Consider the following 140,750-nt stretch of genomic DNA (forward strand, 5'->3'; position numbering starts at 1 on the left):
GAAAAGTATATTAACACATTACTTGCAGAACAAATAATGTATTTTAATGTGTTCTTGGCTGGGAGATGACTCAGTCTCACACACATACACACACACACACACACACACACACACACACATGCATGCACGCACACACACTCTTTCTCACTCACATACATACGTGCAACTTCCCACTGCCTTGTTTTTCTATTTGCCATTGTACTTTGATAAAGAGCCTGGCTATGAGGAAATGAGATTAGAATGTGTTTAGATATTCAAAGGTCCCTCTGGAGAGGGTGGGCTGTTTGCTTTCTTCAGGTAGGAAGATAGGGTGTAGGTTGTTTGGGACAGTGAAGTCGGATTGGATCCTGTCTGTCAGCCATGCCTTCCTACCCACTCTGGGCAGGTGGAAGCTGGGAGTTTCGAAGTGGAGTCTTTGCCCTGACTCCTAGATGGAGGACAACAGATGGGGCCACACAGCCCTGCTGCCCAGACCGAGCGCGACAGGTGGAGGCCGAGGGGTCAGAGTGTGAATGCTGGCGATTCATGAGTGCTGCAGGTGGGCGGCGTGCCCAGCACAGAGCCAGTGACAGCTGGGCAGCATGTGGGCGACAGAGGGAACAGGGAAGGGGGTGGGGGTGGAGGCCCAGAGAGCAGAGGACAAGGGAGGGCAAGGGGACAGCTCCCCCCACCCCACAGCTGTGGCAAGAGTGAGGTCAGAGGTCTCAGGCTGCTAGGAAAGGTCTAGGAAGCTGCAGGATGAAGGGACGCACTGAGTGGGCAGGGCGCCCATCTTCTATTCCTTTCTCCTCCTTCAGCCCCAGCTGTCCTGTGTGTAGCCCTAAACCTGAGGCATTTGGGCCACCCCAGCAGCTGTGCCAGGCCTTTGGCTGGGCCACAGATTGGGCAGCCGAGGGAAACAGATGTCACCCTTCCCCCTGTAGACTAGGTGGGAGAGCAAGGAGGTGGCTAGGTTGGGAGTATCTCAAGCGCGTGGCAGGGCCGTGCCATACTTCTCTGCGGAGAACTCCTATCTGCCTACTACTGTACTCAACTCGCTTTCTTGTTAGTTAAGTGTTAGGGCGGGAAGGGCCAAAGAACTGTGCAAACACCAGAACTCACTGATACGTGCCAGGTGCTCAAGGACTAGCAACTTTACAGTGCTACTTCAAATTCTTCCAGCTGCGCATTCCAAAAACCAAACCAAACCAAACCAAAACAAAACAAAAAACAAAAACCTTACCGTTTGCGTTTTATAGACGAGAAAACTGAGGCTTTTTGGTCATGTTCTTGGAAGGGACATTTGGGCCAAATTTACTAAGCCCTAGAGACCAAGCTTACAGCCTTAGAGAAGGACTGGGTGACCTAGGTTCTGTGCCCAGATGAGTGTTCCCAGAATTACTGGAAGTGGAAGGTCAGCGCTGAAAACAGATTCCTGAGGCAGGCTGGCAGGAAGCAGAGGATGCTGGGAACCCTATGTTTGGAGATCTCCCCAGGACCAGGAGGGCTCCCAGCACATGCTCTTTGGGCACTTTTCAGGAGATTTTTGCCTGAAAACACAAGCAGCAGCAGATGGGTGGGAACAAAAGATTTTGGACTGGGCGTCAGGAGACCAGAGTCCGCCATCGGGGTGGCATGTTTGCCGAGCATCCCTAGGGCGGGTCCCCTGGGCCTTCTAGTTGAGCCCCAGCAGCCTCCTCCCATCTCGATGTTCATTTTAGCTGTTACCTGAGGGTGTCTGCCCTGCAGTTCAACGCCCCGCCCAGGCTCTAGTGCCTCCAGCAGGGGGACCCCGAGTTCCAGACAAGAGCGCTGAACGATGCGCTCCATAGCCTCCGCTCTTCCTCAGCCTCTGTCTGCTGTGAAAAGGAGGGAGAATCAGGCCACCCGCGATGCCACGGGAGGCCCCACTGTCATGCAGCGCCTCATTCTGGACTGTCTGCCCCATATGCCACATACTGTGGTGCTTCAGGCACCGGTCCTGTGAGATGAGGTCCTCCAGCTTTGGGGAGAGCAGAATAGCTCAATGGTAGGGGCTTGCCTGGCATGGTTGATGCCCTGGATACTGGGGAGGGGGGAATGAAGATGCTAGCCTAGCCATTGAAAGTCCCCTTTGTGTCCCCAACAGGAACAACTAGGTCAATTAATTGGCTTTTAGGAATAGGAGTTAATTTCTGGTTTATAAGTCCACCGGGGTGGGGGGCAGATGGCTGACCACTGGCCACCGGCCACAGGCCACAGGCCACAGGCCACCTCTCTTTCCAGGCCTTAGGCAAGTGACCCTGTTCCACGTGTGAATTTCTTCCGGGTTCAGGGCTGAGGTGAGGTGGATTTGAAGGAAGTGTCTGTAGAACAGCATTTAGAGTTGTGCTTAAGACCAGGGAATGGAGGCTAGGGTAGGCAGAGGGAATGAGCCTGTGCGACCGGTTTGGACTCCACAGAGTGAGGAACGAGTGAACGCTCACAGTTCTGCACGCCTGACATCCATGTCTGCTGGAGAGGAACGCAGCCTATGAAAATGTGTGGGTGGTAGGCTTTCTGACAGGCTCACTGCCCTGGGGCCCCAGCTGAGCAAACGGCGCTCCACCCCAGTTGGCGCTCTGCTTGGCAGGATGAAAGCTTTTCTGGCTTCTGTGTCACAGCCCTCATGCCTCTGACTAGTACACAGGGCACCACACTAGAGCGTCATTAACTATCGCTTTTCAGTCCCCTCTGTTTTGTTCTCTGAGCTGTAGTGTGTGTGTGTGTGTGTGTGTGTGTGTGTGTGTGTCCATATACACATTTATATCTGACCTTTTGTAGCTGTATTGTTCACAATAGCCCCAAATGTCCATCAACTGAAAATTGGGTAATCAAAATGTGGACTCTCCATGAAATGAAATCTTATTCAGCCATCAAAACTAAGTATTGAGCTAGTGAGATGTCTCAGTGGGTAAAAGAATTTGATGTGCAAGCCCAGTGACCTGAGTTACATCTGCAGAACTTACAGTGGAAGGAAAGAACCAACCCCAAGGGTTATCCCTCTGACTTCCAAAAGAGAAGGAGGAGGAGGAGGAGGAGGAAGAGGAGGAGCAGGGAAGCTGAGAATTGATACATGCTACAACTCAGGTGGGTTTTGGCGACATTAAAGTATTTGAAGGAAGATAGTTACAAAGGACCGTTAATAAATATCTGGAACAAGCAAATCCATAGAAGGAACAATTTGTCACTGAATGCGGTGTCCAGCCCTTTAATCCCGGCACTTCATGAGACTTGAAGCAAGGGGACCACAAGTTTGAGGCTAGCCTAGGTTACACAGTGAGAGTCTGTCTCAATCCCTCTCCCCCCAATAGATTTGTGTTGTCTGGGGCTGGGGAAGGAGAGTAGTTGCTAATGGGCACAAGGATTTTTTTGGGGGGGGGTGTGGTGGGGAGGGAGATGATGAAAGTGTCCTAATGTGAAGTGATGGTGATGGTTGCCCAATTCTGTAAATATAGCCTCAGAACCATTGCCTGGACACTTTAAATGAGTGAACTTTATGATACATAAATCATTTCTCAATAAAGCTGCTAACATTTTTTAAACTGGGTGTCCTGAATGTATTCTGGTAACTCGAGTTGGTGAACATTTGGCTCGTCTCTGCTCTTAAGCTATTTTGAGTAACACTGCTGTGAAAAAAATCTATCCTGTCTTCCCCTTCTTCGTCTTGAGGGCCGGTTCTCCACGACAAAGCACACGGAATGTTCTGGGCTGCTTCCCCTCAATCACAGGGCAGCGATGGATGGGTGGAAACCAACGAGGGAGGCACAGAGAATTTGGACGCCTCTAACAGAGTCGTCACATGACTGCTCCCTGCCTTGATTTCCCCTTCTGCCCAGTGAAGGGGAGGGGAAGCGGATGCCACTTTTCCTTGCCTTCTTACAGGTGCTGTTGAGCTGTCCAGGAAGGTGTGCTGCTCGGGGATAAAGTGGACATCCAGGGTGGCATGGGTTCTGGTGAGTCTGTCAAATGGTGGAGCCAGTCTGTTGTCTTTGGATGGCGAAGGGCGGCAAGCGGACCATCCAGAAGGACCTCTTTGGCTACAGATAGGATCAGGGAAGCCAAGAAACCCATGACTGGTGCCTGGTGAACAGGGTTGTGGTGGAGCTGGGCTACGGCCACCAGAAGAGGAGGAGCTGGTGCCGGGAAGTCTTTAGTGATGTGGAATGTTGGGAAACTATTGGCTGTGTATCAATAGAGATGGGCTTCAGGCAAAGGCCTGGGGGGTGTCCCCAAAAACATTCAATGAAGGACCAGGGGCCTAGGGGATGCGGGAAAGCCTGGGCTTTCCAGGTCTGTGAGCAGGTAGAACACCAGGCAGAGGGCAGAGTCCGTTCACGCTGATATCTGCTGAGGTCCCCATGGGCTTGCAGAGGGGTGGTGTGGAGAGCCTGGCCTGCGCTCAGCATCGCTCCCTCTGATTCATCTCTTCTTGCCACTGCCTTCTGCGCTGAAGCTATGAGCATGCTCAGATCTTCCCCCAGCTAAAGCCAACCTCTTTTTGACCTCCTTCTCCTGCATCTAACCATCCATCTTTTGTTCTTTTCCCTGCCAAGCTCCTTCAAAGACTAGTCTGCACCCACGACTGCCACTGAGAACTACCTGCTGCAGCTGTAACTCCAGAGAGGCCCTCGTACACCCACCCCTCCCCACCGTCGTCTCCGAAGATGACTGCTTCCCTTTCAGGCCACTCAGCACCCCTCTTCCTCGAATGTCTCTTCTTCCCTGCTGGCAGCATTCCCTCCTGATCCCGAGTTTTTGTGTGTGTGTGTGTGTGTGTGTGTGTGTGTGTGTGTGTGTGTGTGACAGTGACACAGCCCAGCTTCCTTGCACACCTTCCTTGAGTAATCTTACTTCCTCCAGTATAAATCTTGTGAGGTCTCTATTCTTACCTGGGCAAAGATGATCAGATTGATCCTCCATGTTTTTGGTCTTCCCAGAGGCCCACAGTAACCCGGTCAGGGCCACATCTCACTTGACCCACCCGTTGTCCGCACCCCCAGCACCTCTCTCATCTGCCACCAGTGTCTCCCCTGGACCCGTCTTTCCCTTTGTTTTCCCTTGGCTGCTGCGCTCTGCCAGCTGCTGAGCCCGGGTGGTCCTCCCATGGGACACTTGCTTCTCTCTGTTCCCTCGGTTTCCTCTCCTGCTCCGCTTCTCTCTGACCAAGGTCCTTACTGCTGCTGACAGATAGCCAGCCTCCAGCTCCTTTCCTCCTGGCCCTTCGGGGTTGGTTTCCTACGTGACATTGTCTTGGGTTGGGTTGAAGCTCAGCATCACAGTGCTGCGCTAACACCCACAGGCCCTCGGTCCAGTCCCCAGAACCACAAGAAATAAAGCAGCGTCTTCCAGTTCCTTCAGCTGCCCCCCCTCTTCAAAAGCCTGGAGAGCTTTCAAATAGCAACAAAGTAGGCTACAATCGATTGTTTCACATGCCGAGATGAACTCTCATATAACAGGAGACACCAGGCTGCCGGTTCTCTTCCTGGATAAGAGAGCTGGGCTCGGGAAATGTGGACAACTGTTGGGCTCACCATGCTAAAGGTAGAGCTGAGACTTCTGGTACTATCGGGGATCCCACCCTGGAGGCTTGCTCACTATCACATGCTTCTGAGACTCAGGGTCGGGGCGCCCCATCAAGCCCCTCATCTTCCCCAAGATACAGCAAACACTTTGCATCCTCCCTTGCACAGGCTGTTTGTTCCATCTACCCACAAAGGTCCTTCCCATGCCACCCATCCCTCTCCACAAACAGAACATCCTGTCCCTTTTCAAGACCAGGCACATCTTCCTTTCTCTGGAAACCTTCCAGCCAAGTGCCTGCTCGGAGAGCTCTCTGGCTAGTTGGGGCAGGCAGCACCTAGAACACACAACCCTGAGCTCTGCCAGGCTCTGAGCAGGTGGTGAGGCCTGCACCATCTTCATAGTGGGCTTCAGGCAACGCAGCTGAGTAAATGAAGGGATAGGTGGCCTGCTGAGAGATTCTCCTTCAGCACCTCTGTGGTCCAGGTTCAAGTCTCAGCCTTGCTCAGCCTTCGGTTGTCTGTGACTAGGGGCTAAGGGCTCTAGCACTGCTACCTCCCAGGTACGTAGTGAGCTTTCCAGGGATGCTGTCTGCAAGGAAACGGTTCAGAAGCACCAAACTGCTCTACATTTGTGCAGGGCCTTTATTGTGCGATCAACGTGGGTCCCCCACTTCCACAGGGTGTCTTTGCATCCTTTCTGTCTTCCCTGTGAGATGGGGGGGGGGGAAGCCAAGGATTCCTTCTGCCCCTGGGACCTTGGCAGGTGATAAGGCTCAGAGCTCCCTTTGCCTCCTGGCTCCTCCCCAGGCCTCATCAGTGCCCTGACCTACAGGGAAGTTTGGGTTAAGTCTTCCCTTTCTGGATTTCTCTTCTCTGGCTTGTCCGTGGAAGCATTAGGTTTAAAGCTCAGATGTTCAATTTGTTTTCCCACACACATGGCTAATAAAATCTATGTTCAAATAAAGTCATAAACAAACAAACAAACAAATAAAACTACCCCAACCAAACAAAAACAACAGCCCCTTTGTAGAATGGAAAATTCTGCCAAAGGCAGAAATGGCTCCCCAAGACTCCAAGAAACGCTGATCCTCCTCCCTCACCCTGGGCCTCTTCTGCCAAGTCCTTAGGTGTCCTTAGTATGTCTAGATCCCCCACATGAGAGGGTGTGGCCTTCCTTTCCTTCACTGCCTTTGCTGTTCCACCTTTGCTAAAGCTCAGCTGCAGGTGGGAAAGACTGAGGTCAGAGGTCAGAGGTCAGAGGCAAGCCCTCATCCTCCCAGAGATGACTATATATAGGGAGTCATTTGGGCATATGTCTGTGACTGTGAACTTTTTCTGGAGGTCCCCGCCTTCTTATCCCAGCTTACCCTTTGACGTGAGGTAGGGGCTTCTTAACTCTCCCCCAGGAGAAGGAGATGAGTGAATGATGATAATGTGGTTTTTAAAAAAATGACACCTTGGCCCCTTTCTCCAGGATTTAGAAACAGTGGGTGCTATCTGGAATGACCAGAACTAAGTGGCCCACTTATTCTGCTCTGGTATTCCCATCACACACAGACACGGGCTCCCATAGACTTGGTGTGTCCCCCACAGAATTTCAGATCTGGAAGAAGAAGGCAGCTGGAAAAGGGAGAGACGGAGGAAGAGACCTACATTTCTTGTCTTCGAAGGCAGAGCAATGTAGGGCAGGAAAAGGAAGGAGCTTCTAGAACCTCTCCAGCACCATGTCCATCACCACCGGGATGGACTGAGCAGGAGGGGGTACAGCATGTTCCCCTACCATCGTGCAGCCTCTTTGTCCTGACGTCCACTTCTTATCCAGGTCTCCTTGTGCACGCAGTGCCCAGAATAATGCTGAAAACCATGACATAGGAACCTGCCTGCTGGAAGAAAACAGAGGAATATAGTTCTTTTTTTTTTTTTTTTTTTCTCTTTTTTTTTATGGTGCAAGGAATGGAACAGGCTTCCTGCATCCTAAGCCAGCCCCCAGAGTTCCTCCTGTCTCTTCCTCCCAAGTGCTGGGATCAAAGGCATGCACCACCACTGCCTGGCTTGGTTTTAGCTTTTTTGAGACCACATAACCCAGGCTGGCCAGGAACTCACTGTATAACCCAGGCTGGTCTTGAACTCCTGATCCTCCTGCCTAAGCCTTCATAAAGCTGAGAAAACAGGCATGCACCATCATGTCTAGCCCCACAGTGGATTCTGAAGGTCTTTTCCATTCCCCAGCCTCTTCCAAGAGGCAACCCAAACCTCAGCACCAGCCTTGCTCTCCTTGTTGGTGTCCAAAAGGACGGGCACGCTTCTGGGGTGGGGGGTTTGGGAGCAAAGTGGAGGGCTATAGAAAGGAGAAGGTTCAGGACTACTGAGCAGGGCTGCCCAGTGCATTGTCACCTCTGCCCTCTCTCCCATAGTCACTCACCAGGCTTCCTGTGGAGAGCTGAAGGTATGGAGTGCCAGCAGAGAAACCAGGAACCAGGGACTTGGAAGGAAAAAGAGCTGAGAGGAATTTGGGTGAAGACTGGGCCCTGGAATCTTTTCACTTATTGTGACATCATCTTGCCCCGGAGTCACATGCTTAGAATAAAGCTTTTCGCTTGGGTACCTTTAAGGGCACTCAAGCCTAGTACCTGTGGGATTTGGTCCCAACATAGCTCCACTATCAGCACTGGGCAGATTTCAGTATTTTGAACTTTGGACTCTCCTTCCCTCCCCTTCTTCCTATTGGCCTGGCACTGCCTACCTGCTTTTTTTTTTTTTTTAAAGAAAACATTATATTGCATTTTTATTTATTTAGTGCATGTGCCTATGTGTGTGTGAGTGCCACAGTGCACGTGTGGAGGTCAAAAGACAACCTTTGAGAGACACTTCTCTTCTTCCATATTGTGGATTCTGGGGATTGAACTCAGGTTGTTGGGCTTGGCAGCAAGGGCATGCACCCCATGAGCCATCTTGTTGGCCTGCTGCTTGCCTTTTTAATAAATGTTCTGTACTAGACTTTCCTCAGGCCAGGCCAGTGCATGCAGTTCTCACAGCCTTCTAGGAGGTGCTGTTCCCGGCTGAGCTGTCATTCAGATGAGGAAACCAGGGCTTTGCTGGAGGCAGGGGAAAATTGTGGAGGGTCATGTGGCTGTGGGAGGAAAGGGCCACCCAGCCATGGATCTGAGCCATGTGTGAAAAACAGCGTTGCACTTTTGGCACAGCGCTCATCCCAGCCACTTGGATCCTCCTGTGTCCTCCTTTTCCCAAAGCCACTGGGTGCCCCAAGCTGGGTTTGCCATATAACTGACAAGAAGCAAATGAAAACAAGAGTGGTCACAGATATAACTCAGCTGTAGAATACTTGGCTAGCATGCGTGAAGTCCTGAGTTCCATTTCTCAGTGCCCAATAAACAAACAAACAAAACAAAACAAAACCAAGCAATCAAATAACAGAAAACTGTTTTTGCCTAGCACAGGGGTGGACTGTATCTACCATACCAGCATTGGGAAGGCAGAGCTAAAATGGCTGAGCCTGAGGCCAGCCTGGGCTACATAACAAGCCTTTATCTTCAAAAATTAATTAAGAGAAAAGCTTTATGGCCTCAGCCAAGGAAAGAAAGGGCCAAGAGGCAGAGGTACCACACAGACCTTAGCCTTTTGTGGGCATGGTGTGCCCACATGGTCAGACAGGCAGCTTGCTCTAAGGAATAAGGAGGAATGCCAGATAGACAGAAAGGGCACCCGTTGGCTAGCCTTTGTGGAAGGACTGCTGTTTTGTCATCAGACTCGGGGATTCCTTGTTCTCTGAGGGTGGAAACGGAAGATGCTGTCTTCCTCCTCTGAAGAAAACCCGAATAGCCCTCATCCTTCCTCCCAGCCACCCAGATTTCAGAAACTGCTTCTTACTGTGATCCCGCAGCAAATAGCACAAATGGCTATTCCTCTGTGGGCAGAGGCCTTCTCCTCACCCTGAGATCCAACAAGGGGGCAGTAGGGTGCTGGGGTTCCTCCAGCCTGACTCACTCAGCTACTGTGCAGCACAGGCCCTTCCCCAAAATACAGACAGGATTTCTCAAGGTGGCATCTCTATAAGGCACTGAGAGGAAAGGATTGGGGCTGTACATGACCCAGTACCAACTGGGAGCAAGTGATGAGGTCAGGGCTCGGAGCAGCGTGGGGAGGGCACTGTATTGGACGCTTGGTCTTCCAAAGGAGTCAATGCTATATAGTCCTTGGCAAGTTCCTTTCATCCCTCAGCCTGCTTCTTTTTCTGGAACACAAGAGATTGAACTAGATACTGTTTGGTCTTAGGTGCTGGATTAGAAAGGAGGAGGAGGAGGAGGAGGAAGAGGAGGAGGAGGAGGAAGAGGAGGAGGAGGAGGAAAGAAAGGAGCATAGTAGTGTGACACTGACAGTGGTGGTCTTGAGAAGCTGGGCCATTTCTCCGTGCCTCATCATCCCCATCTGCAAAATGGAAATTGCCAAGAGCCTGAAAAGCATTCTGAAACATGGATGAGAAAGGGATATGACTCAGGATACTGCTTGCAAAGTAACGTGTGTGCTAGAAGCCTGTGCGTTGCTGACAGTGTGGGGACTGGTTTCCTGAAGAGAGTAGGTTTTGGGATTAGGGGAGGGGCCCCGAGAAGCTAACACGTTTGTGGTTGTGGGAGAGCAGAGAGTGGCCTTCTTGAGTCCCGCAGGTGATCAGAGCTCGGGCTGCCAGCCTGCCGCATTGAGAAGGGAGGGAGGGAGGGAGGGAGGGGACACGGGAGGCGGCACCTCGGGTACTGTCCCGAGGCTGGATTCATACATCACACCATTCGAGAAGCTCACGTTTTCCCAGCTTTTCTCACACAGAGTCACTTCCTTTGTTTAGAGGAGGGGGTGGGGGAGGAGACGGAGGGCGACAAGGGAGGGGCCCGCGGGTGCCGCCGCCGCCCCCGCCCCCTCCCCCTCCCGGTGTGCGGAGCCCGATTGTCACTCAGCTCCCGCGCCGGGGGCGACGAAGGCGCCGGCGCCAGAGTGGAGTCTCCGCAGGTTACCATCCCCTGGACCTAGCCCTGGGGTCTCCTGGCATCTTCTGAGGGAGCGACTGCCCAAGGCTTTGAGGTTTGGGGCTACTTGGCTAGACAGTTCAAGTGGCCAGGAGCTCTGCCAGCTTTGGTGTGACCTTGGGTAAGTCTGTGCCTCAGTTCGTGCACCATGAGTGTGCAGGAGAGGGGTGGGTGGAACGACTAGAATGCCCCCCTTGGGGCAGTCGATGGGCAAGGATTCTGGGCAGAGCTGGAGTGGGACCAAGAGACTGTTAAGAGTCGAGCACCAGCGGAGTCCTAGGTGGGTGGGCGCAGGGTAGGCTTGCGCGCACGCGAGGAGTGGTAGCCCGTGGACCCGCCTGGTTCTGGGTTTAGTCCCTCAGATTCACGCCTGCCATCCAGTCCCAGGTATGAAACAGGGGCAGTGCCTCTTTAAAAGCGTCCGGGGCTGAGCCTCTGTCGCACCATGTGATTGCTTGAAAGGCCGGGCTGGGAGCGCAGCGGCGGGAGCCGGGAGAAGATGAGCCGATGCGCGCGCGGTGCCCAGAGCCCAGCCCAGCCCGGCGCGGCTCCGGAAAGCCACCCGGGGAACTTAGGGCAACGCCTTTGGGACCCCCTACTGGTTGGCAGGCAGGATGGTGAGCTCCCGGTTTCCGGGTCGGCGGACACCTGTGGGCATTGTGGATGCATAGGGGATCCTTGTGGAGTGAGTGTACTGGGAGCCACCTCACACCTGATACAAAAGCCAGTGGTGGAGTGAGTGCTGCTATTTTAAGTTGCTGAATGGAACCTCTGAGGACAAGGGGGAGGGGACAGAGGTTAAGCAGATAGTGAGCCAGCCTGGCCAGCCTGGGAAGGCACTGCGTCTGCTAACTGGGGCACATCTTCGCAGGGCTGCCTATGTTCCCCTCCTTCCCAGGCTGGCATCCCCGTCGCAGGCTTCCTGACCACACAGGTGCTGGCCTCGTGCCCCAGGGCGCCTGTCTGCTGATGTGCCCAGCTCCTGCCCACCATGCCGCCCTACATCTCGGCCTTCCAGGCTGCCTACATTGGCATTGAGGTGCTCATTGCCTTGGTCTCTGTGCCCGGAAACGTGCTGGTGATTTGGGCTGTGAAGGTGAACCAGGCGCTTCGCGATGCCACCTTCTGTTTCATCGTGTCACTGGCGGTAGCTGATGTGGCGGTTGGCGCCCTGGTCATCCCACTGGCTATCCTTATCAACATTGGGCCACAGACCTACTTCCACACCTGCCTCATGGTGGCCTGTCCTGTCCTCATCCTCACCCAGAGCTCCATCCTGGCTCTGCTTGCTATTGCTGTGGATCGATACCTCCGAGTCAAGATCCCTCTCCGGTAAGTTCATGGCAGCCCAAGACACTCTGTGAAACCCTCTGTTGGGTTGCTTAGGGATAAGGTAGAGTAGATAAAAGTGCAAGCAGCCAGGCATTCCCTCTGGCCGTTGGATCCCAGCCCACCTTGCCTTCCTGGGCTGTGTGGGGACGCTAAGCCCAGCTGCAGGTGGAGAGGTGGGGGAGGGGGGCTGGGTACCTGGAGAATTACCATCCTGACAGTGCCCCTAACAGTACTGGAACCTCTGCCATGGGAGAGCCCTGAGGCAGCAGGTGAGGTAGGGCCTGGAGTGGCACGTAAGCATTTGGAGGGGCCAGTAAAGACAAGGGACAGCCAGTATAGGGTTGGGAATGCTCTCGGTTCCCTCAAGTCCCGGGGAGGAGGGGAGAAGAGCTCCGGGGGAGAGTTGAGGACATGTTGAGGGTGGCACACAAGTGCCAAGTGTGCTGCTGCCTCTTGGGCCAGACCAGGCTGGCTTCCGGAAAACACTCTTCAGCTCACTTGTTCTGCAAAGGCTTCTGTACCAGCCAGCTCCACCCTCTAGGCTGTCCTGCTGAGCCCAGAGGGTAGTTGCCTCTGCCCAGCTCCCACTGACGGGATCTCTTTTGCAGGCAGGGAGAATGCTGGTGGCTGCCCTTCCTGTTCTGGCTGCTGCCTTCAGGGGTGCTTTTGTCGTTTCTAGGCACCTCAGCTTGGGAAGCTTAATGGTGGCCGTCCTCATCGTGGGGGGTCCATTTACCTTGTGGCTCTCTGCTCTGGCCTACCAAGCCATAATCTTGGCACCAGTCAGTGCCTGGGTCACCAAGTGCCAGCAAGTGCCTGGGCATACTGCCAGGAACCAGCTCTGCTAGGACACTCTTTTGAGTGTGTTTCCCCCGTCTTTGAATTCTTGTCATCAGTAGGGTTTCTAATGGTGAGCGTTAGCCATCTCTAGCACCTGCCGTTCTGTGCAGCTTCCTAGCTTCCCTATCTGGGACATGGGGCCTCTGGTCTCACTTGGCAGCTTGCCTGGGCAGGCCCCGGCACCCAGAGTACTCCCTTTGGTCACATTCATGCACGTTTAACTTTTCCCAGCCTCTTTTCATGTCACACGTTCCTTGTGTCCAGTGAGGGAGGTGGAGCAAGAACTGGAAGAGAAGAAGCAGGTTTGGAGCGCTTTCCAGAGCCAGGTGTGGCGAGCCTGACTCAGCCATGCCCTCCCTCTGATCCCCGTGACTAGAACCCCCCAGTTGTCAGCCTCTCGCTCCCACTCCCAATGAACCCTCCCTCGCAGCCACTAGGGAAGGCTGGGTGCAGGCTGCTGCTGCTCAGAGGAGAAGGAAACACACCCGGAGGCCACATAAGCTCAGCTCCCAGGGCCTTCCATGCTGCCATTAAATCCTGGTTGCTGCTGGCCTGCATCAGTCAAGCTAGTCTGAGTCCATTAGATGGGCTGGGCCTCAGTGCTCGACCATTACAACAGTGCGGCCACATTAGGAATGCACGCCGATGGGCAGACGGAGGAAGGCTGCTCAAGAAAGTCTGCCTGCTGAGTGGGTGCCAAGGCAAGTTAAAGGCCCTGTCCTGATGCTGCAGAGGTCACAGGTTTCAGAGTGTGCCCTCCTTACCCTGTGGGCCTGGGGAATGGAGGTGGCCGTTACAGGCTTATTCCTCCCAGAGGCAGCTGCTGTTGCTTTGAAAGTGGTGGTGGTGGTGAATAGTCCTCAGAGGTGGGAAACAAGCCGAATGTAATGCAGGCCTGGGCTTGAAGGCTTTTTACAAATGCCTAGCTGTGTCACCTTGAGAGTGTCACCTATGTAACCATTTGAAACTTTAATTTCTTCATCTATAAAAGGGGACAGAAATAATAGTATCACTGCCCGGGGGATTCCTGGAAGAATATATAGCAGTTAGTATGCTGACATATTGCATGCAGGCCGTAAATGAGAAGGTTAGCGTCATGATTAATAGATTGGCTTAAATTGGGGCTGAACAGACAAGCTGCTTCCCCAGCCCAAACATGTATGCTCTTAAATGGACACACACACACACACACACACACACACACACACCACAGTCCAAGAAGGTGTCAAAGAACTGTTAAGTTATATCTGTACATGTTTTCCTTCCCCGGCAAACTGCCAGTTCCTCAAAGGCAATCACCTGGGCAGTGACCACAGCTTGTCTGTCTCTGAGAATTACCCAGAATGCCCAGCAGCAATGTATAGTTCTTGGCACTCTGTAAATGTTGATAGAAATGACTGGATTTCCATGTGGGGGGGGGATGGGGGACATAGGGGAGTCTCAAGCAGGCTGTTTGGAGGGTCTAACTTTTATCCTTCTTGCTGTGGACTAGATCTTTCTCCCATTCGGCTTCAGAGCTTTGCCCACAGCTGTCCCCACCGCTGGCTCAGAAGTGTTCTTCCCGGCCCCCTAACCTCGCCCATGAAGAAGGGTCTCAGGTTAAAGCCTAGCTCCTAAACTAGGTTTCTTGGCCAAGCTGTTGATCACTCTAGATCCAGCTCTGTCACTGCCCAGGTTCCTGCAGAAGGGTACAAATGCTCTAGATCCTTCTGGGCAGCTGGAGTCAGTGAGATGCCAGGCTTTTGAGCCCTCAGGCACCGGGCTTCCTGCCACGATATGCTAGGCAAAGGTTGATGTGGCTCTTGGCCCTGAGAATAACACCACTAAGTGTTGGTGAGCTGTGTCTGGCCATCTGAACATAGGAGTCAGGCAGACCTTCATAGTCAAGGATTAGGCTGGCCAGTCAACCACAGGCTTTATTTCCTTCCTTCCACTTGGCAGAAAGCTGAGAGAGAAAAGGGGTTCGCTTTCACATAGTGTGACCCATCTACATTATTTTTGAAGCTGAGGTAGTTGATGGTCAATAATTTGTAGTCTTAGCCGGGCGGTGGTGGCACATGCCTTTAATCCCAGCACTCGGGAGGCAGAGGCAGGTGGATCGCTGTGAGTTCAAGGCCAGCCTGGTCTATAAAGTGAGTGAGTCCAGGACAGCCAAAGCCACACAGAGAAACCCTGTCTCAAAAAATAAAAAAAATAAAAATAAAAACAAAAATAAATAAAAATAAATATAAATAAATAAATTGTAGTCTTTTATGTGTAGCACAGCACCCGCCCATGCTTGTAATTGAGAAACTACTCTCCTGACTCCTAGTTTCAGGGACTCTTCGTTATTTATCTCCCCACCTCCTCACCCAGGGCTCTCTGGGCACTCTGTAATAATTTGGTGTCTGTGAGAAGGTTGTCCTTGGCCAGGCGGGTTGCAGTGAAGTGAACATTGGCAGGGGCTTGGGGCATAGACCTGTGTTCGAACCTTAAAGCCTTGGAAGCTACCCAACCCCCCCCCCCACCATCCCAAATGTTTCTCTCTGCCATAAACACGGCTGCATTCAAGGTCAGCGAGGTTCCTTTTGGCTCTAACCCTCTGTGGTTCTTCCTCCTCCTGGTTCCTGAGGGGAACCCCAAGAGGTTTTGTGTTGGTTTTTTTTTCCACTCCTGGTGATTGATCATGTGGTAGCCATGTTTTGTTCTGTGTGTGTTTTATCCCATTGACCCATTTGTAGCCTTTCAGTGGTGGAGGTTACTGTGGCGTTGTCCTATCGTGTCTTCAGATTAAACTGAGGTCAGAGGCCTGAAAGGTTCAATGATTCTCCCAGATGAGCCGCCTTTCAGCAATGGGATCCAGGCCCCACTAACGGATGCTTTAACCTGTAAGGCCAGGGCTCATGCTTTGGACCTAAGCATTTGTCTTGTAGGATGTAGGCCCTGGCTTCCTCAAAGCTGTCACCGGGTGCTTTGTCCCGTGTCTGTGCACTGGCTTGGCTCAGACTCAGCACCTCCCCCTCCTTTTCACTGAAGTGGGCAGTGAGTCCCTGGAAGACCAGCCCCTGCCCACAGCTGGAGGCGTGTCTGGGAGGCAAGGTATGCTGGGTAGAGCTTGGAGAGGAAAGGAAATCTGGTAGATTAAGATGTGTTTGCTTTTGGCCATTGATTTAGCAGCCCCTCCTCCCCCCAAATCAGGTCTGGGCCTTGTTTATCCATTTACTTGACAACTAAAATGATTCACATATTATCAACACCCCAGCAGCCATCTGTGACCTCTGTGTCCCAGGACAGTTGCTTTGGGTCTCCATCTGCTTCCAAAAGCAGGGTGTCTCCAGCTGCTCTGTCTAAGGATGCGTTAGTCATAGGCTAGAGCTCATGAGGCAAAAAATAAAATAAAATAAAATAAAATAAAATAAAAAGCAGCCAGAGGAAGCCATGGAGAGGAAACCAAGGGCCAGGGAAGCCGGGCCTTGCTCGGGGGTCACTGGGCAGGAAACTCTGTGCTCTTCCCAGATCAGACCCTTTTTCAGTGTGGAAAAGAAGATGTAGCTCCAGTGTGTTGGGTCGGTGGATGAGTGGCAGGCTGCGGGACGTGAGGGAAGTGGCTTTGTGTTTGTGCTGGGGCAGCTTGGAGGTGATTATGCCAGGTGCAGCTGCACCAAGACACAAGGATTTCCTTGCAGGGCTGTCTGAGTTCATTGCAGGGGTGAAAGCACCCTTTTTCCCCCTGCACTGGGATGCCTTCCCAAAAGCCTTCGTGTGCCTGTGGGGCTACTTGTACTGAGGCGCCTTGTGGAGAAGCCTATCCATCTAGGGGCTGCACCCAGACATTCAACATTTATTTGAGAGCATCAAAGCACCGTGCTGATTGCGAGGAACGTATAAGAATAAATGAGGCAAAGAAAGACAGACGAATCCCCCAGTGCTTCTTCCACCTACAGAGGACAACTGTTAACATTTTGGTGTTCCAGAAATTGTTTTTTCCACACACATGTGTATATATTTAGCTGCATTATTTTTGCATATGGCATATAGACACCTATATATGGTTTTAAATCCTATCTTTTTCCACTTAACATCACATTGCAAACATTTCCACATAGCAACTAAAATTCTTTTGTGAGAGCTTTTTATGACAGTATAAGATTGCATTATTATTCATCTTTTAAGTTTCGGCTAAAATAGCCTTTCCTCAGGCACTCCACTCCCCCTCCCCCACCACCAGCCTGCTTCTGCCAGCCAGGTTCACTTTGTTAGGTGCTCTGCTCCAGGATGCTCTGCTTACACTAAACTCAGGTATCGTCCATGTCTGGCATGGAGTAGGCGTGCTGTGACATCTTTGGGATAAATTAAAGTCTGTGTAGCACATCTTATTTATCTATCCTTAAATAGGTGGCTACTTTGAGTACTATTACTACTACTATTATTATGATGATTGTTGTTGTTACAAAAACCACTTCAGGGGTTGGAGAGATGGTTCAGCTGATAAGCTGACAAGCCTGATAACCTAAATTCAACTCTGAGGTGTACATAGTAGAAGGAAAGAATGGGATCCTGAAAGTTGATTTGTTCTCTGACCTCCACACAGGTACCACACACACACACACACACACACACACGGTAGAGGAGATAATGAATGAACAAATGAATGACTAATAACTATAAGGAAATAAAAAAATATTAAACAAACAGACAAAGCCACTTCATCGACTCACATTGTTTCAAGGGACTCACCAAAGTCTAGAACCCTGGACTGGTCCTCTGAGTAATAGCTTGCCTCTGTCTGGAAGTATTTTCCTATGAGGCTAAATATTTCCCAACCTCTTTCATCCTTCCTCCACTTTTACATTTCACCCACTCTGCAACATCCCAGGAGACATCTTATAATCTTCATTTGCTCTTCTGAGCTAGTGGGGCAGGACTGCACGGCCTTGTGAGCTAGCCTTTAGCGTCCATTCTTGATTTCCTAAGGCCTGGCCATTTTGTTTCTTTGCCTTTTATCGAGGAGAGCGGTCTCCAGAATGAAGGGCTTGGTGTGTATGTAGTATTTCTTGGTTGGCCCTGTTAGGCAGGAGGGCATAGACACAAGGAACAGAGCTGAGAGGAAAGGGATGCACACAGCTCCTGGACTGGGAATCACTCCTTTAACTTGGGCTTCCTAACTAGAGCCCAGGAGATGTTGCTGCTTGCTTTAGAACAAAGGCGGTGGGAATGGGGGAGGAAGAGGTGGCAGGGGTGAGTGTCCCCCGTCCCCCACTGGAATCACTGGCCTGACTGTAGACAAGTAGATGGGACAGCTAGATAAGACACTCCTTGACCCCCAACGAATAGATTGGGGTAACCTTTTTCATGGTGGGTCTTCACCAAGCAGGATCACAGAGATGGGGTTGGGGGACAGTGCCAGGCACTTGACTGGGCTCCAGACACAGAGGGATGTGCAGCCTGGTCCATACTGCTTGGGAACACTCAGTCACTGCTGAAATTGTGGCTTCCTGCAGACCAAGCTTGCCGTGGAGACATTCCCAGCCTATGTTGGGAGTAGGGATGGCAGGAGACTGATGCCCAGCGGGTGTCAGTGCTTGAGTGCCATGGCAACTGGTCCCTATTGCACAGTCACTCTCTTCGGTCCAGGTCAGGTGGAGAGATACTTCTTGGGACTATCTTCCTGTCGTTTGCTCTCAGAACCTCCCTGACTTTTGAGAAAGAAGGGTGACTGGTCATTCCCACTTGTCCCTATCCAGGACCCTCACATAGATAGGTCTAATCTAGTGCTAATGCTGTGCCCCTTTAATATAGTTCCTCATGTTATAATGACCCTCAACCATAAAACTATTTTCAATGCAACTTCATAACGGTAATCTTGCTAATGTTATGGCTCTTAATGTAAATATCTGATATTTCTGATGGTCTTAGGTGACCCCTGTGAAAGGGTCGTTCAACACCCAACAGGTTGAGAACCACAGATCTAGTCAAATCTAGGTAAAATGTACTGAAGGAACCAACAGGGTAAGTAAGCTTGGGGTGGGTAGGCTGAGCCTGAGGAGAAAGGGTTACAAGGTAGACCAGATGGCTTCTTTGAGCAAAGCTCTAGAGGGGAGGGGATATGCCACACAGATATCAGGAAGACACACCATGCAAGGGAAACAACCAGAACAAAGGCCTGGGGGTAAGAATGTACTTGAAGCATTTAGGCACCGCAGGCAAGCCTGTGTATTGAGATGTGGGGATAAAAGGGGAGTGGGGAAGGTAAGGAGTGCAGGCTGACCAGTGCCTAGCCGCCTCTAGAAGACTTTTATTCTGAGGGAGCTTGGAGCCATTTTCCACCTGGGAGCAGAGAAGAAGGAGACAACATCTGGTCCCTCAGACTCCTGGGCTGAACTCATGCGTCTGGGCCAGGGTGCAAACTAGAGACTGGTCAGGAGCTCTCACATTGGCTCAGGGGTGCGGAACAAAAGAAGCTTGGTTCTGAACAGTGAGGGCAGGTGGTTGAGTCTATCTGTGCACGCTTAGATGTACCGAAGTAGGAGTTTCATCCAGTAAGTGCGTATGTGGCAAGTAGCAGCTCAGCTTTTGTCATATGTACATTCTTAGTCATCGCTCAGGTAGACATTTAGAGTGTTCCAGGCACCCTTACAAGGGTCCCTGAACTTCTCCCAGTCAGTACCCTCCCCAAAATAACCACTCCTCTGACTTTTGTCCCCTAGGTGTATCTTGCTTGCTCTTAAGCATCTATAAACACAAACAAGCAGTGCGTACCTTTTTGTGTCTGGCTTCTGAATCCCAGAAAGATGGCTGACCTTCATCTCTGCTTCAGTGTGAACTCGTCAGTTCCTCCCTTGCTCCTGTTAGAATTCCACATTATCAATGTATTATGATCTGTTGAGGTTCTGGATAGAGTAAGAAAGAGCCAGTTGATCTGTATATGGATTTCATGACTCCCTACCTTCCCCACTCTCCCTTTTATCGCCACAATACATAGGCTTCCCTGTGGTGCCTGAATTCTTCAAGTACATTCCTACCCCCAGGACTTTGTTCTGGTTGTCTCCCTTGCATGGCATGTCTTCCTGATATCTGTGTGGAATGTCCCCTCACCTCTAGAGCTTTGTCCAAAGAAGCCATCTGGTCTACCTTGTAACCCTTTCTCACCAGGTCCACCCTAGCCACCCCAACCTTACTCATCCTTGGTTGTTTCTTCAGCACATTTTACCTTTTAACACCCTACATAATTTAAATCTTGTGTTTGTGTATTTAGCTAGAGATTTAACGTGAAGGGGAGGAGTCAACACAGGCACTCCTCATCCTAAGCAACTGGGACGGTGGAGTTGGCATCATCTGAGATAGACAAAGCTTCAGGTGAGTCAGGTTTTAGAAGCAATGGGAGTTGAGTCTTAAGCAAATGGATGTGGTGTGTCTGAGCGCTGAGCAGTTGGGGGAAGTAGACACATCAGTAAGGAGATCAAGGAGAGGCTATATGGAAGAAGAGACCACAGAGCCAAAAGTGTGTGTAGGGGGGCGGGGGTGTCCTGGAAGCCAGGCGTAGAAAGCATACCAAAGAGAAGCGGGAGATCAGTTGCTCCCAAATGCTGCTGAGTGATGTGAGAGGGAGGCCCGAGAATCACTACTGGACATGGCTAGCTCAGCATGGGCAACAGGGACAAGAGCGATGCCAGCAGAGGGGGTGGATAGAGAGACTGACTGCAGAAGTCTCCCAGAGAAAAGGAGTGGAGCGGAGGCTGCTGGTACAGACCTTGCTATCTGAGGGATTTTGTTGCGAAGAAAAGTAAAGTCATGGGGACAGCAAGTCAGATGTGACAACGGGGTGCTTTGCTTTGTGTTGCTTCTGGAGATGGAGGAGGTCAGTGGTGGCTGTGCTGGCTGAAGTGGTCCAGCAGTGAGTGATCTACTGAGGGAGGAGCCATGTCCTTGTGTCGCAAGGGCTGGAGCTAGGGCAGTATTGAAGAGCCTGCCTTGAGCAGGAGGCTGAAGGCCCTTGAGTGGTTCATTGCAGACTTTTTTCTCATGAAGTGGCAAGCCAGGAAATCAGTCAAGAGCAGGGATGCAGGAGGAAGTGTTAGAGAGAGCAGCAAATGTGAAACACTTAATTTTCTAGGAAATGGGAGGTGACTAGAATCCAAAAGTCTATCATCTCTTGGGGGGCAGCATGAAAGACTCCCCAGGATGATTTTTGACATTCTCTCAGCTTTGCTGTCCTGAGTTTAACGTCAGCCATGTTCGTCTACACAAGCACAGGCGAGGAGGAGGCAGAGAGGTCATCCGTCAGCAGCTCAGAAGTACCAGATTCATGATAAGATGTGTATCTTATCAGGGTTAGAGGTTGGTTCACGGTCAAGAGCTTGGATTTTATTTTAAGTGCCTAATGAAGCCTCTGGGTGATTTGAGCTGGGAATGACATAATTCAAACTACATTTTCAAAGGGGAGGAGGCCATGAAGTTGGATAGAACTGGAAGGCCATGGGCACGGTAGGGTCTGACACTAGTTGTTAGGCACCTAACAACCACCGGAAGACATTTAAAGGAAGCCACCCTTTAGTTTGTGGGTACTGGTGCCAACCCCCTAGAGGGTGGCAGTGCTGTTGATAGAAATGAGGAGGAAAACGAGGGGGGGGGCATTGATTCTCAAGGGCTTGCTTCATTCACTCCCTCGCCCCGAGTTGCCTTAGGGATAGGATCCTTCCACTCCCAACCAGCTTCCGGGGCACCTCCAGCCCCTTCACCTGCCTTCTTCCCACCCCACTTTTAGGAAGCCATTGGCTTCCTTAGGCTAAGACCTGAGGGATGACAATAGTCACACATGGCTTTGGCCTTCCCAAAGAGCCCAGGAGACTGCAGAGTAGGGGGACCTGCCTGTTGGCAGGCTTCACTCAGAATGGTCTCAGTGGCTTCCTAGGTACTATTTCCTGTCCCAAATGTGTCCCTACCCTAGAGGATCCTGTCCTGGACAGGGTGTCTGCAGAGACTCACTTCTCTCTCCTGAGTTGCTGGCCTGTACCCTGTGTTTAGGGATGTGTTGTCACCCCAACCACTACAGTCCTTTCACAGCTGCTGTGGGGCACTGAGTGGCCAAGTGGCAGCTAATGTAGCAGAAGATGGCCAGTTAGTAAGCAGAAAACCCTTCACCAGGGGCAAAGAAGGTAGCACGTCGGAGTCCTGACTGCCAAGGGCTCACTGTGTCCCACTCACCCTGGCCTGCTGCATGGGCCATCTGCACTGAAGAGATCTACCCACCCCCTCCCCCCTGGAGCTAAGCAGGCTTTGCAGGGTGACTGGCAGCATTGTTTTGGGTCCGGCCTGCTCTCAAACACAGCTGGTTTCCCTTCCTCAGCTTTCTGCTTTGGGGGAGCAAGGGAGAGGCCACAGCAAGGTAGGAGCTGCTTCTCAGCTTCTTCCTTTCTATCCTCACAGAGCCAAGGGCTCTGAGACACACACCCCTCCCCCTTCCCCCTCTCCACCCCCTACCCCTGCAGGCCTGGGACCATGGACACAGAAGAAGGAAAGGCCATGACAGCTCTCTACCCCTGCTTCCCCTCCCTCCACCCACCCACCCTTTTAAGAGCCTACATCTCAGGTATCCAGGCTGATCTGAAACTAAGAACAACCTTCAGTGCCCGACCCGCCTGTCTCCACTTCCCAACAGCTGAGATTACAGACATGTTTTCAATGACCCTCTCAGCGGCATCTTCCTCCCCTGTTTTACGGAGATGCACTAGCGGCACCAAGGGTAGAGAGCGGTCTCCTTGGGCAGATAGACCTATGTGAAAAGCCAACTTCAGACGCTCAGAGATGGCTGAGGTGGTTAAAGCTTCTACCTTCCATTTCCTCTTCTGTAAAGCAGGTTCCCAGGGCTTCCTTTCTAGGGCTTCTGTTAAGAGGCTGGTGCCTGGTACGCACCCAGCAACAGGGCTCTTACTATCGCTGACATGCCAGAGGTCGGTTTTCCCCCCCACCCCATCCCTTTCTTTCTTTCTTTCTTTCTTTCTTTCTTTCTTTCTTTCTTTCTTTCTTTCTTCTTTCCTTCTTCCCTTCCTTTTCCTTCAATACTTTGAGACAGGGTCTCCTTAATCTTCCTGCCTCAGCCTCCCGTGTGCTGGGATTATATGTGTGCACCGCCATGCCAGGCCAGAGCTTGCTTGCTTTTCACTGAGCACTTGATGTTACTACTGTGACCCTCCCTGGGCTTGGGTGAGTGTCAGAAAGAGCTGCCTGCACGGCAGGGTGTGGGTCATCCCACTGTCCTGCTCACTGGAACATACCTGGCTGGCACTTACTAGGTGATTTTAATTCTTGTCTGCAGAGTGTAGGAGGGAGAGAAAGCTCATCCTCAGGAGACCAGGAAGGAAAAGCTTATTGGGGAGTGAGCAGCCAAGGCAGGAGGAAGCTGGACAGACAGACAGACAGACAATCCATGCTTATCTGCTTACCTAAGAATGCAGAGGCAGGGTGCAGAGAATCGAGGTCTCCAGGTGCCCTCCTCTGCAAACAGGAGTATGAGGACCCTGGCCCCTGGGGTCTCAGCTCAATCCCACCTGTGTATGAAGCCAAGTGTGGTGACACCTTCTGCTTCTAGAATGTGAACAGTCCTTCGGGCAGGCACCACCCTCCCCAGAGCTTTGTCCTCCTGTGGGGAGCTAGCCTTCCAGGGAGTGAAGCAAGGGTTCCCCTGTGGCTTGGCAGCTCTGTGAATTGTGTCTGGGCCGGAAACCATTCACTGTGTTTGGGGACTCACCATGTTCAATAGACACCTGCCAGCAGCGTTCTGTCTCCAGCAGAGGATACACAAACAGCCACCCCCATGTGATGGGCTGTGATAGAGAGCTTCCTGGTGACATCACACAGATGGCTTACAGGGCATCTGTGTGAGCCTCAAGGACTGATGACTGTCTGGGATTGAGGAATGTGGAGACATGGGACCCCTGCATTACCTTCAGCAGTTGTGCAAATCAGAGAACAACACCCTAAGCATCCAGATCTTTCTGAAGTCCACTTGCTCACTTCTGAGCCCACCCCGGGCTTCAGTTCCTTTTTCTCCGGGGTTTAGATGAGAGAGCATCCAGCCAAGGCGCTCTGTTTGAGCCTACCAACTCTTTACCCTTCTCCCTATTGTGGGGACGTCGTTTCCTTATCAAGTCATCAAGTGTTTTCTGACATCATCAGTCCTCAAGGGCACAGACCAGTAGTCTAGCGAGGATACTGACAAGTGCCAGCTGGCATGCTGCCAGGATGCCAGAGTAGCCTGGGCCCCATCAATACAGGCCAGGCCACTCCCAGGCTGTCTCACCTGTGCTCCCTGCTGACTTTCCTTGCCCCGCAGGCAGTCATTTTTAAAATTTTACCATTTAAAGGTTTTTATATATATGTGTGTGTGTGTGTGTGTGTGTGTGTGTGTTTGCTGCTTGTATGTATGTGTACCATGTGTGTGCCTGGTGCCCACCGAGGCCAGAAGAGGGCATTGGATCCCCTGGAACTAGAGAGTTACAGAAGGCTGTGAGCCACTGTGTGGATACCAAGGATGGAAACTGGGTCCTCTGCCAGAGGGGTTTAACTGCTGAACCCTCTCTCCACCCCCTCATTTTGTATTGTTTACTGTTTTTACATTGATATAGCTTTTTAGAAATTATTTCTTAAACTGGGCTATATAAAGCCATCTTCCTGCAAGCGTATAATGTACTTTGAGCATCTTCTCCCATCCCTCACTGCGTTCCCATCCCTGGCTCCTCGTCTCTCCCATTACTTCCCATTGTTCTCCTACACATTTTGTTGCTACTTTTATGCAGTCTGTACATATATGATTTTGTGTCCATAAAAATCTAAGAACCACTAATGAGAAAAAACATGTGGCTTGTTTTTCTGAGAGTGACTTAATTCATTTAATGTAATTATCTCCATATGTGCCCATTTTTCTGAAAATGGTGTAATTTCATTTTTCTTTATGGAAAAAAAAATCAACCCATGTCTGTTCACATGTATGTCACATCTTCTTTATCCATCCCTCTGTTAACTCCCGCATTGATTCCATAACTTAGCAATTGTGAACAGTAGGAAAGAAACTGTTGGAGGTTACTGGCCATTAAAGCCACACTGAGATCCCATGTCATCCCAGTCTGTATGGCGCTGAGGAGAAGAAAACAAATAGCAACAAATGGGGGCCCTTATACTCTGTTCCTGGGAATACAAACTAGCCCAGCCACTATGGAAATCAGTGTGGAGGTGCCTTTAAAAACTAAAAATAGAACTACAATACGACCTAGCTATACTACTCCTGGGTCATTTACCCAGAAGACTCCAGTCGAGTGTAGTGGGGATATTTGCATATCCATGTTTATTGCAGAACAACTCACAACAGTGAGCTACTTCTTATCCAAGCTGTGGAGCTGCAGGAGTTAAAAAAAGGGGGGGGGGGATTTGACCTCCAGATCATCTATAACTTATGCATATGCAAGTGTGAACATCTCACACCTACCCCTTCATTAAACCTTATTTATTTATTATATTTGGGGGCATGTCATGGCATGGCCGTGGAAACCAGAGGAGAATTTGTGAGATTGGGTTCTCTCCTTCCACCGTGCAGGTTCCAAGGTTGAAGTCAGGTCAGCAGTCATGGCGGCCAGCATCTGTACCCACCATTTTATCCCTCTGGTTCCTTCCCACCCATCCGTGAACTCTGGGCATTGCTCAGATGGCCCCTTTTCCAGAGAGCTTCCCAAGCTCCCCTTGCTCCCTCTTACCACGCCCTCTGGGATGCACTGGCCTTAGAGCCACTGGTGGTGTGTGACGGCTGGCTAGCACTTCCATCTATATGCACAGTACACAGCTGAGAGCCCTCCCGTCCTTTGTACGCAGTGACTCACGAAAACACGGTAACAGAGTGATTCTTGAGACCTGGGATTGCCGGGTCTTGTGTCAAACACCTTTCAAGGGTTGTTTTATTTAAGAGCTTTGGTAGAACATTTTATCCGGATTGTATTACACATCCTCATCCTCACACATGGAAACGGAGGCTCAGCACTCCAACAAAGCTAAGGCACAACACAGCAACTACTGAATGACTGACCGGACAAGGGAAAGGCCTTGACTGACTTGAGCCTTGACTTCAGCACTTACTGGTGGGTGACCTTTTGGGGGAGTCAATGCCCAAGTTTACAGAATGGGCATCATTCCAAGACCTATGGCAAAGAGCTTAGGAACCAGAAGGGAGAATAGCTCTGGCTGATCCCTGGCCTGCGTGGCTTGATGGTCCAGTGCTGAGGGACTAGAGGAAGCAGACGCCTGGCTGCTGAGCTGTGAATGGAGCAGAGACCGGCAGGACCAAAGAAGCTGGGCTTGAGGGGAGGGATGGCTGGGAAGTGCTTGGCAGAGGAGCTGCTGCTGGGAGAAAGCCCCTTCCCTTAGGGAGCTGTGCCTTGCTGTCTGCTTCCTGTTGGAGCTGTGGACCGCTCCAGGCCCTGGCTCCCTCTCAACCAGCAGGCAGGCTGGGAACGCCCACTAATTCCACTAAGACCAAACCACAGGTGATAACCGCTTACTTGGGTGGAAGACCCACGGAGGCCGCACGGTCAAGCTGGCACTGAGCTCCCCCCCCCTCCCCTGAAGGACCTCATAGCTCTAGGGCTTTGTACAGGGTGTAAGTGAGAGCACACACTCAGGGAGCAGGCTTTGTTACGGCGTGATGGGGGCGTCTGTCCTCGATCCACAGCCCTAATGAAAAGAAAAGATGCGAAGTTCAAGGGAAACTCCAGTGACAATCAGGGACAGGGATGCCCTGTGAACTGGGGAGAGACTAGGAGAAGGTGATTTCCCAGATACGCCGGGCGCAGCGATTGCTGTGGGTCTGGATGCCAGGAGACATGAATTCTAGGCCTAGTGCCATCTGCCCGCATGGACCTTTGGACCTATATCCTCTGTGGCAAGGCAAGTGGGATTCCTTAAGCCTGACTCTTCAGGGCTGCTGCTGCAAGGACCAGTGCCTGGGTGAACAAGGTCTGGGAAAGGAAGTAGTGCTCAGTGTACATCTGAGTGTCTCCTAGCCTGCCACTTCTCGGCCATTTCTCACAGCCTCAGTTTCCATCTCTATCAACTTATATATACTTTATGGAATTGTGGGGAGGAATGCACATGAAAACAACTGTGTGATTTGACACCATGCTACTTCCTGTTGCTTGGTGGCAGAGAGTAGGCTGTGTGGATGGGGAGTGAAAGTAAGTGTGTGTGTGTGTGTGTGTGTGTGTGTGTGTGTGTGTGTGTGTGTGTGTGTGCTGTGGTTGGAGTGGACAATGTGGCTGGAGGAGTTCCTTCACAAGCATGCCAACACCTGAAATTGACAAGCTGATCTTGGGGAAGTGGTTGTGGCAGGGCCAGGAGGCACAGCAAGCCCTGTGCACAGATGAGGATGTGTTATGCCACTGTCCTGAGAACAGTGCTAGGGGCACTTGCCTCTGAAACATCAGCAGACACCTACCTCCCTTTAAGCAACTGTTTCCTTCAAGCAGATTGCTGCCTCAAGCCACTGAGGACTACTCCCCCCCCCACCTCCCCAGCCTCCCTCCCCGGGGCTGCCTGGCATGGGAGGAAGACTTAGAGTCTCGTGGGGGAGGGGCACCAATCATCTCCTTAATGCTGGGTTCAGCTCTGTGATTGTTTGCTGGCATGTTTGAGTCTCCTCAGCCCTCCAAACTAATACTCTCATCCCTTTACAAAGAGACCAACGGAGAACCAGGGATATAAGGCAACTTGAAAATTGCTATCCACCTTGCAAGTAGCAAAACTGAGATTTGGTCATATTTGTGAGAGGCCACTATCCTCAGGGGTTTGCGGACTCTGGGGGAGCCATAGCCCATCTTTGAGGGCTTCTAGACAGAGAAGGAGTTTGAATACAGGATCTGGCAGGTAGCAAGAGAAAGCGGCCTCTCTGGAAAGGCTGATATTTCTGAGATGGAGGCCACTGATGCACGGGTGCACATGAGCGTGGCCTGACCACCAGCCTGGTTTTCTTAGGTTCTAGGAGCGTTCTCTCCAGCCCCAGAGCCTGAATGGGCTCATTTGCATAGCTACTTCAGTCACAAGTGCAGGGATGCTAAATTAGGAGGTGTTGCTAGCACCACACAGCTGAAGCAGGTCCCACCAGGTTCCCTGGGGGTGGGGAAGGGTGAAAGTGAGCTGGCGAGGCAGCCCAGCAGGATCTGGCTGCGATCTGGGCCGGGATGCTGTGAGGACCTTGGGACATCTTGAGGAGAATCAGGGCTCAGCTTCGGCTCAGGTAAGAGGCAGCTACATCTTAACTTTCGGCCTTTCACATCTCCCTGAACCTCAATTATCCTGCCTGTAAAATTGCAGCACTCCTATGTAGGAGCGCTGAAGCAGGCAGGTGACAAACTCAAAGCCTGCCTGGGCTATAGAGTAAGTTCAAGGCCAGCTTGGGCTACTTAGTGAGATCTGTCCCTGAAGTATATTAAAAAAAAAAAAAGTTGAGGGCATAGCTCAGTGATAGCATCCTTGCCTAGCACGTGAAGGCCCAAATTCAGTCTCTAGTGGGGGGAAAAAAAGGTATTAACAGAACTGTTCTGCCTGTCTTCCAAATGATGTCAGTATCCATGCACTGTGGTATTGAGGTAGCTCTTGTGTGGTATTGAGGTAGCTCTTGTGTGGTATTGAGGTAGCTCTTGCCTCCTGTCTTCCGATATCCTGGTTCCGGGTCCTTTCCTCCCTATATTCAGCCATGATTTTCCATTGGGAGAAACAGCCTCCACAGTGTTTTGTTTTTGTTGTTGTTGTTTGTTTTTTTTGTTTTGTTTTGTTTTTTGTTTTAACAGAGCCTCACACAGGCTGGGTTGGCCTCAAACATGTTGTGTGGCAGGGGATGGCCACACATCCCTTCTGATCCTCCCCAGGGTTGGGGGTGTAGGCATGTATCAGCACACCTGGCTCCCCACATCCCTGCAGGCCTGTGCTCAATACCTATTTCCTGCATGATCGGAAACAGTACCTTTCTTTTCCTGAGCTTCCTCCCGCACCTCCTTCCCAGACTGGGGTGGGGAGAGCTACTTCTGCGTCACATATTGGGCCGAGAGCCATTGGGCCTTGCTGAGCTAAGCCAGGTCAGGGACCAGCGGTCTTGGCATTTCCTGGGAGCTTGTTGGAAGCGCAGGACCCGGCCACACCCCAGGCTTGCTGAATCATAATCTGATTTTAAAAGGGCCCCAGGTGATTCATATCCACCGTCCAGCTTGGAAAGCTCAGCCGATCTGGACCCTGGGGAACAAGGGAGCAAAGTCCTGAACCTCACATTTCTCACAGCCTCCTGGGAGTGTCACATGTGAGACACAAAACAGAACCCACTCGAGCAATTCTGAAAGCAGAGATCCACTCGCCACAGAAGGGATTCGTATACTGGAGCATTGCTGTGTACCCCGTAATCATGGACGATTATAATTTGTTGATAAAAAGAAATAAAATTTAGAATCATCCCAAAACAAAGTTAAACAACAACAATGAAATGTAAGCTTCAGAGGTGCCTGGTGAGCTGCAGTTCCAGGTCCAGGCGGTAGGCACATGACCTTGGGCAGGGCACCTGGGCTCTTCTACAGAGATGGGTCTCTGCCTCCTGGAGACAGCTTTGGAAAGAGCAGAGAGGCCTTTGTGTACTTCAGCGCCAAAGGCAGCTACATCCAGCTACATCTGCAGGTAGAAGCTCCACTTTGCGGATAGGGGGCTAAGGTTCTGAGAAGTGATGTCATCCACAGAGATGCTGACCTAAGCACGCATGACTATACCCCAGGCCCTCTGTTCCTTTTTAAAGCCCATGTTAGAGTCCTGTTGCTTTGGCCTGTTAGAGACGGTGGGTACCAGCTACACGAGTCTGGCAGGCAAGGTTGGGAGCGAATGGGAGGTAGCCAATCTTCTGTGGGACCTGGGAGCTGGTGCCTCTGGAATGGACACTGGCTGGGAAGCGAAGACTCCCCCTCCCCCACGTGCCTGTTCCCACTCTCAAATACCACCCCCTCCTGAGGCTGCAGGACTGTCCTTCCCGAGCCTTGCCTGGTGTGTTCCCCAAAGTCTTCTTACTGCTGGCTTTCAGCGTTTTCTTTTTTTCCAGCTCTGAGCAAGGCACTTCGGAAGTGAATGGTGGATGGAAAAGAAAGGCTTTGATCTAATAAGCCCCTCCCCCACCCCCACCCCTCATAACCAAGATTCCCTCACCCGGGGTCATGCAGATGCCTGCCTGTGATTCATGAGGCTGCGCAGAAGTGGAAGGAACAAGTGAAAGTGGATTTATTGATCAACCCCCAGAGAAGCTGCCTGGCCAGGCTCCTGCTCTGGTTCCCTGCCAGCTGCTACTTGCAGCTTTATCCCCCCCTGGATGCAAATGAGTGGGCAGCCTGAAGGGCAGGACAGAAGGCTGCCCACCATTTCCACTCAGGCCTGGCAGTGAAGAGATGGGCTTGTGGAGGGAGGAGCTGTGGCTACCCGGTCCATGGAGCCAGCTAAGTTAGTGGAGTGAGCGAGGTAGGACCTTCAAATGGAAATCTGGAGGGATCTACCGGGGGACCCTCTGTACGAGAGGTAGGCACTGGGCTCCTCTGCCTGCCAAGAAGGGTGTTGGTCTTGAGAGAGGGGGAGAAGTCTCAGGCTGGCTTCTTACTGCCCCCCCCCCCACTCCAGTCACACCTAAAGTGCTTATTGGTTGTGTTGGCCTAAAAGATGCCGTATTTGTGGCTGTTTTTGAAGAAGTCGTTGTTTGTGTTTCCTTTTCTCCTCTTTCTGCCCCTTTACCTTAAAAAAAAAAGAATATCTTTTATTTATTGACAATTTTACACATGTATAAATGTATCTTGATCATATCCACCCCAACTTGCTCCTCCCACCCCCCCACACTCCCGACACTGCCCAACATGTCCTTCTCACCTTCACGTCTTCTTCTGCTCTTGACTTCGTAATCTACTGAGTCCAGTTAGCGCTGCCTGCTGGGATGCTGAGCTACCTTAATGGCTTGGCCTTGTGCGGGCAACCACAGCTGCGAGGAGCCCAGAAGACAGCTCCTCTCTCCCCTCTGGCTCTTACACTCTTTCTGCCCCCTCTTCCCCAATGTTCCCTGAACCCTGGGGTTTTCAGTGTCCCATTTGGTGCTGAGATGTCAACAACAGTCACTCATACTCAGCTCTCCAACCAGTTAGGAGTCTCTGCATCCATTGGTGCCTAGTGTAGAGAGCAGATTGACAAGGCTGACAGTCACACTACCCTATGGATAGAGATATAAATATTTCGGAGGTAGTTTGCCGTGTCTCCGTTTAGCAGAACAGCAATAGTACGGTCTTCCAGAGGACCCATGGACCTCCTGAGCTGTGGACTTTGGAGCAGGTTAACAGTACCCACTTCTTTTGTTTTAACCATTCCATTTCCCTTTCTGGCTATGATTAAGTACCTACTGTGTGCAGGTTCCGAGGCTGCTCTAGGGAGTGGGCACTGAACTGGTTTTCTCGTTGTCGTTGGGTAGCTGGTATTTCTGATTGTTCCATGTCCACCCTCTGGGGCACCTGTGTACCTGGACTTCCTTCACCGGAGCAGAGGCAGGGACCAAAGCTCAGGGCAGCAGCTCTCACTGGTGGCTGCCGGCTAGGAAAGGTGGGTTTCTGCAAGCCTGGCCAGTGAGGCAGTGTGCCTTACAGAGAAAGCATCAGGAAAGCACACGGTACAGAGACAGTAGGGAATCTGTAGGTCCCGGGACTCCAGCTGCTGGGAATCTGGGTTCTAACCTCTAGGACTAGAGTGCAAGGGAGAGGAAATCTGGAAGCTGGGGACATTGTGACTCTTTCTCCCTGAGAGCCATGGCACCTGACATAGCAGGTGGGACTGAGTGTGAATTTGGAGATCTGAGGGTGCAGACGGATTCTTTCTTTGGGGGTGTTTTCCAGGGTGGAGAACTTACCCTATCCTATTCCTCCAGATGTCATATCTTTTCCCAGAGCCCAACAGCTAGATGGTGGGAGCTCTAGGGAGTAGCTGCCTCCTCAGAGCAGAGCGTCCCTGTGAGGGCCTCAACTCTCATGACTCCAGGCTCATCGGTGCTGCCTCCCTGGTTTTAACCTTCTTGACTTTTGGGCCAATTTAGAGTCTTCAAAGTTATCTCCAGCAGGGGCAAGTTATGGTCCTATGGTGGAAACAGGTCATGGGTGCAGGCAGGCTGAATGTTAATCTGATGGGAAGTGGGAAGAGGGACTTGGTTGGCACTCCTACATTGGCCTCCTCACCTTCAGCCTGTACACTGGGTACTGCCTAAGAGAACTTCCTAGGGGACACAGCTTCGGGGTCCTGGGGTGGTGGTGGTGGTGGTGGTGGTGGTGGTGGTGGTGGTGGTGGTGGGTCTAATGGTGAGCTAAGCAAATTCCCAAGCCCCTCCCACTCTTATCACCACTCAGATAGAGCAGGAACAAGCCGGTTCCCCAACACTGGGAGAATGGTTCGGAGAACTGGCTGTGAAACAGAAACGGAAGGCCCGAGCTCGGCCTTCCAAGGCCGAACAGTGTCTTTTTGTTCACTGATGTCCCTGCACCCTGCTCTGTATCTCTCCAGAAGCTGTGTTTCCCACAGATCCGGGAGTGGGGGAGCGGGGCTTCTTCAACATGCTGGGCGCAATAACAAACAGTCACCCGGAGCTGCTGCCTGATAAACTCAACTGGCCCCATCGCCTGATCTTCTGAAGCCCAGAGAATTGTTTCTCCTCAAGGCCGTGAGCTTTTAATGGGGAGAAAACACAGCTTGGGTTTCACGCATGCGCTCATCCGCTTCTCCCCTCAGCTGGCACCCATTCTCCCTCCTTCCTTCTTGCCCTCCATCTTCCTCTCTGCAGGATAGTTTGGAGCAGGGAAACCGTGGTCGAGGAGGGACAGCCTCTGGGAAGCCATCAGAAGCTGCAAACTGGGGGAAAGGGTATCTCAGGGCGCCTCCTTCTGTTAGTGATGATCTCGGCTCTCCTGGCAGAGAGGCTGACACATTTTAGAAGGGAGCCATGACCTGCCAGTACTTGTAGCACTTCTCTTCCATCCCTTGTGCTCCAGATGACTACACAGCTGTCCCAAATGGAAAGATCTCACCCAACCTTTGTTCACTCGTGCCAGAGCCTGGACCACCGCTGGGGTCTTGGGACCTTGCCCCAATTAGCTATTCCAAGGAGGTCTGCCTCCTTTAGGGTTCCTGACTTCATCAGTGAGGGTTTCTCTTCTTTCCTAGTCTGAGAACTCTACATCTTGCTAGCGTTGTCCTGTTCCACCTGCCCCGTGTGCTAGCCTGGTTGGAGCGCCCCTGATGCCCCTGTATGTGTCCAGTCTGCAAAGCTGGAGAGGCCTGTGAGAAGTTCAAGTGCTCCCCCCCCCCACACACACACACACAAACCCTGACCACAAGCCTCTCCATACTGTTGGAAAAGGAACAGTGCTCCTCTTACCAGCTCAGTCCTGCCAGCAAGGACAGTGCTGCCAGGAAGATACACACAGATTAGAATGTCTGTGCATGCATCCCACCCCACTAGATGAGTCAGCCACTCCACAGCAGGTGAGGCTTCTTGGTTTTTTCTTCAGCCTGGCTTTACCTGGAAGGCTGGAGAGACTCAAGTGAGAGCAGAGCATGGCTGGCAGTATTAATCTTTGCACCCTGTTCCCCGAGTTTACCCTCTTTTCAAGGCACACCTCTCACGTGGTCAATGGATCTGGTCTTCAGAGAGAAGACAAGTTGGCTGTGTCTCACAGTTGCCCAGGCAGTTTTAAGGACCACCCGCTGGGCCTCCTGTTTTCAAAGGGGTGTTCTGATCCACTTCAGACCAGAGAGAAAGGCAAGGGTGCCACAGGCAACTGTGCCTTGAAATGCTACCTTCCCCAGATGTGAGACCTACCTCCCCCCACCTCATTCCTGCGGCCTCCTGTGGATCAGAGCCACTGGGCACAGCCAAGCCCCGTTTTTGGGGGACAGCAGAACACAGCCAGTGATGTTCACTTCCTCTCAAGGTGCACAAATTTGTGGCTAACTGGGAAGCCAGGTATCTGTGTGACCTTGGAAGCAGGCGGGGGATTCTCTGCACAGTGACTTTGGTCTCGCACTGCAGCACAGGTGGCTCTTCTCAGCTGCTTGGGGCTGGGCCTCCCCCATCAGACCCAGAGCTCCTTTTGTACAGTGACTGTGTTTCTTCCGTTACCCTCAGCACCCTGAGAGAGACTCTGAGCCTGAAGGAGGGAAAGGGCGGTAGCTCAGAATAGAGGTGGTTCCTGAATCACACTTGGGAATTTAATTGTCTTCCCCCACTGGGCTGTAGAGTTGTTTGTCTTCAGCAAGTGACCAGGAGCTATTTGCAAGGCCCATTACGCTAATGACCTAATCAGTTTACCCAGCTCTTTTCATTCAGGAAGTTTAGAGACGCGGCCCCCACCCCTCCCCTGCCTCTCAGCCTGGCCCTAGGGTTCTAGCTCACCTCTCTTTAGGAGGGTCAGTTGATACTGATGGTTGGAGTGCTGGGTGACGTCACAGGGATCAAGCAAGCAGGATTCTTAAGCCCCCCCCCCCCCATCTGGCCCTCTCCCTGGGCTCCCGAGCCAGACTCCTCTGGGAAATGTTACTGTTAAATATTTGGCCCCTGGAGTGTGCCGAGCGCCTTTGATTGTATCTGGTTTCCTGTTCTCCTCTGGGAGGAAGAATTTCTCTGCAGGAAGTAGTTTAATATGTCTGAAAGCCCTACTTCCTCGGTTTTGAAATCCAAGTTTCCAGTTACAAGTGGCTGAGATTGTCCTTAAGAAGGGAGGCAGGAAGGAGAGGACCGGCGTTGTGAAATAGAGTTCCATCTCCGCAAGGGCTATGCAAGGACACATCATGGAAGACTCGCATGGAGGACATCTCTGACTTGGGGGACTGCATGAGTGCAGACAGGCACAAGCTCATCCCATCCAACCCTCCTTTTCCTGTCCCAATGCCCAGCGCCTGCACAAAGAGCAGGAGACAAGAAACAGGTGTCCAGGCCTGAGGACGCTGCCTGACTCTCAACAGCCGACGGACACTCTAGCAAACTACCCTCAACCTTTTCCAGGCCCACCACGCAGCTGGCTTTCCCTCTCTTCTGAGTCAATGCCTACCTCAGTGTCTGGCCAGCTCACTCACAGTCATCCCCCACCTCTTGCAGCCATTCTTTGAGATGACAGCTCAGTTCTTCTTGCTGCAAACCCCCCTCCCAAGCTCCTGGGGTCAAACAGACACCATCTCAAGTGTTCCCAACATCAGGGATTGCTTACAAGGTAATGGAGCAGCTGAGACACCAACTGGATGTTGCAGTAACCCAGGCATTAGCAACAACAGGAGGAGGCCCCTAGGCTGAAGGGAAGGAAGCTGGCCTGTGGCGAGCCTTTGTGGGACCAGGTAGAGCCAAAAGGATGATGCAACCATTGCCTGAGGTCCACAGGCTAAGATGAATGGAGAGCCAGGCTCCCTGCTCCATCTTGGGCTCTCTAGCATGTCAGTGTTTCTGAGACCCAGCTTGCTCAGGACCAGGGGTCAGCCACTCTGTACCACAGAGCAAGGCTGAGCCAAGAGGCAAAGCCCAGGACAGCTTCAGGACCAGTGGGCTCCAGTCTTTCTGCAGTGACAGCAAGGACCCTCTCACCTTCCTGGTTGGCCATTCAAAGATACAAAGATTCTTTACAGCCTGGGCTCTCTCCTTCCCCCACTATCCTTCTCCCTATCAGCATCTTTGCCTGCCTAGGTCTCGCGCTCAGTTCCTCATCTGATGGCCTTGCAAGCTTTTCTTGTCCTTATTGTTCTTGGTATCAGCCTAAAATTTATTCCTAAAGGACTCAGAGGCAGAGCCCGCCTCTGCTGCTGTGGCCGGGAGACACCACCTGCTGCGCCTTCTGCCTCCAAGGGGAAGTGATCTCATCCATGAAAGAGGGCATTCATGAGGCAAAGGACTCACGAGGAGCCAGCCACTGCAGGACTCCCGGCTGGGTCTCAGCAGGCCACTGCTGCACTGTCCTGCAGACTGGAGGACCAGGGAAGTTGTGGGCAAGGACAGTGCTGGACTCCAAGCTGTCAGGATGTGTTGGTGGCTGACTAGTAGCACCTGCTTATTTATCCCTCCTGCCGGAGGTCATTGTAACTATAGCCTATGTCATAGGGACCAAGTAGGAGATTGGTGACTGTCTGATTGGGCCCCAGGTCCCTGGGCTCTCAGTGTGGTGGGCATAAACCAGGGCCTGCTCCTCTGTGGTCCTGCTCTAGGCTGCCTTTCATACTTTTTGTTTGTTTGCTTGCTTGCTTTTTCTAGACAGGGTCTCACTATGTAGCTCCGGCTAGTCTGGAACTCCCTACGTAGACCAGGCTAGCCTCAAATTCGCAGCGATCTGCTTTCCCTGCTTCCCAAGTTCTGGGATTAAAGTAGTGCCCCACCACAGCTGGCTTCCCACCGGGGTTCTGAAGGAGTGCCTGACACTGTGTCCTCCTTTCTGGCTTCCTAGGATGTATCACATGGTGGCTTCTCAGCTGGTCATTCTGGATTAAGTGACACGTGGATTCACAAATCCATTTTCCCATGCTTTTATTTGTTCATTCAACGCGTGGTCACTGAGCACTGTTCTAGCTACTGGGGGTACAGTGTGAGCATGCCAGGGTGGGGTGGGGGGCAGCAGCTCTGTCCTCAGGGACCTTTTGCACAGCACTAGAAGGAAGCACATACACTACCTACCAATGGCCAAATCGAGCCAGGAAGTGGTCCCTCTGTCAGGATAATTAAACATGGTGAGAGCCTCCGGGATAAACCCGGAATCTTTTCTGAGGAGGCTGCATGTGACCTGAGACCCCACAGGGGAGAAAGAGCCTCCCAGGCTTCCCAGAGGAACAGGAAGTGCAAAGGCCCTGAATCGATAGGGTGCCCCCAGGTACGCAAACGGTGAATGTTCCTGATGGTGGGGTTCGGTTCTCAGATGAGCAGTGTGGGGTTCAGTGCAAGATGAGAGAGAGGGTCAGGATCACTTGAAAGATAACGGCCCCGTTACCCGCTTTGGTCATGTTAAAATTTAGTCCTCTTGATTCCTTCCTCCACCCATACGTTCACCCTTAGCCGTCTTGTTCACCTTTTCCCCAAGTACATTCTGAAGCTACGCCCTCTGAGGCCACGCCCTTACCCGCCCCCCCCCGCCCCCCCTGCCCCCCTGCCCCCCCCCACCCCCCCCCCCCCCCCCCGCCACCAGAGGCGCCCTGTGCTTATCACCTACTTGTGTGGCTGATCTGGTAGCCATGTCGTTTTGTTGTTCTTCTTAGTGTTGTTTTGTTTTGCTTTTTCAAGACAGGGCTTCTCTACGTAGCCTTGGCTGTCCTAGACTCACTTTGTAGACCAGGCTGGCCTTGAACTCACAAAGATCCGCCTGGCTCTGCCTCCTGAGTGCTGGGATTAAAGGCGTGTGCTGCCACCGCCCGGCTTGCCATATTAGTTTTCTTGCTTTTCCTCAGCTCCTGCCACAACATACTTCCACTCGGCACTGTGTTATCGTTTAAAACCAGAAACGGACCATGTTACTCCTTTGTAGAAAGAGGCTTCTCTGCACTTACAACAAGCCTTAGAGCCTTTACTATGGCCCTAGGAGACAGTCCCTGGCCAGATCTCTGCCCGACTAGTGAGCTCCTCTCTCCTGTGACTGACCTGGCGGCACTCTCTCTGTCCCTTAGGCTGTCCTGGCCTCCATGCTCACAGTACCTTCTGTGTGGGAGGCACTGGCCCCCATCTTTGCCTGGATACCTTGCTAGTGGTCATTTAGCTCTCCGCTCGGGTCTTTGTCTCAGTCAAGGGCTATGCCTGCCCAGCCCTAGCTTTCAGGGCTCCTTTCTGGTCTCCTGGACTCCATGCCATAAACCTATTCAGCTTTTGCCTCCCAGAGTGGCCCAGGCTTTAGACATAGATACATCTCAGACTTAAAGATTTCACCTCTGCTTCTCCCAGCCTGAGAGGCCTTGGGCATGCATGTGTCCTGATCTTGGTGAGTCTCTGTCATCAAATGGGGATAATAATAGTGCTTGGGGTCCATCAGAGAGGGGTGGAATCCCATCAGCAAAGCTCTCTGGCTCTTAGAAGGCAGCATGGGAGGTTAGCTCCAAGCAGCAATGGAACTGTAGTTATCCACCTGTTATTCCCGGGTGCCCCTTCCCTTAGCGTCCAATCATGTGGCAGCCCTGCTGGATGCCCAGCGGAGGAGCACGGTTTCCTCTGCCCTGCCCTATTTGGATACAGATGTGTGAACCTCTCCGCCTCACACTGAGAGGTCAACAGCAGCCTCTTCCTTCCTTCCTGAGTCCTCCCCCTCTCCATCTCAGGGTTGCCGACACCCCTTTACTCCGGGTATTCAGTATTTTCACGTTGTTGCCATTGACAGAGAGATGCCTCCTAATGCACGCTACGGTGTTTGGAATGTCTTGGCTTTTAAAAGACACCATATTGAGTACTTGTGACAGGGCTCAGAAAGTAAAGATGGCTCCTGATGCCAAGTCCAACGATCTAAGTTTGGTCCCCAGAACGCACATGGTAGGAGGAGGGAGACATGATGTGAGTTACATTTGAGGGTGACGGCAAAGCAGGATCTCACTACATGATCCTTCTGCCTCTGTTTCCAAGGGTCAGATGTAGAGATGTGCTACCACACCCAGCTCGAAGCCTTCCATTAAATCTTGTCTTAAAAAGATTTTTTTTTTTGAGACAGGATCTCATGTAGCCCAGGCTTGCTCATGCTTCTTTTAAAAAATATATTGTTTATTTATTTATTTTCATTTTATGTATATACACCTGTGTGCTGAAAGAGGGCATCAGAGCTCATTATAGATGGCTGTGAGCCATCATGTGGTTGCTGGGAATTGAACTCAGGACCTCTGGAGGAGCAGACAGTGCTCTTACCCTCTGAGCCACCTCTCCAGCCCCCTGCTCGTGCTTTTTATGTAGCTGAGAATGACCCTGATCTTTTTGATCCTTCTGCCTCTCCCCTCAAGTGCTGGGATCATCAGTAAGTGCCCCATGGCTGTCACTTCCGCTACTAAATCCTTAAGCGGTGGTTGCCTTACTGCTTTTCCATTCCCACTGTCTGAGACTGAAGACTCCCCAGCACAGACCCTGAGGGTGGTGAGGACTTAGGTCTGGACTTAAGAGAGACATCCCCAAGCATGGGAGACAACTTCCACGGCCCCGCCCCAGGCATCAGGCAGAAGGAGAGGCGAGTGTCTCCCCTGGCCCCAGTGAGCCTGCCCCACCTCAGCCAAGGTCCTGGGTCTAGTTTTTCCCACCAAGGAGAAAATAGCAAGAAAAACAGATGAGAGCTGATACCCTGTACTGCAGGGTCGACTGGGACCCGGTGCTGGAGGAGCCCCAGGAAAGCTTTAACCCCAGGGGCTTTGGGCAGTCAGGAAGGGTAAGGGGGGAGGGGGAGGAGGCCCCTTTCCAGGCGGTCCTCTCTTCCATCTGGGACACTGTCGGTGCCCTTCTTCTGTGTCATCAGTGTCCGTATGTGGGTCTTGGGATAGACATCCCCCCCCCCCCCCGCCCGCTCCTCTCAGCACGTGAGGTCACCTTCTTCAGCAGGTCCAGTTTTCCCCATGTTTAGAGCAAAGGATATTCTGAATCCGCCCCCATCTGTATCTAAACGACCCCGTTATCCTGGGGTCCTCCTCTTGAAGGAGGTCTGGGGCTTGGAGATAGGAGACCCGGGCAGGTATGCATTCTAATCCATGTTACTGCCGTTCTGCTATGTGCCGCACGCCAACACAGCCGTGGTTACGGAGGTCTCCGGAGACCCGGCTGTGAAACGGCTTCCTTTTTTATTTTTATTTTTTTTTATTTTAAAACTTTATATTTTTAAATTTTTATTTCATTAATTTATTCCTATTACATCTCAATGGTTATCCCATCCCTTGTATCCTCCCATTCCTCCCTCCCATTTTCCCCTGAAATGGCTTTACAAACTATAAAAGGGTTATAAAGGAAAGATTTGATGCACAGTGACTTGGGAGCAGAGCCCTTGACCCCACCCTCCCCATTATGTGTGCAGCCCCTCTGCTCTGGGGAAGGCTCATCTTGTCTAACCACTTTCCACCAGACAAGAGTCAAGACGGTACCCTATAGGGTGGCGGTCTGCCTTTCTGTGGTCTTTCCTATCAATTCCTGTCGGTAACTTGTGGGGGAAGGGGCTTGAAGATCCCCATGAGCCGCACCTGGGTTAGCTGTTTGACTTAGTACTAGGACTGTGTTTGCTGAGCTCCTAGAAGCACTGGGATGCTGCCGGTACGCGTTTGTCTAGGGGCTCGGTGGGGTAACAGCTCAGGCTGGGGAGTATTAAGAGGGTATTTGCGGAGTATTTGAACACATATTATCTTATTTTTCTCTCATCCTCACCCTCTGAGGCAGGAAGGAGGAATTGAGTTAGCAAGCTGCAGATTCTTGTGCCCACCTTCAGGTCTTCTGACTACAATGGATGCAGCAGCCTGGCCGCTCTGCTGCAGATACGAGGGAGGAGAATGGTTTCCACCGCAGTGGCGGAGTGAGACACCGGGGAACCAGCCAGCTCCACAGCTTCTTGATACTTTGGGAACACAAGAATCCTGTTATCACAGAGGCCAGGGGTGGGGGTGGGCAGGGCCGGTGTCCTCACTCTCTTGGCTAGGATGAAGGGACAGATAGGAGGTTCCAAAGGCCCCTCTAATGCTGGCCTTTCAGAGGAGCATCTGTTTCTCTCAGTTACCCTCTCATCTTCCTCACCTGCAGGAGCAGGTGGGTGTCGGAAGAACTGGGGCTAAGAAAGAGAAGGCTGCAGATCCTTCCAGCACAGGACAGAAGGAAACAGTTGGAATCCCCCCTACCCCCGCCCCTTTGCAGCCCAGTGCTCAAGAGGCCGCCCCATCCCTTCCAGGAGCTGCATTGGAAAATAACAATTGGGCAAGCTGCTGCCACTCTGCCGGCTCCTTGGCACAGAGCTGGGCAGGCCCCCGCCTTTGGCACTCTCTTCCGCGCTAGAGTGCAGGCAGAGGACACTATGGCTGGTTGCTGGGTAGTGGTGACTTTAAAAGAAATGGGAAGCCCCCAGGGATATTAGTAAAAACCTTCGACTCTCAGTGGCAAGAGAGGCTGTCACCGCTGGCTGATAGGCAGCCTTGTCTCCCGCCAGTCATTCTGAACATGCATGCCCTCTGTGTCTGCAGACCTGGAAAAGGTGGAAAACTCTACCTCTTGGCATCACTTTGCTCTGCAGGGCACATCGTGATGCAGTACCCTTATTTCCTTGCTTTTGTGTTAGCCTCACTTTGCCCAAAATGGCTTGGGTTAAAAAAAAAAAAAGGCCTTTCTGTCATGCCTGACAATGATCTTTGGGACCCACATGGTGAACAGAGAGAACTGGTTCCCCCAAATTGTTCTCCAACCTCCACAGGAGCATTGTGGTATGTGTGTTTGTGCATGCACACACATGCATGCGCACACACACACTAAATGTAATAAAAGATTAAAAATACTTGAACAAGGCCTGGAGAGATAGCTCAGCTTTTAAGAGCCCTGTCTGCACTTGCAGAGGACCTGAGTTCAATTCCCAGCACCCACATCTCAGTTCACAGCTGTCTGTAACTCCAGGTGTAGGGGATCCAACACGCTCACACAGATATACATGCAGGCAAAACACCAATGTATATAAAAATAAAAATAAATGAATCGTGTTTTTAAAAAGACAAAGAAATGTGAACTATGTAGAGGCAGAGGCAGGCATTTTTATCTTGTCTGCAGCGCGGAGAACAGTGCCCCACGCAGAAAGCCTTGACAAGCGTCTGCTAAGAACAGCACCCATGCAAGTGTGCCAGGGAGTGAGTGAGTGAGAGGAAGTAGGAAGTGCTAGCAGATGCTCAGCAAACACCAGGCTTTCTTCCTTGAGAATTGTCCTAATTAGTTGAGCATTGCTGAGTTGGTCCTTGACACCCACCCGTGTAATGACTAGGCCAATGGGAAGCCAAAGAGGCAGGAGAAGAGATGCTCACAGCAAAACAGAACAGGACCAGAAGAAGTGGGCCTGGTGGGGAAAGGCTGCTTGGGAGGCTATTGGTTTGTTTATCATCTGACTCTTCGGGCAAGTGGAGACAGGACAGGAGCACAGGACGGTTCTGTTAGCTTCTGTGTGGCCTTGGGAAGGCTTCATGATAATTTCCAACCTCTGTCTAGTGGGCTGTCCTTATACTGCCACCCCTAGGGTTGTTACAACCCAACAACGAAAAACCAGTAAGGTCAAGGTCGGCATAGTGAGCAAGTTGTCCTTGGGCCATTTGCTTAAGACTCTTAAGAGATGTTCTTTGTTACTTTCTTCCTCCCTTCCTTTCTTTATTTTTCTATCTTTTTTCTCTCCTCTCTTTCTTTCTTTCTTTTATCTTTTTTTTGAGACAGGGTTTCTCTATATAAGCCTGTCTGTCCTGAATTCATTCTCTAGACCAGGCTGGCCTTGAACTCAGAGATCCTCTTGCCTCTGCCTCCCAAGTGCTGGGATTAATGACGTGGACCACCATCGTCTGGCTTCTGTTATTATATTTATCACTAGTCAGGATTTTCTCCCTCTGCTGGAGGAGAAATGAGGCTAGATTTTTACAAACTCTGGGCTAATCTTAGGTTCTAAAGATTAGGCCCCTGGGTGACAGAGACAGACAGACAGACAGACAGACAGACAGACAGACAGACACACACACACACACACACACACACACAATAGACTTTGGATGTGGAGAAGCCTCCCCTTAGAGCCCCCTAGGAGTAGATCAGCCTCAGGAGAGGGACCCACGTACAATCACGGGGACTGCTTCTCACACCTGTTCTCTTTCCTTGTAGGTACAAGACAGTGGTGACCCAGCGGCGGGCAGCAGTGGCCATAGCTGGCTGCTGGATTCTCTCCCTTGTGGTAGGCCTGACACCCATGTTCGGCTGGAACAACCTGAGTGTGGTGGAGCAAGCGTGGGCAGCTAACGGTAGTGTGGGGGAGCCCGTGATCAGGTGTGAGTTCGAGAAGGTTATCAGCATGGAGTACATGGTCTACTTCAACTTCTTCGTCTGGGTGCTGCCACCGCTGCTCCTCATGGTCCTCATCTACCTGGAAGTCTTCTACCTGATCCGCAAGCAGCTCAACAAAAAAGTGTCAGCATCCTCCGGCGACCCGCAGAAGTACTACGGGAAGGAGCTGAAGATTGCCAAGTCCCTGGCCCTCATCCTCTTCCTCTTTGCCCTCAGCTGGCTGCCACTGCACATCTTGAACTGCATCACCCTCTTCTGTCCCACCTGCCAGAAACCCAGCATCCTCATCTACATTGCCATCTTCCTCACGCACGGCAACTCGGCCATGAACCCCATCGTCTACGCCTTCCGAATCCACAAGTTCCGGGTCACCTTTCTGAAGATCTGGAATGACCATTTCCGGTGCCAGCCCAAACCTCCCATCGACGACAACCTCCCAGAGGAGAAAGCTGATGACTAGACTCTTCCTTGCTCCCGCCTGCCCCCACAGCCAGCGGCTCTCTCTTCAGCCCTTGTGTCCCTACTGTCTCACTGTTCCTCCCCAGCTGGGATGTGGGCTGTGGGCACCAGGGAGGCTCTGAGGAGATGCCATAGAGCAGGGCTTCTTCTTCAAGTGAGCCAGCTGCCCTGTCCTAGGGGACCTGGAGGAGGCTTGGAGGTGGGACAGACTGTTGCAGGGACCTGGAGTAGGTGAGAGGAATGTTTTTGCGTGCCCCGTTCCTGGTTGTTCTCTGAGCAGTACAGAGATTCGGGGCTAGAATACTCTGATGCCTACAGTCACTAAGTGGAGCCTGTTACTAGGTGTTGGTGGCCCAAGGGACCAACCTCAAGGAGATGATGAGGCCTTTTTAGAGGTATAGGGATAAATAGAAATGGGTATGCCCTGGCTTTGCTTTCTCTACTGTTCTGTAGGAAAGGATAGCAAACCCCAGGGAAAAGAGACTTCAGCCCCACCTCCAAGGATTTGTGCTCCTATCCATGTAGGTGCTGTGACGCCTGCTTTCCTTGCCCAGAGAAGCCTGGGGTTATACTTGGGAGAGGTAGAAGGGATGGCTGGGTCCTGGGATGGTCTCTCACGCTTGCTTTATTCACAGTCCGGAACTCCCCGCAGGACTCTAAGCCTTTGGGAATAAGCATGGTGCGGTAGGTGCTGGCTCCAGATAGCCAGCAGGGGGCAGCACTGAGCCCTTCTTGCCCTGAACTTCCTGGGAGTCTCCGTGTAACTTTCTGTCTGGGCCACCAAACTTCACCAACTCTCAGAGACAGGTTTGCTTGGACTCTCCTGGGTGACACCATCTCTGCTCCTTGGCCCCAGGAGAAGAGCGCGCCAGGAAGGGTAGCCCTTGGGAGCATTCTTCCTGAGGGGAGGAGGGTGAGGAAAGCATCCAAATACATCCCAGGTGACCATGACTCCTGGTGTGGAGTGTGACAGGCCAGACCAGACAGACCAAAGGAGACCACTCTCTTTAGTGTGAGGGCTTGCCTTGATGGCAGTTAAATATCCAAAACGCTCTTGGTGGGTGGATTTATCTCAGTTTTCAGGGACTTCAGAGGCTGTGCTACAGAGTGTAGGCATGTGGAGGGTAAGTCTCACTTAGGACCAATCCATAGCCTGCTGAGCCTGGATTTCTTCCCTGCATGGACAGACAATAGGCAGGGGAGGGTGACAGGTTCTGAGGGTGAAAATTGACTCCAAGTCTTGATTCCAGGCTCTTCCCTCAGGTGGAGGACAGGCGACTCTGGCTTTCAAAGAGGCCCCAATGCCTAATAAAAGACCGTGAACCCTCGTGGAGAGTGCAATGCTGGCACTACCCCAGCACTGTCAGAGGGCAACCAGACCTCAGCAGAGAAGATGATGTAATGGCGGGGTGTGGGAGAAGCTAGGAGAGGGGTGCGCAGGCAGATGGAACTAGGACGGTTTCAGCGATGCCACGTCTGTTGCTATAGTTACGCATTTAGGGTGGCACATTGTGAATCAGAGAGCGATAACCAGAGCACTCACTTGTCTCCAAAATGTCTGGTGTCGTCATGAGACCCTCCTTGCTGGCACTCTCCTCATTTGTCTCCCGTCATAGTAGCATAAGATCTTCCCATCCGCCATGACATTCACGGCCACAGAAGCCCCACGCCATAACACCACACACCTTTATTTGAATGCTTCTCCCCCAGTGTACAACTCCACTGGGGGTGCCATTCTCTGAACCTCTGGGGCCCTCTTACACCCGGGCGGCCTGACCCAGGGCCTGCCAGGCTCACTCTTGGGTCTGGACTCCAGTCTCTGGTAGAAGGAAGTCTCCAGGCCTTGCCATTAGCTGTTTCTGTGGTATCTTGTTCTTTGGTATCTGTGGAGGGACATTTTTAAGCCTGAGGACCCGATCCTCAGGTCTGTAGGACCTAGCAGCCCTGGTCCTTCTGAGCCCTGGTATGTGACCAAGCTGCCAGAAGAGATGCTGGGAAGTCAGATAGAGAGCCTCCTCTTCCTTCCACAGGCTCATTTCCCAGTGTGGAGCTCTGCCTGGTGCGGCCCTAGAGACTTTCTGGTTCACCCAGAGCCTCAGAACCAACAAATGAAGAAAGCAGGGCAAGGGCTGGGTCCCTATTTTTCTGATGAGGAAAATGGGTGTAAAGGGAATGTCTATGTTTGCAGTCACTCAAGGCCAAGACTAGACCCCATCCTGTGCCCAGTCGATGTAGCCTTCCCGTCCGGATCTCACCGGCACGGCCCAGCTCTGTACCGTCCTTACCAAACTCAACATGCATGCTAGTTGACTTCAGCTGCAAAACCAGATCTGTCCACCGTCTCTTCTCCCTCCCTCGCCCCTCTCCAGTGACATTTTGTGCCTGGGAGGTGAAATCTCCCTTTCTGATCCCTGTGACACGGTGCTCTGACTGGTAGCTGAAGGAGTGGGGTCCAGCCACTCACCGGTCTCCTTGTCCCAGTCTCTGCTCATGTTGCCCTTCAGTGTGTGGCAGAGGCTGAAAGAGAGCCACAGGTTAGAGCTTGGGGGGGAAGACAGGAGGGAACGGAAAGCTTCAAGGTCAACGACCCCAGCACCCCAGTTCCCCAACTAGAACATCTTCCCACTTTGAAAGGCACACAAACTGTCCTTGACCCACCCCTCCCCCTTGTCTCCTGCTCCAATTTACACTCTAAGTTACATCTAGCCCAGCTCCAAAGAGGGACTCGACCTGTTCTCTATGGCAGGGCACTAAGAGCAGCCTTCTGACTTCCCCTACCTTTGACCTCCAGCCGACAATCCACAGAGGCCTCCCCTAGCACATTGACAGCCTTGCAAGTGTAGACTCCAGAATCAAAGGGGCTGGGCTTCCGGATCTCCAGGGTGCAGACCCCTTGCTCAGAAACTGCGCGGTACTTGGGGTCGCCCTGGATGTCCATCTTGTTTTTCATCCAGATGATCTTGGGCTGGAGGCAAGGTCAGGGGAGGGATAAGGAAGTAAGATCATGGGCTGGGACCAGCTCTCAAGAGTAAGCTTCAACCCTGCTGCCTCTACCAGCCTCACCAGCCCCCCTCCCCCACTCACCTTAGGTGATGCTCGGACGCTGCAGAAAAGTTGAGTGCTGTAGCCAGGAGTGGAGGTGTGGTCAGCTAGGGGCTGGGTGAATGAGGGCGCTTCTGAGAAGTCTCGCTCGATAAACCCTTTAGGTTTGGCAGTAATATCTGGGTTCGGGGGAGGAATTCAAGGTTACAGATGTGCAAGGGGCTTCAGAAGACTGGCCTCAACCCCAAGCTCTGGGATGCTCAGCCTGGCCAACATGTGGAGACACCAGAGAAAGCCTAGCCGAGCAGGGCTGACGCTGGATAGAGAGCAGTGGGCGGGGAAAACCAGAGCCACAGAGGAGTGTGGCAGAAGGTGACCATCACATTCCATTTCTGTCTTTGAGACCTGGACAGCTTTCCTTTTTAAACACAACATTCTTATGGCTGTGCTGCACTGGATGACGTCAAGGAAGAGCGTGGCTTCCAGGGAGAGTGGGATGGCTCAGCGGGTAAGGGTGCTCGCCGCCAAGCTTGACACCCCGAGTTCAATCCCTGGGACCCACATGGTAGGAGAGAACTGACAAGTTGTCCTTAGACTTCCACATGCGTGCCTGCATGTGAACACACACCCACTCACCAATAAACGTAATTAAATGAGTAATAATTAAGAGTGTGGCTTCCAGGATCGGTGTATTCCTGTGGTGCGGAGAGGATCTGGGGTAGGCAAGGGGTCAAAGTCCTGGAGCTTCACCTTTGACCCCACTGATCAGATGCCTGGTGGGACAGTAAATATCACAGGCAGTCTTTGTGTGGGGAGGTCTCTGTCGTTACAGACTGCCGGTCTGTCTATCACACACACCTTACCCTTCAGAGTGTATGACTGGGGACACTGTGCAGAGGAGATCGTGTGGCTGTTGGGATGTTGGGACGTTAACAGCCCCAGTCATCTTTAGAAAAAGTACACAGCCTCCTGAGGGGCGCTGCTCATTTGCATGGCTTTGCTCTGATGTTTGCTGAAATCAGTCAGGCATACTGGGCTAGATGAAGTCACTCCCTGTCAGTGTGTGTCCTCTCTTGCCTGTAAGCTCATGCAGAGCTGTTGGGTGAGGAGGGGTGGGGTAGAGCGGGGGGGGGGGGGGGGGGGAGGTAACAATTGTTCCCGGGAGCAGTGACTGGTTAGAAGCTGACAGGGATGTGGGGACATGGAAGAAGAAGTGGAGAGAGACGCTGGTACACCGATCCTGATTTCGGTTTCCTGCCCCAAAGGCTCAAAGCCACTTACCTGCCTTCTGGATGTGAGCCAGCTCTTTGGTGGTGGTGGCTAACTCACTGAGACCACACAGGTTTTCTGAGAAGACCCGAAAGGAGTAGGAGTTGCCGATGATGAGGTCTGAGACAGTACAGGTGGTAGGGTGGTAGCGCTCCAACACTGTGAACCATTGCTGCAGAGACCATGGCTGGCTTACACTCCGCTCTTACCCAGTCCGTGCCTTTCCTGCTCACCCAAATCTCCCCATCAGAGGGCCTCACCCCATGTCTCAGATTTGGGAGGTTGAACCACCCAGCATTGGGCCTGAGGGGCTTGGAGGCAGGAGAAGGACCCCCCCTGGGACAGTCATATGAGCCTCACTACTCAAACTGTGGCGGGCAGACACACAGCCTCATTCCGTGGGCACTGTTTAAACACGTGGGCTCCTAGCTCCCTGCCCAACCGCCTGCATGAGAATCTACACTTAGCAGATCCCCAGATGATTTATATGCGTAAGGTGGTTCCATAGCAACCTAGTGCAGTGCACCCTGCAGACTGTGGTATAGAGAGGGCAGAGGCTTGCCCACGACCACAGTCAGCAGTAGTTGGCCTGGGTTTTCCATCCAAAGCCTTTTAGTGGGATGGACCTTTTTGGCTGGACCACTTCTTTCCCCATCCCTGTTGGGCCCCCAGCCAGCCTCACCCCTGTCTTTTTGTCTGCCTTCTGCACTGTGTAACCCATGAGTTCTGTGTTGCCTGTGTCCTGGGGTGGAGTCCACTCGAGGGCAGCATTGCAACCCCAGACGTCCAGTAGCCGGATGCTGCTCGGAGGCCCAGGCTTCTCTGCAGGAGCGGGTTATGAAGGGAAGTGAGGAGACACAGGTCCACTGCAACGTCTCCACACCCAAGATCTGACACTTGCCACGATACCCCCAGCCTTCCCTAACCCACCATCAGCTCAGGGGTGGGAAGGCAGGGCAATGGTTTTGAAACAGCCCTTTCCCCTCTGCCCTCGTACCAATCACCAAGATGTCAATGCTGGCCTTGGCTTCCAAGCTTTCCAGGCGCACTGTGAGCTCATAGCGGCCTGAGTCTTCGCGCTGAGCTGAGCGGATAAAAAGGATGGAGTCCTGGTCCCCGGTGCGTACGTTTGCCCTCTGGCTGTCCAGGGCGTGGCCATTGTGGGTCCAGGAAGCCTGTGGCTTGGGCTTGCCCTGACAAAGACAGGCTTGGGGTGAGTAGAGATTGGTATAAGCACCCCACTGCCACCCCATTCCAGCTGTGCCCCCACAGTTGCTGCCCAGAGCCATGTCCTCAGTGTGTGGCCTGCCCTGGAGGCTGGCTGCCTATCTGTCTAGCCACAGCTGAGTTATATGCAAAACGGGGAAGAGGCGGCCATCTGTGTGGGCCACAGGCAGACTCCAGTGAGAACCCTTACATCCCTTGACACATCAGGCACGTGTCACACAGCGAGGCATGCCTACCTGGAAGGGGATCTGCAGGTTGACTTGCTCTCCCACCTTGCGGATGTAGGTCTGGCGAAGGTGTCGGGGAACTCGGATCTTGGGGGCTTCTGAGGCAGGAGAGGGGGGAAAGCAAGCGTGGGTTCCTGGCTAGACAGCACAGCTCCCACCTACTAGGTTCCCACTAGTTTGGGCCTGCCTCGTCACTGGGAGGGTAAAGCCATCAAATGCCGAAAACCGAGGGACCTAAAGCCCTTAAGGCCCTTGGGGAGCTGAGAACTCAGAGGCTCCAGAGAGGTCAGGGGACTCTGCGGTGTGAACTGGCTGGTATCTCCGCCACTCCCTTGGCACCTGAACCCTGCCAGGCTGGGATTTGCCCACGGGGCCCAGGCATTCTCAAGCTCCAGATGGGCCTGGATGGCTCTCTGTCGCCCCCTGGAGGGAGGCAGGTTCTGCACCTGTTATCCACCGTGCCTAGAGAAGGAAGCAGTTTGCCTGTGCCCTCCCGGATTCAGAGCCTGCACCCCAGGAGCTCACTGGCTCAAGTCTCTGCTTCCAGGCCTCCTAGGAGGCTCAGCCTCTTTGTACAGAAGATAGAGCAGGCCCACACATTTCTTCCTCTGTCTCAGTCTTCCGGTGTCATGGTGGCAGGCTCCCTATTCCCATAGGGAACCCATTCCTGACAGAGCTTACTCAGGGGCCACTGAATAAACCAAGGGAACTGTAGTCATTCCTGCCCCTGGGGGACAGTGTGGGGACAGAGCCTGAGCCTCCTAAGCAGCAAACAGGTGGCAGCAGTTGGTCAGTGGCATGTAGGAGGATATGGTAAGAAGGGACACTGTGTCTCCGAGGATTAGCTGAGCAGGCACTTGGCTCACAGGGCATCACGCTTTGGAATGCTCCAGGGACAGCTCCAGGAGGCCAGGGATGCCTGTCAACTCCAGGTGGCCAACAAGGGGACAGCTGAGCAGCCGAGGACAAGGCCCCCACCCTGCCCTGCCCTGCCCAGCCCATGAGAGGTCCGGCTGTCTTCCCCACTTGTTCAGAGCCTCCCCCCCCTTTCTCTCCAGGAAATCCCCTTCTCTTCTGCCAGAGGAATTTTAATGGCGAAGTAGGTGAGGAGTCTGGCTTGCTTTTTCAACACTAGGCAGGGCTCAGAGGCATCTCAGAGGCTGAGCTTCTTGGGGCCCTGGGGGAGGGTCTGGGACTCTGCCAGTCAGTCCAGAGTCAGCACAGACATCCTGCTGCTGACATTGGCAGCAGCGGGGTGGGGGGTGGGGGGTAGAGTGTGTGGGGGGTCTCCTCACTTCCCTTCTCACCCAGATAATGTCCTGGCTTTTGAAAACCACCAGAGCAGATGTCCAGCAGCTTGGACATCTACGAGCAGTCCTGTGCGGGCATCAGAATCTAAGGCCACCGAAAGACTGGGTGACTCTGTGGGAGTCCCTGGGTCCCTGGGGAGCTGCCTGGTTTGGATGAGCTATGGCAGTCTGCGCCTCAGGCCTCAGACCTTAAAGCAGTATTTCTCCTTGGAGCCTCTCTCTTCCTAGAGGTCCCGACTCGGAATGTAGGGATTTTTTATCTCCGACCTCCAACCTCAAGGAACACGAAGGAAGGTGAAGAAGGCCACAGACCACCTGCTTGCCTGTGTCTCTCCTCACCCTGGGGGCCCTGCACTGTCCCCAGAGACCTGAGATCAGACCAAATGACTCACTGTCATTAACAGTCTGAAACTCGATCAGCTTTGGAAGGGGAGTCAGGGAAGGACGAAGGCTAACGCGCCCTGCAAATAGAAATATTAGCAACAGGGACAGCAGCTGGCCTCTGGGTCCTCCTCACAGAGGCCCTGGCTTTTTTTGGGGGGGGGGATGAAGAAGCCTTTATGGACCGTTTGTACAGCCTCCTCTTCTTTCTGTCAGGGTCAGGGGACAACAGGGGGCAAGCAGGTCTCCCGTGTGTTCTGAAACCTCTAGGGAACCTGGAACCCGGGTTTAGGAAGAAGCAAGATGGCTTCTAGCATTGGGAGCCTGAGCTTCATCTCTGGGCAGCAAGAAGCTGCTCTCTGATGGTGGGGGTGGGGGCGGGGCTGGACCACTCAGGGAAGTGGCTTCATTGACCTCTTTCTTGTTGCTGAAGGACCTGAACCTTTCACAAGGCAAGGCACGTCAGTCAGCATGTGGCTTGTGCATGTGAGTGTGAGATGGGGGAAATGGCTGCCCGGGTCCCATTGCCCACGGCCTCAGTTTCCCCGTTAACATGCAGTCTGTGAGCAAGAGGCGAGGAGGGTCTTTACCAATGATCTCTTGGATGTGGACAGGCTGGTCCAGCACAGCTGGGGGTCCTGCCCCTGCGGAGCTCACTGCAGCCACGCGCACGAAGAACTTGTCCCCCAGGGTTAGGTTTCGCACGGTCTGCTGGGTCACCATCACCGGCCGGGGGTTCACAGGCACCCATTCTGAGGCTGAGGACAGTGGAGAATGTCTGTCTTAGCGATGTGGCACGGGCATCCTTCTCACGTGGGTGGGTGGGGCTTTCCTTCTCGAGGGGCGGGGGGCATAGAGAAGCTGACCTCGTTCTTGGGTTATAGTTTCTCTTGCTCCCTTCCCTGACTTAGAAACACCAAACTGCTAAGCTCTGGTATGGTGGCAAGAGACAGGGATGTGGAAGGTTGGAGAAGGTTGGGCCCATTCGCAGAGTCACAGACAACAAGGTAGGGGCTTGGCTGTCAGGGAGGGAGACTGTACTTTTCCTAGCCGTCCTCACTGTTTCCTACTTTACAGTCCCCACCTTCCCGTGTCTCTTCCACACTGTCTGCCTCCTGGGGTTAACTCCCCCCTGCAAAGGGTCCTCTAAGATGATCAGATCAATGCCCCCCCCAACCCTTCTAATACTCAGAGGCTCCCTGGAGCTGGAGGGTGGGAGGTTTCTTGAGGTCACCGGACATCTCTGTGCCGTCAGAGGTCCCGCTGGAGCAGGTGGTGATAGCCAGGCAGTAAGGGCACTGCTTCTACCTTTTCTCTTTGCTTCTGTATCTGGGCTTGGCCCATTGCAGGACTGCGGTTGTCCCTGCTGCCTAGTGCCCCCCCCACCCCCTCCAGCTGGGTAGAATCAGGACTCAGCCCCGTGCTCACCTCCCTGTCGACAGAACTCCAACACATAGCCTTGAATTCCCAGCTTCCCCAGCTTCTCGGGGGGCTCCCAGCTCACAGTCAAGGAACTGTGGCTCACATCCTCCAAGGTCAGGCGCAGTGGGGCACTGGGGACATCTGAGGGGTAAGCCAGGGTGAGAAGAAGAGCCCCTCTCTGAGTACCTACCCCCCCTCTCCACCTGCCCCCAACTCTAGTCACCTTCACTTGGAGGTTCGGGCTTAGTGGTAGCGGGTGTGGCAGAAGCTTCAGGGCCTGCAGGGTCCTGTGCCTGAGACCCAGGCTTCTGTGGCTCTGGAGCCTGCTCTTGCCCAGTGGATTCTGAGGCTGCCATCTCTCCAGAAGGCTCTGTGGTGGGTGCTTTGGTAGGCTCAGGCGCTGTCTCCTCTGGACTAGAGACAGAAGCCTCAGAGGTGGCTTTTCCTGTCATTTCAGAGCTGGTCAAAGGGGTCAAGGTGGAGTGTTTAAGGGTCAGCAACAGGATCTGGGCCTCCAGGCTAGGTCCAGGCTTATATAGGCAGGGGCTGCCCCACCCCTAGCAAACCATTCCCAGCTGTGGGGTCAGGTCAGGGAGGGGGACAGGGGGGCAGGGAGCACCCAAGCCAGGAATAGCTCTGGGGGAGGAACTGTAAGGGCCCCTTGAGGAGTGTGCTACCTCCCCACTGCCCCAGCTAGACCTCACAGGCAGGTGCTAGTGCCCAGACCCGGGAGGACATAGATAGGTGAGCTGGGACACTGCTGGGACTTGCAGGGATTGGGTAACGAGACCTGTCATCTGGAAAAGATGATCAAGTCAGTTCTATGAGTCAGTCTGGTCTTCTCAGGGACCCCTCGGGCCTGTGTCTCCTTGGACCAGCCTTCCACGTGAGCACTCCCACTCTTGCCTTTTCACTCTACCTTGGACCCCACAGACCCTGGGGACTCTCACTAGTACTGTGAGAGGCTAAGGGCCCCCACAGGAGTGAGAATTGAGATGTCCAAGGTGAGGCTGGCCAGAAGCAGGCCTCCAGGGGGAATCCTAGGAAAGAGGACCATCTTGGTTACTTTTCAGCTGCCATGTAACATCACGCCACAGGCTCTGTGAATTAGAAACAGCAGAGGGTGATTTTTCTCAAGGCCCTAGAGGTTGAGAAGATTGAGACCATAACCCCCGCATCCAGCGAGGAGCTTTGTGTGTCAGAGTACAGAGAATGGGCAAGCCAGACAGGAAGAGGGACTCAACACTTGCTCTCTATCCTGTTCCCACTCTGGAAATAGCTAACCCACTCCCTTAATAATGATATTACCCAACTCACAAGGCCTAGTCACTTTTTAAAAGGCTCCACGTCTTAATACTGTCAGTGACAATTAGAGGTGTTTTAGAGGGGACATTCAAACCATAGCAGGGGCCAAGCGAGCCCTCAGGCTCCCGTTTCTGTGGGAAGGCTGGGAATCCTCTTTTTCCACTAATGCCCAGACCTCAGTTTCCCGTATATGACTGAGATAAGTCATCTTATCCTTGCCTTTGAGGATAAGACTTGAATCTCCTAGTGTCTTCTGAAAGGGCTGTAAGCACAGGCTTTCCTAGTGTGGGGAGTACGGCAAATTCAGGCAAATTCCTACTCACTGATCCATTGATTCAAGAAGAGGTTAAGATTGGTAATAATTTGAAAGCTAGAAAATACCATGTGTCAGGGATGAGGAACAGTCAAGTTTTTCTCTCTCTGTGTGTGGGGAGGGTGGGTCGGAGCAAAGGCTTTGAGAAAGATGAGGCGGGGAATTTGTGGCGATGTGCCTAACAGGGGTGTCTCTGGGCACCCACCTTTTGGATTCCTAGGGCACACGGTGAGACTATTTGTGGAGGTGTCACTTGTAACAGTGCAAGTCTCAGGGGGAATGGCTGTCTTTGAGCAGGGGGTTGGATAAACACCTGGAGTGTTTATGTAAGTCTAAAGAAGACGCCAGATGCTGACGAGACGCCGCAGCTGATCTCACAGACCGAAGGGCGAATCACAGAAACACGACCATCATTTTGTCCTTGAAATCCAAACCCAGAGCCACATGGATTCTCATCGTCAAAGTGTATCCATGGGTGGTAAGCTAAATAAAAGGAGGACTAGGCCAAGGGTAGCCAAAAACGACAGCCTCTGGTTAAGGGGACAAGGATGCTTGTGACGGTAGCGGTTCCAATGTATCGTTGACAGTAGCAGTTCCAATGTATGCTTGAAGTTTCCCCTTCAGTACATAGAAACTCTTTAAGTTAGACGAATATCCTTCACACACTCTTAAGCAGTTACAGTATATTCCACAATTAAGGAATAAATGAACATGTAGTTTATTTAGGGCTGTCAGCGATATTCTGCACCCCCCTTCCCGAGGATAGGGGCACAGCAGTATGGCTGCCTCTCAACCCCAAGTGCCCTTGTGTGGAGTGTCAGTGGAGGGCCTGAGGAGCCTCTGGGTCCAATATCGGCCTGGGTGTCCATGTCCTCTGTGAGGTGACTCAGTGTTGTGCTGGGTAGGGAGAGGTGATCTCCACCCTGGCTTCTGACTCTGCAGCTATAAGTGAATGTGACTAACCCTGCAGGGCCCTGAGTCAGCCCTGAGAACCTGTCCCAAAGTAGGGGGGGGGCCTCCGGGGACAGGGGTGCTTCCTAGGAGAGCTCACAGCTCTGAGGTTTCAAAGACCTTGCGTGGACAGTGGGCAGGCATTAGAGACTGCTTGGCCCACCAGCCAGCACGAACTGCCAGGGATCCTCGACCCCCTAAGACTCCGGCCAAGCACCCTGCATTTAGCAGAGTGGTAACCTTGCAATCGGCTGCACGTGCCTGGCTCCAGCTGGTTCAGATTTCAGGGTAGCAGACTGGCATTGGTTTCTCTGCTTCTCAATGCAGAGTTGCTGATGTCAAGCCAACTAATGATTATCCCAAGGAGCCGCAGATAAAATCCCGGTTGGTTTAGAATACACCCTGTGCAGGCTCCCTGAATGAAGTCACATCCCGGCTCCTAGGAATTCACAAGACCCTGGTGGGAGTGTATCTCCTCCACACAAAGGCTGGGACACTGGCTGCTCTCCTGAGCCAAGACCCTACCATCTTCCTCCTGGCTCAAGCCAGCTTTGGTCTCTTTGTGAGCTGAGGGAATAAGGGGGGAAGTGGGGAGTGAGCCCAAGGACGGAGCTGGGCACAAGGACAGCGCCGAGCTGTTGCTAGCTCTCAATCCAGCAGTCAGGTTGAAGAGCCAGGCTGCCTTTAAGATAACGAACTGTGGGTCACTTAGGAGTATGAGGCTAGAAGGCCAACTCTCGAGGGCCCAGAGCAACCCTAGCAGGAAGGGTGAATGAAAGGACACTGTCCTCCTTTCTGGCCCCCAAAGTTCTGGGTTCCTAGGCTTTCTAACCCTCTCCTGGGGTCATCTCTCACCACCTTCTAGGACAGTCGTTCTCAATATCTCTAGTGCTGTGACCTTTTAATACAGTTTCTTCATGTTGTGGTGACCTCCCCCCCCAACATAAAGTTATTTTGTTGCTACTTTATTACATTTTGCTACTGTTATGAATCATAATGTACATTTCTGATATGAGGGATATCCGATATGTGACCCCCCCCCCCAAAAAAAAAAGGTTGAGTGAGACCCACTGGTTAAGTAATGCTGTTCTGGAGGCTCGGAGGAAAAGTCTTCTCTCCAGACCCAGCAACAATCTCTTTCCATAAGGAACTTAGTTTGGAAGTCGGCTAGGCGACACCTTCAGTAACTGGATTGCTGTCAGCCATGCTTTGGTAAAAACCTAGGCTTCCACACAAACTGAGCATCCCACCTCCCACTGAGGCTCCTTAGGGCCCAGCAGCACAGGGCATCAAGAGCTCACTTCTGTAAGCTCTGATTCCCAAGTCTCGGAGAGAGAGGAATCCAGAAGCGCTAGGGGAGGTGAGCGCCACGGTCCAGCGTACCCATAGAGACTGCATCAAGTACAACGCACTGTTAAGCTCCTGCGCTTTATTGAGCAGCTGAGGAATTAGGGAGAAGGAAATGGGCTAGAGACACGATTATGTTCCTAAGTGAAGGTTTCAAGTTGGGCTTTGCAGAGGGTATAATTAGTGTAGCCACTGCCTCCTGTAAGACGTTGGCCTACTTGATGGTATAACTTGCCAAAATGGTGTCCTTTGCTCAGGAGAGCTTAGGGGGAAAAGGGAGTTGAAGAAATCCCTTTGTGGTGGCCTTAGAGTCTGAGATGTACTGAACCTGCTCCTCACACTGTGACTGGTACAACCTCACAGTCCAACCTACTTCCCTGTTCGCCAGCCCTGAGCCCTAATTGCAATGCTGTGGCCCCCTACACAGGTGCCAAGGGGAGGAAAACTGAAGCCCAGCTTCGAGGGGGAGGGGGCGCTTAGCATTGCAAGTGACCAGACTCCTGGTCAGAGGGTGTGGGGTTCCATGTGGGAAAGGAAGAGCTAAGCCGCATTAAGTGCGTCCTTGATGGCGTTGGTGAGCGGGAAGCGTTTCTTCTGCCCACAGAAGGAGCCCCGGAAGTCATCCAAATCCAGTGCCCACACCATGGCTCCCCCCAGCTGCTGGCGTTTCAGGTACTGCACCTGGTGGGGGAGGTCCGGAGCAGGCAGGGTTGGTTGTCTGGGTTGAGATGTGGGGTTAACTGTGCTCTGGGGCCCTTCCCCGGGGCATCCCCCCCACACCCGAATATAGCTGCTTTGCTTTCTTGGTTCTGGGGGTGGGGGCGTGCCTTCGGGGAAACCTACCTTGTTTATGACGCTTTCCTGGTCGTCGTACCCCACCCACTGGTTGCCCTTGGTAGCGTAGGGAACCTGCTGATCGACAATCCTATGCAGGTCAGCTCCACTGAGGAAGTCACAGATCTGAGAGAACAGGGCAGGACGGTGTGGGAGGCTTGTCAGGCCACTGGAAGTCATCCTTCAGTCTGTAGCCTCCCTCTCCCCAAGCCGCAGGCTTCATGCAAATTTATGAAAATCAGATGCAAATGTCCCAGAGTTCAGCTGCTATTGCCCGCAGGGCCTTAGGGTTCTGACAACCTTCTCCATCTTATAGGGCCTGTGATGGGAGGAAGGTGAGTTGACACCCAGGGCTGGCCCCAGACTACTTGGAGCAGCAGCAGCCTAGATTTGAAATATCCGCAGAGACTCTAGACCATTGTTTTCCCTGGACTGGAAGAAAGACCCCAGGTCTGAGGCCAGAGTAATATTCTAGGAGCTTGGTGCCTGCTAGAAGCTTTCAGGAATGAAGAAGCCTTGCGCTCTCCTTATGGAATGCTAGGGCAAATGAGCATGTTTTTAATGCCCAAAGGAGAAAGTGTGTCTGGTGAGGGAGGCCCCTCTTCCCTAGGGTAGCCCATGAAGAAACATCACTACCTCATAATAGGCGAGGGTCCCTTCCTCCTTGGTGTACCGGCCTGGTAACCCTGGTCCTGAGGCTGGAGCTCCCACTTTCGTCTCAGAAGATCCCAGAGTGAAACTCTTCCCAAAGGTGGGGATACCCATCATTAGCTTGCTGGCCGGGGCTCCCAGCTTCAGCACGTACCCCACAGCGTAGTCCTGGGATAGGGCAGAGAGAGCAGAAACAGTTAGCTGGGCTGGGTGGTATGCACATAGGGTTGTACAATTAATACTGCTGCCTTGACAGGTACAGTGACAGCTACAAGGTGCAACTGGGAATCCCCATCCCTCTGGGAACTGATAATGCCAGTTAAAAATGATTTTTAAAGGTTTGTTCTCAAAAAGCTCCTTGTAGGCATAAGAAGGGATTATTAATGTGTGACAGACACAGAAATTGCCTGGCTGGCTCGGGTTGCACGGCAAGTAAATGGCAGGCTAAAGTCATTATTATTATTATTATTATTATTTGTTTATTTTAGTTTTTTGAGACAGGGTTTCTCTATGTAGCCTTGGCTGTCCTGGACTCACTTTGTAGATCAGGCTGGCCTTGAACTCATAGCGGTCTACCTGCCTCTGCCTCCCGAGTGCTGGGACTAAAGGCATGTGCCACCATGCCTAGCATAAGTCCCCAGCCTCTCTTCATTCTGCCCACTCCTGCCATCACTCAGGCTATGCCGCAAGGCTTTCCTCAGTTTCCCCGTCTGTGAAATGGCTTTCTTAGCTTATCTTGAGAGAAATGTACTGAAAAAGAGCCAGCTGGCTGTGTGTGCACCAGCAGGTGGCAGGGCTTTGTGGCTCCCTCCCACAGTTCTTCTAGGGACTCACCACATTGTTGAATCTGTCAGAACTGCTGTCTGCTTGGCCTCGGAAGAGGGGGCTGTGGTGTCCTGTGGCTTGGTTCCAGGTTCCGTAGAAATCGTAGGTCATGAGGTTAATAAAATCCAGGTGTCTGTGGAAAAGGAGTTGGAGGTGAAGTGGGAAATTGGAGATGGCCTTGACTTTACAGCCATGGCCCAGTGGGTTGTGTGTATGTGTGTGTGTGGGGGGGGGCACAGGCATCTGAGAAGCAGGGCATTGACCAAAGCCCAGGAGCTTCGGAGACCGCTGGCCGGTTTCTCTTGACCCACATCACCTCAGCCTCCCCCACTCCTGGTGTGCTTGTCTTGGCAAAAGCCAGTTAAAAGTGCCATGGATGACCTAGTGTGGAATTGGCTCAGCCTACAGTCACTCATGGGGAGGGAGCGCTCAATAGCTCTATGGAGAAAGGGCTGTAGGTGAGGCAGAAGTGTGAGTTTTGGGGATTCAGATACATGTGCCACCTCTTTCCCACCCTCCGTTTAAAGTGCCAGACTAATCATACCCCTTGGGTTCTAAAGGAGATGGAACATCCTTGCTCCTTACTCCCACGTTTCCTATGGACTTGCCTGTGCCCTAGGGAGAGATGCTGCAAGGCTGTTGGCAGTTCAAACTCATGTGTAAGGAGAAGGGGCTGGGTGGCAGGAAAGGGGGCCACCTCCCTCTGCAATTCTAGATACAATATTTTCTCACTGTTGGTTGCCTCTCCCAAATCTAACACTCTGCTGGACTTAGCAGAGAGAGAGCACCCTGGAGTGGCTGGTACACTGTAGAATACTTTCTACTTCTTCTTCCAAATCAAAGTCACTCCAAGTTAAAACGGAAGCATAGGGCTCATGATGGCCCGTTTAACATGGGAAACTGAGTCATGGAGAAGGGGCGGGGGCTTGCCAAAGTTTACAAATCAATGCTTTGGAACTCCTGAGTCTTCATAGGAAGTCAGGCCAGGGTGGGGCAAAAGCGTCGCCTGCAGAGGCTTCTGAGGGGCTGCCAGGGCTGGAGACTCACTGAGATATCTGTGCGATGTCATAGCCGCTGTCAAGGGCCACCTTCCCTGCAGACACAGCTGCGCTGAGCAGGAGTTTCTCCCTCCCAGGCTGGACTTCCTTTATGAATTCTGCCCTCAGCTCCTGGTTGGGAGGAGGAAGGCAGGTAAGCAAAAAGGAGGCCAGGTGCATGCGAGAGGCTTATGTGGGGAGACAAAAGCCCTAGGTACCTTGCTGACCTTTGCCACCTGCTGTGACCACTGACCTGCATGGAGTTCAGGCAGAGTGAGTGGGTCTCATGTTTTTACTAAGATACGATTTGAGATCTGGGGAAACAGCTTAGTCTTTAAAGCTCAAGGACCTGAGTTTGACCCCCCACCCCCACCCCCCAGAACCTACATGAAAAGAATGAAAAGCCAGGCATAGTGGTGCATGCCTGTCATCCCAGCACTGGGGAAGCGGAGGCAAGGAGATCCCTGGGGCTCACCAGCCAGCCAGTCTAGTCTGTGTGCTAAGTTCCAGGCCAATGAGAACCCTTATCTCAAAAGAACAAAGCAAAGGTGAATAGTGACTGAGGAATGACACCTGAGGGTGACCTCCACATATATTTTGCACATATGTGCATGCACCCTACACACACACACACACACACACACACACACACACACACACACACATCATATACACAATATGGTTGGGACCAACATCATCCTTAAGCCTCAGGCATGCCCATTAGCACTTAGTGACTCCCTGTCCTTCCTGGAGGGGCCATTATATGGTAGGTGATGGCCATGGAAACACGTGCCTCTCAGTCTGTATCTTATTTTACATGAAATTACAAGGTCAGAGATTCACCATGGTGCTGTAGATGATTGGTCTACACCATCCCTCTGCCTCTGAGAGCTAGAGATTCCTGGGCCCTCAGATTGAACTATGTACACAGTGCATGTTGCGTAGCTGGTGGCATCAGTTTGAGACTGAACAGTGGACAATGGACACCTCACTAAGTGGGCAATAGGTAATGTAGAACGGGCGCTCTCTTCAGCCATGGGCTTTGGCCTCTGAGGGCTCCGCCCCCACCTCCCACAATGGTTATAACAAGTGCTGAAGCCCATATGCTCATTCCTAGAGAGTTTCACTAGCCCACGCGCTGACGCTTTCCTCCCACCCGTGTCCTGTACCAAGCACCTTGATCAGGGTGGTAAGATGCTGCTTGTCTTTTGGGCCGGGGTAGAGCCAGGAGAGATCCAGTCCATCAAAGCCATGGGCCCGCAGAAACGGAGCTACCGACTTGATGAAAGTACTGCGCCTCTCAGTGCTGGAGGCCATCCTGGAAAATCTGGAACAAATATCACCCCTAGAGTGAGCTTGACACTTATGTGCCAGGGACCCAGGCCTGGGCATTTCCATGGCTTGGGGACAGGGGACCTGAACTGACGGGTCTAGGAGAACCTTCTGGGGACAGCACTCAGGCTGAGAACTTAGAACAGTATATGTTCAGGGGGCAAGGCATTATTAGTGTCCTGGATTAGCCTGCTGTTTTGAGCAGGCCACATCCTGACTTGCGCTTTCCTGTCTGTAAAATGGGATAACCGTAACACCTGGTGCTGTGGTGGAGCCAACAGCAGGGGAGGGTCCTGGTGGTCATCCAAAGCCCATGGAAAGGGCTGCAACACACTGACCATTCAATAATCAACTGTAGCCATGCCAGCCCCCTTGCTGGCCTGGTTCTGTTCCAACTACTCCAAGGCCCCTTTAACAGTCTCAACCCTCCCTACCCCCATTGCTTCCTTCCCACCCACCCCCAGCCTTTAGGGCAGTAACTCAGAAGATGTTTTTATGCCTGGGATTATAGTAAAAAGAGCTTTGCAAGACCTGGGTGTGTATACTGGCGCATGCCTATAATCCCAGCACTAGGTGGGGGCGGGGTGGTAAAGGCAGGAGAATTGCCCAGAGTTTGAGGCTAGCCTGGACTACATAGTAAATTTAAGGCAAGCCTGGCAACTTATCAAGACTTTCTTTAAAAAAAAAAAAAAAAGCAAATATTCACGTGTGATTTTTGGTAAGTCCCTATCTGGCCCTGGTTTTCCAAATATGTGTAAGGCAACCACCACTGACACTTCTATGCCCTACAACAGTGGAGCAACAGTGACCGTCAATAGCAAGCCTTGACCCTGCTCCATCCTGCCACAGCAGTGAGCCCTACCTTTCTGGGCCAAATTTCCATCCTCCAACAGAGAGGAGGGTCTTCAGGTTGGAGTTTCTGTGGAACAAGATAGTGGAGAGAGTAGGGGTGGAGCGAAGCTGCCACGACACTGGGGACCCCATGTCTGTAGACTATAGACTACAGAAGAACCTGTTCTTGTTTGCAGGTGCCTGCCCCCCGCCCCCCGACATTGGTGTTCTAGGCAGACACAGCCTCCATGTGGTGACGGGGGTGGGGTGGGGGGTGGGCGGGCAAGGAAGAAGAGGTCAAGTGTCTCACAAATGACACCACACTCCACAGAGCTACTGTGGGGATGAGAGAGGCTCCTTCCCTGGGCCCTTGGTGATGCTTCCTATTGCCTTGTCACCATCCCAACACAGCCCATCACCCCCAGGAGGGTCCTTGGACCAAGCCGTCCTTCTCTAGGACCAGCTCAGTGACCTGTCCTTCCACCCCTATCCTGGTCAGCTTGTGACCCAACCTGGTTTTAAGTGCATTCAGTGTGCCATAGAGTGTCACGTCATTCCACTCCCATGTGCCAATCTCATTGTTGCTGATGTTGGCAAAGCTGTAGATGATGTGGGTGCACAGGGAACGGTCGATGGCATCTGGGAAACAGCTCCCACCGCCTTCCCGGTACTGGGACCAGTTGGTGTAGTAGCAGACCAGCTTGTATGCAGAGCCTGAAGGAGAAATCTGGGGTGGGACCGAGCACCAGTGTGGTGTGGAGGTGTGGGTCGGGTTCCGGGTGGGGACAGATGTTGAGCAAAATGAGAAGTCTTAATGGAAAGGGACTGGCCAGCTTCCCCTGCCTGAGGCAAGCTGATGAATGAGGATGAAGTGTGACTCCGTCCAAGGACAGAGGACTTCCTGGAGGCAGCAGCTTCCAATAAGGAGAGAGGCTTGCTTGTGCCATCTTGGGTCAAAAGATATCCTGTCTGTGGGCCTTACCCTACAGTCTCTCTCTCCCTCTCTCTCTCTCTCTCTCTCTCTCTCTCTCTCTCTCTCTCTCTCTGTGTGTGTGTGTGTGTGTGTGTGTGTGTGTGTGTTTGATTAAAGACTGGCTTTGTGGGTCTCTTCTCTGTCTCTAGGTGGGAATGATTCTACCTGGTAACCCACTCAAGCTGGGGCTTGTTATCACAGGGGCTTTGTTCTGATTCTAATTCCTCCTATAGTAAATAGAGTCCCCCTTTTAGCCACTTGGTCATGGATCCCTGTTGTCCCCTAGGACAGTTTTTGGAAGTCTTCACTGACTCTGAGCCTTTTAAAAGTCTGTTGTTTTGAAAAAGTTCAAATAAATTGAAGCGTGGAGACTAAAGCAGTAAATGTGCGTATACCCGTCACCTTGGCTTTACAAGAATTCCCAAGCCCTGAGAGCCTTAAAAGGAACCGGAAGCATATTCTTTTGTGCTAAGGACCTCCTCCAGGAGGGGGTAGAGGTGGGTACTCACAGCACTGGAGCAGCGTCAGGACCGCAAAGCCTGTGGGGAAAGCGGGGTAAGATCTGGTGACGGGGAGGGGTGACCTGCTCTTCCTCCTGTCCCCTCCCTGAGTAGCCTCTTTTCCTTCCTCCCTTTCAAACCCTGATCTCTCTTTACCCACCCCTCTCCCCCTCCAACAGATAGGAGGCTGGGGTCTACTGTACAAATAGATCTTTGGGCAGTCTGAGCCCTTTAGCCTGAAACTCTACATCCCCACCTCACCCAGCCTGAGAGCTGTCAGCCCAGAGACCTGTCAGTGCCAGCCTCACACCCATCCTGGCTTCAGCAGAGTTGGGCATGATGGCCTCTGTTAGTGCCCAGCTTCTTATTCAGGGCCTCTTCCCCAGGCTCCACACTTCCTTCTTATACCCATCCCTCTCCACTCCCCCACACCCCAAACAATCCTCCTTACAGGAACTGAGCTGTGCGTAAAACCCAGTGGCTGGCCAGCGGAGGCGAGGGAGTCACTACAGCAGCATTGCGAAACCCTGGAGTTTTGAAAGCCTTGGGCCAGGTTTTGCAGTACCTGCCCCGCTGAAGAGCCATGGGGTTGATGATCGAAGGCCTCCCTGGTTGTCACAGTCACATCTCCAAAAACCTTCCTGCTATTCCTTCTCTTCCTACCACTTGCTGCTTGCCAGCAGTTCCCAACTTTCCTGGCAGCTCCTGTCTGCAGCTCCAGGCCTCTACCCAGGCCCTCTGCCAGGCTGAAGCAGGCACAATTGGGTTATGTAAGCCACGGCACCCAAACTAACCACCATTATATTGCCTTGGCCTCCCCTCAGACTTTGTCTCTGTCTCCTGGCTGTTTCCATTCCTGGCCAGAGTCTAGGTAAAGACCAGAGAGCCTTGGGGGCTGTGAGGGGTCCCAAACCCCAAATCTCAAATCCCTTCTTTTAGCAGTTGCTGATTATTGAATCTGGGAAGCTGGGACAGGAGAGAGAAATTCCTGAGAAGCTCTGAGCCCTGAGGCTGCCCCCACCTCTTTTGAATGCCAGTACAGATGAGTGCACAAGGCTCCCCTGTAAGCCTCACACTGAGGTGCATTCTCCTGGGAGCAGCGGCTGCAGGTTCTCAGATCAATATTGCCTCTCTTCTCAAGGATGCTGGAAACCCAAACTCAATGAGCCATGCCCCTTCTGACTCCTACAGCGGCTTCCAGGGCTCTTTGTGAAAAGCAGCATCTGCGGGGTTCTGGCTTTCGCCCTCTGCACTAACAGAAGGCATCTCATTTTCCATTGTTGTCTTTCCAAGACAAGCATCATGATGTAGCTCAGGCTGGCCTCAAACTTACACCTCTCTTGCCTTTAGTGTTCTGAGGGCTGGGGTTACTGGTAGGCACTACCATGTTCTCTGAAACATGGCATCAACAACGAACGAAGGAAAAAAAAAAAGCTCACAAAACCCAAAAGACCTAATGACTGCAGCAACAACAAACCCCACTGGAACAAAACATACAAAATATGGCTTATGGAAACTGTGTTCTCTGGTCCCTGTTTATGGACACTGCGTGTGTGTGTGTGTGTGTGTGTGTGTGTGTGTGTGTGTGTGTGTGTGTGTGTGTGTGTGTGTGTGTGTTGGGGGGCACCCTGAGATCCAGGGTAATTCCATCCTTTGCAGACCATATATAACACACAACTAGATGACAATGAGTGACAAGGTCAGAACTCAGGGGCCAGAATGGCTTCCTAGTGAAGACTCCTTGTTTTTACAACTCTGTTAGGTAGTGATGATGTTACAGTCAGCTCTCTGAGGTCTTCTAGTTCTGCCTGAATAGAAATCCTCGGTAGGCAAGGAGTTCCTCCAGTGTGGGCCTTTAGCAGCTTTGGGGTCTCTCAGCTTCGGACATCAGAGAGGCAGCCGTGGCAGTAGGCAGGAGAAGCAGCAGGAGGAACTTTCTAGACTGAAGCTCTCCTCCAGGATTATAGGTCTTACAGCCCTTGTGCCAACCCATGCTGCCTTTGGGAGTAGCAGGCAGCATCACGCCTTCCAGGCAGGCGTGGGCATCAAGATACCTCAGCAGTCCACAGCAGTTAGTGCTTCCCCTCTGGTCTTGGGTATCTGAGACCCTTGACTCCACAGGCTGAACAGCTCTTTGGAACCCTTCCCACCAGTGACCAGGGCCTGTGGTGTCTTTTCTCTGGTTCTTGACAGCCTTCTCTCAGGCTCCCCTATTTCCACCATCCCCTCTTTTCTGTACTGGCCTCCCTCTCAGACTATTCAACCATCATCTTTTCTTCAGTTGTTAGGCAGCGGTCACTTGGTTGCTTGCTGCTTTTGCCATTCTGTCTGCTCAGCCTCTTCTTCTGTTGAGCAGCTAGCTGCCTTCCCACGTCTTCAGCTTGCCTGTTGTCTGCTGTCATGGCTGCCGCTGCCCTTTGGTCACCCCATTTCTGCTCTCTGTGGTGATGGTTTTTTCTTCTTGTGTCACCAGCTCAGCCAACACTACTAAAAGTAGAGAGGCGAACTCTCAAGGGAAGCTTTTTATTGGGCCTAAAGTTGCAGCAAGGAGAGCTGGAAAGATGTCTCCCAGCCAAGTCGCTGACCCTGAGCAGCCACACACCTGGGCAGAGAAGGAGCGTTTGGACCCATCTCAGTGCATCTCATGTGCAATGGGGATTTGTGATTTCACTAAAAACATTTATCCTTCAGCCAGGCCAGGAGGGGAGGCACTCCCTTTCGGTACAAGGTGGGGATAGTTGACGGGCCATCTAGAGTTGACCAAGGCCAAAATTGGTTTGAAACAACTCTGGCTGACACTGGGCCTTTAGGAGTCAAAGCAATGAACTGAGATCACTGTGCACTTCCATCAAGGAGTCTGGAGAGGACCCAGAATGCCTGGGCTTGCATAAGGGTGGACTAGCTTTCTTACTTGTTTCATTATTTGTTTGTTTGCTTGTATAGGATTTCACTGTGTGGCCCTAGCTGTCTCACTATGTAGACCAGGCTAGCCTTGAATTCACAGAGACCCTCCTGCCTTTGCTTCCAGAGGGCTGTGATTAAAGACATGCATCTCCTCCTGGCTGGCTGGCCTTTAGACTGATGGTCTTTCTGCTCCGGGTAGCCAGGACAACAAGGGGAAACCCAACAGCTGCCAATTAGGGAGTCATAATGGCCTTTCCATAATATCTTTGCTTATTTACAGGAGAATTAGCATCAGGAGGAGTCCTTGCAATAAGGATTAATGACTAACACAAGAAAGATGCTCTAACAATGCTTAACATTTGCCCAGCATCCCGGGGAGAGGTAGGCCCCACATCTGTCTTAGTCAGATATTATCCACGGTGGATTCTCAGTCTTCCCTTGAGGGCTCTCTCAGCCACCCCCCAAAACCTTTTCAGCTCCTGCCCTATGCTGTAAGATAACCAGACAAGGAGCGCCGGTCCTGAATTAGACTCTGAGTGGCAAAGTTCCCCACAGGTTTCTTTAGGGTGACAGGCTTCTTTTGAACCAAAGATGACCGACAGCAATGGTAGCCATTGAGATGTGTCTCCTGCTTGAGGCACTGTGAGGGAGACTTCCTCCCATTTCTGATGACGATAGTACAGAGTAAGACAACAGGGAGTAGCCCAAGAAAGTGCAGGACATGAGGAAAATGCTGCCCACTTTCATCATTTCCTTTGTTAGAAGTTGTGGGTTTGGGTTGGCATGAGCCTTCTGGTTCTGCGCTCTCTTAAGCTCAGTTTATTAATTCCATATATTCTATGTGAAGGTTACATTGTCACAGTGCTCCCCTGGAAGGGCTACATCAGCAGCATTTACTAAGGATCCTATGGCTTGCCACCTCTTATTTCATCTCATACCACGGTCTATTCAATGTGCTATTTCCAGCATCTTGTTTTCGGGGCTTTGTGCTGGTCTCTCTTCGACCACAGGGCCTTTGCACACACCATGCAGAATAACCATGAGAGGCCGGAGGCTCTCTGAGATGCTGTGCAGCCGCAGTCTCACAGACTGTATATCAGAAACTGTTCCTATTTCTTTTTTCTTTTTTCTTTTTTCTTTTTTTTTTTTTTTGCTGCTGTGACAAACACCATGACTAAAAGCAATTTAGAGCAGGGCTTTTATTTCAGCTTTGGTCACTGAGGGAAGAGCAGGGCTTTTATTTCAGCTTCCGTCACTGAAGACAGGACAGGAATTCCAGCAGGAACTTGAAACAAAATGGAAGCGATGAAGGAATGCTGTTTGTTGCCTAATTGGCCTGTGCTTGCTGGCTTTTTTTTAATATAGCCCCAACCACCTTCCCAGAATTGGTGCTGCCCACAGAGGGCCACGCTCACCTGTATCAATTAACAATGGAGATAATCCATCGCACTCACACCCACAGGCCAACCTGAACTGTGAAATCCCTCGGCGAGCCTTTCTTCTCAGGTATTGGTCAGCTGCGTCGAGTTGACATTTAAAGCTAATTAGGACAAAGATGAAGTGTGCTTTGTGTCGATCAGAATCAGCAAGTGGCATGAGCTGCATATTTGAGTGAGTTCCACTGGGACCGTAAGCCTGATGTGGGTAGAAGCCCAGGGGATGCTGGGTATGCCGTGGGTTGCATCACAGCAGAAGAAAACCTCATTTAAGGGACCTCAGATCTTTTAGAAAGAACAGTGAGCACTTGACCCTGGAGGAAGACATGATCCTTGTGAAATGAGAAGCAACCAGGCTGTGTGCTGCACCAGCACCAGTGGAAGGAAGTCCCGAAGCCATTAGCCATGCCTCTGTTCAGAACGTGTGTACAGTGCAAAACGCACTAGACGTGCTACCCAATACTGCCCATCTTTGGCCAATCTCTCCTCCTCATCTTTCTCATTTCTGCAGGCTCCTCATTTCCAGGAAAGGCAGACTCCAGCTGGAGTACTCGGTGTCACTCTCCCTAACTCCTGATCTGGTTATACTTGCAGTGTGTGCCTGAGAGATGTGTGGATGTCCAAGGCCCTAGCTAGACTGTGAAGTTAATAACACAAGGACCTGGCCACTCATCCTCCTGGGTACCCACCTTAGTGCCTGATGCCCAATAGCTGCTCATCCTCCTGGGTACCCACCTTAGTGCCCGATGCCTGATCGTTGTTTGGCAGAGCTTGTGGGAATTGGCCAGAGAATCCAATGCGTGACCCTGAAGGGAGGCACCGCTCCAAACTCTATTTTAAGTTTGGAACCCAGCGTTCTCAAATTTTCATGCCGCTCATCAGTTCTTGTCACCTGTGGATGGGTGACTCAAGAAGTACCACAAAACCATAGAAACAGTGTTTTGACTTCGTTTCTCAGCTCTAGGCTCCCATGCTACACTGGTCATTCATCGGCTTATCCAATCAGTGCTAACGAGGAACATGCTGGACACCTGGCACTGTGGTAGGGGGCAGAGAAAGGGAATAAAAACAGTGTGTGTTCTTCAGATGTGTGGAGTCGAGCACAAGTGATGGATGTGAAAGGAATAAAACAAAGTGCTTGCATTACAGTTGTGCCAAGTCCGATGAGGCAATCCTCTCCAGGGGGGGCTTTATTAAAAGGGTGTGGCGATCAGGGGAGGGGTCCTGAATAAGTGGTCTGTACACAGAAGAGGGAAGGGACCAGGGAAAACTATTGCCTTGGCAAGAGGAAAAACCAACTGCAAGTTCAAGCTCAACCTGAGTAACTTAGAGAGACCCCCAATCTCAAAATAAAAAGCTAAAAGGGGGCACGTGTTTGCACAGAGGTGGGGGGGGCGCGGTTCACTTAGAGGTAGAACACTTGTCCAGCATGCAGGAGGCCAATTGAGGAGGAAGAGGAGGGGAAGGAGGAGGAGGGCGAACGTGTGGTAGAAGAAAAGTCAAGAGCCAAAACCAGGAAGAGGCTGTCAAGAGAGTTTGAGATGTGGAGAATATGGGCAGGGCTGGAGGCCACCTCTCAAAGGAAACCGTGGGTGGCCACTCAGGCTTGGATCCTTTTTTGCTTGGATTCCCCTTTGCCAGGGGAAAGGCTGAGGCAGGGATGGTCGGGGAGAGGGGTGGAGGGTTCTTTTTCTCACAGGCAGGCCTAGTCCTCCAGGTGGGCAGGAGTTGAAACTGATTCCTGGCTGGCAATAGTACACACAAGTATGGTCAAAGGCTCTGGCAGGAATACTGCACCAAGGAAATGGTTTCTTATGAAAATAGAAAAGGAGTCAAACTTCAGGAAGACTGACTGGCTAACAACAAAGTCAAGTGGTGCTGAGCCAGGATGGGCTCTGCACAGTGAAGTGTGTTTTCTCTCCGCAGTCTAGAGGAAATGGGCGGGCGTAAAGCTGGTTTGGCCAGAGATCCACATTTATGGGAACTAGTGACAGCCTAATATTTTGGAGTCCGGAAGCATCAGCCAGTGGGTTATTTAGGTTTTTTGTTTGTTTTTGTTTTTTCCCTCAGCTGAGAGTCTCTCCACCTACCCACAGTGGTTCTTACTGAATGAAGTGCTAGGTTTTTCCTTCTTTGGGTCACTTTTCCCCTGAGGTGTGAACTACAGTCCACACAATGCACCACTGTTTTCTGATTCAGAATCATTAAGTTGCCATCGTCTGGCATAGGGGAGCAGTGTGTGGGCATGAACTTTAGTTTTGCAGTGCTGGGGAAACTAGACCCTGGTGATGCTCAGGTTGTTCTGTTGAACTTTTGCCTGAGGCCCTGCAGAGCCCTAAGCATTGAATTGCTTTTGTGGGCAAAGTAATTATGAGGCATCTTTATTTTCTCTAAGATTCCCCATAGTTGTTAATACTGTTGGCCTGCTGGGAAATGAAATTACTTATAACCTGTAAAGTCATAAAACCGAAGGAGCATTTTCTAGACAACCTCACGGGAGTCGTTTCCACAGTGAAGTGTAGCCTTCCTCCCTCTTTTCTTACCTCTCCTCTCTTCTTGCTCTTCTCAGGTGCTGGGCTTGACCTCAGGGCTGTGAAGCACTGCATCATGGGACTACCCACTGACCCCACACCAGCCTTCAGTGAGCGTGTTCCGAGGCCGACCTGCTTTGCTGACCAAACCTGAGCCAGGTTGCTGAGCCTTTCCTGAGGCCCATCTGTGTGTTTCTGTAGATTTCAGTGTAGTACCTAGTTACAGCAAAGGATAGATCAGTGCGGTTAGAAAAAACTCCGCCCTCCGCGTCTGACCACCCTTCATAGCTGATTTCATTTCCTGATCCTTCCAGCGTCACCCAGATGGTGTCTGATCACCCTGTGGGTTTAGAGTTCCCCTCTCTCGATCCCGGTATTTCTTCTTAGTACTTTCCATCCGAGGATCCCATCCCACGCTCAGCTGCCGTGGTGGCTCATCCTCGCTGTCTGTTTGACTGGCTTTGAAATCACCTAGGAGACACACCTCTGGGTGTGTCTGTGACAGTGTTTCCTGAGGACCTTAAGAAGAGGGACGGCTCCCCCTGAGCATGCGTAGGACCATTATGTGGCCTGGGGGGGGGGGCCCAAACTGCATGAAAAGGAGGGAAATAGTCTATAGCCACACCACCTTGAGCCCTCTCAGGCTCGCTTGATCTCAGAAGCAAAGCACAAATGGACCTGGGTGCTACTTTTGTTTTGCTTTTGTTTTTTGAGGCAGGGTTTCTCCGTGTAGCTCTGACTGGCCTGTAACTAACAATGTAGGCCAAGGTAGCCTTAAACTCATAGAGGTCGGCCTGCCTCTGCTAGGATTAAAGGAGTGTGCTGCTTGTTTGTTTGTTTGTTTGTTTGTTTTCGAGACAGAGTTTCTCTGTGTAGCCTTGGCTGTCCTGGACTCACTTTGCAGACCAGGCTGTCCTTGAACTCACAAAGATCCACCTGCCTCTGCCTCCCAAGTGCTGGGGTTACAGGCATGCGCCACCTTAAAGCCACCTTAAGCATGCCTGGCTTAAATCTCGTGTGTGTGTGTGTGTGTGTGTGTGTGTGTGTGTGTGTGTGTGTGTGTGTGAGAGAGAGAGAGAGAGAGAGAGAGAGAGAGAGAGAGAGAGAGAGAGAGAGAGAGAGAGAGAGAGAGCCCAGTTTAGTGCCAGCACTCCCTGCTCTCTGATTCTTGGTGAGCCAAAATGGGGAGTCCCAACTGCAAACTCCTGCCGTCAGCAATTCCACCGTGATAGTTCGTGTCCTCCTAAATTGTGCATCAAAATAATTCCTTCTTCCCTTTAGTTGCTTTCGTCAGGTATTTAGTCAGGCCAACCTACAGACCTGTCACTTCCCACTTGCCAGTATCATATGGTCCCTGTACTTAGAAAAATGGTCCCAAGCAAAGTCTCCTTTGCCATACTTTAACAAATGTCATTAGACTTTTTTTTTCTTTTACACACATTTAATTAAATGGATTTTTGGCATGGTCAATATCCAATTACATTCCAGTAACAAATGAGAGACTCTTATTGAACCTTTACAAATAACCTCTGTAACCGTATGCCTCAATTCCATTTAGACATCCATGATGATTAATTTGGTTATATTCCCTCCCCCCATTTGGATTTATAACAATATTTGGCTATAAAAATAAGTGAATTTCCAAAGGCTTCTTTTTGGCTATTTTTATTGTTTCACGGTCAGAGCCAATCAGTTAGTGCCATTTAATTTTCAGAGCTGTTCTTTTTCATTTGTCCTAAAGACATATTATCTTAGACTCTATATTAATAACACTTCAAAAGCTGAGGCAGGAGCACCCTGAGTACAGGGAAGGACTGAGGTTTATGGAGAATTTAAGGTCTATCCAGGAAAAAAAAGCCAATGTATATTAAGATCTTTTGTGGAATTATTGATTCCTTTTGAAAATGTAAAGTTCAACTGGGACAAAATGATATTTAAGGATTGCTTCAATATGCTGTAAGTATACAAAATAAGTACTGCTTTGAAGATAGAACAAAAGGTAAAATATTAATAATTTTTATATTGAAATGTCAGTCTTGTGGATATATTGCATTAAGTAAAATATATTATTAAAAAGCATTGCTTCATCCCAGTTTGTGTAGGAAAAACCTGCAGGTGAGAATGGATCAATCAGGAAGGAATTCACTGTGTCAACTAAAATAAAATATTAAGATGGGCATGGTGGCACACATTTTTAACCCCAGCACGTGGGATGTAGAGGTCGGCAGATCTCTGGATTTCTGGTCTGTATAATGAAACCCTATCCCAGCAAACAAATGAACAAATAAAAACATAGCGGAGTCACTTCGTTCATTCATTTAGTCCTGGGCAATTCCTTTTTTCCCTCTGACTTTGGGCCAAGTGTCCAGTTTCTACAATGTTGGGTGCTTTTTAATCTGTTTTCTGCTCAATTCTGTCCTTACTGCAGCAAAGCAGCCAGAGATAATAGCAACCCTAGAAACCTGGGTGTGTTCCCATCACACTTTGTTGATGGTTAGTGGGGGTTGTCCTGAGACCTTCATTCTACAATCTAGACCAAAACAACTCTAGAGGTTATGGTTGGTCCCTTGGTTGAGGCTGGCAGGTCCAGTGCCAGTGTTTCCTGAAAAGCCTGTCTCTTTAGGCACGTGGCAGATCCTTTGGGGGTCAACAGTCAAGACTTCCAGTTCGATTTGTTTTTGATGTTGTTTTGTTTTGATGTTGTTTTGTTGACAAAGAATGCATCCTTCTCCTGCCCCAGTCTCCCCACTGATGGGATTACAAATGCTCACAAACCACCGTGTCCAGTCAATGAAGGCTCTTTATTGATGCTCTTTTGCTATTTCTTCCTGACCTTAGTTTGCGGCTGGGACCTTTATTGCCTGGACATAGCAGGGCTAGACAGGGTTAAGCAACATAAGGAGAGAAGAGGACAGCAGAGGAGAGGAGATGAGAGGAGGGGAGGGGAGGGAAGGGGGGAGAGGAGAGGAGAGGAAAGTCTCATAGTAAGATTTACTACGCAGCCAGTGCACGTCAGAGTGCCGCCAGTAACAACCCTCCTGGCCAGAGAATCAGACCTCACTGTCTTGTCAGTGTTACTCAAACCTCAAGACAGATTTTTAAAAGAATAGCACTTGAGAAAAATTACTTATTTACTGAGTGGGGGCCATGAGGCACACCTCAGAGCACACGTGGGGGACAGAGGACAACTTGCAAGAGTTTTCACTTTCTTCCATGTAGGCTCTGGGGAATGGAACTCAGGTGGTCAGCAAACCTACCCTCAGAGCGATCACTCTGGCCCCAGACTGTACAAGAAGTGAATGTATTGGCCGTGTCTGTGTGTGTGTGTGTGTGTGTGTGTGTGTGTGTGTGTGTGAGAGAGAGAGAGAGAGAGAGAGAGAGAGAGAGAGAGAGAGAGAGAGAGAGAGAGAGAGAGACACTCTATATCTGAATGTCAGAATGTTTCATCTCAAAGAAAAATGTATGGCTGTTTTCAGTAAGAACCATTGAATTATTTAAATTAAGACGCAATAAAACCAATGCTTCTTCCTGACATGTAGGAATAACTAAGATTGATCTCATAATTAAGCTACTCTAACCAATCATTTGAAAAATATTAAGTATAACTACTTTTTAAAGATTTTATTGATCTTTTATTTTATTTTGATTTTTTTCAAGACAGGGTTTCTCTGTGTAGCCCTGGCTGTCCTGGACTCGCTTTGTAGACCAGGCTGGCCTTGTCACAGAGATCCACCTGCCTTTGTTTCCCATGTTGGAAGAACCCTGCTGTTTGAGGTTGCAGCCTTCCAGGTCCTGATAGCTATTCTGAGCTTGGCATTAGGTGCAGGATTTCCTCTCCCTAGCAGGGCCTCCTGCTCTCTGCCTGACTCTATCTGGAGACTGTCTTCAGACGTAGATGCCCATAACTACATTTGATATGCGGCCCTTGACACAGTTCCCTGCACCTCTCTCCCCTCCCTGCACCTATAGGATAACTAGGTACTGTGCTCCCCTTCATAGGATAGGAACGTGCTGCCAAATGCAAATCAAGCATCCTTAAAGTGCCTGATTTCAACCAATTATGAACACCTATCCTGGAAGCCCCACCCACTCCCCAAGGGCTGGACAGCCTTTGTTCTCCCTGAGTGAAGCTGTAATATCTCCTGAAGTGGTTCCTGGAGTGTTCCATCTCCTTCATGCTTACGGCCTTCCAAGGCCCCGTGTCTCATCTTCTGCTCCTGTTGCCTCGGTGGGCTGATACCCACCGGCCTCCGGGGAAGAGGAGAACCACACTCCCAAGTGCTGGAATTAAAGGTGTGTGCCACCACATCCAGCCATGTTTTATTTTATGTAGATAACTTTTCCCTGTGTGTATTATGTGTACTGTATGCATGTCTGGTGTCCACTGAGGCCAGAAGAGGGCACTGGATTCCCTAGAATAGGTTGTGAACCACCACATGGGTACTAGGAACAGAATCTGGGCCCTGAAATGATAAGTTATAATTTGAGGAGCCTTCTCTAATCACCCATTCTAACTCCCAAATAATGGCACAGAGACCTATTAGATTTATTAATAAGCTTTAGGCTCAATAACTGGGCAGACATGATTGATTCCAACCCATCTAAGCTAGGCTTGCTATTTCCCAGCGTATGCCCTGAGGTACCTGCCACATTGGTCCTGCCTGGGCTGCTTCTACTCCATCAGACCAGCCACATCGTTTTCTCTCTCTTCTTTCTTCTTCTTTCTTTTTTTCTCCCTCGTGGTCCCTACCTGAGACACCAAGACCAGGAAGGGAAGTTCTGCCTACTGCCCTCTCTTGCCAAGCTATTGGCTGTCAGCAACTTTATTAACCAACCAGAGATAATTGGGGATCAAAGTTTACACACTGAACATGACGGTGCCCACATCCAGACTGCAAACAGATCTCGGGGCCCAGAATTCACATCTGAATACACAGAGCACCAGACCAACCCTCAACATGGTCCTCTACAAGAGTGTCAAATGCTCTTAGCCTCTGAGCCATCTCTCCAGGCCCCAAATGATTATTTAAAAAAATTTTTTTTGTGAGGTAAAAGTTAATACCTTTGTGCTACCCATGGTGATCTGAAAAACCTACAGCAACTGGGAATACAGATAGAGTGCTCCCCTAGTTTGACTGTGTTCCTTCCCCAGCACACCAAAATAAAATCACACACACACACACACACACACACACACACACACACACACACACACACAAGACGTTTTAAGATTTTGCTGTTCTAGATAAGGAGAATGAAGAAGGGCATGGTTAAAAAAAACAAATCTGAACTGTCAGAAGATAAAAAACAAGATATGAATCTATATTATAAATGTTTAAAGACCACGCATAGTTATAAACAAACTTAAGAATATGCATTGGTCCGAGGAGACTGCTCAGTTGGTAAAGTGCCTGCTGTGCAAACACGAGGACCTGAGTTTAGTTCCAAGCACTCTTGTGAAAAAGCTGGATGCTGGGCCCAGTCTTGTAACCCAGCACTGGGGAGGTGGAGACAGGAGGACCCCTTGGGCTCAGCCTAACAGACAGATGAGACTAAGGCCAATTAGAGACTTTATCTCAAGAAACAAGGGTGGACTGCTAAGATAGCTCAGCCAGGACAGAAACACTGGCTATTTATATTCAGGGCTTTAGTGACCCTAACCATACAGTGCTTTGATAGGATGATAAAAAAGCCCCACACCTTTATATGGCTCTGGCATTTGATGTCATAGGGACCAGCACTCAGCCTCTTTGAGCCTCATTTGCGCACAGGATTAATGCAAGGATAAAAGACACCGCCAAGAAGAGTGCATGTACAGTAGAGACTTCTGCAAGTTAGTTCTCCTTCTTCCGCTGCCACTTAACCCTTGCTCTTCCGTGCTAGTCCCACCGTCTGCAGTTCAGAGGCTTCTGCGGCTCCTCCACTAGGTGCCGAATTGGAGGTGCGCACAGAAAGAGATACATGGAGTTCTTTCACTGTAACCAAGAAGCAAGTCAGAGAGCAGCAAGGAGGATTTCCGTCAAGGGCCTTCAACGTGTAAACAGACACAAAAGGCATCCATAGATCCTCCATCCTTGGGACCCTTAAACCCAGATCCTCTGACTTCAGATGAGATTAGAATATGCTCTCCAGGACTTGTGGGGTCCATGGGCTTTAGGGGAGGAGTTCTATGTAAGAAGATGTGGGCAAGGAGAACGATGGCGGCCCCAAGGAGCCTGCACGCCAAGCCCCAGGATCTGTGAGTGCTACGTTTCTTGGAAGAAGACTTTGGAGAAGTTGAGCTTCTTAGTTGGTGTGGTGGTTTGAACGAGAATGGTCCCCATAGGCTTAGATAGTTGAATGAGCCTTGGTCCTCGGTTGGTAGAACTGTTTGGGAAGGATTAGGAGGTGTGCCACTTAGAGCAGGCTTTAAGGTTTCAGAAGCACATGACAGTCCCAGTTACCCTCTTTGCCTGCTTATCTATCCATCTGTCTATCTATGTATCTATCTATTTATCTATGTATTTATCTATCTATCTATCTCTCCATCCATTATCTGTCTATCTATCTATAATTTATATCTACCTATCTATCTTCCCATCCATCATCTATCTATCTATCATTTATATCTATCTATCTCTCATCCATTATCTCTCTCTCTCTCTATCTATCTATCATTTATATCTATCTCTCTATCCATCATCTATCTTATCATTTATATCTATTCATCTATCTATCTATCTATCTATCTATCATCTATCTATCTATCATTTATATCTATCTCTCATCCATTATCTATCTATCTATCTATCTATCTATCTATCTTATCTATCTATCATCTCTTTGCCTCCTACGTGCAGATAAGGATGTGAGCTCTCAGCTCCTGCCCCAGCTCCATGCCCGCCCTGCTCTCTGCCTGCTGACATGCTCCTCACCATGACCTCAGCATGGTTTCACCCTCAGAACCTGTAATGCCCCAAGAAACTCTTCCTTCTAGAAGTTGCCTCGGTCCTGGTGCTTTGTCACAGCAGTAGAAAAGTAACTAGGACAAATGGGAGGATTACTTTAGATGGATTACTTACGGAGGGCTGGACACAGCAAAGAAAAAACAACAATGAGAACGGAGATGGGAGGTTGCTTATTTGAAGATGGAGGAAAGAGCCATAAGCTAAGAAATGCAGCAGCTTCTGGGGGTGGGCGTGGGGGTGGGGACAGGCACAAAAATGGTTTCTCCTCCGAAGCTTCCATAGAGAGTGGAGTCCTGCTGGTACCCTGATGTGATCTCACAAGACCTGGTTTGGACTGCTGAGGCCTGGAGCTTAGGAATTACCATTTGTGTTGTTTTAAACCTTCAAAGTTTGTGACAATTGGTTAGCACAGCCAGAAGAAACTAATACAGATAGCCTTCCACATTGCCAGAGAACAGGTGACTGACTGTCTGATGCCCCTCAGCTGCTGGTGGCCTTTGATCCTAGACTCTAGGATTCATTTGGTCAGCAGAGCCTGACGTGACAATAGAGATGGAGACAGACATAGTGCATGGACTAAGGACAAGAGTGAGAGTGACTTATCTCGGGGAGCAGAACTCCTTTCGGGGGTGAGGGCAATGCCCTTAACATCTGAGGAAAGTGCTGGCTGTGGCAGGACTGCCCAGGTTGTCCATGAGCTAAGAACTCCCCCAAAAGGTAAATGGGCTGTGTTGACTCTGCTCTGTCCTTTAAAAGGTAGTTACTAAGGGGATCTTGGGGAAGCTGGCGGGGGGGTCACTCATCCTGTAATGATGAATCTGGGTCAGGACATTCCAAAGTCTCACGGGGAGCATGTCAGAGTGACAGTGGTCAGCGGCAGATGGCCAGTTCTCTGAACTGTATTCTCACACAAAGAGCCATCTTTCTGGGGACCCCATGATAGGAGACACACCCTAATCCTGAATTGGAGCCCAAGAGAAAAGGGGGCATTCTCCCATCTGCCTAAGGCCAGTCTTCAGAGCCTGGGTACCGCCTCATGGAGCTGGAGGACGCTGCATATACACATAACCTGGCAGTCATAGAATAAGTCAGACAACAGAGCAACAGCCTGATGGTCATGTCAACCAAATGATTGTGCTGCTTGCTTAAGTAGTACCTCACTGCAGCCCAGGAAAGGGTGTGTGTGTGTGTGTGTGTGTGTGTGTGTGTGTGTGTGTGTGTGTGTGTGTGTGTGCCCATGTGCATGTACACTTGTGTGCTTCAATTTCTGAAAATGGCTCTATACCATTTATCCACCCAAGGGGAAAGTGGCTTTTTATGGGTACCAGTGTATTATGCTAGATATGCCCCCATCAAATCCTGTTGCCATTCTCTTTCTCTTACAGGTAAGCAAACAGAAGCCTGGGAAAGATAAACAAATTTCCCAAAGCCATGCAGATTTTATGTGGACCAGATCTAGCTCTTCCCACACAGATCTCAGGTGCAGCTGTGCTCCTTGGCGGTGGGGGGAGCGGGGGTGGGGGGGGGGAGAAACAAGGAGCAAGAGAAGAAAGATGGAGTGAGAATAGTGGAAGTCCAGGAGACACAGCAGACAATAGGATGAAGAGGTGAAACTGGGACTGCCCTAGAAAACCAGAGCAGCCCTCGCCAAGAAAGGAAGTCAGAGACTAACTATAGACCATGGCCGCAGCCAGAGGAACCCATCAGCCTCAAGGCTCCGCCGCAGCTCCCGCTGGTTATTTTCCATTCTCCTTGCTCTTCCCCTGCTGTGTCCTGCATTTATATCTGGAGACCGAGAGGGACACCTAGGGAGTGGGTGAGCAGCATGCCCACTCCGGATTTAGTTTTGGAGGAAAGAGAGATGGTGTTGGCCAGGGCAATTTTGAGAAAATCCACAGATAAAAGTTGGACACATTACTGCTGGCTTCAGAGGAGAAAGGGGGGAGGGGTCCCAGGAGACCTTGCGAGCAGTGGCTGTGCACATTCATTCTTTCAGGAGAGACTTGCTGAGCCCCTACTAGACGCTCAGTGCTTGGCTAGGCTCAGTCAGGGATGAGTGTAATGGAGGATTTGTGTGGCTACAGCAGTCAGGAAGGGCTCTCCCAGAAGGCTTAAGGTGAAATCTGAGGGGTTTGGGGATTAACCTAGAAGGGAGAAAGTGTGTAGGTATAGAATACCACAGGCTAGGTCCTAGAGAGAAAAGGACTAGCAAGCAAAAGAGCTCATTGTAGCCAGAGCAGATGGATCCCAGCGAGGCAAGCGGCAGAGTGGAGACAGAAGCAGGACCTGGGTCACGATGTTCCTATAAACCAGGGAGGGGTCTTGTCCTTCATTTCTGAACATGTAAACGGGTGCTCAGGGTAGGAATCACATCTGCAAAGTCACCCCTGCTGCCCTGTGGAAAATACACAAAGCGATGCAAGTAAGAGGAAGTCAGAGTACGAGGAAGCAATCTGAGGTTTTTGAGCTGGCTTCTTGTTACATTGCCTAAGCTGGTCTTGAACTCTTGGGTTCGAGTGGTCCCCCCAACTTCAGCCTCTCTGGTAGATGGGACTGCAGGACTACTACACTGACTACAAATAGCAACTAATGATGCCCAGACAGGAGATATGGTAGCCTATTGTGTTAGTCACTATCCTATTGCCGTGAAGAGACACATGACCAAGGCAGCTCTTATAAAGGAGAACATTTAGTTGGGGCTTGCTTCAAGTTCCAGAGGTTTAGTCCATTATCCTCATGGTGGGAAGCACGGCAGCATGCAGGCAGGTGCTGGAGCCGTAGCTGAGAGCGACATCTTGACCCACAGGCAGAGAGAGAGAGAGAGAGAGAGAGAGAGAGAGAGAGAGAGGGAGGGAGAGAGAGGGAGAGGGAGAGAGACAGAGAGAGAGACAGAGACAGACAGAGAGAGAAAGAGAGAGAGAGAGAGAGAGAGAGAGAGAGAGAGAGAGAGGGAGGGAGAGAGAGGGAGAGGGAGAGAGACAGAGAGAGAGACAGAGACAGACAGAGAGAGAAAGAGAGAGAGAGAGAGAGAGAGACAGAGACAGAGAGACAGAGAGACAGAGAGACAGAGAGACAGAGAGACAGAGAGAGAGACTGAGAGAGACAGAGACAGAGAGAGAAGGAGACAGAGAGAGACAGAGAGAGGAGACTATACCTAGCATAGGCTTTGGAAACCTCAAAGCCCAACCCCAGTGACACACCTCCTCCAGCAAGGCCACACCTCCTAATCCTTCTAATCCTTTCAAACAGTGCCGCTTCCTCCTGTCCAGGCATTAAAATATATGAGCCGGTGGCCACTCTTGTTCAGATCACCACACATATTCTGGCTGGAAGGATGGAGGCAGAAACTCATAGACTAAACATTTACTCAAGGAGAAACCAACAAATGTTTAGACGTAAAGCTGGATATAAAGAATAACTGAGGAGTGTAGAGGAATGTTAATTCAGAACATGGCTGTTCTGGCAAGAGATCACATCCAAAGATGTCCTAGGTTCGTGTGATCCGGCTGGAATACAAACACATCTTTAATCCAGGAGACAGAGGCAAACAGATCTGAGTTCAAGGCCAGCCTTTATAGAGCAAGCATCAGGTAAAGAAAAGCTTAGGTCCAGGCTTGGTGGTACATGCCTTTAATTCCAAACAAAGGTGAAGTTAGTTTGTAGAAGGAAGTGCCCATGTTTGGAAGTGATGTCTAATTGAGCAGCAGACATGGTGATGAATCAGGGAAGAGCTGACAGAATAGGATACGCCCAACTCTCCGAGAAGAGAGGGGAAAGGGAAGCTACTTCAGAGGCAGTTTTACAAAGAAAGGAGGCAGTTTTACCAGGACAGTAATAGAGGGGCAGTTTGCAGAGAGAGAGAGAGAGAGAGAGAGAGAGAGAGAGAGAGAGAGAGAGAGAGAGAGAACTCAGGTGAAAATGAAAGAATCCAGTCAATAAGAAGAAGCCAGATTGCTGGGTTAGTCTGAGGCGAAGCAGAGCAATTCCAGGCCGAGAGAGAAGCCAGATTAAATAAGTCAGCTGGGAGAAGAGTTTGAACCAGAACAGCTGAATTGAACCAGCCAGCCCAGAGCTCACTCAGAAAGAACAAGTAAGGGTGAGCTCATTAAGCAGTAAGTCTCAGAGGCTGAGAACGTTCTAGGCCTAGGTTAGATTGTATGGAGGAGGCTAGGAGCTCCCAGGACTAGGCCTGGGTTAGCAGAAGGAGGCAGTAAGCCTCCCAGACAACAATTGAGCTAGGAGAATAAAAGTTACTTTGCAGAAGAGGAGGCAGGAGTACCCTAAGGTCCTACCTTCTGCGAGGTGGGCAGGTCATGGTAAGTTTCTAGAGTAGGGCACAGGAGGTGGTTTTGGAGTCAGGCCCATCTCAGGCACACCAAGGGCAAATGCTTAGGCAGCTTCCTTGGCACCGGACAAAGCAAGTAGGCCAGAGAGTAGCTGCAGATCTGAGTTCATGGGGGGAAAGTGGAGCTGGGTACACACACACACACACACACACACACACACACACACACACACACACACGCAGGTCATTAGCATAAAGGTGCTTTTTAAAGTCAGCCAAGGGACAGTATCTCCTAGGGATAGGAAGACACCCAGGCCAAGGCTGAGGAGTGCTGCCATTTAGCGAGTAGGTGGAGGTGGAGACAGAGCCCCAGCACCTTCATTCAGCTCCAGATGATCCAGATGTTGGGGGTGAGGGAGGGTGGGATCAGAGTAGGTAATATTAAGGGAGCAAGACCAGCCAAGGCAGCTGTTCTCAACCTGAGGGTCACCACCGTCAGAAAACGTATATTTCCAGTGATGTTAGGAACTGAGACATGGCCGCGTAGCAAAAATACAGTTACGAAGTAGCAACGAAAATAAAGTATAGGTGGCAGATCCTAAGGCTATTGAAAGTAGGGCTTCTGGTGGTCTTGACCCACAGGTTGAGAACCGCAGTTCTAGGGGCTTTCAGCCTATACAGGTGACATTTGTGTGAGCCCAATGTTACAATGCAGCGAGGTAAAGATGTTATAGATGTGGGTTCAGGAAAAGGAACTAGATGAAATGTCTGCTGTTAGCATTCCGCTTCAGTCTGCCCACCTGTGATGTCACTGCTTACCGGCCTCAGGGGCATGGCCCTGCCCAGGGCTATATAAAAGGACAAATCCTCCTGTGGCCTCCATCTCTCTACTCCCCTCTCCCCCCCCCTCCCCTGCCCCCTTTCCTTCTCTCCCCATGTTCACTTAATAAACCTCATATGCCATAACACCTGTTGCCTGGAATCTTATTATCTTATCATCTTATTTTCTTATTTTTCAAATCATAACATCTGTGGTCCCTGGTTCTCCAAGCTGAGTGGCTGGGTAATGTGTGGGAGGAGTCATGGAACTGGGAAAGATGGAAATCGAGGATGCAGACCTGGAATCTTCCCTGGAAATTCCTGGGGTCCCCTGGAACGCTCTTTCCCTTCCCCATGTTGTGATCCTCCAGGTAACCTCCAGAAGCCTAGTTGCTCCACCGTAGCTTTTCAGCGTCCCCCACCGCCGTACCCCGCTAGCCCCGCCCCCAGGCGTCCTGGGGCCCCGCCTATCTTCTTGTCAGTCTCCATCCTGAGGTCCTGATCCCCACCCCTTCCCGGAGGAGCTAGCCCCCTTAGCAGAACTGTTGTGTAAAAACAGGATTACGGTGACAGGCAAACAGACACAGCTTGGAGCTTTGCCCTCACCAAGGCGGGCTGTTTTTTTCAAAAACAGTTGCTTCATTTCCTGGTATTGAGAAATCAGGCTTGTTGACCCGCTTATATTTCACACTACTGGAAGAAAAAAGAGGAACCGCCTGGGCTGAACTGTTGACATAGAGAAGCAGGTTAACCCTGTCCTGCCCGCCACCCTCCTTTCTGAGCTCCTCTGCCCCGCTGCGGTCAGCTCAGGGCTCCAGCTAGCTCTCTGCCGTCCTGCTACACCCAGCACACCCCCTCCCTTCTTTTAGCCCTCCAATTTGAACATTCCCTGGGGATCCTGACTCAGGCCTGAGGCCACGGTTATTGGCTGAAACTCCTTTGAGCCGAACCTCATTCAGGGCTCTAGCTTAACACCGGTACTCTATGTAAAAACCCCACAGAGCATCTGGCCAGCTGCCTCTCTCCTTCCCTTGAACATGTTTGGTTTGCTCACTTCTCATTGTCTATGGCTCGTTTCATCGGGAACTATAATCCTTTGTGGGTGCGTGCTCTATAAATTCCAGGAGATCAAATCAGGAGCCTGGGTCACATCTCATTTACCTCCATCTAAAGCCTCAGCCAAGGTCTTTTCTGTACAAGGGATGAGTTCTGACCAGAGCTTGTGTGGGACGTGCAACTGTACAGCTTGATTGTTGCTTCTCGGTGAAGATGCCCTTTGATAGCTAAAAGCCGGGTCCATCCATAGCAGGCTACAGAGAAGTCTATTCGTTTATTCGACAAGTACTTTTAAATTTTAATTAATTAATTTTTGGTTTTTCATGACAGGGTTTCAGTGCGTAGCCTTGGCTGTCCTGGAACTAGCTCTGTAGACCAGGCTGGCCTCGAACTCACAGAGATCTACCTGCCCCTGCCTCCCAAATGCTGGGATTAAAGGTGTGCGCCACCACTGCCCAGTTGACAAGTCCTTTTTTAAGAGACGGTGTCTCACTGTATAACATAGGCTAGTTATGGTCCTCCAGCCTCTGCCTGCCCCCATGCTTTCATCCCAGCCTTCAACAAACCTGCTTTCAGCATCTACCATGTGCCGGAAGCGAAGCGAGACACTAGGGATCTAGGAATTAATGAGGTTGATGGAGTTTTGCTTACGTGGAAACTTCCCTCCAATGAATTGAAAGGTCATCAACAAGAGAGAAATCACTGAGGAGCACAGAGTCCCCTGTTGAAAATATAGCAGAGCGGGATGTCAGCACTGGGATGCCTCTCTAGTAAGTGCCCCACAGGATGAGCCGCTGGGCCAGAGAAGGTCTGGGAAGGGATAGTCCAGAGGAAGGGACAGACCAGACAAACCTTTGAAGTTGGGGAAGGTGGCGAGAAGAGGTGGGTGACTGAGTAAGTTCAAGAAGAGTGGCTTCCTTGTGGTGTACTGTGTGTGTGTGTGTGTGTGTGTGTGTGTGTGTGTGTGTGTGTGAGAGAGAGAGAGAGAGAGAGAGAGAGAGAGAGAGAGAGAGAGAGAGACGGGGGGGGGGGGGCAACAGGAGGTGGTTCAGAGAAGAGCAAAAGCTCTGCCTTAGATGAGGACTTGCTTTTTAAATGTCTCTCTGTGGGTATATGCATGTAAGTGCAGGCTCCTAAAGAGGCCAGAAGAGGGCACCAGAGCCCCTGGAACTGGAGTTGCAAGCAGTTGTAAGCCACCTGATGTGAGTGCTTGGAATTGAACTCTGACCCTCTGGAATAGCCGCTGAGTCATTTCTCTAGCACCCACCCCCTTGTTAATTGTGTGTGGACCTGAGCATATTCTTTGGGTCTTACTTTACTCATTTGTATACTTAATCTTAGTGGTATGGTAGGCCAGGCCAGGTATTCCAGTATTTGGCAGGCAGAGGCTACATAGGAAAACCCTGTCTCAAAAACCTAAAACCCCAAACCCCAAACCAAATCAAACCAAGCCAAAACAACAAAGCCCCTTAATCCTTAGCATTGTTTTGAGGAGTAAGTGGTACTAACTCTTCACCATGCTGGCCTTTGTGATTGGTTCCTGGTAACAGTCTGAAAGCTGGACACCGTAGAAGAAGCTGGGCTGAGAGGATCCTCCAGAGCATCAGTTCTTAGCCTCCCTGATGCTGGGACTCCTTAATTCCTCAATGTTGTGGTGACCGCCACCCCAGCCATAAACTTATTTTCATTGCTACTTCATAACTGTAATTTTGCTGCTGTTATGAATAGTGATGTAAATATCCATGTTTTCCAATGGTTTTAGGTGTGACCTAAGGACTACTCCCTACCCCACCCCCATGACTCCCTACAAAGGGGTCAAGACCCATAGGTTGAGAACCACTGTTCTAGAGCACGGTGTCCTGAGCACCCAGTCCTCCAGCCCTCTAATTCTCTCTTGCTCTCATTTAGTCCCCTCCTCCCCCACTCCCCCTGCTGCCTTTTCTCCCCTCATCACCTTCTCTCTCTGTCTCTCTCTGTCTCTGTCTCTGTCTCTGTCTCTGTCTCTCTCTCTCTCTCTCACACACACACACACACACACACACACACACACACACACACAATTTCCCACCCTTTCACGTGCTTTCAAGCTCTGTCATCTCAGTTGCCCGAAGCCTGGAAGACACTTTAGATACAGCATTGCTCATATTTACTTTGTATTTTTTTTTTCTGGCCTTGCCTTAACAATCAAAATGTTCATGTTTTACACATCTCTCTTAATTAAAAGACCAGCATCCGAACCAAAAAAAAAAAAAAAGAAAAAAAAAGTGATTTTATACAGCGGTATGGCCTGGGATGATTATCTTTTTTCCACTGAAGTCACAGTCTCTTAATAGAAAATGGGTCCCACCACTGGATTAAAGGATTAGAAAGACTTTGTCTACAGGCATCTGGGGCCTGCTGTGTCGGAGACATCTCTCTATCAGCAGGCTGGAGGGGGGGGCACTCAGGATGCTCCCCAAAGGCCAGTGGCCTCTGAGTCATCTCAGAGATGCTCCAGATACAGCCTGGATGTCATGTTCCATGGCTGGCTCCCTTTGGCTAGCTCCATGGCAGAAGTGGCACAGGGTGGACTGGCGAGACAGTACAGCTGAGGTCACTGGTGGAAACGGAGGCCCTGAGTAATGGGTAAAGCAGGCCTCCAGGCAAAGAGCAACAAAGAGCAGCATCAGACACCTGTCATCCCCTTGTCGTGGGTCCCACGCTTGCCCAAGAAAGGAGAATGTTTCTCTGTGTCCCAGTGTAGTGTGTATGGACAGCAAGGGAGGAGTTGAGGACCAGCTTCATACATCCAGCTCAGTTTATACTTCAAGGAGCCTACTGGCTGGGAGATCAGAGATCTATGTTTGGCATCAAGTAGAGGATGGGGCCTTCCCTTTTATTTTTCTTTCCTGAGTGATGGCGGTGGCTGGCTGTGGTAACCAGCCACGGTATAGTAGGACTCCAGTGAGAAGTGACTCGTGCTGGGTCACAGAAGAACACAGTAAGAAAAAAGCTAAAGGGAACTCCCCTTACAGCAGGTGGTGACACAGTAGGACTACAAATGGGTGGCATTCTTTTAGTACTCCGACTTTAAGGGTCCGTGGCCCAAATCTTTTCTTTCTCGAGGTCTTCGGTGTGGCAGGCGGTGTGAATGAAGCCTGGGCTGTTTGCAGAAGGCAGCACAGGACGTATGCAGAGCTGTAAACAAGCCACATGTGATGTACTGGCAGCCATTTTCAAACTATGGGTACCGAAGTAAGGGCATCCGCAAAAAAAACATTGCCAGTGTGAGGGTCTCAAACTGAACCAGATTGTGAGGATGAGGTGATAAGATAACAGTGAACTGCTCTGGACCCGTTAGGGTGGGCTAGCTCCTCCTTATCCCGGGATGCCGCGCTTTAGAGGACGGTGAGGACCAAGTAAGTGATCGAGGCAAGAGTGACGGACGCTGGGTCCTTGAGCCTTTTGTCTCTAGATGTCTCTGCTTCCCAGGCAGTCCCCCTCAGTCCCCCACCATGGAGTTTGGTTGCCAAGGGATGAAGGGGAGAGGGTGGGGTGTGAGGACCAGGAGGATGTCTTCGGTTAAGCCCGGGCTTTGGTTGCCTGGCCTCCTTGGGTTATTATTGGTCTGGGCGACAGCTGGGGATGGACGGAACATGCAAGAGAAGGGAGTGGAGAGGATTCGGGACCACTCTAAGCTCCCCAGATCTCCCGTGCCGTCTGGTGGGGGCCAAGGAGGGCCATCACCATGCCAGGAATGCACGGCCACTCCCTCCCCACTCACACCCCCGGCAAAATGAGGAGCGGCTCCAGAGAAATGTGACAGCGGGTCTTTGGAGTGGAGTTTCTCCCCTTCCGGTATGTCTGGAAAACATGTGTTGCCCAAATAGCTGAACAAATTGGGAGATGTCTTTTTTTTTTTTTTTTTTTTTTTTTGATCTGAGGCAGCCTCTGGGTTCAGGGGAGTGGGCTTCCCTCCCAGCCAGAAGGTGAAGCCGAAAGAGCACCTCTCAGCGGCAAACTACCCTGCACAACACAGCAAAGACTCAGAAGAGGGGATTGGTGGGGCCTTCAGGCCCCGTCCACACCCGAGACACTGTGCTATACAACCCCCATTAGAGGCTCTGCCATCTGAAGCGCGCTGCCACTCTTTCCATCCTGCTGTCTGTTAGTGAAGCTCTTTCCCCAGAGTCCATTTTGGGTCCCCAAAACTCAATGACAACAAAGCCACAGAGTCAAAAAGACACGCAGGTCTCTCCCACACCAGAGCCTTACAGTATAGGGAAATGGCTTGAGTCTGAGACCTCATGGGTTGGCGTTGGTGGTGTCTAGGCAAGGGAGGGAAGAGGGAGGAAAGCAGAGATGGATTACTGAGCCTGGACTCTCACGAGATCCCTGACGACTCTGCTTTCCTTGCTTTGGGAGTCAGGACAGTGGACCAGATGAGGAACTGCCTGCCCTAAGAGGACTCGAAGCTGCCTGTGGGCCCTCGAACAGTCTGCGTCCACTCCAGTGACCTCTGGGAAAATAGCAGATTCACAGCACCTGAGTCGATTCTCCTGGGGGACCCTTGGGAGGGAGAGATGGAGGAGAGAGATGGGCAGCACGCCCCCTGACCGTGTCTTGCCCAGGGCACAGAGTTCTCAGTAAAACTAGAGCTCTGATGCTACCTTCTGTCACTCCTAGGTCCCTTGGGGCTGGAGAGGGCTGCTTTTCAGAGTGATAAAGTACATCTGTCCTCAGCCCTCAGCCTACTCCAGGACAAGCTCAGTGGTCCTGCATCCACTGAAAACATTTCATTTAAAAATGAAATTAAAACAAAGCATTGCTCCAAGATGGCTTTACTGGTGGCTGCTATCAAGTCTTTTTTTTTTTTTTTTTTTTGACACAATCCTCAGAGAAGGGAATGGGTTAATCTCCCACCTCATTTTCTGAGGCTATCAGAGCCTTAAAGCTCACATTAGTTCATTATTTCCAGGGACAATGGCTGGGTCAGTAGGTATCCCAGAATGTGAGAAGTGTGCACTTCCATTTTATGTAGTAATTTACACATGTAAAAGTAAAGAGAAAAAATATTCCTCTAATCTTGCAGTGTACCTAAATGCCTATAATAGAGCATAACCACATTAAAATAATCCCAGGGCTATAAGAAGAACATAACAGGGAGAATAGTTGATAATTACTTATTTTATTAGAGTAAAACAACAAAAAACCCTAATCTGTAAATAAACATTTGACAAAATTCTTTTTTTTAAGACTTATTTATTTTTATTATGTATACATTATTCTGTCTGCATGTACACCTGCATGCCAGAAGAGGGCATCAGATTACATTACAGATGGCTGTGAGCCACCATGTGGTTGCTGGGAACTGAACTCAGGACCTTTGGAAGAGCAGGAGGAGCTCTTAACCATTGAGCCATCTCTCCAGCCCCCACAAAATTCTTGTCCATGCACATGAGAACCCTTAGCAAAGCAGAAACAGCAGGAAGCTTCCTTTTTTCCTTTTCCTTTTCCTTTCCTTTTCTTTCTTTCTTCAAGATAGGGTTTCTCTGTGTAGCCTTGGCTGTCCTGGACTCCCTTTGTAGACCAGGTTGGCCTCGAACTCACAGTGACCCAAATGCCTCTGCCTCCCGAGTGCTGGGATTAAAGGCATGAGCCACCTCACCCTGCCTGCTTAAAACACATCTTAAGCTGAACACAGTAGTGCACTGCTATGATCTCAGCACGTGGGCATCAAGCGGAAGACCACATTTAAGGTCATACTCAGCTATATAGTAACTTTGAGGCCAGCCTGGGCTACATGAAATTCTTATCTCAGGAGTAAAAACAAACCCAACAAATTCCACAATGAATAGTGTGTTTAGTGCAGAGACATTGAAAACATCCGCTTTTAGACCCAGAGCAAGACAAAGGGACCTACATCGCGGCTGACATTCGCCACCTCCTGGAGAGCGTCCTGTATTCAGTAGGCAAGAAATGGACAAAAGGCATAGGCTTTGGACTGCAAGAAAGAAAAGTCACTTGTAAATAGGATGTGGTTGACTTTGCATCTTAATTAACATTAATAAGAGCCAGCTGGGTGTGGTGGTCTGTGCCAAGAGGCTGAGGTGGAGAGGGGGCAGAATATAGGACCCAGTGTAGTCTGAGACCCTGCCTTAAAATAAAACAAAACAGGAAATTAATGAGGTGGAAAAGTTTCTAGACACAATGTCAATACACAAAAGTCAGTGAAATTACCACACCATGCTCCCGTAGTAGCTAAAGAGAAAGTTGAACTTTTACAAAGGACGAAGTTTACAGTGATAAGCCTTAAACCTAGGAATAATGTATGCAGTATTTAAGAAGAATGTTACAAAATGTCACTAAAATATGTTGTGAAAAGGCAGCAAAACAAAGAAACATCCTGACAGTAGCCAAGAAGATACAGTGTTGGAAATTTGCTGATTTCCCCAAATAGGCCCACAGTTCAAGCCAGTTCCAACCAAAGCTGACAAGACTTAAACGGAGTTTAGCAAGATGCTTCTGATATCTCTGTGGAACAGCAAGCGCTGAGGAGAGCTGAGGCAGGGCTACAACTAAGATTTCATGGAAAGACGTCCTGTCCTTGCATTAAAACTTCCCGGCAAGCTGGCAGGCGGCACTAATGAGTGAGTTCCCAGGGCTAGGAGAACAAAAGAGGCCCTTGTACCTGTTGAAACATTGTGCAGCACAGAAAGGGGACAGACTGGCAACTAAACTGTGCTGGGAAAAATAAAATAAAACAAAATAGGATCCTACCTGACAGCATATACAAACGTCAATTTCAGAAGGATTAAACCTTAAGAGGAGATCTTTTAAAAGTATACAAAACTGTTAGAATAAAAAAAAAAACAAAACAAAACAAAAAACAAAAAACAAAAAAAAAAAAACAAAAAACAAAATAAAACTCTTTGACTTCAGAGAAAGATTAATTGTTTCCTTTTTTCTCTTTTGGTCTTTTTTTTAAAGTATTTTATTTAATTTTAATGTATGTGCATTGGTGTGAGGGTGTCAGATCTTGGAGCTACAGACAGTTCTGAGCTGCTATGTGGGTGCTGGGAATTGAACTGAGGTCCTTTAGAAGAGCAGACAGTGCTCTTAACCACTGAGCCATCTCTCCAGCCCCCTCTGCAGAGTCTTGCTATGTTGCCCTGCCTGGTGTAAATTTCTTAGACTGGTGATTCTCTGTCTCTGCTTCCCAAATGCTGTGATCATAGTCGTGAACCGCCACACCTGGCTTAGAGAAAGATTTCTTAAGACACAGAAGATCCAAATCATGAAGGATAAGACTGACAAGCAGAGCTTCATTAAAAAGCCACCTAGAGGGCTCAGTGGTTAAGAGCACTGACTGCTCTTCCATAGGTCCTGAGTTCAATTCCCAGCAACCACATGGTGGCTCACTACCATCTATAATGAGATCTGATGCCCTCTTCTGGCCTGCAGGGGTACAAGCAGGCAGAGCACTGTATACATAATAAATAAATAAATAAATCTTTTTTTTTTAAAGCCACCTAGAGAAGTGTGACACTCACCTCTAACCCAGTGCTCAGACTCCTAAGAGTCCTAAGCCAGCTTGGACTACAAAGTGAGGGGAGAGGGGTGGGATGATGGGAGGGAGAAAGAGAGAGAGCGAGAGAGCGAGAGAGAGAGAGAGAGAGAGAGAGAGAGAGAGAGAGAGAGAGAGAGCGTAAACCATAAACATCAACAAGTTTAAGTTCAGAATATGTAAAGAGCTTCTATGCTTCAATAAGATGTGATTGCAGGAGACCCCAAGGACAAAAGGACAAACTCATACAGGTTTAAGACATAATGAGATACAAGCTGTCCCCTTAGTATGCTTGTAGTGATGGTGGGTCTAAGGTACTGGTAACGCTCTGTGCTTGCTTACAGGGGTGATGGATTTATGGCAGTTGATGCACACACGTATTTTGAGCATTCTTATGTATGTGGGATACAGTTTATAATTGAAACAAAATAAAAACAGCGAAGCGTTTCAGCTCTGGGTGGGTGGCGATCCATCTGAGTGTGGGAAGGGCATCCTGGAAGGTGTACCCAGCCGGGAAGCAGAGCTGAGATGCTCCTTGGCCATCAGAGAGAAGACAGCAGGGCCTTCTTTAGGATCTGAGCAGGCCAGCACTGTTAGAGAAAGTACTAGGTGTCCATTGGGTAAGCTACCAAAGTGAAAATAAATCCATATTCTTTTCTTTCTTTAATTCTTTTCTTTTCTTTTCTTTTCTTTTTTTCTTTTTTTTTTTTACTTTTATGTGTATGGGTGTTCTGCCTTGCCTGTGTGTCTGTTCACCATGTGTGTGCAGTGACCATGGAAACCACAAGAGGGGGTCAGAACCCCTTAAACTGGAGTTACAGATTGTTGTGAGCCACCACGAGGATGCTGGGAATGGAATCTGGGTCCTATCATCTGGAAGGGCAGCCAGTGCTCTTAACCACTGAGGCATCTCTCAGGCCCTTAACCACACATTCTTCTCAAACATGACACTCCAAGTCCATCCCTAACAAGTCAAGCCTGGGTACAGAGGCCACCCTGGGTGGCACCATCTACTTTTTATGTTAAAATGGCGGTAGCAGTAACAGGCTGTCTGGTGGGTACAGAGAACAAGGCTGGTTTAAGAGTGATGTTTGCTAAACTTCAGAAAGAGAGGAGGGCTGTCTCTCTCGGGAAATCGGAGCAGGAAGTCATGCAGGGCACCTTGTATGTAAAGAACTAAATATTAATTACAATAAGGCCACACTTGGCCTGCCTCTTATCCCCACCAGCCTGCAGCTCTACACAGTGTCGTCCCCCCCCCCCCCCGACTCTGGGGCTGACTTTTCTCACTGTTGAAGCTTGTCCGCCCTCTGCAATAGCTGATAGGCAGGACCCACTCCTGCAACCCCACCCACACCCCACCCGCCCCAGCCGGGTGTTGGCACATGGTAAGTGCTCAAGAAATGCTTATAGTTTTCAGCTTAATCGATGTCATATGCCCAGACTAACTGTGTCATCAGATGTAATAGAAGAAAGAGCTGTGGGATAAAGGCAGGAGAGGGCAGATCTCCCTCCCTGTCTTGACTTGGATATGGCCTTACAACCTGTGCCTGCATGTGAAGCCTGCATGAAATGACAGTGGGAAATTAAGACCCAGAGTGTGGGTAACCCGGCATGGATGCATTGATAATACAGTGCAGGTGCCCAGCACACACTGCCTTAGGCCTGTCCATGACACGGCGTAGAGGAGACAATCACATCGCACAGGCTTTAACTAAGCAACGTCCACGGTGGTCTGAGCACAAACCTCGGCTGTGGGTCTTATCTAGGCCAGCATCTAAATCCCAGCCTTGCCACACCTTGGCCTTGTAACCAGAGAATGGTGAGATGTCACTTTATAGGGACACGGTGAGTGTTCAAGGACCTTGGTTCACTCTGTAAATATTTGTCATGTCCACACACTGTAAGGTCCCCAGTCAGGCAGGAGATGTTAATTCCTAGTGGCGGAAGGTTAGCATTAAAAGGACAAATGATGCTTCATAGAGAAGCTTGCGAGGGCAGTGCCCTGTCGTGCAATGCTACTGTAGGATGCGAAATCCTCAGGGAGCAGAATTGATATCTGTGCCTGATGATAAAAGCAGGAGGAAACTAGCTGGGAATCCTCAGCGTAGAGTTTGTCTAGTGTGCACAAAGCATGGTGTACAATGCCCAGAGCCACATAAACTGGGTGTGACAGCTCACACTCAGAATCCCAGCACTCACGAGGATGAGATGGGGATCAGAAGTTCAAGGTTATCTTTCATGATAAATGATCTGATTTTTTTCTGAGCCTCGAGCACGTTCAGTGGAAGGAGAGGACCAGTGTCCGTGTTCTGAGGAGCTTGAGATCTGGGGGCAGGGTCCGCCATCCACCGAGGACCACAGTGGCAGACGTGAACACGGCAGCCCATACTGCAGTAGCAGGAACTTGTCTCTGATCTGCCAAGGCCCATGGGATTGTCCTACAGGAAGTAACCCAAGGCTGACTCAATGAGGGTGACTAGAGCTATCAAGGAAAGGAGATGTTAATGCACAGGGTGGACGAGCAGGGGCAAGCTTTGCCCTGCAGTGCATCCCGGAGTGACTAAGAGGGATGCTGAATGGAACCGTATTGTGCAGAGCCCTGAGTACCTGGGCACTGACTGAGCCGGCCTGGCCTGAGGCGGGGAAACAAAGCAGTGGCCTAGGATCCCTTACCTCGACTATTATTACCTACGATGCCACTGATCAGGTGAGAACTAGCATGAGGATCAGCCTAAGATTCAGAGAAATAAGCAAATCTGGGAGATGTACGCATGAGGCCACAGTCACAACCACTTAACTGGGGTCCTGGCTACGGCATCGTGCCAGAGGAAGGGACCACGGCCAGGGCAAGGTGAGTGGAGTGGCATTTAGAAGAGGGGGCCAAGGTTGGGGCTCTGACTTTTGAGCTGAATCCACAAAGAAGCCAGGGAAGGCCTGGCCATCCATAGTAACCTCACATCTGAGGACAGTGTGAGCAAGTCTCCCTGGATTTTAGCTCATATGTGATATCCACATAGGGACCTTTGCAACTACCCTGGAGGGTAGGTAGTCCCACCCACACCCAGTTTCAGTCCCCGGCCACATAGCCTTTCCTTCGTAACACTGAAAGGATTTCGTTGGCCCACCGTCTGCTGCATATCAAATGTTGGCCCTGGAAGGCCCAGCCCTGAACACTGTACTACCTAACACTTCACCCCCACCCTGCCCTGCATGCTGCCCAACCCCGCTGCATCCACCTGGCACCAGGATTGAAATATTACAGATGCTTGGCTTGTGCCGAAAGACCCAGCTGCAGTGGGGGGGGGGGGGGGGAGACACAGAGCAGTGTGGGCCCAGACAGAGCCCACAGTGGAGGTAGAAGAGTCACTGTAGGTACAGATGGCTGTTTAATTAATTAATTAATTACAGATGGCTTTTTGTATACTAAGTGCTTCAGGCTCAGAAAGAGCCATTCAGAAAATGGGGTGCACCTGAGAGAGCAGGGTGATGGTGGCCACCTGGAGGCCACACGCTGGCATCTGGAGGCCTAAGGTTAACACTGGCTGGGTACTAGGAGCCAGAGTCCTGTGTGATAACAGCAGGTAAGACCAGGAACAGAGGCCAGGGTCTGACTAGGAGTCTCAGCACTGTTGGTGGATAGGGACTTTATTCTTTAGGTTGGGCAAGCTGATAGTAGTTTCTAAGCAAGGGAAGTGATCAGATTTGATCCTTTCTTTATAAGGACTGAGCTGATTGGGTGTGGAGGACGGACTAGGGAACAGAGGGTCAGGGAGCAGAGAGACCAGGGAAAAGCCATGTCCGAGTGAGAGGTGACTTGACTTCGGCTGACACAGGGACTGTGGGTGTGGGACGGAACAGGGCCACGGAGACCAGAGAGAGGCTGTGGCTCATGTTCTCCTGTGGATAAAAATAGCACAGACAAAAGGCTTTGGTATCTGGGAGGACTTTGGCCATTTGAACACTCAGAAAAGCACATGGTCCCGACAGGAGTGTGTGCTAGTTTATACGCTGATTCCCAGACACTGGATACCCACCCGCTGTCACCCAGACAGCAGGAATGCTTCTCACCTGACAGAAAGAGAATTCCTGGCTGTTTCCTCACCTGAAGCCATGATAGGCACCTGGCCAGCCTACAGTCATTCCTACTTTCAGGCACGCTCCGTAGGAAGCTGCCCCTGGACCCTGCTCTAAACAGTTAGGGATTTTTTTTTTCAGGTTCAGAGCCCAGGGGTTGTGGGAATATGTGCAAAAGCAGGCAGTTCTGGGCAGCAGAGTAGACTGCAGAAGGCTGGGGTTCCGATAGGGTGCAGGGATGGACAAGGTGTTCTAAGGGTCTTGTGTTTGCACTCAAACAAGAGCACAGGCACCACCTCTCTCTCCCCACAACAAACCAGGCGTCCAGCAAGTGCACAACACAAGAACCTTTAGGAAATGAAGATTTTCTTCAAATCTTCCGGTCAAGACACCGGAAGCTGCAAGAATATGTATCACTTATTTGTTCTTCTCTGTTTGTTTGTTTAACGGTGTCTTATGACATAGCTCAGGCTGGCCTGGTGCTCAGCCTCAGCCCCAGGGGTGCTGGGATTGTAGGCATGTGACCCACAGCCAGCTAGCTCACTGTTTGGTGGGTAGATAGGTGATCCTGGGGCACATGCCTATCTTGGCCCATCTTAAGCCTTTGTACTGGGAGCAGTGGCTGAGGCTGAGCACGTGAAAGCACCCGAGAGGCTCCATTTCAAAGCGAGCCCTTAGTATAGGGTTGTCCTTATAGCGTTCCCAAGCCCAGGTAGGTGAAAGGGTGACTCAGTCCTCTAAGGACTGGTGATTTCACTAGCAGCTGCAGACAGGGCAGTAAACTGGGGGGGGGGGGGGGGGGGGGGGGGGAGGAAAAAGCTCTTCTCTGCTGCCATCATGTGTCCATTTGGGAAATAACAGCCTAGCAGAGATTAAGCATCTCTTTCCCCAAAGGTCCTGAACCAGTGGCCAGTGGATGTGTGGAGCTGGCCATGCTCTCCTGTGTGCTGACACCTGGGTACTGGTACTGGCAGATGTCTGCTGTCAGGTGGACTCAGTGAAGTGAGAATTTCATGGGGTCTGACCCATCCTAAATGTCCCTTCTGCCTCTGACCCTTGCTGGCTATGTGCCACCCTCTCGTCTTGGTCCTCCAGGGATGTTTCTCAGTCAATAATGTGCTTAAGTGAGCTCCTTTGAGTTACAACATCACAGGTGAAAACTAAATATTTATTCTGCAGGTAAAGAGGCAGCCCAGGAGAGACAAAAAGTAAGCCAAGAGGCTGAGCCACAGCCGGGTCAGGAAGAGAACAGAGAGAGGCCAGCAGCCCCTAGGGTAAACAGAGGCAGGCTTTGGGGGGTTCAACCCCAGGTACAGCACTTGCAAGAGGCACTAAACACGAGGCCTGGGGGACAGTTTTGCTGATATAGCCGCCCCCCTGCACAGTTGAAGTAACTGGACTTATCTCCAGGGTTGGGGTACAGCCCATCGGCTTTGCCTTGACAGAAGATGTCTAGCCCTGGGCTGGGTCCCTGTTTTGGCTCAGAAGGCTGGTGTGGCCCATCTTCTTTCTGTTTGGGGCTTCTTGGAGGTACGGATGGAAGATCTAGAAAGACAAGGAAGGTTCAACCAATATTGGCCTAATGAATTCTAAACCACAGGCCAAGCACACAGCAGCAGCCACCAGAGGCTACAGCCTGGCAACCCATACCCCACATCCCACATCCAGACCACAGCCACACCTACAGCTGGGCACTGCCTGCAAGACAGCCTGGGCCACATAGGAGCTAGCAGCTGGTGACTGCATACCAGCTATGACCTAGCCATATGCTGGTGAGGGGGGTCCCCTAGGGGGGGTTCTACACAACAGAGTGATGGCCAGTTTTCTTCTTGATAAGAGCAAACAGCTCTCCTTGGCTAAGACTCAAGGAAGGAATCCCTGTTACCATATCCCAGCAGGGTATTGCCAACAAGAAACCTGAAAGGAATGCAAAGGTTCAGAGTTTTCAACAGTTTCCTTAGCTCCTGGGGTGCATGCAATTTGAGAAATCACAATATTGAGGCACAGTCATTTCCTCAGAAAGGCTTATGAGAGGGGAGGGTGCACACCCCACTCTCTGAGTTTAGCCTCTGGCCCCCTTACTCACTCAACTCCTGCTGCAGTGTCCTGATGAGAGGGTACCGGCCCTGGTTGCAGAAAGAACCAGTGAAGTCATCCAAGTCCAGGGTCCAGACCATGGCCCCTCCCAGCCCCTTCTGTTTCAGATAGCTGACCTGGGGGTGTGAGCAAATGTGGGTGATTAAAGCATTGTCTACTGGCTGTTAAAGGCTTTGGTTACCACAGGAAATCAGGGTTTCAGCTTCCTGGAAGTTCTGAAGCAAGCTTTGCCTTCACATCTTCATGTCTTCATGTCCTTGTCACCCTCCACGTTCCTGAGGGAATATGCTGAGGCTGAGGATTCCCTCAGAGACACTTAGGGGACTGTGATGTCTGTGGAGAGGGGCTGGGAGCTAGGCTAATCTGGACCTCTTGCAGACCTCATTCCCCTTCATGGGCTCCACCCCTTTCTTCTCCATACTGACTGGCCACACAGTTTCCTCCATGGATGCCTATGTGCTAGACTTTAGGACTTGCCTCAAGCACACTTCCTCTACAATCCTTCCTCCACTCTCCTTGATTCCCACAGAGAACTTCATCTGTGTTTCTGAAAGGCCGTGACCCAGGAGGCCTGCTGAAAAACTAGGGTGGCTCTGTTCTCTTCAGGAGCTGAGGATCTCTTCAGGAAGAGAGGACAGGAAACACATAATGGAACCTACACTGGGCAGGATGAGGGGTTCCTATAAATAAGTTGATGACACACGAACATGCTCCAAATCTGGCCGACAGACCACATAAAATCACATGTCCCACATGGATATTTCTCCTTCCCATGTGCCTGCAGAGAAGCACTCTACCACTGAGCGACATCCCCAGCCTTCCTTGTGCCTTTTCTTCATCAATAGCTGGGAAATGTTCAAGATGCTGTCACATGAAGAGGGTGACATGTCGACGCATTTACAAGACCACTCATCCTTGAAGAGGGATTGAGTGCTGACTTGTTGACACGCCTTAGATCCGCCTGTGGCCATCCCCTCCCAGCAGGGATGGTCCTCACCTTGGCTCTGAAGCTTTCCATGTCATCAAATCCCACCCATTGGTTGCCCTGGAAGGCATAGGGCACCTTCTGGTCCTCGATTCTGTGTACTTCCTTCCAGGAGCAGACCTGCAGGAACAGAGCCGTATTAGGAAGGAAGGTACTGATAAGCAAGGCTGCCTTCATTTTAGGCTTAAAAGCCATCTTACGGCAAAGATAAACGAGGCTCATTCCTTCCTACTTATGCTTAAATCGCTATTTCTCAGGGATTGGGCTCTGCCCCACCTGTGATCTTAACTACACCCAGTACTGTACTACCTGTTCCAGGAAACAACAACTGTCCCTTTGTTTCAAAAAGGTTATTATGATCACCTGCTGTTATGACCATCTGCTGTTATGACCACCTTGTTATGACCACAGGCTATTATGACCACCGGCTGTTATGACAACTTGTTGTTATGACCACCTTGTTATGACCACTGGCTGTTATGACAACTTGTTGTTATGACCACCTTGTTATGACCACCTGTTGTTATGACCACCTTGTTATGACCACAGGCTGTTATAACAACCTGCTGTTATGACCACTTGTTGTTATGAGCACCTTGTTATGAGCACTTTGCAGCCAGGTCTTTGTTTCAGGAGGTGGTTATAAACAACTTGGTATGCTTGTGTTCAGCTTCTGTACCCCACTATTTTCCTGCAAATCCCCCATTTGAAGCCCCCCTACTCCTAAACTATAAAATCTTCCCCATATCGATGCTGACCTCTTGAACCCCACCTTAGGCAGAGGCATCACACATATACACAAAGCTTGCTTTAAGGAATTGCTTGCTTTAATTAATTTGGCCATGGTGTTCGGGTCCGTGGTCTTTCTCCTCCAGTCTTTCGGGATTAACAGTACCCATCTCCTCATGCCAAGAGGAGACCGAAGATTGTAAAATTCCCATCAGCAGAAGTCTAGAGAACATAGTACGTTCTGTAGCATCATCTAGAGCTGTGGATTTAAACTTCAGGCACCCAAACATAAGGAAATACGCAAGGTGGCCAAGATCGGGTGGAGTTCCCTTGGTCAGAAGTCTCCATGCTTTACCTTTACTCAGAAGCTGCAGGAGAACCCCCCTCACCTTCCAGGAGCCTCCCGGGAGCCTCTGGCTCTTTACCATACTCAGGACAGTGAAAGCTTTCTTACCTCATAGTAAGCAAGAACCCCTTTTTCCTTAATATAAGGGCCTGGGTTACCGGCCCCTGTGGCTGGGGCCCCAACTCTGCTGTCTGATGAGGATGCCAGGGTGAAGGAACGCCCATAGGTGGGCATGCCTAGGATCAGTTTGCTTGCAGGGGTCCCCTTCTGCAGCCAGAGCTGCACGGCAGCATCCTGGTAGAGAAGAAGGGTCTGCTTACTCTGTCTCTACCCTGGTTCTGGGTGGTTGAGAATGGGACTCTATAGATTGGGGGGTGGGTAGGACCTCCTCCTCTGGACCCGAGGCTCCTCATGAGCTCCCCACCCATGCCCATCCTCTTTCAATCCAGCTTTAGGCTTCTAAACCTTATGGGAGAATCTGCAGGCCCAATAGCCAGATTTGGGGCTATGGAACCAGGCAACCATTTACCAAACAGTCGCCAACAGTTTGCTGTGCCCCAGGCTCTGTCCTAGAGGCTTGGAATGCATCACCGATGAAAGTAGACACAAATTCTCGTACCTTGCTCGGTGATGTGTTTACAATGAGACTAATGCAAATGGCCTTTGAACTCAAGGGTGTACCACATATGTGAGCCTAGTGGATGTGATGCAGGGAGCTGTGAGCATTTTCTTTGTTACCTAGTGTAAGTTTCACCTGAGAACAAGATCCAGGATTTGGAGTTGCACTAACCACCCATCTCTGAACAAGGTCTTTCCACAATTGTGTGTTAGTAGGAGTGTAATCCTAGGCCTATGGCTGGAAGAGAATTGATCTAGTCAGACTGAATAAGTATTGGAAGAGGAAGATGTGTCCTTCAGGCCCAGGCTGTGGCTCGTTTTCCTCATGGCAAGTCCAGGCCTCTTAGGGAAAGCACAGTTTTCATTGCATTAATTTCTATTTGTTAGCGTGAATAATATACTCATGATCAAATTCAGCTTTCCAAGAGAAAAACCCAGGTCCCCTTGCCAACCCAAATGGTACTTTCTATGTAGGTTTGGCCAGGGGACTCCTCTGGTCAAAAACAATCCTCAGACACACAGTGTGACAAGTAGAAGACCTGTGGTCAAGTGAAAATGCCTCCTTTCCCAGCCCAGAGGGTATCCGCTGTGGACATCAGCTCCACAGGACAACGAGCTTTGCCTCTTTGTGTCCGTCACTGGACTGAGCTATTAAACTTCCTTCAAAACCTACGCTGTTTTCCACATGAGGTGAACAGTCAGCCCTGATGTGACCCTCCAGCCCACAGTATGAACTTTGTGAAAGAGCAAGAGAGATAAAAAATGTGTCACTCCTGCCACCACAGAAATATGGGACACCAAAAGCAAAAGGCCTTCTAATCTAGGGAGCGTTGTGATGATTGTCTTAAAGAACTGATACAGTTATTCTTGACTTGTGAGTGTACACTGGGCTTATGTAAGGTGTCCAGTCTGCTCAGGGAGAAAGAGTCAGGCAGGAAAACCCAACTGCAGTCTAATACCAGCTGGGGCTGGGCAGTTCCTCCCTGAGTGACATTCCCTTTGGTGTTGTCAACCTTGGGCAAGAGATGAATGTGAAACACGTGGCAGCGTGTTGGTGGTGAGTCAAAGTTCCATTGGTCCCTTGTGTGTCTGATGTCATTAAAGTGACTTGCTCTGTTGTCAGCTAAGACATGGCAAAGAGATGAGGCCCTCCCCTCAGAAGTGGTATGGGACAGAGGAAAGCTAACAGGCGAAGACGATAGGAAAACCATGGTTCTTTGGTGTCGATGTCTCACTTGGTTTTCCTGTTTGCCTTTTCCATTAGGGGTTTGGGGTTTAAATGAGGCCACTGCACAGGTCCTGCTGGCCAGGGGGTCCCTGCCTCACCCCACTGACCACTTACCACATTGAGCTCACTGGCTGCCCCACTCTCTTCTTGCCTTTTGTAGAGGGGGCTGTTGTGTCCTGTGGTCTTTTCCCAGGAGCCATGAAAGTCATAGGCCATAAGGTAGATGAAATCCAAGCTCCTGCAGGAGATGTGGGAAGAGGTGGGAAAAGGTGAAAGATGAGGGTACCCTCTCCACACCTCACCCTCAGGCCATTCCCATCCCCACTCTGGCCTTGGCCATGGTCTTTGGTGTCTTTCCCCTGTGTATTGTCCCTTCAGCACCCTCAGGTGTTTGCTGTTCTGTGCAAGAAAGCTGGTTCAATTTTTGCCATTTTGGAAGCAATCGTAGCTCAGTGCTTCCCAGGCTTTTGTATTTCAGGGTCCCCTGGGAATCTCACTAAAATGTAGGTTCTTACTCGGCAGGCTGCATTTCTAATAGGCTTTCAAGTGTTCCTCTATCTCACACACACACACACACACACACACACACACACACACACAGAGAGAGAGAGAGAGAGAGAGAGAGAGAGAGAGAGAGAGAATCTCTCTGTGTAGCTGGCCCAGAACTCACTGTGTAGAGCACGCTGGTTTCAAACTTATAGAGACCACCTGCCTCTACCTCCTGAGCGCTGGGAATAAAGGCCTGCGCCACCAGCTCTCAAGTGTCATAGGGGCTGCAGCTCCACCCACCACACTGTGGAGCTAACGTGTGACTTTCCCATTTTCTTGGAGATGCTTGGGGATTTGCTCTTCCTCTCCCTGCCCCAAAGGTGTTCTTTCTTTAACAAGTACCCAAGGAAGAGAAAGTACCCAAGGAAGGGAAGAAAAAGACCCCCCTCTCCCACATACACCCATAAAAAGATCTGGAGGCACAGAGCAGCAGATGCAACACACAGGGACTCTCCGGACACCTGGGTAGCATCTGAAAACCATGTCTTGCAGGCAAAGATCTGCTCCACTTCTGGGAAGCTCAGCCATCCTGGGCTGCTCCAGGACATGGGGCACTGAGTCAACCACCTGAGACTCACTGAGCAATCTTGTCCACCTCATAACCAGCATCCACGTAGCCTCGCCAAGTCGGTACAGCTGCACTCAGAAGGAGCCGCTCTTTCCCTGAGGACTGAACTTCTTCCTTGAAGGCCTTGGACAAGTCCTGTGGGAAGAAGAATTCAGAGTGAAGGCAGAGGCAGGAGCTAGCGAGAGCCTCCCCCCCCCCCAATAGGTGTTCACACTCTGGAGTCTGAAGCTGCTGGCCCTGGTGGCCCTGGGGGCAGAGCAGCATTCACACGCAGTAGGGCCTCCACCCTGAGTCACTTGGCAGACTGAGTGCCCCTAGTCCCATCCAGCCATACATGTAACAGGACTGTGAATCGCTCTTTGTCTGCTGCTGGACTTCCACGGCTTCCTGGGTACTCCCAATCAAGGTCAAGGCCGTCAAAGCTATAAGTGCGCAGGAACTTTATGACTGAGGTGACAAAGGTCTGCCGGTTGGAAGCTGTGGCCACCATATCTGTGAACCTGTGGAATGATGGAAGGGGTGTAGCCCGACTGGGGTCAGACTAGAGGTCACTGTCTTCCTCAAGGACAAGGAGGAAAGTACTTGGGGTCCCAATCTTGTGTTTAGACCAGAAAGGGCTCTAGGATGGCTGCCCAGGGGTTGCTGGGATACTTGTTGGCATGTTAGTGGCTTGGTTAAGGAATGGAAACATAGAAGGGCTTTCTAAGCCCCAGAGTCAATGTCACCAGGGCTTCTCCGGTCCCCTTGCAGTCCCCGAACAGTCTCACTGTCAACCAGGACTATCCTGGCCTCTTACTCTCCGTGGAGACTGGGAGAAAAGGTACGGCTTTCTCTGATGCAGTCGGGGTGGCGGCGGGTGGGGGGGGACAAGTACTAGGACTAGCAGGGAACTTGGGACCCCATGATTGAGCTCCCAGACAGGTAAAGTGGAGTACTGTGCTGTCCAGAGCTCTTTCTGAATCTCCACTTTAGCCCAGGGACACTTCTTCCCTATCTTCCCTGCTTGGTGGACCCTCCAAGACTTCTTGGACTTCTTAAGGATCCTAAGTTTTTTATAGACTGATTCTATTTTGATGTCCTTTTATTAACTTCTAACTTCATTAAATTAATGGTGTCAATTCTTAAGTCCGTGTCTCTGGGAATACCGAGCTAAAAACAATGTTAATTAAAAACATCTTAACAATGTTAACTTAAAAATATAAGTGTTATTCTGGGAAGTTGAGTTATAACATTCATCAGTTTCTCAAAAGGTCTTATGGTCCCAAAACCATTTTTTAAAAATTATTTAAAGCTTTGCGAACTATATATTCTAGATTTTTCCAACAGATTTCTAGCTTCATTATTTCCATAAATAAAAATAAATTACAGAAATGGACAATAATTGGGCAGCCAAGCTCAATCTCACTGACAAGCTATTCCATTCAGAACTGAGAAAACACGCTGCGTGTTGTCTGGGATACCTTCATGGAGGAGGAGACTGAGGCTGGAGGTCAGGGCTCTCTGTGCTGTTTTAGATTCTGGACTTCAGCTAAGACGACATCTAGGGCAACCTGGAGCCACACCCACACCACTGCTATCCCACCCTGAAGAGGGTCTAGCACCAGAGGGAAAAAGCCCCATGGTCTGGGACCACGCCCGTTGCCATGCCATGCCCCGCCTACTTCCCCCACCTCCCTGCCAGGAGGGCTCTCTTTGCCAGTGTGCCACATTCCCATCCACGGATTCTACCACCCACTTGTCCACGTCCACTCACTTCTGGGTACCAAAGCTCCCGCCCCCGACGGCTAAGAGAGTCTTGAGCTTGGGGTTCCTGAAAAGACAAGAGGTGTACAAGGCTGTATCTCACCAGTTTGGAGGACTGACAAGGTAATAGGGTAGGAGTGGCAGGAGGAGCAGGCCTGAGCATGCGCTGGCCCCTGGGAACACAGCCTGTGCTGAGGGCACTGGGAGCTGTAGATCGGGAAAGATTTGTGGGTGACATAGAGGACCGAGTGTCTGAGTAGGGCAGCACCCCACAGGTGCGTGCACACAAGGAACTGAGGCAGCATAAGTAACCAGAGACCTAAGAGGGGCTTTGTAAGTTAGCTGAAGATGGATACCTTTTAGAGTACGCCCAAGAGGAAGGGAATTCCACCCAGTTTTTTTTTTCCCCATCCAGTTTTGCAATCCTGATCTTATTTGGATTTAAACCAAAAGGGCCCTTTGCAAATCCCTCATCCACCCCCTCTCTTCTAAGTGAACACAGGTGACCAGAGAGAGGAGATATGACCTGCCCAGTGCCACACAGCAGGTTGCTAGCAGGGTTGCAGTGATGGACAGTTTTCTGGGTGGGGGGAGGCTCCACCAATCACCCCCTCCCCCCTGTGGCTCACATCTTCTTTAGGTCGTTTAGCTCCTGGTAGAAAAGTTGGTCATTCCACTCGACAGAGCTGAGCTGGTTGTTCTCGATGCCAGCGAATGCATAGATGAGGTGGGTACACAGGTTGGGGTCCACGTCCTTGGGTAAATATCGAGCTGTCCCCTGCCGGTACTGGGACCAGTTAGTGAAGTAACACATCAGTTTTTCAGCAGAGCCTGGCCAGTAAGGAGGAGGGGGTGAGGGAGAAAGTTTGTCAGAAGTGCCCCTTGGGAGCTGGTGGCTTCTGCCCTAGGCAGACAGTACCCCTGAGGGTCTTACATACCTAGGCTGAGGGCTGACATCTAGAAATAAATATGGCTTGCTTTTGTTTGGGCAAGCACCTTGAGGTTAGGAAAGCATTTACATAGGTTAGTCATGGGGGCCACGGGCCAGCCGTCCGAGGCGGAGCCCTCATTACCAAACTTATTTCATCATGTGCAAACTGAGGTTCCTGAGACCCTTCTCAAGTCAGCAAGACCCATGAGAGGGCAGAACAGGTTGCTAGGATCCTGATCTCCTGACCGCTTGACCTCCTAGGCTCAGAGTCCAGGTCCCAAGGGCCAGGGCCTGCAAGCAGCTTTCTCTCTCTGCTTCAGGGCCTGAACCCCCACCCCCACCCCCACCCCCACCCCCATCCCCGGGAAGCCCTAGGCAGCCCCATCACAAGGCCCAAAGGGAGTTAACACGACATGTTCTTTTGCCAAAGGAAGAGAGGTGGAACCGTCAAAACAGCTGGGAATACTTCACAATGCCAATTAAAATGCAAATGCGTGAAGCAGCAGAGAGAGAGGCGGTCCAGTTACAGGCCTAGGCTCATGTTTCTTTAATCTTCCATTAATGTAGTTTGCATTTATTTGCTATTCCTTGTAGAGAGCCTACATTCATCAATGCCATGGCTGGGGCTCTGGAAAAGAGCCAACAGTATGCAGGGAAAGGTAGCTTGCATATGATGGTGTCCTTGTAACTCGTGAAAGGCTGCATGGGAGGCCCTACGCCTAGTGCAGGCTAATGCCCTTGGAAGGCAGCCCAAGGCCAGGGCTCCGGCATCAGGGAGCAGGAATTATTGCCTTCACTCCTGCCTCAGTGAAAACAAACCCTTAGTCCATCTCCGTTCAGTCCTAGTCTATCTTGACTCTCTGGGGCCACTTCCTGTATAACTCTGTGATGTACGAGGCAGTATTTTATGCCAGGGACTTCGTGGAATGGTGAGCCTGATGTCTAGGCCCCCAGAACTTCCTTTTGTTCCAACAGGATCTCTCTACAACTTCCCAACCGTGCCCCTCTGTGTGACCAGTGAGAAGATGGAGGAGGCGACAGGGTTGTAAAGCGGACGCTTCGTGGAAACCCAACCCTGAGCAAATGGTCAGATCTAAGAGAGAAGCACCACTGGGTAGTCAGTGGCCCTGATAGAAAAAACCCAAGAATGGAGATGGTTAGAAGAGTGTGTGACCAAGGATTGGTGAGCTCCTCTTAGCAAAAAAAAAAGGAAGAGGAGAGCGAGCCAGTGACAACGTCCCCAGGGCCACACAATCAGGAGGCTCCTATGGCGCCTCATCCCACCACTGCACATCAAATGCTGTGAATACATTTTAAACACCAGAGGCAGTACAGTGGGTAGGCAAAAGCGGGTCTTGTAGAACGGCAACCTATTGCTCATAACCTCCTCCTCTTGAAGTGGGGAAATCGGCCCACACAATGTGCCTCATAGGACAACGCTTTGGCTGTTAGTTAGCCTGTAGACAAGTGCTGATGCAGCGTGAGCTCTGTTCAAGCTGTTTACAGACATTACATTTCCTGGTCCACACAAAGTTTTCTTACTGTGCTGCAGTGATGTAGCCTCCCCACACTTGTTACTTCTGTGGGGCTCCTGCCTGGTCCCTACTGTGAGATCAAGAGGGGAAATGAGCATCCAGTGCTAAGCCTAGCATCCTCTCGTCCTCAGAATAAGAGCCTGAGGGGCCAGCGTCTCTGGACCACTGATGCCCGCAAGTAGGTGGCATGGGAAAAGAACCTGGGAGTCTGAGTTGCTGCAATGCCTGGGACATCGCTTAGATCTTTGTTTGACATGGGGCCCCCCTTCTGCCTCTCTTCAGCACTACATCCACCAGCAAATACAAGCACAAATGTCCTCACAGGGCTACAAGGGCTGAGATCACAGGTCTGGACTTGGGTTCCCTTACCTCTGGGTTCAGAGTTTATGGGAGAAGAAGTTCAAGGCAAGAGCTACAGGGACTGTGATACATACTAGAAGGTGTGCAGATGCTGTAAGTATACAGATGTGGGAGCAAGGGACCTCGGGAAGACTTGAGAGAGGAAGTCACAGCTGGTGCTATGGCCTGGAAGGGAGTGTGTGTGTGTGTGTGTGTGTGTGTGCACATGTATGTGTAGTGGTTGGATGGAGGAGTATAACAGAAGCAGGGTTGGCCTGAGGGAGCAAGTACTGGCCTTAGAAAGCGTTGCCACTCACCCCACTGGACCATCAGCAGCATCAGCATCACACCTGAAGTAAGCCAAGAGAAGATGATAGAGTTACAATGTCATTCTTGTTGCCGTAGGTCCAGGCCTCACAGGCTGGTAGAGGCAGGGTGGGTGCAGGTTGCCAAGGAAAGTGGATTTCACACACATCAAGCTTTCTCCTTCCACAGGAGACTCAGGAGGAAGCTATTCGTCTCTTCCTGCAGGCTTGACAGCCAGGGGCCTGTTCCTGTCCAGACTTCATCCCAGAAGCCCGTGGGAGTTTTCATGGCTCTGAGGCTGCTCTAGAGCCCTGATGGAGGGTGGAGTGGGTTTAGGAAGATCATGGGAAACCAGCAGACACGTGGGGCATGCAGAGAAAAAGCATCTCCGTGGAACAAGAGGAAAACCCACCCCCAGGGCTAGGAAGAGCCCACCTGGAACGATTAGGCAGGAATCTCCCTCCCACCTCCCAGACAGGGTTTCTCTGCGTAGCCCTGGCCACCCTGGGACTCACTCTATAGACCAGGCTGGCCTTGAACTCAGAGAGATCCTCCTGGTTCTGCCTACCAAGTGCTGGGATTAAAGACGTGCACTACCTCCACCTGGCTAAGACCCCATCTTCTGATGGGTTTAGCACCTGGTGTCTCTGGTCCCAGCAATTCATTTTCCTGCCAGAAGGGACTAAGACTGTTCTCAGCCACCTAGGAGACCTAGGGCTGGCAGACTCCTTCAGAGAATTTGGTTTCACCTTTTTGATGACCTTGGATTTCTTTTTAAATCTAAGTTTGCCTAAATTTTGCGAGTCTGGGGAGGTGACTAGATGCTTGAGAGCACTCACTGTTCTTGCAGAGGACCTGGGTTCAACTCCCAGCACTCACAGTGGGTAGCTCACAACTGCCTATAACTCCATTCAAAGGGATCTTCTGTTCATCTTCTGGCCACTGTGGGCACCTGGATGCATGTGGTACACATAAACTCACCCACGCACACATACATACATGTATACATACATAACAAAATAAATTATAAATATATATATAATGTAACTATGCAAAACAGTACTTTTTGTAAGAACACCTGGTGTTCTTGGCCCGCAGGCTGCCTTCCCGGAAGACAAGCAACACAAAGTTAGGGAAGGTGACCCTTGGCAGTGCTTTTTGGACAAAGAGGGGAAAAAATCACCCAGTGTTGGGCCTCACCGACTGTATTTCAGACAGGACCTATAGAAGAACCCTTTTTTTAATAACCCAATGGCTCTTGGGTTGATGACAATAGTCAAGCCAGGAGGCAGGGGCAGGTGGAATAAACCTGATCTCCTGAACCCCCTTGCATACAGCATGAGGGAGCCATAAACCTCATGGCCATGAGGTCAAGCCCACACTCCCTGCTCAAACCTACGCACCTGCCCAGGCCATGGACCCCATCATGATGCTGGCTCTGGTAGCTCTCGGCTCCATGCGCACCAACTCCACAGGTCCTGCTCTGCTCTCATCTGACTGGCATTCAGCAGAGACAGGAGTGTTGAAATAGATGCCCGAGGGAGGAGAGAGAGAGAGAGAGAGAGAGAGAGAGAGAGAGAGAGAGAGAGAGAGAGAGAAGGGCTTTGAGTGGCAAATGGGGAGCTAGAATGTTCAGTGGTGTGGGTTGAGCAAATCTGACACAAAGGTCTTTGGCAATTCTTGCTTTTCTGGAACAATCAAAGGGTGGAGAACGGGCTTTTGCTGTTGCCGAGCCTGGAGGAAGGTAGAAGGAAATGGGAACGGTGCGCGGCCTTCCTGCTGGCCAAGCATAACTCTGCTCTTTGTATGGGTTGGCAGGACCACGTGCGCGCCCAAGCCTCATGAGGTTCAGCAGAAGACAAGGGACTCACGGGCCAGGGCAGCTGTGCTCTAGATCAGCGCTCCCACTTTTCTAAAACCTACTCTTGAAATTAGTTCCTCCTCCTGTGAGACAATCAACTCACAAAGACACGCCCTTTTCACGGAGTTTTTTTTTTTTTTTTTCACTCTCTATGGGACACTGACTTGTTACACCCATGGCCAAGAAAAAAAAAATCAGTAATGATAAATATCAAGTAAGAATGCAGTCAACACCTAGACCGTGCTAGCTTCCTATAACTGCTGCAATAAAGTTGTGTCTCCTAAAACAGCAGGGACTTATTTTCTCCTGGTTCTAGAGGAGGCAGTCTGAAGTGATCGTGTGGTAGGGCTGTGGCTTCTCCAGAGGTTCTAGAAGACCAGCGTTCCTTTCATCTCTCAGGTCTGATGACTTGAAGCATCCATGGCCTGTGGCAACACATGGCCACTCTGCCTGCCTCCGTCACACACATCCTTTCCCTACATCCTTGTATGTTTTTTCTTGCTACCTCTAAGGACACTGGTCCAGCGTGGTCCCATCTTGGGAATCCTTTCCGTCTTTGCCTCTATAAAGGCCTTTATTTCAAACAAGGTCACAGCCTGAGGTTCAGGCAGAGTTATCTTTTTTTTTAAATTAGAAATGTTCTTAGTATCTTCTTTGACAATTTCATACATGTGTATAGTGCATTCTGGGTACACTTACTCCTCTTCCCCTTTTCCATCTATTTTATTAACTCTATGAGAATTACATACACTGTATTTTGATTATACTCACCCCTCCCAACTCATCTCAGACCCATCCCCCTTTTCCTACCTAACCAGTTTAGTGTTGCTGCTGCCGCCTCTTCCTCCCGCTCCTCCCCATCAGGACTGCTTTGTGCTGCCCGTACAGTCATGGATACGTGGCCTTCCATTGGAACATGGACCACCTACCAGGGACCACACCCTTAAAGAAAACCGACTCTCCCTCTCCCACCAGCTACTAATTGCCCATAGCTCCTCAGTTATGACTGGGACTTTGTGCCCCCTCCCCTCTCCATGCTGGGATTTTTGTCTGGCTCGAGCTCGCACGGGTCGTGGGAGGTCCTATGTGCATCTGGCCTGCTGTGTCTAGAAAACACTGTTTTCCTATAGTCACCGATTGACTCTGACTCTTACACTCCTCAGCGGCTTCTGGAATGTTCCCCGTGTCTTTGGAGTGCTATAGATGCCCCGCGTAGAGCTGAGTAGCCCATAGTCTTCTATTTTTTATACCTTGACCAGTTATGGGTCTCTGTGCTAATCAACAACTACCAAAGGGAGAAACTTCTCTGATGCGTGTTGAGAGATGCACGAATCTATGAACATAACTATAAGTTGGCTATCACTATATCCATTTAGTAGAGTAATAGCAATGGGCTCTCCTTCAGGGGCTATAGCATGTCTATTCACAGGTTCTTGGCAGGTATGGCTTTCCTCTTGAGGAACAGGTCTTAAATTCAAACCGAAAGTGGTTGCTTACCACAGAGATATCCAGGCCTCTTTTGCCTAAGTGGGCATGCCTTTTCAGGCATGTTATCGTAGCCGTGAGTTACAGCTTGGCACGACTGATGATTGCTTTTCTCCTCAAGCAGCACAGGTAGCACCTTCCAACACTATGGAAGCTAGCCTGTAGGGATGAGGCCTCAGGGCGGCGGCTATAGCAGCTTGGTTTTTCCATGCTCTATTACTCAGGTATATGGTGTCTTCAGCAACAGGGCCTGATCATTGAGTTCTAGAGGGTTATCAGGAGCATTGGCTGTAATGCTTGGAGGTCTACGGGACCCCACTGCTCAAACATCTCTAAAAGAGGTAACCCATTCCTGGCACTGGGCTTTCTATTCACTTGCCTGTGATGTGTAATGGGGACATTGTCACCCTGATATTATATTATATTATATTATATTATATTATATTATATTATATTATATTATATTTAGAATATTATAATATTATATACAGAATATTATTTTCCATATATATATATATGTATATATATATATATACACACACACACACACACATATGGAAACTTCTACAGTAATGTTTCCATTTGACCTTTTCAAAAGGTCTTTAGTATTAGTTTTCCTTCCCTGCAGTCCCTCCTCTCCTCTGTTCTCCCCTCCCTCAATTTAACTCTTCCTGTTCTGCTATCCCCCTTTAATGCTTTATGCCACCATGTTCTATCTCTCCTTCCTTGAAATACCCCCCAACGTAAGCTTTTACTAATTCCCTGACCTCTATGGGTACTTCAAATGAAACATATCTGAAGATTTGTTCACAAATGAGAGAAAACATGCTCTGTTAGCCTTTCTAGGTCTGGGGCTTTTAGCTTTATCCATTTTCCTGAGAATTTTATAATTTCATTTTTCTTCTGAGTAATATTACATTATATAAATGTACCACATTTTCATGATCCGTTCATCAGTGACAGACACCCAAGTTGTTTCTGTTTCTCGGCTACTGTGAGTATGGCAGCTTATGCATGGGTGAACAGGCATGTCTGTAAAGGGTACAGAGTCCTTTGGGTATGTGCCTGATAGTGGTGTTAATGGACCATGTGGTAACTCTGTTTCTGGATTGTTGAGGAAACTCTACACTGTTTTCCATAGTAGCAGCACCAGTTTGCACTCCCACCATCAGTGAATAACAGCCCCCTTTCTCCATATCCATGCCAGAATTTGTCATCATTTTTAAAAATAATCTTAGCCATTTTGATTATAGTAAGAAGAAATCTCAAAGTAGTTTTAATTTGCATTTCCCTGACAGCTAGGGATGTTGAGAGTTTAAAAAAATATATCTAAGCTATTTGTATTTTAGCTTCTGAGAACTCTCTACTTAGTTTTATGTCCCATTTAAAATTTTTTTAAAAAATGTTTAATCTTTTGAGTTCTTTGTATAGTCTAATCACTCACCCTCAGATGTGTAGCTGGTAAAGATTTTTTTCCACATTTTTTAGGCTGCCTCTTTGCTCAAATGCTGGTGTCCTTTAATGTGCAGGAGGTTTCTGGTTTCATGAGGTTCCATTTATTAATTGTTGGCCATAATGCCTGCATGAGCAGGAGCCTGTTCGTCAAGTCCTGTCCTGTGCCAGTGTGAAGATGAGGTGTGTTTCTTGGCAGCAACAAAAAGATGGATTCTGTTTTCTAATCCAGTCTGTTAGTTTGTGTCTTTTTGTGGAGGAACTGAGACCACTAGTACTCAAAATTATTGTTAAAAGATGTATATTAATTCCTGGTCTTTTTTTTTTTTTTTTGCTTTTGTGTTTTTTTTATATTTATAAAGAGAATTATATACACACTCAAAAGGTCACAGGGAACAAATAAACAAGGCCAGATAAGCAATCAGAAGATACCTGAGTCCCTTTTCCTCATCTCTGCCCAAGCCCTGACATCCTCCCTCCCTACAAGTCTCTTTCCCACATTCATGTCTTTTCGTCTTGTTTTTGTGACCCACTTAGTTGAACGAGGCCATCTATGTAATCACTGGTTGGAACTGTCCACTGGAGCCCTGGCAGGCTCACCTGTGGATCTACAACTGACAACAATGACTACTTCCCTTCCCTGAGAATCCACCAGTAGCCCATAATAATCCATCAGCCTTCTGAGCCCCTCTCCGTCCTTGTTTGACTGATGGCAGGCCCAGTGAGGGCAACTGCAGCTGCTGTGACATCATGATGCAGGCCTGTGCCCTCACCAGAAAGCAGCATTCCATGGGCGTCTCCCTATTTTCCAGCACCCCGGTACTGCTCCCTGAGCCTTAGAGAAGTTGGAACGAGTGTTCTGGTTAGGAAGGGGCATTCAACCTTCACTATTCCCAGCATCTGGAGCAGCCACAAGTCTCTGTACTGACTGCTGTCTGTTGGAAAGAGATGCTTTTCTGACTAGGGCTGAGATTAGCTTTTATCTATGAGTCTACAGGCAAATATTCCAGAAGCAGTTTCAAGCCACGTCAGCTCAGCTACACTACAGCACTGAGTTGCTCCCTAGGGTCCAAGACTTCCTTTAGCCATGGGGTTCTAACTGGATTTATGGTAGCAATACTTCAGACCCAAACAAAAAGCAGTTTAGTTAAATGAAGACATTTGTCTCACTACAGGGCATTGGTGGGTGCAGATTACCAATGCTGCGTGCGATGTCTGGTGTGTGCACGGACTCCAGGGTCCCCAGGGAAGTTACAACCTCAACAGGACTTAGTGTTTGGGTTAATGTGAGTGGCCTAATGGCCAAGAGGTCAGGTTTGATCACAATGGCCATTGCCTTGGGTGCTTGCCTAGTTTTCATGTCAGCGTGACACAAGATAGAGTCAGTTTAGACAAGGGAACTTCATTTGGGGAAACATCCCCAGCCAACTGGCCTGTGGGAGGGTCTCTAGTTTTCTTGGTTGATGATTGGTATGGGAGGGCCCAGCCCACTGTGGGCAGTGCCCTCCCTGGTCTGGACATTGAGAAAGACTGAGCAAGCCACATTGAGCAAGGCAGTAAGCAGCACCCCTTCATGGCCTCTGCATCAGCTCCTGCCTCCAGGTTCCTGCCCTGTTTGAGTTCCTGTCTTGACTTCTTTCAGTGATGGACTGTGAAGTGGAATTATAAGCTGAGATAAACCCTTTCTCCCTCAAGTTGCTTTTGGTCATGATGTTCCATTATAGCCATAGAAACACCAACTAAGCAAGTCCCTTAGTTCTCCCCGGAGCTCTGCTGCCTTTGCTGATCAAGAGAATTCTACAGAGGAGAGCTGTGGAGCTGGAATGCTTCTTCTTGTTGCTTTGCTTTTTGGAGACAGGGTCTCACTATGTAGCCAAGGCTAGCCTGGAACTCACTATCCTGTTCCAGCCTCTATCAGGCTAGGCTTTTCTGTTGATTGTTCTTGCTTTCTTCTCCCCCCCCCCTTTTTTTTTCTCTCTATTACTTCTTCAAAGGAACGTGTATAAAACCTAGTTTAGTTAAGCAAACAGGTTCCTCTAAGGGACCACTGTTAAGAATCTGCTGTGATCCGGGGGCTCCGACTCATGCCTCCTCAACATTAAGATTAATGTCTCCTTCTCGGGACTCCTAAGGCACACACGCAACCTACCATCTCCAGATAGGCATCTCGAGAAGTGCAAACATGTCTCGACTCCTCCAACTCACACAGGCCAGGTGCAGTGGCTCATATCTGCAATCTCAGCACTCTGAAGACTGAGCCAACCTCAGCTACATAATGAGTTCAAGGCTAGCTTGAATTACAGAGTGAGATGCTATCTCAAATAAAATAAACAAACAATAATCCCACATGGAACTTCATTTCCATTAAAACAGGACTAAAACCAGGTCAAAGGCTATTACTGTTATTGTTCAGAACTGAATTTTTGATGGTTGCACAAGTAATACATATATGTATGAGTGTTAACACACCACACACACACACACACACACACACACACACACACACACACACACACACACCAGGAAACAGCCCATCTTTCCTGCAGAGGCAGAATGTCATGGAAAACCCTGCATTGCACTGACTGAACAGTAGGTATGCCGATGTGCTTGTGGGGAGCCCTGGGTAGAAGAGTACTGCATAGGAGTCAGCAGAGTGACACAGCAACTGAGCTGACTGTGCAGCTGTGCCTGGGCTTTGTCACAGCTCTAGAGTGATCTGATGGCCACACCTGATTCCAACAGACATCAGGGCGTAACAGTCCCCGGTGGAGGCTGAGTGCAGGAGGCAGGAGGTGAGATTGTATCTGATTAAGCAGTGGAGAGAGGGTCCCCAGGGATAAACCAGAAGGCCACCCAAGTTAAAGGGTCTTAGTCCTCAAACAAGGTCACCTTCTGTAGAAGAGAGATCTTTAGTACCTCTGACATAATTCACACAGTTCCAACTCCCGTGCCTTTGTTTCTGGATTCCTTTCCGGGGAAGCCTTCCTTAGCCCTTAAATCTGACAGACATCTATCTCTCTGGGTCTTGCTTTCTTCTTCCCCAGTCAGTTCCTCTCACAACCTCCCCCAACGGCCTCATAACTCCTTTTGTTTAGAACAGCAAGGAAAGTACCAGTGTTTAGACGGGCAGAATGAGGTGTCCCATGGGCTCCCCAAGAAATTACTTTGGGGGCTTTAAATCTTTCCTTCCAACCCACCTGGGTCTCTCTCGGTCCTCTCCTAGGTGTTCCTCTCTAAACAAGTGCAAGCACATCCAGCGTGGAATAAAAGAAACCATCATGGCCATTCCCCAGTCCCCACTGCAGAGCAGCCTCCTCTGTGGCTAGCATCCACTCTAACTGGTAGAGCCTGCAAATCCAACCACCTCTGGCCCGTTCCCTTCTATATATAATGGAGGCAAGGCTGTCTTTTTACTTGTGCCATAGACCAAATGGACACCCTGTAAAAGGGCGTGTGGCTGGCCGGAGACCCAGCCAGGTCCCTTTGGGATGCTGCAGTTTTGACGGCTGATGTCCCACTCTTCTCCACCGGGCTTCACTAATCGGGATGGCCACGCCCAGGGCTGGGCTTTGTCTTCAGGCCTCAGCATGGGGTGAGCTCTCAGTCGATGTCCCTTATGTTTTTTTCTTCCCACGTTGTCAGCTCTTACCTATGGCAATAAAGGGCATCACCGAAGGCCCAGTGATCCAGTCACCTAGAAACGTCCTCCTTTCTCCACTTAGGTGGCCAGGTGTTACTAGCTGTCCTCCCTCCTGTCCATCGGCTCCGCCTCCACACTGGTGTCAGCTGGCACCTGGCTCAGGGACAGAACCTCTTAGCCTCTTTCCCTCCTTCCTTTCTGCCCTCTGCCAGGCACTCCCCGAGCGGCCAGGGTGTCCATTGAGAGACTTTAACTGTACCCAGCCTGACTCAGCTTCTTGCCAAGACCCCCTCAGTGGCCTCCCGTGAGACTTAGAGGATGACCAACTCCTTACCTCTGGAAAGTTCCAAATATGTTCTTCAAGGGGACCTTCACACCTGCCATTGCCACTGCCTGGAATATCATTCTCTGCAATCTTCACACACTTCTCCCTATTCAAGCGTTCCTTGATCATTCATTCATTCATTCACTCATTCATTCATTCCCTCACTCACTGCTTTCTACCACCAGAATGTAAGCTTTCTCTTACATGGCCTCTAGTGCCTAGAGTATTTCTCAATGGGTATTTAGTTCATATTTACCGAAGGAATGAATAAATGAATATGGTCTACAGTGATACAGCGGCATAACAAGAAGGTGTGTTTGAGCCCTGCCCCCAGTTTCCAGCACAGAGCTCCCAATCCTTTGATATTGCCTAAGAGACACAGGGTGAGGTACAGTTTGGATGCTGATGTTTGGCTTTTGTCCCCCAGACACTTGGAATTTCCTGAGTGTCAGGAATGTCGTTTGCTCCTGTATGGGAACTGGTCACCAGAAAAACCAGCCATAACAGGAAGCCTGCAACACTCAAGTCCCTGCTTTTTTTCTGCATGGGGAAACTCAAATCTAATTTCCATTAAGAAGCAATGAGGGATGGCAAGATGGCTCAGTAGGAAAGGCCCTTGCTTCCAAGCCTGATGACCCGAGTTCAGTCTCTGGGGCTCACACAGTGGAAGGAGAGAGGGCCGAATCCTGCAAGTTGTTCTCTGACCTCCAGATGAGCATTATGGCACATGGGCTCCCCTCCCCTGGTGCGACAAATAAATAAATAGAAATGATACCTCATTATAATGTTATGGGGGAGGAAAGGTGTTTTCATTGTACATGCAGATTGAACAGGTCTCCTCTATGTTATCATATATAGTATATAATAAAGATGCAATGCAACAGATCTGGTACAAAGAGGTTTATTAGAGGGAAGGGAAGAGGAGAGGAGTTAGGGCCTTAGTGAGCCATGAAGGAGAAGAGAAAAAATAGAGAAGCAGAGGGAGAAATAGACCATGGGAGAAAATAGGAGGAAAGAGAGAAGGGAGAGAGGGAGGGGGAGGGAGGGAGGGAGAGAGGGAGGGAGGGGTAAGAGTGTGTGGGATGGCTGATGGGTGTCCCTGGTGGTGGTGGTGGTAGGTGATGATGTCAGAGGTTGCTAGGCAACCTAGAAGCAGGCTGGTGGGAAGGCATAACATTCCTACATTTCTCCCTTTTCATTTAATTTAAAAGCAACTGAGGGACCAGGAAAGGAGGGGTGGTGAAGTGGGAATGAGGACTGTGTGTTTGAAAACGGTTGCTTCTTGCTGACTTAGGGCAGAGACATCGTTGAGGATCCCAAGAGAGTGGGTGTGGGGTGGCAAAGTCCTGGGAGGTCCAGCTGTTTTGCTGTTGCCCAGGGTCTGCGAGAATTTTCCGCTGCTGGGAAGGACAGTGACTGCAAGTCTGCGAGGTTAGACTGGAGCACCTGTGGGTAGCTGCTTCCGTGCTGTCCTGGATGTAGGAAAGACCTGGATCCTGGAACATATATACGGGCAGAAGACAATGTTAAATAGGTCAGGGAGAAAAGGAAATTTGGGTGCCCATTTGAAACTTTGGACCCTTGGTTTTGGTAGCTGGGAGAGGGGAGTCCCAAAACCAGAGAAAGGGAGCGGAATCCCATTCTCTGAAATAGGCCATAGGTGGGAATTTTAGGCTGTACTTATCTGGAGTCCATTTGACCTGAGAGGTGGATTCGGGTGGATTTCCTGAGGCTTACAATAATCTTTTTTTTTTTTTTGATTTTCAAAGAAGATAAACTTTAGATATGTTAGCATCGCCATTGTTTGCAGTCTGCAGTGGGATCCACATTGCCAAAAAAAGTCAGTAGACACACATCACTTGATCTCGATTTTAAGTATGATTACACATCATGAAAGAGAGGCTTCTTCCCTCTGTCCAGAAGACTGGATGTGTATAAGTCAAGCACAATGAGAAATGTTTTTAAGTCTATACTTAAAAGACAAAACCGAAAGAAAATTAAAATCTTGAGCTTGGAACTACGATAGTGGATTGTATAGTGGAATTTTTTTTTAACCAGAATTAAGTTAATAAATATGAGCCCCACTGATGAATGCTAAAGCTCTGAACAGTCTCAGCACAACAGCAGCATAGTGACAGGAATCAATCTGAAGCATCACCTTCTTAGACCCTAAAATACTCCCTTAGGTACTCACGACTTAAGCTTTTGTATCCTTAGGTCTTTTTTTCTACTTACCATGAGACACAGGTGAGACTGTACTTTAGCTAAAGGAATGGCAAAGAGGTTACATCTGAGACCTGCTTTTTGAGTCTGGTAACAAGGTGCACTGCTTCTAGACCTAGGGGTAGCATCTCTAGGGCAATGAGGCTTAAAGCCTGCTGTTTAAAAATGAAGAGAGCTGAGAAGGCATCCACGCCTGCTCATCTTTGACATGAGGTCTGTGAATAAGGTGAGCCTGTTTGCCTTTGAAATAAGAGATCTAGTAGTTAGTAGTTTTAACTAGCTAATGAATTGACTAACAGACTAACATGGTGGATTACCGTGGGATAAGGAGTTACTTGCCTGTTCTCTAGGTATCAAGCTACCATCAGTTTAACCATCGATGTGATCAGAGACTTGAGAAGGAAAAACAGTAATCTAAATGAATCTATGTATCACTTAAAATGATAAAGATGAGTGGTCAGTCCATAGTCCACTTCTGAGACAGTTGTCCCAGGCTCCTGTGGTTTTCATGGCTGTCAGGCACAGAAGACGAGAAGGTTTTTCTATGAATGAAGAACATGAGAGAGATTAGCCTCAACTCGTTTTCAGCAATGTTAGACAATGACTCTCCAGGTGTCCAGCTTGCCCACAGTTCAGGCTGGTCACTAGCAGTGGTCTAGGCATTGGGGGTAGGCTTGCCCAGTGGTTAGAGTACCACAATCCAGAGTTGAAGTCATCTGTTGTGCCCAGATCTCAGAGACCTTGGGGAATCACTGTTAGGATTTGGGCGTCTCTGTCATAATAATGTTAAATGAGAAATTCAGAAGATTTCTGACAGGCTTGAGGGTTAGCATATTTGAATTAAGCAATCTTTGTCTGTCTTTAGTCATTTGCTCTAAACTACACCTTGTAAACACAAAACAGAATGTTATGATCTATAATTATGTCATATTCTACAGATAAGTGTTTGAGGACCGCATCTATCTCAAGTAGATCTAAATTAGCAAACTTTGCTTGTTTCTAGTTTTGTTTAACTTTGAAAACATGTACAAGATAGCAAATAAAGCTTAATCCTGCAGCCAATCACACTGGTTCTTAGCATGACTACAAATATATTTCCGAAGACATTAAAGAATTTTTATCATTTTAAGATGACTAACTATTTAGCATTTCTTAATTATTAAAGACTAGGACTTTAAGTTTCATCCCTGTTAAGTTGGAGCCTTAAAACTCATAAACACAGTCCACAAAGAGAGCATAACAGATTCCTGTATGATTTAGTTTATACAAAGTATATAAAAATCTGAAGCCATATTATAGATTAGTAGCATTAACAAAAATGAAGATAAACACTTTAAGTCAGTTATTTTTAACCTTTTGAGGGTGAAGGTAAAGCAATCTAACCAAGCTCTTACATTGTAAACAAATGACTGTCTCTAGAATTAATATAAAAGATTCTTTGGAATCACCCATTTTCAGTGTCAGCAATACAGTAGAACATTATAAAACAACCTTAATATTACATTTGAGCTTATTATATCAAATCCATTGGCCAGGAAGCCTGGGGGTAAAGCCCAAGCACAGGTAGCTGGCAACAGGAGAAACAGCACTCATCCATCCATGCAACCAAGAACTAGTAAAGTAGTTGGACATTTTAAATTTGAACAGGCCTTTATGTTGGCACACTTTTGAACACTATTTTTATTTTGAGTTCTTTAAATCTTGTTCTCCCTACTCCACCTCAATCCCTTCTAATACCCCAACACCAGGTAGGAGAGAAAGTTTAGTGGGGAGAGGGGGTGTAGTTTTCCTTAGCTGCTTCCTGGTGTTGGGGGCTGTAGGGTTTCTTGGAGCAAGTCCAATCTTTGTTTCAGGATATTTCTGACTTCTTCTTGTCACACTGCATCACCAGTAACCAGGAGCAGCAAGGGGGAAGCATCAAAAACCGTCTTTCTTGGAGCCCCCAGTCTCTCTTTGGGTTGGGCTTTTATCCCCACTGACAAAGATCACACCCCCATGCAAGGTTGTTCACAGCGACAAACATCATGCGCCCTCTCAGGAGGCAATTATCAGCTGTGGACAAACTGGAGCAGCCCCCACACCCAACACCTGGGATTAAAACAAAAACATGTTTACATATAAACCAAAACTTCCACAAGACCTTTATGACTTTGAAAGTTCACCATCAAATAAAGAACATTTTGAACCAGGGTTGCATCGTATATAGTGCCTCTTGTGAAAATCTAACTTTGAATTTCTATAAAAATACACACCAGCTCGGCATGGTGGCACACGCTTTTAAGCCCAACACTCGGGAGGCAGAGGCAGGTGGATCTCTGTGAGTTTGAGGCCAGCCTGGTTTACAAAGCGAGACCAGCACAGTCAAGGATGTTACACAGAAAAACCCTGTCTCAGAAAAAAAAATCCATACCAATTTAAAATGAGACTTGTTGCTTTCTTAGTCTAAAAAGAAGTAAGATAATAAACAGAGAGCTAATTAGGACTAAAAAATGTTGCTTCCTACCATACGATCATCTTACGATGGTGGAGACACAGGGCAGGTTGCAAGCCATGTGGTCAACATGGCTGCTATTTAAAACTATCTGTGTTTCTAGAGATGTTACAAATATATATGCACACATGTGCACACCCACACGTATATATTTCCTAATTCTGAGTTGAACTTAGGTTTTTATTTTTTTATTAGTTGACTGCTACAGTGTCTGCTAGCCACATTATATATATAGTTTTGTTTTTTGAGACAGGGTTTCCCTGTGTAGCCTTAGCTGTCCTGGATTCACTTTGTAGATCAGGCTGGCCTTGAACTCACAGTGATTCACCTGCCTCTGCCTCCAAAGTGCTGGGATTAAAGGCTTGCACCACCACGCCCTGTGAATTTAGGTTTTAAACATCATACCCAATGAGCAAATACAATGAGTAAATTAAAGAAATCCTTAGATAAGAGTTTATAGTATAATCTTTTAAATTTTTAAAAAAATTTTTATGTGCATTGGTGTTTTGCCTGCATGTATGTCTGTATGAGGGTCTCAGATCTTGGAGTTATAGACAGCTGTGAGCTGCCATGTGGGTGCTGGGAATTGAGCCCAAGTCCTTTGGAAGAGCAGTCAGTGTTCTCAACCACTGAGCCATCTCTCCAGACCCTATAGTATAATCTTAAGATTTTATTTTTTGAGAGTAGAGTGTAAAGAAATCAGAGAGAAAAGATTTTTTTTTTCAATTTGCCAAGCTGTGACTGTTTATTAACTGACCAGATTACAAAAATACCGTGGGCAACACCGTAGTTCCTCCGTCTGATAAACCTGTTTATCTGGCCTTCCCTGTTGCCAGCATCTCCACCTTCCACAAAGCGAGTTGTCTTTTTCTTCATTCCACCTCGTGGAGAAGACAGTTTGGAGGACCACAGGAAGTTATTTGCTTCCTTGAAGTGTTTTCCAACTGTAGAGATCTCATGAATTAGATCCTCCATGCAGATGATGCTGAATTTACCAAGAGACTGAGCAATCAAGGGATTATCTGTCAAGGCAATTCGCTTGTTGATTTTGCCATAGCCTCGCTTGTAGATGAGCTCATTTACAGACTTCAGGTTGGGGTACCCCCATGCGATGGACAGTTCCGAAATCCTTAGCATGTTAATGCAAGCCTTGTTGAGCTTAACAAAGGTGCGATTGAAGATCTGTCAAAGATGAAGAAGCTGCAATACTTTGCAGTCCTGGTATAGGAGTAAAGTTAGGAGAAAGAGTAGAGACAGAATATGCCAACAAAAAATAAGGCTGCAATCAGTTACTCCTGGCAGGAACTCTGGCTCTCCCTGGGCAGGGGTCATCGCCTCGGGGTGTGCAGCAGCATTTGTCACACAGACGCTACTGGAGGAGTTGTGACACCTGTACTCCTTGTGATGGTTCTTGGCCTTCTCATAGACGAGCTTCCTCCTCGCCTTTCGCAGTGTCTTCAGGGCAAACTTCTTCCGCAGGCGCTTCAATGTCAACCCTGCGAAATTCCTTCACTTCCTCTTAAGGGTTTCTGGCACAGCAGGATCTTTCTTCTTCTTTGGTACAGCCTCTATGGTTCCAGCTGGAAAAAGAGAGGAGAGAAAAGATTTTTAAGAGTTCAGAAGTAGAGCCTTACAGATCAGAGACTTTGGGAGCATAGGGCAGAGTTTAGATATCTGGGGATAATTTGTCTGTAAGAATTTGGAAATTTGGTATGCCAATTTTTGGCTTTGAATGAGGCCAGGTTTCTATAATAGAGTCCGTTGAAGGGAAGAGAGGAGGGAAGCGTGTGCTTTTGGAATTCCTGCAGACTGGCTGCAAGAGCGGGGAGAGGCAAGTGGCCACGAGTGCGTCCATGTGGAAAGACTGGAAGCCAGAGCCACGTGGAAAAACTGGACTCTAAAGTAGGAATTTGGTATCAGATTCACGGACAAGTGGAACCAAGTTAACAGACAAGTGATCCGCACATACCTCTGGAGTAGCCTTGAGAAAGCTGGTTGCTGGCGGAGCAGGTGTTCATTGGTGGCTCTGTTCCCATCTGGCTCTGATCAGCTGCAGAGTTCAGCTACACAGCATGGAGGGCTACCAGAGAGAAAGAGGCAGGACTTTGAGAAAAGAGAAGTGGGGAGTAGGGAATCACTTTCCATTTCTCTGATTGCTGGCAACAATTTAAAAGGTCCCATTGTAATCCATTATCTAAGGGATATTGAGGCTGAGTTTGGTTGCAGAGGTGTGTGAGCTTAGAAACCCTTAAAGTAGGAGCTGGGTGTAAGGATCTGAAATTCTCCAGAAGGCATCCCAGAGGGGAATCTGGAGGGATGGTCGAATGGACTGTTCCCAAGAGGAGAGTAGGAGTCGATGACCTGTCAAGGCATCCCAAGAGCAAAGTTTGACTCAAGGAAAGTGATGCAATCTGTCCCAGCAGCTCGTCAGCCGATGATCAGAGACCAAGGACAGGATTGCCTGGAAAGACACAGTTCACCTAGTGCTAGGGTTTTCAGCGGTGTGTGAGAAGGGGAGGGAGAGACGAAATCGTGCTGGTAGAGCACCTTCTCCACCCAAGGGAGAAGGTTTTAGATGAAGGATTTGGATATAGCTTGATGAGAACAGCAGAAAGTGTTTACGCCAATTAGAAGGGAAAACTCAACCAATCAGCCGGTGTTGGGTGCAGGAATGTAGCAATTGGGTAGTTGAAAAGCAAGCCTGCCGGTGGGCAGACTAGAAATAGGGTCCCAGCAGTGTGATTTCAACCCAAGGGGGTGAGGATGAGGGTGGAGGGAGAGGGAGGGAAACACAAGCTCTAGGAGAGCCTATCTGAGTCTTGGTACCAAATGTTGTAATATATAAAGAGATATGACATGCAACAAATCTGGGACAGAGAGGTTTATCTGAGGGAAAGGAAGAGGAGAGGAATTAGGGCCTGAGTGAGCCATGAGGGTGGAGAGAGAAATAGACCATGGGAGAGCATAGGAGGAGAGAGAGACTGAAAGAGTACAAAGACAGACAGACAGACAGACAGACAGACAGACAGACAGAATCAGGCAGGCAGGCAGACAGACAGACAGATAAATAGAAAGAGCTGTAAGAGAGAGAGAAGATAGTGTGCAGGATGGCTGGTGGGTCTTTTATCCTGTGCCCCCTGGTGGTGGTGGCAGGTGATGATGTCAGTGGTTGCTAGGCAACCTAGAAGCAGGCTGGTGGGAAGGCATAACATTCCTACACTCTCCCCACTCCTGAGTAAACAATGCTATATAAATATAAATGCAGAACAAAGCAAATAAAAGATGGGGCAGAAATGCAAGAGAGATACCAACAAGTGTTTGGATGAGGGAAGTGGGAGGAGCAGGTGTGTGGCTTAGCACATCTAAAAAGGCTGAGTCTTCAGGTTTCAAGGAGAGGTCACAGGCAGCAGGGGCGCTCCTGCCAAAGCACCTGCAAAGTACAGGAGTCAGCAGAGCTTCAAAGTAGGCTAAAGGTCACGTGCGTGAACTGTCAGATCCTGAGGTCTTCTCTACCCACAGTAAACACATGCACAGAACGGTTTCTGAAGATTTGAGAGCACCTGGCCTAGCACAGGGTGGAGAGCTACGGGGAGCTGTGGCAGATGCTGGACCCAAAAATAGAGTCAGAGAACAGGGAAACTAAATGAACATTGACATACTAACAGCCTCCTCCCCCCCCCCCCCGCCCCCCAAGGGATGCTGGAGGATGTTCTGTGCACTGTGTATTCAAATGCTGACTTCTGTGCCCAGAGATCTGCTTGCAGTCCAGACTTTGGCACTGTCATTATTATGAAGCATCTCCTGTCTTAGTGTGTTGTATACTTTGTTCTCCATCACCTTCTGATTGGTTAAATAAAGAGCAGAATAGCCAATAGCTGGGCAGGAGAGGATAAGGTAGGACTTCTAAGCCAGGGGGAGGGTCTCAGGTGGGGATGAGAGAGAGGTGTGTGTGGTGGTGGTGGGGGGACAGAGAGAGAGAGAGAGAGAGAGAGAGAGAGAGAGAGAGAGAGAGACAGAGAGACAGAGAGACAGAGAGAGACAGAGAGAGACAGAGAGAGACAGAGGTGTCACCACTGAGACATAGATGAAGAAGGAGGTGCCAGAGAAAGACTAAGACAGCCAGTAAAAGGGTCGTGTAGCTGGGAAGTAGGCCAGTCCAATACTGCTGGGTCAGAATACCTGATTATCTTCCCAGCTATAGTGCCTGAAGCCACTGAAATGCAAATGACATTTGCCAGACCCTAATGGAATGGTTCCTATAAGCATCAGGGCCAGCAGTGAAACAATCCACAAAGAGGCAAGAAGAAAGAGTCAGTTCAGCCAGACTTGGTCAACCAGGCTGCATTAAACTTCTGGAGTCTGATGGCAGGAGGTTTATCGTAAGCATATATCAATGCAGTAAAATGTGGGGGAAAGTTTCCTGGTATAATATAATCACCTGTGCACAAGGAGGCATAATCACATTAAACTCAACTCAAGGTACATGCCACTTCGTCCAAGAAGATGGGTTCTAGGGCTCGGCTAACCTAAGGGTGCAGGGAAGATCTGGTGTGGTCTCTGTACTCAGAGAGTATAGAGGTTATTTGAGTTATTATCTACCTCCCACCTTGGTTGAGGGACCTTGGGGGAGTCCCTGGATACACATATGATGTAAGGGTCATCTAGACGATTACGAATATCCAGTCCTGGTTGTGGGAGCCTGATGTGGCCTGGACCTTCAGATAATGCAAAGGTCACCTAGACTATTCCCCACCTCTGATCCTGGTTGTGGGAGCTTGGCATGGCCCTTCAGATAACACAGATCACTAGGCTGTTAACCACCTCCAAATCCCAGCCTACTGGGTAGAAAACCAGGATATACATATTTTCCTTTGAAAGACAACCCTGCCTGCCTAACCTTCTTGGTTTCCCTGGTGATCTGTGGGTACAAGGACCTTTGTGCTCCCAACATTGCTCACTGACAATAAGAATATGTTACTTCAATCTTTAAAAGTACTTTATACTGTCAGAACTAAAAAGTACTTTATACTGTGGTGCATACACTCAATCCCAGCACTTAGGAGGCAGAAACAGGTGGATCTCTGTGAGGTCAAAGACAGCCTGGTCTACAGAGCAAGTTCCAGGCCAGCCAGACTACATAGTAAGACCCTGTCTCAAAACAAAACACTCAAAACCAAAACACCTTTATACTAATTAGTGTGCATAAAATTTGGGTCAAGCAAGTTAAATGAATTTTAGAAATCTGCCATACACCATTCTTATAGTTAGCTATTGTGTGTTATACACTTAGTAAAAAGACTGATCTCACATTAAGTTGTTTTTATTGCAAACAAACAAACAAAAAACAACACGGTGCCTATTTGCCAAACATCTTCTAGGTAAGAGATTGTAGCAGTTTGAATTAGAATAACCCCTATAGGCCTATATGTTTGAATATTTCATGCCCAATTGGTAGAACTCTCTGTCCCTTGCTAGAATTCTCTGTCCCTTGCTTGCCGTTGTGTGTTCCTAGCTGCTCCTGCCACCGTCATCTTCCACCATCACAGGCTACAACCCTTGGAAATGATGAGCCTTATCAAATGATTTCTTTCATAAGTTGTCTTGGTCATGGGGCATCATCTTAGCAATAGAAAGGTAACTAAAGGGCAGGAGAGATGGCTCAGAGGTTAAGAGCACTGACTGCTCTTCCAGAGGTCCTGAGTTCAATTCCCAGCAACCACACGGTGGCTCATAACCATCTAGTGCCCTCTTCTGGTCTGCAGGTGTACATGCAGGCAGAGCACTGTGTACATAATAATAAATAAAATCTAAAATAAGAGTAAGAATAAGAATAATAAGAAGAAAGGTAACTAATAAAGAGTTTGGTGCCAGAGAGTAGAGTGTTGCTATGACAGATTATGAGCCTGCTATTTTTTTTTTTTTGAGGAATGTGAAAGACTTTGAACTATAAAAACAGTTGCACACTGTAATCATAGCTTAATGGGCCATCCCAGTAGGCATCTGAAGACAGAAATGCTGAGAGCAATGTGACTGTGGGCCCAGTTCAAGAGGTTTCCTAGCAACTGGGCTAGAGAGCACTTATGTAATATTTTGGCAGAGAATGTAGCTGTCTTCTGCCCTTGTCCTAAGAATTTTCCTGAGGCTCAAATTTAAAAAGAATGGACTGATTTCTTTGGCAGAGAAGATTTCAAGACAGCCTCACGTTGACTCTGTTGCGTGGTTATTAGTAATCACTCTTATGAAGGTCTATGGTGAAAAAGAGCATGTAGGGGGAAAGGAAATATAAAATGTACAGTGTGGGGAGGAAAAAAAGAGCACTAGGAAATTTAATGTTCACCCCAAGGTGTAGTGGTTCAAATGAGCATAGCCCCATAGGCTCATGTATTTGAGTACTTGGTCTCTAGTTGGTGGACTTTATTGGGAAGGATTGGGAGGTGTGGCCTTGGAGGAGGTGTGTCACTGGGAATGGACTTGGAAGTTTTGAAAGTTCATGCCAAGACAGTTACACTCTTCTCTCTCTCTCTCTCTCTCTCTCTCTCTCTCTCTCTCTCTCTCTCTCTCTCTCTCTCTTCTCTCTCTCTCTCCCTCCCTCCCTCCCCTCCCCCCCCTCTCTCTAATGAGTTGGTCTGATGAGTTGGAATAGAGACACAGATGCCCCCAGGATAAAATCCCACCCAGCTAAGCTCCAACTTGTGACAACAAAAGGCCTGAGGAATTCTCTAAAAAGCAACAACACATGAATGCTGCTGCAGGTATTATTCAAGAGCGACAGCCAAGCTGGGCGGCAGCAGCCCTGTGCTTGTTCTGGCTATAGAGTCACGAAGGCTACACAAGTGAATGGCCATAGACTCTTCCTCTGAGGTTGAGAAATACCACTGAGGCCGGGCAATAGGTGCCTGGCAAGCCCTGTGTGGAAGTCCTAAAAGGGCAAGGGGCATGAGAGGCAAGTGGGCCTGGCGGTGGTGGCGCACGCCTTTAATCCTAGCACTCGGGAGGCAGAGGCAGACAGATCTCTGTGAGTTCAAGGCCAGCCTGGTCTACAAAGTGAGTCCAGGACAGTCAAGGCTACACAGAGAGACCCCGTCCTTGAAAAACCAAAACCAAACCAAACCAAACAAAGCTTTAAAGTGAAGTCTGTATTGTGTTGGGGACCCCCAAGATGTTAGAGGTGACAGAGCCATGAGATATCTGCCAAGCAGAGCTGTGCACACTGAGTGGGACCAGCCCAAAAGAGGCACATATTTTGCAGGCAGCAAAGCTGGCAAGGCAGAACCCCTAAAACCCTTTGACACTGGACATGGAGTTACAGAATTTAGAGTTTGCTGGGCTGGGTTTCAGTCTTGTTTTGGTCCAGGATTTCCTCACCACGGCCTGATTCCTCCCTTTTGCTGTGGTAATGTATATTCTATGCCTTTGTCCACAATTTGCTTTTCATTGGGCTTAGAGTTAAGAGAATGCCTGGGTCTCAGAAAAGGTTGGACTTTGAAAGGTGTTGGAACTGGAAGACTAGGGGAACCCCTGAAGTTGGACTAATTGCATTTTGCATTATGATATGGTCATGAACGTGTGGGGGACAGGGAGTGGAATGTGGCAGTCTGAATAAATAAGGACAGCCTTTGTAGGCTCGTGTATTTGAATACTTGGTCTCTAGTTGGTACAACTATTTGGGAAGGATTAGGAGGCGTGGCCTTGTTGGAAGCTCGGGAGTGCCTGAGGCCTTTCTTGGTGCGTCCTCTGCCTCCTGCTTGCAGTTTGAGATGTGAGCTCTCAGCCGCTAGTGCCCCTACTGCACCATCATGGGCGTCTGGAACCAGAGGCCGTAGCAAACACGTCCTTCCCTAAGTTGCCTTGGTCGTGGTGTTTTAGCAAAGCAATGGAAAAGTAGCTGCGGCACAGGTGCTTGGCAGGCCTGCGAGGCTGTTAGTGCACTCTCTAGTACTTTCCCAGAATGCCTGGGATAAAGCAACCGAGGGCAAAGGTGTATTTTGGATCCTGGCTTGGGAGGTTTTGGTCAGCTGGCCCTGCTTTTAGGGTCTGTGGTGAGGTCACACATGGAGGTTAAAAATGCATCGTAGAGTCACTTCATGACTAGGAAGCAAAACAGGCAAAGGAAAAGACCAGAGTCCTACAATCCACCCCACCCCCAGGCATGCTGGGCCCTTCAGATGGATTCTCTCTCCCCTCTGCCCAGCCACGAAGTGAGGGGTACACAAAGAAAAGCCCTTGTGGGGCATCCTGGCTTCAGGCTCCCTTCGTTCCCTCTCAGGAGTGGTGCCCAGGTTTCTATTTCTGGACCTGTGACCCACATCCTGTCTGCTGACTCACTCTAAAGTACTCAGCTTCCCCTCCAGGGCTCGCCAGAGCATCATGGGATGCCACACGCTGTGCCCAGCAGCCTTGTTGAGAGCTCTTGCTTCTAATGCCAGATATTTGAGTTTGTTTGTTTTTTTTTTAAACCTAGCATTGCTAAAGGGTTGTCTGCCTCACTCACTCTTTAAAGAAAAATAACTCATGCATTTCCTAATATATTCTGAAATTTTAAATTTAGTTTTAGGTTTTGGTTGTTTGAGGCATAGCTTGCCTGGTCTAGAGCTTGTTTGTCGTAATGCTCCTGCGTTCGCGCTTCCTGAGTGCTGGGATCGCAGGTGTGCACTACCACGCCTGGCTAGACACTGCAGTGTTTAACAAACTGGCAGGAATGCTTAAATGGTTAGTGACAAAGTGCTGGAGGTTGAGTGTGGGACTTCCCTGACAGTTAAAACGTGCTGCGGTGGACACATTCTTTATGCTCTTTATCTCAGAAGTCCCAGCAGCTCTCATGGTGAAAGCTGGAGAAAAGATTCAACCTGCTATCCATGAGAGTAGAGATGGGTGGGGATGGGGGGGTGGAGTCGGGTGGTGGGAGGGACAGGTGGCAGGGAATTGTAATTGTCTTAAAATCTACTCAGAGCACCTTCAGTACAAACATTTGTCCTGTGAGGGACGTTACAAGAGCCTCATCTTGTCTGGGGAAGCAACTGTCCAATTGCACTCCCACCCACCCACGTACACGCTTTCTTGTCTCATGAAAGAAAATACAAAAACTAAGACATTTCTTTAGATAAACGCAGATCAGAAACTCAGGTCCATGAAAAACTGAGGTTTCACCATAAGCTTTTTAATCCAATGACCCTCCCGTGTAACAAGGAGTTATAACAAAGAGAGCTGTAAGAATTGTGTCTTCTTTCAGAAGGAGGTGTATCCCAGGCATGGTTACTTGGTGCCTGTAATCCTAGCATGTGGGAGGCAGAGGCAGGAAAATCATGAGTTCAAGACCAGTCTTGGCTATATAAAACCTTGTCTCAAAATGAAAACAAAGCAAAACTAAAGAAGCAGTTGTAAGAAAAACTCAGATAGTTATAAATATAGCAAACATTAAACAGTGCCCAGAAAATCGTTAATATAAAATATCCCAGTAAAATAATTGTCTCCATTTCTTTTCTTTGAAAACATGAAGTCAAAAGCAGGCAACAGAGTCCATGTCATAGACAGCACCTGCTCATCTTACTAGGGGAGCCACGTGAGGATCAAACTGCCCATCGGTTACATATGTGTAGGGGCCTAGGTCTAGTGCATGCATGCTCTTTGGTTGGTGGTTCAGTCTCTGTCCCATGGGTCTAGGTTATCTGACTCTGCTGGTCTTCTTGCAGCGTTCTTGTCCCCTCTGTGTCCTTCTATCCTTCCCTCCCGCTCTTCTGTAGGACCCCCTGAGCTCTGCCTAACGCTTGGCTTCGGTCAGCTGCTGGGTGGGGCTTCTCAGAGAACAGTTAAGTTGGGCTCCAGTGTGTAAACATAGCAGAGTATCTATCATTAGTGGTGTCAGAGGTTAGCTCTTTCCAACGAGGAGGGTCTCAGGTTAGACCAGGCATTGGTTGGCCATTCTCCTCAGTCTCTATCTTTATCTCCGCACATCTTGTAGGTAGGGTTTGAAGGTTTTGTAGATGGATTGGTGCTCCCTTCCCACTACTAAAGGTTCTGCCTGGCAAGAAGGTGGTCTCCTCAGTCTCATGTCCCCCGTTGCTAGGAGGCTCAGCTAGAGACATCCTCCCCGTCTCCTCCCTGTAGCCTGCCCTGTGGCAGGTCTCCAGCTTGTCTCAGTGATGCTGCTGCCTTTGGATTCCCTTTTCCTTCTGGGCCCTCCAACCTTCGCCCTAATGGGGCTGCCTTGCCTGGCCTCAGTGGGCAAGGAGGAGCTCAGTCATAACGCAACTTGGTGTGCTGGGGTGGGTGAGTCGGGGAGCTCCCCTTTTCTGAGGACAAGGGGAAAGGGGAGAGGGGGAGAGGGAGGGAGGGACCAGGAGGGGAGGAGCGAGGGGCCTAGGATCAGAATGTAAAGTGAATATATAAATTAAAAATAAATTTAAGAAAAGAAAACATGATGTCTGGCTTTCAACAACAACGAATTACAAGGGATTAAAAAGGAAAGAAAAGAAAAGAAACCCCACATTTTAAGAAGGAGCAGTCATGGATTATAGTTTAGAAGTCATATACTTTCCTAATTCTTAGAAACTATAATATTAATAGTACAACTAATTGGTGCCGGTATATTTTTCTTAGTAATTCCTAGGTAACAATTAACTCCTTAGCCCTTCTGCAAACCAGTGAATTTAATTTTCTCTGTACTTTATGTCTTAAAATGTTTTTTTAAAAAAGTGTGTATACAATATTTATTATTTATGTATATGGGTGCTTTGCTTGCACATATGTATGTGCATCGCTTGTGTGAAGCACCCTCAAAGGCAAGAAGAGGGCGTGGGATCCCCTGGGACTGGAGCCCCCGTGTGGGTGCTGGGATGTGAGCCCAGGTCTTCTGGAAGAGCATTTAGTGCTCTTAACCTCTGAGCCATCTCGGCAGCCTCTGGTTGATGAATTTTGATCTCTGTTGCTTTGGAATCTTTCTCTCTGGCTTTCTGTCTGGTGTTGTCTGAAGAGTGTCCTATAATGCTTTCTTTAGTTTAAGTAAAACAATCCCAGTTCTTCCTCATATGAAAACGTGCTACTTCATGTTCATCTTAAAGCACATGTGTGCTGAGGATAGAGTGTCTTTCCCTTGGAAGGCTAAGTTCCGCCACCTCCCTGTTCCAGCAGCGGTGCTCCTGTGGAAACACTGACTGTCAGTCTACAGCTTGCTCCTTTCAACAATGTCAAGGTTCTATATCTCTTTGTATCCATTTAGTTCTGCTCTACATAACAGGGCATCTTATCTCGTTTTGTTTCCTTTTTGAGGATTGAACCCTGGGCCTTACGCATGCTAGGCAAGTGCTGCCACTGAGCTACTCTCTTGCCTTCAGCTACCCTTTTAGCATGCTAGGCAAGTGCTGCCACTGAGCTACTCCCTAGCTTTCAGCTACCCTTTTAGCAATGCTTTAAGTTCACCGATCTATGAATTCAAGTCTTTCAACCACCTTTAGAGATTTCTCATTCATCCTTTCCTCGTATATTCTGTTTTGAGATACTCTGTATCGCGTGATGAATTGAACTCATAGCAATCCTCCTGCCTCAGCCTCCCAAGTACTGTGACCCACCACGCCTAGCTATTTGTGCATTGTTGTCTTCACATCCCCTTTTCTCTTCTTTTAGTCTCTAATTAAATATATGTTAAAACTTCTCACTTATGCTTCTTGCTCCCCATCGTTTCTTTTCTAAGTTTTTCTTATCTGTGCTTTAGGCTGAGCATTGTTTTTTTCTGATTTATCTTCCAGTTGACTAATTCTCTCAACTTCATCTAATCTTCTGCCAAATTCTTTCTCTGGGTTCTTTTTCTTACATATATAATATAATAACTTATTTTATTTTTAAGTAGCTAGATCTGCACATTCATCCTTGTTCTAATTTTTTTCTTGACTTTTTAGAGTAAAAAAAAAAAACAGCAACACAAAAGCCTGTGATGTTTTGAATGACAATGGCCCCCATAAGATCACATATTTGAGCGCTTGGTCCCCAGTTGGGAAGGAGAGAGATGTGATCGGATCCTGCTGGAGGAGATGTGTCATGGAGGCTTTGAAGATTCAAAAGTCCACACCATTCCCAGTCAGTCCTCTCTGCTTCATGCCTGTGGCTCAAGAAGGAAGCTCTCTGCTCCCGCTCCAGTGCAGTGGCTGCCTGCCTGCTGCCATGGCCCCTGCTCTGACGGCCAGGGACTCGCCTCTGAAACTGGAAGTCACCAACATACTTTCCTCTATAAATTGCTTTGCCCTTGGAGCCTGCACAACAGTAGAATAGTAACTAAGACAGGTGTATATGTCAATACACACATTGTAGGAAACCCCACAGCTTGGAAAGAATTATTGGCAACATTAGTTCTTGCTATCAGGTTAATATTTTTCTAATCAAGAGGGAAAAAAAAGAGTCTAATCATTTTCACCCACTGTGGGTTCTGATTTCGTATTTGGGGATTACTAGTTATTTAGAATCACAAGTGTTTTTTTGTTGTTATGACATGGAAAGTTGCCAGAGGTAATCAGAATTTTAAAATGCCAATTCATGGCTTATTTTCAAAATATCTAGTAACACAAATACCGTTTTGCTCTCCAGAAGGGAAAGCCCAATCCCAATCCTGCCTTAATATTTGGAGCAGAAAATTCTTACTGTTCTTACGGCAAACATTTATTTTAATGAACTAGATTTCTTCTAGTCCATCACACTAGCTCCATGCCCTACACTGTATCAACGCCTATAATTAGTTGCTCGTACAGAGCACATACACAACTGTTACATTCGAGGGCCTTTTCCAAGTCAACAACTAAAGCCCATCCCATCTCCTGCCCCTAAGTACTAGAGTTTCACAGCCACAGAAACTAGTTACTGCTGAATACCGCCGGGCATGCCACTTTTCTGGCCTGGCATCAACTCATAACCACTCAAAATTTAAAGGCTGTTTTTCTTTCTGTCACCCATCAAGATACCTCCATCCTAGAGTACATTGTAAACATTGGTAGGTAAGTCCCAGCAAGTGTGAAGTGAACAGGAAGTAGAATAAATTATTCCCATCCTTTAAACCCAAAGTATACTCAGTGTGTTCTCAGGAAGACATCCTCTATCATAAAACAAGCAAACACTAAAACCAAACAGAATATAGAACTTTACCCCTGGAGGACACAATATAACAGAAATGATCGAAAAGCAACATTGAGGCTCTGCCTTGCCCCAGCGTGGAAGATAACTCCTACGTGCCTTAAATGTACTCCACTCTGGTTTGTAAATTTGGGAAGGTGCGGCCAAGCGCCTTTCTCCAAGTTCTTAAATTCATTTGCTTTCTCCTTTTTCCGTTTCACAATTTATTGGAGTCTTTTTAAAGTTGGCTCCTTTTTTTCTTTCATAGATTACAGTTTTCTGAAAATTGCTCTACCCTGTCTTCTGTTTTCTTGAATATGGTTAAGTGCAGTTATTTCAAAGATGTGTTTTCTGTAACTCCTGTATCTGGAGTCTGTTTGCTTCTGTATCTATTTTTGTGGCTTCTACTGTTTTACATGCCCGTGCTTTTGTTTACTTTAGCTTCCAGGTTCAACTTTGTATCTACTTTATTATTGTTGTTGTTATTACTTTTCCTTAGCTGAAGTAAACTTACATGTAGTAAAATGCAGCCATCTCGCTTCCCTCCGCAGTACTGGGAAGGGAACCCAGAGCCTTACACGGTAGGCAAGCCTTCTATAACTAGGCCTCACCCCAGCCCTTAGTCTCTTTGTTACTTTTGTTTGTTTGTTTGTTTGTTTGTTTGTTGAGATAGGGTCTCATGATGTAGCTCTGGCTGTCCTGGAAGTCACTATCTAGAGCAGGCTGTTGGTCTGGAGCTCACAGAGACCCAGTTGCCTCTGCCGCTCAAGTGCTGGGATTAAAGGCACACACCAAGCTTTAATGTGTTCATCTTAAGTGTACAATTACATGAATTTTAATGAGTGTATACTCTGAGATAGTCGACATTCCTAACAAATCATAGAATTTCCCCCTTTTTATTTTAAAAAGATGTTTACGTTTTTGTTTACATTTATGTGTGTGTGCCTGCATGTGTGTAAGTGCACAAGCAAGAAGTGCCCACGGAGACCAGGAGAGGACATCAGGTTCCTTAAAGCTGGAGTTACAGGCAGTTGCTACAGCCTCATGCGGGTGCTAAGAACTGAACTCAGGTCCTCTGCAAGGGCAGCAAGTGTTTTGAACTGTCGGGCCATCTTTCCAGTCGCTAGAAAGAGCCCATAGCTCTGTCTTATGCTTGTCTTTAACCTCAGCCCCCAGATCACTGCTCCTAGGCTCTGTCTATGGCTACACGGCCTGTTTTAAGACAGAATCCTTCTGGAACTATTAATTATGTGCCATCTGTGTCAACTTCTTTTTATCAGCACAAAGGTTTTGTGATTCATCTGCTTTGCCGTGCACCTCACCAGGTTGCTTCCTTTAATTACAACAGGAATTCAGTTTAGTGACTATAACACTTCAGTTTGCTTCTCCCTTTTCCTGTTTGTGGATATGGGTTATTTTTAGGGGGTTGGCGGCTATGAATGCGAGCTTCTATGACTATTCCTGGGTGAGTCTCCTTGAAGACACGTTTTCATCTTTGAATGAGGAGACAAGTGGGAAATTAGAATCACTGGCTAGTCACAAGTTTAATTTTATTATTAAAATTGGCTCTTTCTTTCTTTCTTTCTTTCTTTCTTTTTGGTTTTTTCAAGAGCAGGTTTCTCTGTGTAGCCTTGGCTGTCCTGGAACTCACTCTGTAGACCAGGCTGGCCTCGAACTCACAGAGCTCCGCCTGCTTCTGCTTCCTGAGTTTTGGGATTAAAGGTGTGCGCCCCCTCCGGCTGGCTTAAAAATCGACTTTCTAAAGTAGTTATCTACACCAGTTCCCACGCTGAGGACCAGTGTGTGAGGCCTCAGTCATGTCACGTAACGCCATGGCCACCAGAGGTTCAGGCGTTTGTTGACCCCCTGGCGTGTGAGCTGTAGTGAGATGTAGCTGTGGTTTTAACACCTTTGCTGGTGAATGATGTTGAGGATTTTTTTATGGGTCTGGTATCCACTCATCTGGCTTCATCTTTCCTTCTTTAACACTTTGCGGTGTGCAGTTTCGTATGTCTGTGTATGTCCTCTATGTTGTGTGATGGCTGTGTGTTCACACTGTTGTATGATGGGGCTCCAGAACCTTTTCATGTATATAAATTTTGTTCCTCTCTTCCCACCTCCTCTTTCTTTGGGATTGAAACAGGTTTTAATTTCAGACCAGGTTGGTCTTGGAGCTCACCATGCAGCCTATTGTATGCTGGAACTTGTGATAATCCTCCTGCCTCAGTCTCCTGGATCCTGGAAATATAGCTGGGTGTCCCCACAGCTGGCTGCTTTCTTCATTATTGAGACAGACATGTATTCCTCTGTGGACTGTGGCCGGATGGTTTTATACACACATACAATGTTAAATGATCACGTTGGGGGTGATAAACACGTCTGTCTTATTTTAGCCTTCAAGTTATTTTGAAACTTACCATAGAATGTCATACAGTTACCTGTAGTTACCAGTTGTGCTACAGAAAGCCAGCACTAATTCCTCCTCCCTAAAAATGTCCTGATGCCCCTTAACTTCTCTCTATTGCACTCTCTCCATTCCTAGTCTCTGGTGACCATTTTTCTTTTTAGTTTTAAACTTTGTGTTTAGTGTAGTGTATATTTATTGTGCATGTTTGTGTGTACATACTTAGGCACACAAATGCTTATGTGTGTGTATCTGTGTGAAGGCCAGAAGTTGACATCTGTGCATTAATATCTCTCTCTCTCTCTCTCTCTCTCTCTCTCTCTCTCTCTCTCTCTCTCTCTGTGTGTGTGTATGTGTGTGTATTTTTTCTCTGTCTGTCAGTCTCTGTCTTCTCTCTCTCTCTCTCTCTCTCTCTCTCTCTCTCTCTCTCTCTCTCTCTCTCCCTCCCTCCCTCCCCCCTCCTCTCTCTCCACTGAACCCCAGGGCTCACCATCTGGCTAGCGTGGCTGGCCAGCAAGCCCCAGAGACCCTCCTGTCTCTGCCCCCACAGCACTGGGGTTTGGGATTCGTGCTGCCATGCCTGGGATCTGAACTCAGGGCCCCATGCTTGTGCCTCAGGTACTTTGTCAACGGAGCCACCTTCCAACCTACCCCTGATATCTTTCTATGAAATTATCTTTTTTAGTCCCTACAAGCAAGTGAGAAGGTGTGCGTGTGACTTTCTGTGCCTGGCTTATTTCATGTAGCGCGGTGGTGACCTCCAGCTCCATCCATGTGGCTGCAAATGACGTGCTTCAACTCCTTTCTGGTTGGGTAACATTTTGTTGTGTGGAACTTTTCCTTGAGACACAGAGACTCTATTCATACTAAACATAATTCCCTCTCAGAGTTCCTTCTAGCTTTTCCAGTTTCTGCTTTTATGAATGGTTTATTTATTTTAGTGGGTTTTTTAAAAATTATTTTTGAGGTTAAAATATACATAAAAATGTCCTCCCTCCAAATTCTTGCATGCACCCAGTCCTCCTCACCTTAAATTCATGGCCTCTTGTGACTAATTTGGACACTTAAGACAGGTAATATTGTCCAGGCAGACCCATGAGGAATTACTAGATTATACTGGGAAGACTCTCCCTAAGACTGAACTCCTCTGTTCCCTGAGCTTGGGCCCTGAACATAAAAAAATAAAAATAAAAATAAAAAATAAAAAAGGAGAGTGCCAGCAGAGCACACACATTCGTCTCTCTGCTTTCTGAGTGTGGACAGGAAGTGACCAAGCTGCCTGAGATCCCTGTCGCCGTGACCTCTTCACCTTCCAACCGTGAGCCAAAATAAGCCCTTTCTCCCATAAGCAGATCAAACAATATCCCACATTGTTGGAATCATAGTGTTTTTTGGTGTCTGCCAACTTCACACTGTTCTCCAGCCTCCTGCTTGTAGCATATGACAAGATTTCTTTTCCTCTTTGAGGGTCATAAAAATTTCATTCTCTGTAGACGCCACATTTTCTTTGTAGTTCACTTGTTTATATAGTTCATATTGGCCCCTGTCTTGGCTATGGTGAAGGTGATGCAATAAGGTGTTCGGGGCAACCGATCTTTGGTGTGTGCTGTCACCAGAAGCGTGGTTGCTGGGTTGCTGGATCGTGTGATGGCCTTTTAAAGAAATCTCTGTATCTTTTGCACAGCTGTACTATTTTGCCTGCCCATAAACACTGCATAAGGGTTTCGATTCTTCCACATCCTCATTATTTTCTGTTCCTTCAAAAATATTCTTTTTTGGGAAATTCATTATGACATCACTGTTTCCTGTTTTAACTGTGGCCACCCTGAGGACGTCTGTGAGGTGGCGTTACCTGGTGGCTTTGATTTGCTTTTCTCTGCTAACCAGTGATATTGAGCATCTTTTTCTCCTCCAGAAACATGTACTCAAATCCTTTGTTGAGGGGGCTGCAGGAGAAGACAGGGAAACAGAATCAGAACTACAATTAGTGACCACCTCATTTCAGCAATAAAATCTATTAACAAGAAGACATAAAATAGCAAGGAGTAAAAAAAAAAAAAAAGAAAAGAAAAAAGAAAAAAAAAAAGCAAGGAGTGGTGAAGGAAAAACTGCCCCTCTATCAGTGTAAAAGTAGACTGCACCAGCCATTATGGAAAGGATGGAAGACCCTAAAATTAAAATAGTTATTGTGTGATCTGAATAGGGCCCGAATTTACGGAAACATCTACTCCCATGCTTATGGCAGCTCTGTTCATAATAGCCAGCCTCAACATGGCTCTGTAGCAGAAAATGGCCTTGGGGATGTAACCTTCCTGTCTTCCAAGTTCTGGGGCTCCAGGTGTGGGCATCACTCCCAGCTTTCCTATGCTCGTTTTAAAAATGAGTCATTTGTTGTCACTGTTGAGTTATAGAAGCTGGTTTTTTACATTCTGAATTTTGACCCTTTATCTAATATAATTTATGACCATTTGCTCCCACTTGCACCACCCAACCCAGCTACCAAGCCTTTTGTGGGGATATGACCTCTCTGGGCTTGGGCATTTACTATAATTGAGAGCGTTGGCAGGTTTCTGTTTAGGAATCACCTACCTCAGTTATACTGTGGCAGCGCCAGTGCTGCGGTAAACTGATGCTGGAGCGCCACCTAGTGTGCACCTCTGGTAATCCACACTGAGGCGTGCCACGTCTGTCCTGGAGAAAGCCCACCTCTCAGCAGTCAGGTCTAGATGGGCCTGAAGTGAGACCTTCGGCATTCCTCCTCTTCATCAGAACGTTAGCCATTTCTTCTCTTTTCCCTCAGCCTGGAGGAAGTGGGAGTTCGGATTTCCTCCCAGCTCCTCTGACATGGTGGGAGTTGAATACAAGTAAAACAGAGTGAACTATAAATTTTTCTACCAGATTTCAATATGGCTAGCTTTACAATGTCCAGGGGGCACAAGAAGCTCTCAGTTGGTTTCTAGATTTTTCTAGGGCCAGTTTGGTCTCTTGTATTAAATTTATGTCTCACTGCGCGATGGTGACGCACCATACTGCACTCGGGAGGCAGAGGCAGGCAGATTGCTGTGAGTTCGAGGCCAGCCTGGTCTACAAAGTGAGTCTAGGACAGCCAAGGCTACACAGAAAAACCCTGTCTTGGAAAAACAAAAACAAACAAACAAACAAATAAACAAGCAAGCGAACAAACAAAAAACCAGCTGCTAGAGTTTGGATCTTTGGAGAGGGCTCTTCGCTCGGCAGTGTTTGGACCCCGACTTTCAGGAGCTGTCTCCACTCAGACTGCTTGGCCCTGGCTGTGGATGGCTGAAGGTGTGTCAGCAGTGGACGGTCATGCTGCAGTGAGGTCTCATCCTAGCACCCAGCAGGAGCCCTGCAGAGTCTGTGTCCCTCGCCCCCACCGTGCCCTGGCCTTTAACCTTTGCCCCTCAGCCTTCATGCTGGAGAGAAAGCTTCAGTGAGCATGCGCAGATTCTCTGTGTGGCTCCCTGAGAGTTTATTCCAGGACTTGCCCACACTAGCGTCTTCCTCCCCGTATTAACGGAGCCCTCTTTCCCTAGGGGCAAGCCGCTGCAGGGACCATCTTTTGGAGGCTACTTATTGCTTCCCAAAATGTTATTTTTTTTTCATTTGTTTGTTTCGGTCTGCCTGCATCGATACTTCTGCTTCCTGAAGCAATTTTCAAAACTGCAGTTTTTGTAGGTGTTGCAGGCAGCACACGACGACGTCATAACGGAAGCAATGTTCTCTTAGGATGCTCTGCCTCCCGAGGGGGAGCAGACGCCCCCAGTTGTTGTTGGGTTTTTTTTTTTTTTTTTTTTTTTTTTTTGCCCCATTATGTTCAAGGTTTGCTCTTGCGGATCTGTTTGTAGGAATAATTGATGCCTGAAATGATGTCATTTTCTTCCAGAGAAAACAGTTATTTGCTTATTTGGAGCCTAGCAAACCTAATGCCGGCAGTCTGGAATAACTTGAACAATCCACTTTCAGAAGCCGAGCCTTTAGTGGCTTGAACTGGGTCCCGCTGGGCACAAGGAGAAATTGAGCTTGAGCACAGTGTGTCTGTACCTGTGAGGGCTGTCACATCTTTCATGCGCTGGTCCTGTGTGGCCATCCAAACGAGTGTCTTACCTCTCAGCTGCCTCTGTACTGGTACCCATGGGCAGTGCTGCATTTGTTTTCTTCCCGGTCTTGGCCCATTGTCTTACATGGCGTTGGTAGTAAGCCTATGCTCCCAAGCAGGTCCCAATCTCTTGTCTGGGTCACCTAGCTGTCCCTAGCGGAGAAGAGGTCTAGATGCCCACACGTTACACCAGCGACTGCCACCTCTCATTTATTCTTTGTACATACATCTATTAAGAGTGGTATTTTATTGTTTGTCTTCCCTATTACATCTTCAGCCATGTATGAGCTCAGCAACTTCTAAGATTTTAATGTTTTTCACAATACTTTTAAAAAAAAATTTTAATGTCTGAGTTCTCTGTCTGCGTGTACGCCTGCATGGCGGAAGAGGGCATCGGATGTTATAGATGTTCATGAGCCACCTTGTGGTTGCTGGGAATTGAACTCAGGACCTCTAGAAGAGCAGTCAGTGCTCTTAACTGCTAAGCCGCCTCACCAGCCCTTCACAATACAATTTTAAAGACAGAATCTCATGTAGCCCACGCTGGCCTCAAATCCCCCTCCATCTCCCTGCGTCAGAGCTGGGATTATAGTCACGCGCCACTCCACTTGACTCTCATGTGACGTGTCATGATGCAATGGTATATTAAGCCTTACTTATCAAATGTGGTGCTTATGTTTTTATTATATTTTATTTATTTGTGTGGGCGCGTGCATGTGCAAAGACTGCACGTAGATGTCGGAGAACAGCCAGGGAAAGCCGGCATCATGGGCTGTAGGTTGGCAACGGGCACCTTTACCCCACTGGGCCCACAGTGGAGCGGGCCATGCCTTCTATTTACTGTGCCTTCCGTTTTGCAGCCATTAGTTTTCGCCTTGTATGCTACCTTATTTCCTGCTTGTATTTTCGTCGACCTTTCGTGTCTTTGTTTATCTCCTCTTTTAACTACGCGAAAACATTTTACGGACAGACCGCAATGTTTTTATCTATGATCCCCGTTCACGTAGGGGCAGGAAGATGCCCTGAGCCTGGGAGTTCACAGCTATTAAGGTCTCCGAAACCATGTGACGCCAGAGTGCATCCATTCT

General features: G+C 49.5%; 4 protein-coding genes and 1 pseudogene across 10 annotated transcripts; 1 reads left to right on the forward strand and 4 right to left on the reverse strand.

The window, feature by feature from the left end:
- The first annotated feature begins 10,394 nt into the window (after positions 1 to 10,394).
- ADORA1 (adenosine A1 receptor) lies at positions 10,395 to 44,752 on the forward strand. 6 transcript variants are annotated; one of them, XM_084789555.1, is made up of 3 exons: positions 10,545 to 10,679; positions 11,457 to 11,890; positions 42,582 to 44,752. In XM_084789555.1, the coding sequence occupies exons 2-3, from the start codon at positions 11,550 to 11,552 to the stop codon at positions 43,219 to 43,221; spliced, it is 981 nt and encodes a 326-aa protein (XP_084645681.1). In that variant the 5' UTR covers positions 10,545 to 10,679; positions 11,457 to 11,549; the 3' UTR covers positions 43,222 to 44,752. The 6 variants fall into 6 exon arrangements, with proteins under 6 accessions (XP_084645682.1, XP_084645681.1, XP_084645678.1 ...); XM_084789552.1 differs by having other exon boundaries at positions 10,546 to 10,679; positions 11,430 to 11,890; XM_084789553.1 differs by lacking the exon at positions 10,545 to 10,679 and adding an exon at positions 10,715 to 10,945 and having other exon boundaries at positions 11,430 to 11,890.
- A 137-nt stretch (positions 44,753 to 44,889) lies between these two features.
- Positions 44,890 to 52,619, reverse strand: MYBPH (myosin binding protein H). The gene is made up of 9 exons (XM_084789582.1): positions 52,322 to 52,619; positions 52,105 to 52,239; positions 51,267 to 51,434; positions 48,995 to 49,083; positions 48,529 to 48,724; positions 48,214 to 48,353; positions 47,544 to 47,703; positions 46,305 to 46,441; positions 44,890 to 46,185 (listed from the first exon to the last, which is right to left on the reverse strand). The coding sequence occupies exons 1-9, from the start codon at positions 52,548 to 52,550 to the stop codon at positions 45,958 to 45,960; spliced, it is 1,482 nt and encodes a 493-aa protein (XP_084645708.1). The 5' UTR covers positions 52,551 to 52,619; the 3' UTR covers positions 44,890 to 45,957.
- Positions 52,620 to 56,076: 3,457 nt separating this feature from the next.
- CHI3L1 (chitinase 3 like 1) lies at positions 56,077 to 63,426 on the reverse strand. The gene is made up of 10 exons (XM_084785934.1): positions 63,287 to 63,426; positions 63,007 to 63,036; positions 62,037 to 62,238; positions 61,556 to 61,612; positions 60,538 to 60,688; positions 59,372 to 59,493; positions 58,334 to 58,457; positions 57,485 to 57,667; positions 56,858 to 56,974; positions 56,077 to 56,695 (listed from the first exon to the last, which is right to left on the reverse strand). The coding sequence occupies exons 1-10, from the start codon at positions 63,333 to 63,335 to the stop codon at positions 56,555 to 56,557; spliced, it is 1,176 nt and encodes a 391-aa protein (XP_084642060.1). The 5' UTR covers positions 63,336 to 63,426; the 3' UTR covers positions 56,077 to 56,554.
- Positions 63,427 to 95,745: 32,319 nt separating this feature from the next.
- Positions 95,746 to 108,102, reverse strand: CHIT1 (chitinase 1). Its single transcript, XM_084795469.1, has 11 exons — positions 107,976 to 108,102; positions 106,584 to 106,616; positions 104,091 to 104,292; positions 103,472 to 103,528; positions 102,053 to 102,218; positions 101,729 to 101,853; positions 100,716 to 100,839; positions 98,864 to 99,049; positions 97,693 to 97,800; positions 96,685 to 96,811; positions 95,746 to 96,143 (listed from the first exon to the last, which is right to left on the reverse strand). The coding sequence occupies exons 1-11, from the start codon at positions 108,028 to 108,030 to the stop codon at positions 95,899 to 95,901; spliced, it is 1,428 nt and encodes a 475-aa protein (XP_084651595.1). The 5' UTR covers positions 108,031 to 108,102; the 3' UTR covers positions 95,746 to 95,898.
- A 12,646-nt stretch (positions 108,103 to 120,748) lies between these two features.
- Positions 120,749 to 121,636, reverse strand: LOC311596861 (large ribosomal subunit protein uL30-like; annotated as a pseudogene). The gene has a single exon. The product of its transcript is annotated as a large ribosomal subunit protein uL30-like (transcript).
- Between the last annotated feature and the right edge of the window lie 19,114 nt (positions 121,637 to 140,750).

The sequence above is a fragment of the Acomys minous genome (genome assembly GCF_964271855.1).
Source record: "Acomys minous genome assembly, chromosome: 1".
In the NCBI taxonomy this organism is placed as follows: Eukaryota; Metazoa; Chordata; class Mammalia; order Rodentia; family Muridae; genus Acomys; species Acomys minous.

Coding starts and splice junctions, on each gene's coding strand:
- CHIT1 (XM_084795469.1), bottom strand. CDS start 108,030: ATGGAGCCGAGAGCTACCAGAGCCAGCATCATGATGGGGTCCATGGCC. Junction 99,050..100,715: donor CAGCCAGTGAGCTCAATGTG/GTAAGTGGTCAG, acceptor CTTCTCTACCAG/GATGCTGCCGTGCAGCTCTG. Junction 97,801..98,863: donor GGGTTCTTGCTTACTATGAG/GTAAGAAAGCTT, acceptor CTGTTCCTGCAG/GTCTGCTCCTGGAAGGAAGT.
- ADORA1 (XM_084789555.1), top strand. CDS start 11,550: ATGCCGCCCTACATCTCGGCCTTCCAGGCTGCCTACATTGGCATTGAG. Junction 11,891..42,581: donor CGAGTCAAGATCCCTCTCCG/GTAAGTTCATGG, acceptor CTTTCCTTGTAG/GTACAAGACAGTGGTGACCC.
- CHI3L1 (XM_084785934.1), bottom strand. CDS start 63,335: ATGCCCAACTCTGCTGAAGCCAGGATGGGTGTGAGGCTGGCACTGACA. Junction 62,239..63,006: donor CCTGACGCTGCTCCAGTGCT/GTGAGTACCCAC, acceptor TTTCTCCTTCAG/GCTCTGCATACAAGCTGGTC. Junction 60,689..61,555: donor TGGAAATTTGGCCCAGAAAG/GTAGGGCTCACT, acceptor TATTTGTTCCAG/ATTTTCCAGGATGGCCTCCA.
- MYBPH (XM_084789582.1), bottom strand. CDS start 52,550: ATGACAGGAAAAGCCACCTCTGAGGCTTCTGTCTCTAGTCCAGAGGAG. Junction 49,084..51,266: donor CCACATCCAAGAGATCATTG/GTAAAGACCCTC, acceptor CTCCTGCCTCAG/AAGCCCCCAAGATCCGAGTT. Junction 46,442..47,543: donor GGCTCACATCCAGAAGGCAG/GTAAGTGGCTTT, acceptor CCCCGAACCCAG/ATATTACTGCCAAACCTAAA.